The 107,048-nt window shown below is 35.2% G+C and overlaps 9 protein-coding genes and 1 non-coding gene across 13 annotated transcripts; 4 read left to right on the top strand and 6 right to left on the bottom strand.

The window, feature by feature from the left end:
* Positions 1–1,544: 1,544 nt before the first annotated feature.
* On the top strand, positions 1,545–3,198 carry LOC125813839 (zinc finger transcription factor YY1). Its single transcript, XM_049493308.1, has 2 exons — positions 1,545–1,725; positions 2,495–3,198. Exons 1-2 carry the CDS (start codon positions 1,576–1,578, stop codon positions 3,047–3,049), a joined length of 705 nt encoding a protein of 234 aa, XP_049349265.1. The 5' UTR covers positions 1,545–1,575; the 3' UTR covers positions 3,050–3,198.
* A 500-nt stretch (positions 3,199–3,698) lies between these two features.
* Positions 3,699–7,042, top strand: LOC125813840 (mediator of RNA polymerase II transcription subunit 22a-like). The gene is made up of 3 exons (XM_049493309.1): positions 3,699–4,130; positions 4,753–4,818; positions 6,634–7,042. Exons 1-3 carry the CDS (start codon positions 3,981–3,983, stop codon positions 6,889–6,891), a joined length of 474 nt encoding a protein of 157 aa, XP_049349266.1. The 5' UTR covers positions 3,699–3,980; the 3' UTR covers positions 6,892–7,042.
* A 755-nt stretch (positions 7,043–7,797) lies between these two features.
* Positions 7,798–10,679, bottom strand: LOC125813841 (40S ribosomal protein S12-like). The gene is made up of 4 exons (XM_049493310.1): positions 10,535–10,679; positions 8,725–9,022; positions 8,248–8,313; positions 7,798–8,068 (listed from the first exon to the last, which is right to left on the bottom strand). Exons 1-4 carry the CDS (start codon positions 10,540–10,542, stop codon positions 8,009–8,011), a joined length of 432 nt encoding a protein of 143 aa, XP_049349267.1. The 5' UTR covers positions 10,543–10,679; the 3' UTR covers positions 7,798–8,008.
* Positions 10,680–12,107: 1,428 nt separating this feature from the next.
* LOC125813807 (pentatricopeptide repeat-containing protein At3g49240, mitochondrial) lies at positions 12,108–14,281 on the top strand. Its single transcript, XM_049493270.1, has one exon. The coding sequence runs from the start codon at positions 12,137–12,139 to the stop codon at positions 14,093–14,095; it is 1,959 nt and encodes a 652-aa protein (XP_049349227.1). The 5' UTR covers positions 12,108–12,136; the 3' UTR covers positions 14,096–14,281.
* Positions 14,282–15,424: 1,143 nt separating this feature from the next.
* LOC125813919 (E3 ubiquitin-protein ligase SINAT3-like) lies at positions 15,425–19,905 on the bottom strand. The gene is made up of 3 exons (XM_049493395.1): positions 19,379–19,905; positions 16,768–17,154; positions 15,425–16,011 (listed from the first exon to the last, which is right to left on the bottom strand). The coding sequence occupies exons 1-3, from the start codon at positions 19,577–19,579 to the stop codon at positions 15,649–15,651; spliced, it is 951 nt and encodes a 316-aa protein (XP_049349352.1). The 5' UTR covers positions 19,580–19,905; the 3' UTR covers positions 15,425–15,648.
* Positions 19,906–23,330: 3,425 nt separating this feature from the next.
* Positions 23,331–32,926, bottom strand: LOC125813801 (CLP protease regulatory subunit CLPX1, mitochondrial). Its single transcript, XM_049493268.1, has 15 exons — positions 31,913–32,926; positions 31,634–31,695; positions 31,358–31,458; positions 30,716–30,795; positions 29,270–29,320; positions 28,558–28,632; positions 28,367–28,444; positions 27,503–27,559; positions 26,298–26,368; positions 26,112–26,211; positions 25,349–25,453; positions 25,076–25,138; positions 24,786–24,908; positions 23,591–23,746; positions 23,331–23,499 (listed from the first exon to the last, which is right to left on the bottom strand). The coding sequence occupies exons 1-15, from the start codon at positions 32,435–32,437 to the stop codon at positions 23,431–23,433; spliced, it is 1,716 nt and encodes a 571-aa protein (XP_049349225.1). The 5' UTR covers positions 32,438–32,926; the 3' UTR covers positions 23,331–23,430.
* An 881-nt stretch (positions 32,927–33,807) lies between these two features.
* Positions 33,808–46,269, bottom strand: LOC125814046 (uncharacterized). Of its 3 annotated transcripts, none has more exons than XM_049493511.1 (14): positions 46,041–46,269; positions 43,136–45,910; positions 42,221–42,345; positions 41,936–42,035; positions 41,637–41,769; positions 41,481–41,544; positions 40,205–40,937; positions 39,243–39,572; positions 37,957–38,463; positions 37,805–37,877; positions 37,621–37,706; positions 36,811–36,930; positions 35,699–35,769; positions 33,868–34,093 (listed from the first exon to the last, which is right to left on the bottom strand). In XM_049493511.1, exons 2-14 carry the CDS (start codon positions 45,752–45,754, stop codon positions 33,982–33,984), a joined length of 5,073 nt encoding a protein of 1,690 aa, XP_049349468.1. In that variant the 5' UTR covers positions 45,755–45,910; positions 46,041–46,269; the 3' UTR covers positions 33,868–33,981. The 3 variants fall into 3 exon arrangements, with proteins under 3 accessions (XP_049349467.1, XP_049349468.1, XP_049349469.1); XM_049493512.1 differs by having other exon boundaries at positions 43,136–45,444; positions 45,568–46,269; XM_049493510.1 differs by having other exon boundaries at positions 33,808–34,093; positions 43,136–46,269.
* A 1,810-nt stretch (positions 46,270–48,079) lies between these two features.
* On the top strand, positions 48,080–48,151 carry TRNAQ-CUG (transfer RNA glutamine (anticodon CUG)). Its single transcript has one exon. It is a non-coding gene; the product is annotated as a tRNA-Gln (tRNA).
* Positions 48,152–48,490: 339 nt separating this feature from the next.
* Positions 48,491–96,258, bottom strand: LOC125813736 (protein DEFECTIVE IN MERISTEM SILENCING 3-like). 2 transcript variants are annotated; one of them, XM_049493198.1, is made up of 9 exons: positions 96,209–96,258; positions 62,976–63,024; positions 55,587–55,724; positions 55,278–55,392; positions 54,623–54,860; positions 53,537–53,728; positions 53,119–53,439; positions 52,095–52,320; positions 48,491–48,841 (listed from the first exon to the last, which is right to left on the bottom strand). In XM_049493198.1, the coding sequence occupies exons 2-9, from the start codon at positions 63,015–63,017 to the stop codon at positions 48,797–48,799; spliced, it is 1,317 nt and encodes a 438-aa protein (XP_049349155.1). In that variant the 5' UTR covers positions 63,018–63,024; positions 96,209–96,258; the 3' UTR covers positions 48,491–48,796. The 2 variants fall into 2 exon arrangements, with proteins under 2 accessions (XP_049349155.1, XP_049349154.1); XM_049493197.1 differs by lacking the exon at positions 96,209–96,258 and having other exon boundaries at positions 62,970–63,101.
* On the bottom strand, positions 73,298–96,284 carry LOC125813785 (protein DEFECTIVE IN MERISTEM SILENCING 3-like). The gene is made up of 9 exons (XM_049493256.1): positions 96,154–96,284; positions 84,893–85,030; positions 84,584–84,698; positions 83,956–84,175; positions 83,243–83,434; positions 82,825–83,145; positions 81,981–82,080; positions 73,709–73,916; positions 73,298–73,618 (listed from the first exon to the last, which is right to left on the bottom strand). The coding sequence occupies exons 1-9, from the start codon at positions 96,199–96,201 to the stop codon at positions 73,575–73,577; spliced, it is 1,386 nt and encodes a 461-aa protein (XP_049349213.1). The 5' UTR covers positions 96,202–96,284; the 3' UTR covers positions 73,298–73,574.
* Between the last annotated feature and the right edge of the window lie 10,764 nt (positions 96,285–107,048).

A 107,048-nucleotide genomic window follows, 5' to 3' on the forward strand; every position in this document is an offset into this window, starting at 1 on the left:
ATTTTTCTCTCCATTGCTGCCACCACCCTTCCACCATTGCTTCCACCACCTTCTCCTTCTGCAGCCTCCACCCTTCTCCTCCTTCCACCATTGCTCCACCAGTGCACCTTCAAATCACCACTCCAAGAATCACCTTCAACCTCTGAAATCACCTCCCTCACCTTCATCCTTAGCGACTCATCATCATGTAAACAGCTACCAAAAATTCCTTCCTGTCTTCTGAAACCACACCCACACCCACACCCACAACCACCAAACCCCACCTAAAAAGAACAAAATAACCAGTTTCCTTCCATGAACTGTGGAATCTCCAGACACAAAAACGTTTACACGAACACTTGCAGTGCACATACTATGCATTCACTCTCAGTCACACAATCCATTTTCACTGCCGCCACACCATACACGCCTCCCAACCTTCACCTCTTGCAGTTTTATGCCATTTCCTCAGCTTTAAAACCACCATGTGACACCACCCTTTATTCCCTAGCAGCTGCACACATGGACGTAGTAGAATTCATTCAGTCAGGGATAATCTCCATGCCACCACCGTCACCGACAGCAGGTCTGGGGAAAGACATTGGAGTGGGGAATTGGAGGAACTAGTGGGTGGGGGGGACAACAGGAGGGGTGTGTGGTGATTGGTGTCGATTGGAGAGGGTTTCTGATGTGGAAGAATCCATGAGATTCATAGTTGCATTACTTATAGCTTCCTTTCTATGGGTACATAGGATCAAACGTAAAGCAGTCTCTCTTGGCAGAGTTATGTTAAATAACCATACAAATGTTATTGCTTGTTTAAGACCACGAGTTCCAAAGTTTCCATTTATTTCTTTAATTTTGTGCCCAGTCAAATAGGTTCACATACATTGAAACATAGTAATTGCGTGAAGAAGAAATACAGTTTGTGCGATTGTGCACTTTCCTGGTAACTCCATGACTGATTGGGGAGTGAGTAGCCTGTGCCAAAAGAATAAAAGAGAAGGGCAATAATAAAATAAAGAGAAGAAACCCCAAAATACAAAAACAAAATGGAAACTTTCTTTTATGCAAAAGGTGCAAGGTTTGCTTCTCACCAGGCACCCTATGATGGGCCTCTTTGTCCCACAACACCAAAAGAATAAAACAAAGAAAAAAAAAGGAAGGGACAAGAAACAAAAAAAAATAGAAGTGTTTGTATAACCCGTATTTATGTTTCCAAATTATTTCTGGCTCAGGGCTTTGGTTTAGTGATAAGAGAGCGACACTTGTAGTGTGAATTGGGCCCACATCCTGAGTTTGAATCCAGTCGTAGATAATTTGATAAAAGCTTGTTATTTAAATGGAGAGGGGTAGAGTATGGGCCTATTATCCACTAAGTTTTAAACTGCGCGCCAGGTGGCCCTCGGGATTTCTTGGCCATCAAAAAAATGTTCCCAAATACTTTCTGTTACTGTATCCATAGGAATTCTATCTTGTTTCTTGTTCTGTTCGGGATAAATGTCATGGAACACAGACATGCTTGTATGTATTATGTTTTTATGACGGCTTCTGCTTCTTATTGTGCTTCAATTTCACAGATTCCTTTTGAAATCAATGCAGGCATTCTCACTGGATTTTAACTTAAGATCACACATGAAAACACACTCCCAGGAGAACTATCATATCTGCCCGTATCCAGAATGTGGAAAGCGATATGCACATGAGTACAAACTTAAAAATCATATTTCATCTACTCACCAGAAGGTTTGTAATTTGCTCTATCGTCCTTATCTTGACCATGATATACTAATACAGACTTTATGAACTTTTTCTATCTTTGATCACAAACAAGGTGTTATATGTCCTAAATATTTTATGTCCTAAATATTTCATCAATAATCACTTGCTGTGTCTTCCCAACTTTGGATTCTTAAACATTATTTGGGCCAATTCCTCTTTGTAAACCAGACTGAACTTTGATTTCACATGCACATGTATATACTTTCTTTGAATATATTTATCTTTAAGATTTTCTTTGCCCATAAATTCCAATATGCTGGAGGAGCTCTGTTAGATCTCCTTATTAGTATTTTTTTACGTTGCATATTACCCATTACCCTTCACTGCCCCATGTTCCCCCTTCATTTCCTCGTCAAAGATGTTTAAAGGAAAAAGATGCTATTCAATGTGTAATCTTGTCCTCAATATAAATGTGTGGATAGAATTTTTATCATCCTGTTAATGGTTGGCTTTATGTCACTTTAAGTATACTGCATAGAATAGAAGTTGACTTCATAACCAGAACTTTGCAGAAAAGACAGTAGTTATGCAGGGATTAATATCTTGTATCACTTCATCACTAAATTGATCACTTTTTGATGTTTGTGTTGACAGTTTCCTCTAATGATTTACTAGATGTTTAAGCTAATAGTTTCCTGTAGATATGTCACATGTGGATGCACCTTGCTTTTCATCTTGTAACGTAGCACTTGAAGCTGGATTTGATTACAATTTAAATCTTTTCATTATGTAGAACAACACACCAGATGCACATGCACATACACATGCACCAAAGTATACCCCGCCTGTGGAGAAGCCAGTGAAGACTCCGAAATCTTCTTCAGCAGCTTATGGCTCATCATCATCCGACCGCCCTTATAGCTGTCCATACGAAGGTTGTGACAAATCTTACATCCATGAATACAAGCTGAATCTTCATTTAAGGAACATGCACCCTGGTCATTTCCCAGAGGAGAATGCGAGAAATGTTCAATCCACTGCTGACAATGAGATGGATGAAGGCAGTGATCAGGATGCATATGCTGCAAGACGTGGAAACGGAAGAATTCAGAAACAGAGCAGACCAAAACCAAGCTTAAAGCAGCCACCTTTAAAAGTTGCACGCAAAAGCTCATCTAGTGCTGCTCAAGTCAATCTAAGTATATCGAAGAAACCTTGGCCGATTAAAGAAGAGAACTTCAATGAAGAAGATAGTGAAGAAACAGAAGAGGAGCGAGATGATGTTGGGGATGGATGGAGGTATGGTGAAAACGATGACGACGATGAAGAGACTGAAGAAGATGACTAGGCTTATATTTCATACATACTCATAGGTAGTTAAGTAGTAGTATGTTTTGGGATAAATGGTTGTCACTGTCTAGAAAATGGGATTGGACTTTGCTTATTAATGCCTTTTTGTGTTTTATGAAAAGCATGAGGTTTTAGCTGTTTCCTAAACCCCAGTTCCCCACCCTCTCTAGTTGTCTCTCAGCATAGTACCATGGAACATGGAGCTTTGCATAACACTGTGAGCTTCTTATTCATTTTTATTTCATAAAAACAAACTGAGATCTCTAATTATTATGTATAAATTTGACCATATCGAGGACTTGAGATCCATAATTTGTTATATATAATTCTAATTCTAACAATATCTATAAAGGACAATTAAATGGAATTTCAATTTTACATTTGAAGATGGTCACGAATTAGTTTTGAAGTTGCACCTAATGTCACAAGTAATCTTACTTACCTTCAATAACTATTTGGATGATTCATTCATACATATCGTTTCCTGATCTATCATATATTATGTTATATAGTATTGTACTCTATCATTTTGATAAAAACAATGTTGGATAAACTATATGTTTTCCCTAGTTTATAATATCATATATCAACAATTTGAAAATATCACACACTAATCTATATGAAAGAAAAAAAAAATGTTCGAATAAAATAATAAACAAAAATAAAATAAAAATAATTATACATAATGGCATCAAATCATCATAATATAAAATGATGTGTGTTTATATTTGAACCCGCAAATTCCTATTTATATGCCACTATTTTAAATTTCAGGCAGAAGGTAAGATTTAATGCTTTTTTGAAGTCAAATTTTGGATAGCATGAATTAATTTGAATCTGTGTTCTTTCTATTCACTTGATCTCCTGTTAATTTGACTATTGCAGTTATTTGATAAAAATAAGAAAAGGAAGTTAGGTTTCAACCTACAATGAATAAAGGAGCAAATGTTGGAGGAGGCGGACCAACTGCCGCCGCGGCCGCCGCCGCAGCTCAAAAGCAGAAGAGCTTACTGCAGAGGGTGGATGCTGATATTGGGAATATTGTTGACAATTATGGCTTCATTGTTAACGCTGCACGGGTATGCCCCCATTTCCTTCACCTTCTACCCAGTACTAAATACAGATCGCCCATTAAATTTATAGTTCTGATTTTTTTTTGGGGGGCGAAAAGCTTGGCTGTAGAACTAGGAGTGCTCAAAGTTTTAAATTTTTCTGTGCAATTGTAGTGATTAAAGTGATAAATCTGCCTTGAAGTTGTGGTGGTTTGGGTCTGGTTATAGGGCAATTCAAAATCTTGCAGGATTTTTGAGACTAAGCACATACCAATGTATCTTTGTCCAATTATTGATTGTAGGAATCACTGTTGACATCTCTAATGTGTGGAGATAATTCAGGAACGAAATTCAAATGTTTCAAAGAGCTTTTGAAATTTGCTATATTATCATATATTAACTTACTTCTACAAGGAACGCCGACAATTGATGAATTGAACTTTGAGATGACATGATTTGTTGAAAAGGGAAAAAGTGTAATTTTTTTTTGTCTCGAACACCTCTTTTGCTACTCATTTGTTCCATTTTAGCTGTAAAGTCCATTATGCTAGATTCGAACTGTTACAATGAAACTAGGAGATATATTTACTTATGTTCTTGCAGATAGGTAATGTATTTGTCTCCACTTGTTGACAACTGTTTATAATAGGTCAATGATCCACCAGTGCGAAATTCGCAAGAAGCATTTATGATGGAGATGCGTGCATCTAGGATGGTGAGTTTTTTTTTCTACTTATACATAGCTCTGGTGTTCAATTAGATGTTCATCTCAAATTAGATAGAATGTGCATATGAATGGTATACATTTCGTATTTGCAAATCGACAGTATTCATGTATGAAAAGTTTCTCTGACCTGAACTCGTAGTGCAAAAACTGTCTTTTACTCTTTCTTTTTTGGGAAAAGGGTCAAAAATACCCCTCAACTTTGGTTTATTGTTTGACTTTACCCTCACCGTTAAAATGAAGTTAAATTTACCCTCACCGTTACTAATTTCACCAAAATTACCCCTCAAATGGACAGAATCCCCAAAATTGACCCAAATTAACCCGAATTTTAAAAAAAGACTCATTCCCCATTTTAAACCCAATGCCCCGACCCCTCTAACCTAAAACCCAATCTCTTTTACCCATTACACTAAGAGAGCATAAGACTGCATTCCTTCTGAGTAATCAACTGCCGGAATAAGCCTCGAAGCTCTAACGTCGGTGCAAAATCACCAAAATCATCCACCACACCATCACTCAACTTCTGCAAAACAGCACACCTTGGCCCTTACCATCAATCTCAATATGGCCATCTTCGTCCCTGCACAGCCTCTCACCCATCGGATAAAACAGCAGTAGAGCTTTGCTTAATACCTCCTTAAGCACCTTTCGGTCAAAAAAATGTAGGGGATCTTGTTGGCCTATAGAAACAAACACTGGTGTGTGGAAATTAGGCACCACCAAATCCACATTAGAGTTCCACAACCTCAGTTGCGGAGTCTCCGTCACCGGCTACACCATCGTTGATTTTCCCACAGAGTTCCACAGCCTCAGCTGCGGCGTCTCAGTCACTAGCTACACAATAGTCGATTTTCCCACCTCGATCTTCATCATTGATCAATCAACTCTATTTCTGAAATGAAAAAAACACAAAAGTTTCTCTAAAATTACCAATCGAAATTACAAATTATTTATTTTCAATTACCCGCTAATGTGATATGCTAGCAGCTTTCATTGTTAAATATCCATTAGCATAATAAAATGAAATTAACTCAATAGAAAATGACTTACCTTGTGAGGAGAAGGAGAATGATATTGTAGTTGAGCTTTTTTGCCTCTATAATAGGGTATTTCAACTGAGGAAGGAGAGGAAGATTAGAGAAATGGATTTAGGGTTTTAATTTGGTATGAATTCGTGGGTCGGGTTCAGATTAAAAGAGAAATCGGGTCGTTTTAATCAAAATTGGGTAATTTTAGTTGATTTGGGGCTTTCCATCCATTTGAGGGGTAATTTTGGTGAAATTAGTAACGGTGAGGGTAAATTTAACTTCATTTTAACGGCGAGGGTAAAGTCAAACAATAAACCAAAGTTGAAGGGTATTTTTGACCCTTTTCCCTTCTTTTTTTCTAATTGAAATATGACTGAACAGTGGAAGCAAAGGTCATCACCATTTTAAAGTCGTTCTATAATTTATGGTGATTTTTACTCATTATCCACTTCTTTTTATATCGTAGATACTTGATTTATCAAACTGACATAGAACGTAAGTTTTTCCTTTAGGCTATAAGTGTGATCCTCTCTTTGCCTCTTCTCATAGCTTCAGTGCCTTCTTGTGAGTGCTAGTCATCTACTATCCTTAACATAGCTTGTTGTGTTGCCTGCTATAAGCAAGACTTGTTGTCATTTCCTTTTTGAACTAATGCAAAGACTTTCACTAAAGTGCAGAGATCTTAAGCTATTCAATTGTGCTTGCCTCTTAAATTTTCAGATACAACTATTCTCCCTATCATCTAATATAATATATTGGATGCAATGAACAACAGGTCCACGCAGCTGATTCACTGCTTAAGTTGGTGTCGGAGTTGAAGCAAACAGCTATGTTTTCAGGATTTGCATCTCTAAATGATCATGTGGAGCAGAGAACAGAAGAATTTACCAAACAGGCTGAGAAAACAGAATGCATGTTATCCAGAATTGGAGAGGAGGCAGCTGCTAGCCTTAAGGAGCTTGAGTCGCACTATTATTCTTCTGCAGAAAGAACCAGTAGTCTGCCTTCTTACAGCCAAGAAACAATGCCCTAAACATGGCTACAATCGTTTTTTTCTTTCCCATTGGTTTTCCCTCTCCCTCCTCTTGCTAATTATATTTGTCTACCTTGAAGGTAATACATACTATGAGGTTACTGGACAAACAATCTAATGATCAGAAATCCAAATTAGTCCCAACTGACTATTACTACTACCAGGCCTTCTACAAGTGAAGCAAACCTCATTAAGACAGTATTTGTTATAACAAATCAACTGCATTCTAGCTAAGAAAAATATGGAACACCAATTATAGTGGAGGTACCATACTTCAAATTTGACTGCTATTTTAAAGATTTTACTCTATAGCTTATCATATACGTGGTGTGATAGTATCACACCAGGCACGGTGTTGATTATCCTTATTGGAAGATTCAAGTTGGAAAATATTGTGTTCTTGCAACAACTTTTTGCCAGGTTGCTTACTTGTTACTCGACCTTTTGAGCTTAATAGGAATTCGTTTAAGACGTGCCTATCGGACTTTATGTTATTTCTACCTCAACAAACGTTTATGTTAGTAAGGTAAATTTTGAGAAGATTGATGCTAAGCAAGCTGAGAAGAACTGTTTGTCCAAAGGCTTTTGAGGGTGTCTCTGATTTGAAGGATTATTTGGCCAACTAAAGTCGAGCATGAAATCACATGAGAGTCTTTTAGGTAAAGAAGTACAAAAATACTCTTGTTTGATTTAAGATCTATTGATTTCTTGGCCAGCAAAGTTTTGGAGTAAAACAGATGTAGCATTTTCAAATAGATGTATATTAGGGTAGGGGTAGAAAATTTTCAGACTTTTCATAGCAACCTAAAATAAAACCTGCATTATCCAATTTAATTGCACTTTTGAGTATAAATTATTTTATACATACATAGCTAAATTTTTTTTGAAGATTATCTTTTAGTCATCAAAGTAAAGAACGTCACAAGTAAACCAGAGAGAGTTTCCGATTTCTGACTAGTAAATCAATATTCTTTTCAGATGAGAAAACAAAACTTGAAGGACGCTAGGCTTGAGAGTTTCAACCTAATCTTAAAAACTGAAAATCAACTGCAGAACTACTGTCTTCCGGATTATCATTTTGGTAGGGAGGGAAGAGGTCTTCATATGCACCGCGAATTTAATGGGACTTCACATACTCTTGGACAATATGCAGACCCTCAGTCTCTTCTCCATAATCCTGCAAAACGATCACAAGATCAACTATGATGGAAAATCTTCTCTTTTCACAACTTATCAGGTTCTATTCATATTTCAGCATTTTCAAGAAATATTTCCTATAATTGCAGGAAGATATAACCAAATTATATATATGCATGCGAGAAAGAGATTATGATATGCAGCAGTTCATGGATATACCTTCACAACAACACAGCCGCAGCCGGTCACCTTCCTTGCTTTCCCTTCAGAATCGATCTTACACAACTGCAAACAGATCCCCAAAAATAAGAATTGAAAAAAAAAAATTGTACTCCAATGATGAAAATGGACATCAAGAGAAGTCAGGAAGTAAATAGTTATCACCACCTCCCTTAAAAGGACAAATGGGTCTATTATTTTAATAACCGGCAAAACCCCGGACTAATAGCACAGTTCAAAACTCAGTGAATAACAAGCTTTTGTCTCAGCAAGGCATGTGCCTAACCCACACAATATCACGTGTTGTGGTCGTACCACTAGACAATCAGTAGGTTTATTGGTAAGGCGCACCTTCATAACAACACACACTCCAGTTCATTTTCAAAATTAGAAGGTAAGAGTGGCAGACAGTAAAACTGGGAGAGCCTTGGAGCTAAAAAGTAGCAAGTAGCAAGTAGCAACCACAAATAAACTTACACCAGCCCATTCGCCAAGAATTTTTGCATTCGGGACCGTAATCAAACTGACATTGTGATCAGCACAGAGTGCTTTGACCAATTTGACATAATCTGGCTGGTCACAGTCCTCTGCTAACACACAAAGTTGTGCAGCATGCTTCTCAATCACCTTTGCACCTTCATGTAGTCCCCGAGAGAGGCCTCCATGAGCTCTAGACTTCCTCAGCACCAGCTGCAAAGCAGTCATGATGTCCATGGGCTCTCCAAGTGCTGGTGCAGGAGCCTCGGCAACAGCAGCAACAACAGCAACATCCTCTCTACAGTCGAAGGAGATATTAAGCAGAGAACCCTCGGGCAAAAGTTTAAGGTAGTAAAAAACTAAAAAAACATAATTAATTAAGCACAGATCAGTATCAAATGTGGCATGAATAATGGAAAACAGAAAAACAAAGTCCAGTTTTCAGCAAAGGCAAACTGAAAGGGATATCCCTAACCATTAAGTGCCACATTCAATGAAACTTGGGAGACAGCTTTACTTAGGATACCAAGTCCAATGAATGGTTTGCCAGGGAATAGAAATACCCCCCATTGATTTGAAGTTCCAAGACATAAGCTGATTCTCAAAATTTTGAACTAAACTAAAATGTTTATATGACACATAAAATGTCTGATACCAGGTGAGGACTGTTATCTATGGCTCATTGTATAATTTTCTGGAAACAAGGAACGGAGTGCTGCTCCATATAAATTAAAGCTGTCGTGGTGAGCCATTCTATTTCCTGTTTAAATTTTACATCTACTTCATAAAAAGATGGAGGGCAATCTCATGATATTCATGTAAAACCAAGAAGGAGACCGATAAAGAGATGATACGGAGGGAGATCAAGAAAGGTAAAGGACAAAGAAACAAAAGAATTTCCCGGAGAATTGATGACCATCTCAAGTCACTATCAATACGTGATAGGTTCCTACACAAATTATCCATTTGTTCACTGAAAAAGGACCTCACTTTTCATCTTACATACTTCAACAAATAAAACATTTCACCAAACTCGCTACTTTGCCATAAAAATGAAACCCCAACATCAGTCCATTTTCTCTAGGACAAATATTGTGAAAAATAACACTCTTGTCTATCCACATCACTAATCATTCATTTCAGGGTCGACCTATGGATAAAAGACTTTCTATATCTTTCACTTCTGTATTTGAGGTAGTGATAGCATGTTTTTGGTTTTTCGTAAGCGTCATCAGGCAAGTGGTATTTAGTTCTGCTTCAAGCAATTAACTAGCAAAGCAGCAAAGTCCTATGTGGTTCTGCTAAATGGGTTCTTCTGAAGCTCTTATAGAAACATCTACAAAGTAATAAGGTCAACACTCTTTTTCTTGTTTACTGACATTTCAAAACACGAAACAATTGTACAAAGTCTTGTGTACTACAATCAATCATCTATCCCAATATATCAATTCCACTATATTTGGACCCAGTTCATTCTACTACTCAATAATTTGTAACGAACTCCCTGAAACAAGAGATTCACTAAACAGCACATTTATTCCCTACATTGGCATACAAATCTCTAACCAAACTAAAGACTCCTCGCAAACATAGGAACATAATTGTAAAAGAATAGTTCAAATAGCACTCGAATAACACGGACTACTACACACATACAAACATAATCCACACCAAGTTGCAAAAACTACTGATAAAGCTGATCAAAATACTGGTCTCCAGATCATTACAAACGAAAACGACATCGACTGCAACACTTACAATCAAGTAAACAAACTGAATTTGACAATAAAGTTAACTAAATTCCACTTACCCTGACATTTTTCCAGCAATATTGGTATACCAAAAACTCTACTACCTGTTCCTCTCAAAAGTAAGACACGGAACTTAGTTAGGTAAATAGAATCAACAATAGACTCCATAAACCCTCATCCCAAATATACCGTGCATATACAGCTTTAACAAAGACTACATCTTTAATATATATTTCAAAATAATCTTAATATTAAGTTCAAATCGAAGACATGATAAATGTGCATCAATCAAAGTATGAAAATACCCAATAAAATATTATGCAATAAAAGTAACAAAGAATTATATCAAACATGAATCTTGAAGTATAAACATTGTTCCTTTTTGCCAGTTAAGTAATGGTAAAAAGGGGTCACCTCAAAAAAAAAATGTAGATGTCAAGAACTTTAGTAATGGGGAATTGTTATTGAGTGAATAGGGCAAGATGAAGATTTATATGAACCCTAAAACAGTGGCAGTCTAATTACTATACTACCCTTTTTATGATTTATTTTTTTCTTTCTCTGATAAATAAATTGATGCATTTCTAATTATTGAATTGCCTTTTTGCGATACACTTATACTGTACTTTTTTTCGTTGGGATAATTCACTCATTGCTCCCCTAGTTGATGCATTTTCTAATTTGGATTGGTTTTTTGGTTTAGTTTTGAATTAGTGATTTATTTTGTTTGATTTTGGATTTCAAAAAATAAAATCAATTTGAACAACTATAACTTGGAGTTAATCACTTTTGTCCCTTTTTAGTTATTTTATTTAGTTTATATTTTATGTTTGAACATCTATAATTGATATACTTTTAAGTATTGTGTTTTACTTTTTACTTGTAATTTATATTAGAAAGTATATTTAAGAGATTCAATATTATTACTCCTCCTTGTATATATGTATATTATTTTTTCAAATTGCGAATGTAACTTTGATTATGTTTCTAATTATTGGCATAATCGAATAACCAAACTGAAAAGAGAAAAACCAAATCAAACCAAATTAATTTCAGTTTGGATTGAATTACACTTCTTCAAAACCAAAAATCGAAAAACCCAAACCGAATAGTATGTTTAGATATGAAACCTTTTGGAATTAAAGTTGAATGATATAATATGTTCACAGTTTGGTTAAAACCTCATCCAAATTAATACCCTGCCTTATTTTGATGTGACATCATTTGACATGATATTTAAGAATTATTTTTTTAAAAAAATTTGTGATCTAATTTTAAAGTTACATTATTTCTAATGATAGTAAAATGATCAGTACTATTTTTTCTTGGGATGAACTAATAAGGAAATGGTGCCACATAAAATGAGATAGAGAAAGTAATAAAATCAATTTTCGTTTGGTATTACATTTAGTTTGATTTAATTTTTAATAATTAAAAAGTTACTAAATTGATTCAATTTTTCATTTTTACCAGTACTTACAAAGTTACAATAGTCCTATCTGCGCTTTTGTAGATGATGTTGGATCATTTTAGCTAAGGAAAACCCGGCCCGTTTAACACTTTTCTAGAATCTATTCTCCGTCTTCTCCAATCCCTTTGCCACTGATAAACCCTGGCAGAACCCTAAATCCTCCATTTTCGCAAGGGACCGACCAATCGAGATGGCTCTCTCCAAGCACACTTTTTTCACCCATCACCTCAGAACCCTAGCTAAACCCCATTATCTCCGCCGCCCTCAACCACCACCTTCCTTCATTTCCCTCCGTCTCCTCTCATTTGCCACTCCAGAAGAAGCTGCCGCTGAACGCCGTAAACGCAAACGCCGCCTCCGTATTGAACCCCCTTTATCCTCCCTTCGTCAGCAACATCAACCTCGTCCCACTACACCTCAAAACCCTAGCTCCACTAATAACCCAAATGCACCGAAGATCCCCGAAACTGTTTCTGTACTATCCGGTAATAGACTTAATCTCCATAATCGGATTCTTAAACTGATTCGTGAGAATGATTTGGATGAAGCTGCTTTGTACACGCGGCACTCTGTTTACTCTAATTGCCGCCCTACTATCTTTACTTGTAACGCTGTTATGGCTGCGCAACTCAGGCAGTCGAGATATTCTGATCTACTTTCTCTTCACCGATTCATCACTCAGGCTGGTATCGGGGCTAATATTGTCACACATAATTTGCTCCTCACGGCTTTTATGGATTGCCGGAAAACGGATATGGCTATGGAACATTACAAGCAGCTCATCAATAATGCACCATTTAACCCTTCTCCGACTACATATCGGATACTTATTAAAGGGCTTGTTGATAATAACAAGATTGATAGGGCGATGGAGTTGAAGGAGGAAATGTTGTCCAAGGGGTTTAGTGCTGACCCGATTGTGTATAGTTATTTGATGTCTGGACAAGCTAAGGGTTCGAACCCAGATGCAGTTTTCGAGCTTTATGAAGAATTGAAGGAGAAATTGGGAGGAAGTGTTTCGGATGGAGTGATTTATGGGAGCTTAATGAAAGGTTATTTCTTGAGGGGAATGGAGCAGGAGGCTATGGAGTGTTATGAGGAAGCTGTGGGTGAGAATTCTAAGATTAAGATGAGTGCTGTGGCATTCAACTATATTCTAGATGCTTTAAGCAAGAACGGAAAGTTCGATGAGGCATTAAAGCTATTTGATAGGATGCTGAATGAGCACGATCCTCCAAAAAGATTGACCGTGAATTTGGGTAGCTATAATGTAATGGTGGATGGTTATTGTGCATTGGGAAGGTTCAAAGACGCAATCAATGTATTTAACAGCATGGGAGAGAAGAGGTGTAGACCAGACACATTGTCTTACAATAATCTGATTGAGCAGTTGTGCAAACATGACTTGTTGGGTGAGGCCGAGGAGCTCTACAAGGATATGGGCGAAAAGGGGGTCAGCCCTGATGAGTTCACGTTTGTTTTGTTGATGGATACTTGCTTTAAAGAAAGTAGGCCTGATGACGCTGCTGCGTATTTTAAGACCATGGTGGATTCTAAATTGAGGCCTAATCTTGGGGTTTATGATAGGTTGGTTGATGGTTTGGTCAAAGTTGGTAAAGTTGATGAAGCAAAATCATTTTTTGATCTGATGATGGGAAAGCTCAGGATGAATGATGATAGCTACAAGTTTATGATGAATGCATTGTTTGATATTGGGCAGCATGATGAGGTGCTTAAGATTGTGGATAGAATGTTGAGGGAGGATCCAGCTGATTTCTCTGATGAGTTGCAAGAGTTTGTTCGAGAAGCCTTGGCGAAGGAAGGTAGAGATGAGGAGTTGACCAAGCTTATGGATGATATCGAAAGGGAGAAGAAAGAAGCCGCAGACAGGGAGGTTGAAGCAGCCGAAAAAGCGAAGGCCAGTGCAAGAGCTGCTGTTTCCTCTTTGATAAATAGTCCTAAATTGTTTGGAAATAAGGTGCCTGAAGAGCAGTCAACAATTGCTGGTGAGGCTTCCAGCATCAATGATGATGACAAACAAGAGGAGGTGAGTGTTCAAGAAACTGTTGCAGAGGCTAGTTCTACTGGGGAGGGTGCAGAAGCTGAGAACCTGGTTGCTACAGAAGCTAGAAGTGATGGTGCACTTTGATCAGGTAGCAGAATGATAAAATAGTAGGTTTCTTTTCAGTCTGCCACACTTGCAAGCACGAACTATAATCCTCTTATGATAAATTACTAGCGGAAAATTGTTTGTAATTTAGATGGAAATGAAATGAAATGATTTTTTTGATCATCTTTAAGTAAATGGTGAGTAACAATTTGCAATGCAGCAATATCTCTGGTGTAATCTAACTCGTCTCATTTCTTGTTTCACTAGTACATTAGTACCGAAGTTATTTTGTGAATGTACTGTGAAACCTGTATTATAGCGTTATTAATGTATTTCAATATTTTTTAATCAAAGTATTCATGTAGTTGAAGAATCATATGAAGCATTAGCTTCCCATCTAGGCTCACAGTGGATACACTTAATTTTAGTATGGTAAGACATTGTGTGTGTGTAGCACAAAAGCTGCACTAGGCCATCTTTACAAAAGCATCAGAAGTCATAGCTTCTACAGGTATTGTATGATATCTAACACTTAATCAACATCTTAATTACATCAAAAGTGCTGGTTCCTTTTTGGTCTGACTAGTCCTCCAGACAAAGTTCCGACAAGCAAGCAGCTTCCCTGTATTCTTGGCCATGATCCATGGCAAATCTCTCATACTCGGGAATAGTTGCCATAGGAATCTGGTAACCTCACACTGTATAAATAAATGGTTGCCACTTTCACTCCTTCCCACAAAGATAGCTACCTTGAACACAAATGCCTTCTTGTTCTCTTTAAGTTATCTTGTGTTAGGCCGGCATCTATGACAACCAACCACACAAAACAAGCCATCTTAGGGTCTTTTTTTTTTCACTTTCCAGACTGCTCTCCAGCTCCATATATGGAACTGTTGACAAGCATGATTAAGATATGTGTATGCCAGAGTTCACCGTAAAACTGCCCTTACTATGTCTTCTCCAATTTTGTCTGTCCTCCTCTATTGTTGTCCCATTGTACTGATCAAGAACTTCTAAAATTAAGTGAATCTGGGTAGTTCTCCCCAATATCATTTCATTGTGAACAGGTTCTGGGGTTGGCTCTTTTCATGGAGGAGTTGTGCATTACTGCATTAGGTTCATCTTTGAATTATTTGGTTTCTATTACCTACATTATTGTAGTTGGCACTCTGGCAGATTTTTTAACATTTCGTTTATTATTAGTCTCTTTTACCACTGCCGTTAGGAGATAGACTGGTCATTCTAATGATCGAGATTTCTTCTAATGTCATGAATTATTCAAGAATTGTGATGACACTACAACACAAGTTTCTAATGATCAAGATTTCTTCTAATGTCATGAATTATTCAAGAATTCAGACGATGCTACAACACAAGGAGTTGTAAGATGGTTATTAACAATTGATACGACTAAATCTTCAGGGACAATGATATGTAGCTGGGCAGAGCATGAAGTTCCGAGGGTACAAACAGATTGCTGTCCTGTCTCTTTACACCCACTGTCACAGGCACATACATCCACAGGAAAAAATAGGGGAGGGAAAAGTAAAGGAAAAAGGAAAAAAAAAAAAACAATCACTCCGAGAAATAAATTAGCTACACAGATTTGGTATGCACACTCCACCTTCTGGATTTTGCTGTTCTTTCCATATCCTTCCAGTAACTCGAAGTTTTAGCTCCTTTCGATCCCCTCCAGAAAAGAAAAGTGCCATGTTACGTTGGATTATTAGACCATCATGACTGTCCCTGACCTTGCGGTGGCTATCTCGAACACTTCTTGGTGTTCCCTCCCATATGAGCTTTCTACCATTTCCTCCTACTTCGAGACTATAGCTGTAATTGCGTGCCTCCGACTCATCACCCATAAATCGTAGAAATGCCATATAAACAGGGGCCATACCAAGCTGGAATGCCTCAAAGTGGAGACAGAAATACTGTCCAAAACAATGGAAGACCTGAGGAAGGAGTAACAAGGGTTGGTCAATGAGAATGAACTCGGATATGTCAACATGTATATATAAGAAGAGAGAAAATGACATTATGCAGAATGCAGGCAACCACAAGATGTCTAGGCAGAAATTAAAACATGTCATGCCTTAAAATTCATCCCTATCTATCTTGTATCTGTATATATAAAAGTTTTTTTTTGAAATTGGTAACATAATCTGTATTTATAAAAGTAAAATGCTACAGTACATCTCCTTTGACATCATGCAGGCCATTTTTTTAAATTTGAAGATCATCATAAGGATGTCATTTTTCTTTATTTGAAGACCATCATAAGGATGCCTTTCTTCCTTCGTTGATATTCAGAAACTCAATATCCAATAAATGAGAGACGTGTGACCTTCAACAGAATGATATAATACTGTCCAATGTATTCCTTAAGAGAATCTCTAGGAAAGGATCTACCTATCAAAGAAAACATGAGAGAAAATATTGCAGAAAGAGAGAACAAGATAATACAGGGTATTCCCAAAGCCTTAAGAAATGGTCATGGTATAATTTGGTTATCCACATTCTCCCATGTCAATAATTCATCCACAGAACTTTTATAGGTCTATTTCTTAGCATCCTGATTGTTAGGGTGAATAAAAGGATACTTGAACTTTCATAAACCAAAACAGCATGAAACATATAACACATGAATCATGATGCTATGCTCAGAATCATTATTGAACTCAAAAAAATTTAAAAGTTGATGGACTTACCGTCAGCATCCATGTGGCATTTTCTACTTCTCGAGGATTTGATTTCACGTAGCGATGGTTGAATGTGCATCCCGTGTGCATATCCACTTTGTGATCATCTCTTAAATGTGAAACCAAATAAGGGATGTCACCAGTCACTGAACATTCTGATCCAGCATATGGGCAATTGTATGGTCTAAAATTGCACAGTGCCTCATGCTTGAGCTTACTGTAATATGGGAATATTTCTGGGCATCCCAAAGAAAAATATTTGCAAGGCAGTTCAAGTGACTCTGCAACCTTCTCCAGTGCTAAGCACCTTATATCACCAAGCTCTTGTCTACATGTAGGACATCGATTGTGCACCCTTGTTTTGCAGGTAGAACAAAGTGTGTGCCCATTGTGACACTGCAAAATAAACAAACTTTTAAGTCTTTCACAACTGTAAGAACTCTAATTTTACAGAAATGAACAAATGCATAGACGCTTGTCACGGGTCACCCAGCTTATGCACCACAAACTATCATCAGAAAAATAATTTACTTGCAGCAAGGAGAATCATAACAAAACAAATTTTAACAAATGAAGCTCTAGGGAAAGGAGAGGACACATATTTGTTAGTGGTTATACAAGCCCAGCATTCTCTAAGGACATGCTTTCCGCTCTATATGATGTAGGAAAGCAGTCTGCAGTTATAAGATTTAGCCAGCAAAGCCTTCTTTTACTAATTGATGATAATTTGGTAGACAAATTGCGAATCTACTCTACCCTACGCTACCATCTTTCTTCCTTATGATTCAACCACGGCAGATATTTAGTCAACTGCGGTTACACATGACAAGTTTCCGACTTGATCTCAACAGAAAACAAACTTTATGCATTTATTCTATAAGATACAAGCAATGTGAATTTCGATCGAGTTGCCTGAAATATACTCTCAGGTTGTACCAACAGGCTTACAAAAATGAAACAAAAAGACAGCACCTATATATGCTGAGGAGTTCCTATTTCTGCTCATAGAGTTCCTATTGAATTAGTATTAAGCGATGTCAAATTGCAATGAGGTCACCTGAAATATACTCAAAGATTATACCAACTTACAGGCTTCCTATAAATAAACTAGAAAGACGATACCTATATATGCTGATGTATTTCTATTTTCGGCTTATACAATTCCTAGTGGCATTCGATATTTCCTGGAAGACCATAGCTGAATTACTCTCACCGAGAGTACCATTTGCATTTATAATTTATCCAAGAAAATTTGGACATATGATAACAGGGTGAAACAACATAATTTACCTTCGTAAATTGCAGTTATACAAACACATCAAAACTTTTAAATACAGTTTCTTTTCCACCTTCTCAAGCCTCTCATTTTCTTGTCCAGTGAGGAGGAATTTCATGTAATTATTTATTTACCATTGAATGGGGTGAAGGCGGTAGGGGTTATGTGGTTTGCCATAGATTCCCGACAGAAGACTCATTTCTTTTCCCTGACAACCCTATCCTACATATGTGAACAGCTATAGTACCAAGTTGATGCAACCTTCTAAGACTACACTAGTTTGATCCTACACAATGCTAAATTGGTAAAAGCCTAAAAGGCTGCACAAATCTCAATCAAAGACAATGAGATTCCAAGAGCATTAATAAGCAGAATATGACTCTAACCTATCTACGCAGCTGGCAGATGTTACAACAGTGTAACTCTCCCACAGAGCTGCTATACTAAGACATTAACAAGAGTAGACTATGTTTTTCATAATAGTGGTGTTTGGACCTATTATCTGCTCACCTAGACTGTTCCACCGTGTACCTACCATGTCCACTAGCATAACTATCAAGTAACTCTGCCACCAAGACTTAAACCGAGAGGAAATCACCAAGCAATTTTTCTTTTCTCAGATAAAATTTGAACCCTGGTCTCACATCATTTTCACCCAATTCATTGACTGTTATCCCACATCTTTGGGTGTGAGGGGCTGACAAAATCTTTCTCATTAATCCATCTCATGGAAGGATTCAAATTAAAGAACAAAGTCATAAGGCTAATATGTTTATTCAACAAGCAATAAATCATCTCACTTCATATTCATGAAAAAAATCAACTAAGTTGATTGCAAAACAGTTAAGTACAGTGGCCTTCATTTGGCGAACGCCCAACAGTCAAAAAGTATACAGCATATCCAATAATCTGCAGTCATTTTTGAAAACTCAAGCTGTTACAAGTTGATCATCAATCCGTTAAACATTCCGAAATTGATTAAAACCAACTCAAATTCTCCAAAAAAACTCATCATCCTCACTTCCTCAGCATACCACAACCAAAACTATCAACCCCCATTATCATGCTTCTACCTCAATCTAAAGTTTACAATATTTCTAAAGAGTAAAAAGAGCATTTGAAAATTCTAATAAAATCAACTTTAACTTTAAGGTTAAAATAGCACAAAGAAAGATCAACATACCATTTCCAACACATTTAACATCATTTTCCATCAACAGAACAGCAAGAATTAACATTGAAGACATAAAAACCCAACCTTTACATAGAAAAAAACGAAAACAAACGAATCTCACAAATAGGAAAAGGGACAAAACCCAAACAAACAAACAAAAAAGAAAATACCTGATGAATTGGTGGATACATAGAATTGGTGCAAACGGGGCATTCAAGCAATTCATGTACACTAGTAGGGGCAAGTCCGGGAAGAAGAATATTATGAGGTTTTGCAGAAGAAAATTGATGATTATGATTATGAGATAACTGGATCTCTTCATCTTCAATACCATCAGTTGACGAAACACACTCAATGTTCTCCATTTCCATTGCTCCTTTACAAAATCTGAAAGCAACCCACTTTGACCCAATTATCAAATAGAGAAAAAGATTCAATCTTTCTCTCCACCCAATAAATTTCAAGTCACAAATGGCGCATATCGCAAAATTCACATTTCTTGATATATCAACGGCAAGAACAAGAAGAAGAAGAAGCAAAAGAAATGAAATTAAAGATCGGCAACGGATTCTGATGAAAGAACCAAATCAAACAAACTTTTTTTCTCCCTGAAAATCCCCCACCCCCCTCTTCTTCTTCCTCTCCGGTGGCTCTAAATTTCTGTTAGAGAAATGAGGATCACCGTCAAATTCCCGACATAATTTGTTGTTAGATACTTTATCTGACGGCTACTGATTTTTCTTAATTCCTGTTTTTTTTTTTTTTTTTTTGAAATAGAAATGATTAATACAGAAAACTATTGGCTATTTTAATGTGATTGTTTTTGGGTTCTGAAATTCCCAATACAGCTATTTGCCTATTTGGTGCTTTTTGTTTTTGTTTTTTGGTCTTCAAAAAAGAGGGGAAAAAATAAAAATATTTATCAGTATTTTATTTAAGAACTGCTGGATAGAAAAATAAAAGGTGGGTCAGTATTTTGCCTTTGATTAAAACTACCTAAACTTTGATTTAAATTTTAAAATATATATTTTATCTTGTTGATATAAGATAATTGCAATCTATAGCATTATGAATATTCTAATTTTAATTTTTAAATATTAAATTAATTAAATTATCTTTTGAAAAATGAAAAGTGTACTTAAAATTGAGATGGAGAAGCATAATGTGTTTTTTTATATACACTTCTTATTTAATTATAATTAGATAAGCTTTATTTTCATTTGATTTATCAGTTAACTATATTATACTCTTTTCGTACCCCATATTAATCATCACATTTTTCTCTCAACTCCCATTTAGAAAATTACAAATAAGAAGTGTTTTTTTCCACTAATAGTATTTTTAAAGGTAAAATGAAAATAATAATAATATTTTATTTTTATAAATTAATAAGAATTTGGGACGAATATTTTAAACAATGTTGACAACTAGTAATGAGATTAATTAGTTATATTTTAAAAAGAAAAAAAAGAGTAAAAAGTTGCCATTGATGATTGTCTCAAACTGTTTCAATGGTATTGATGGAGAACAAGGTGAAAATAACGAAGGCAAGAAAGCGTGAAAGAATCTTTCTTATTTTTGTCAATCTAATAAGAATCCTAAACAAAGTTCTATAATTAATTTAGAGTCCAAATTATTATATAATACTTTTTTTGTTATTTTTATTTAAATATTAATAATATGTGGATATATTAGAGGAATAAGTATTTCTAAAAATGAATCGACGATGTAATTCTCTTGTCCATTGTTAGTGAATAGAAGTTAATCTCTTCCAATCGTAGACATTGACTCATTGAGTGTGGGAATATAGAAGTCATTTTTGCCGGCTTGAAAAAAAGAGAACTTCTTGGTATTAGTATAGGTATTGTGGTGTAGTGACAAAATTGCTTTATCCTTAATTAAAAGTTTTGAGTTTGAGCCCTAAATATTGAGAAAATCTTGTTGGGAGCGTCACCCTCAAATGACTTCTGCAGCGCAAAATCTGAATTTAGTCAGATTCTAGTTCACGCCAAATTTAATCGAACTCTAATGCGTGTTCTGGATGCACCAAATGGAAAACCAAAGGAAAAACTGTGAATAGCTTAATGGTGGATACATAAAAGAACAATTACGGTTTAATAACGGCATGATATACATACATTTATGATTAATTAGGAATTAAGTCATACTTTGGTACAGCTATTATCCAAATTAAGCAACAAATGTAAACAATCCAACAACAAATAAAAATTTAAAAATAAAAAGATTTATTCTTTATATGAGATGGCCGGTGCACTGCAGGTGATGCCATGATGTAGAATTGGACAAATGATTAAAAAAAATCTCTTATTTCCCACGCTTCTTAATTAAATTTAATATCAAATGCAATTTGAAAAAAAGAAAAGAAACAATGATTACAATAAAATATTATATCTGATAATCGATGTATTAAAAATTAATAGATATTGATACGAATAAAAGTATAGAAAAGCACAAAAGTAATATAATAACCATGGAAGGATAAATGTGATAACGCTCAACTACGTAATAATCATCTACTATCCTAATTCATGTCCTCCATAATCTCCTATCTAAAATCACGTCCTCGTCAAATAAACATCACTTACAACAGTGTGTGTCACATTTTCCTGGCAGACTCAACCTTATTATTTGCAATGTTTTGTGGGTAGAATCACAGTATTGTCTTGGTCTCTCAGTTAGCAGTGTTGTTTGTTACAAAAAAATAATTTCCATGCACTAAATTATTTTCTCTCATTTTCTATGATTACTCTATTGTCTTAGCCAATAGAGTAAAGTTACCAGAAGGTCACTATTTAAGCCTTGAAAATAATCTTTGATAGAAATGCAAGATAAAACTACATATATGTAATAGATCCTTGCGGTTGAATCCTTCCCCAGACCGACCTACGCATAACAAGAGCTTTAATGCACCGATCTACCCTTTTACTCTATTGTCTATGCAACAAACGTGTTTAAAGTGAGTCTAGATTCTTCTCTTACATCAAAAAGCCTACCCCTAACAATTTTTCTTTCTATCGAGATTTTGTTCAATTTATTTAAAGAAACTGGCAAAAGAGAAGAGAAAAGGACGATAATGAGAAATTAAATAAAAGAATATAATCTTTTGAATAAATTTTTTATCGATTTCCCCAATAATTAGTGCACGAGGTTGTTGTCAATATTAGTCACTCAATGATACAATTGCTTACATCTTTTGCTTTCTAGAGAGACCTCTCTCACCTTTGCGTGCTCATCTTTCCATACTTTTACATAAATAAAAAATGAAATCTTATGGTTTAAACAAATGACAGAATGTGAGTACCAAACATATCATCTTATACACCTCATCACTCTCCAAATAAGGGTCCCCACCAAAAATTTCTTTCTTTTTTTTAAGAAAAAGATTTGAATTGCAGTGTCCAGTAATGCATCGCTTCATTGACCAATAGACTATACCTTCATGCCCTCACCAAACCTTTCCTCAAAGTGATAGCTAATTGGACCGGTGTCCAGTAATTCATCGCTTCATTGACCAATAGACTATACCTTAATGCCCCCACCAAACTTTTCCTCAAAGTGATAGCTAATTGGACCGGTGTCCAGTAATTCTTCGCTTCATTGACCAATAGACTATACCTTAATGCCCCCACCAAACTTTTCCTCAAAGTGATGGCTAATTGGACCGTTAGGAAAAACTTCACAAATAGCCGCTTTTCGACCCTGTAAGTGAAAGATAGCTGATTTCATGGAATTTTACTTATGAAAATTGAAACTCCAAGACAAAAGTAGCTACCCTCTATGCACAGAGTCCAGAGAAGGGCCAAACCACAAAGGTTTATTGTATGCAATCTTACCCTACATTTCTGTAAGAGGTGGTTTCCACGGCTTAAACCCATGACCTCCTGATTGCATAACAACAACTTGACCAGTTATGTCAAGGCTGTCATCTGAAGAAATTGTTTTTTTTGCTAAAAGAAGACTAGAGCATAAGATGCATATTCTGTTCAAATAAATAGCCAAGAGGAAAGTTGAGAAGGGTGGCACTTTCTAACTTCAGAATTATATATATAGCTAGAGCAGATCAAAGAATAAATAGCAAGATAACAGTAAAACACAACAAAATGCAGTATGAAAGTACATTGAGCTCTATTTAAATAACATTGTTTATTTGAATTTAGATTACTGTACACAATTGAGACCAGAAATACACCTCACAGAACATTTACAAAGCAACAATGGAAGGAAGCTCCTGTTCCGCCTCATGGTCTCCATCAGACCCCTCCATGTTTGACTGTAGTAGTGCAACATGAAAAACGTTAAATACTATAATTTGACACTGTATTTGCAACATAAAATACTAGATCATGCCAGGTTAAACTTACCTCAGAATCCTTTGATCTATTCTGTGGGAAGTGTTGGTCAAATGCACCTTTGCCATAAAGGATTTTACCCCCACATCCTCGTCCCTCAGTTCCTACAGACTCCTCATCAACTACAACGGCATCTATTACATCATCGCCTGTTCTGACATCAGGAATCTGCAAGACATAGAAATCAGAAATATGCTGGCAGAAGGAACGACAAAAGGAAATAAAATAAAGGACAAGCAAGTTTGAGGGAGTCCAGCAACAGGCTACAGTTTATTTAGAATGCATCTATCCAGGCTACTATGTATTGTTTAGATGATTCCCTCTAAAATTTTGATGATTGTTCTGTTTATTAGTTACAAAAAGTTTGTCAGCTCAAGGTTTCACAGTATACTTGGTAAAAACCAAGAAGTATTTGCATTAACTCAGTACATACTTCATAATATAAACATACACAGAACTCAACCTGCATGCTCTAAGCTCAATCATAGATTCAGAATTTGAAATAAGCACCATGGTCTGATCAATTTTATTTTGAACATTACGTTCAGCAATATAATCCCCAGCCAAAGAAAAGCTAAGTTTCTCAGGGGCGAGTGTCTGATACGGGTGTGGATCTAGAGGTCAGATCCTTCGTGATCTAAATTTTAAAATTCGGGGGTATGGATACGAATGTAGGGATTCGGTTAAAAAATAATTCAAATATCTAAAAATCGAGTTATATGTCTAAATTATGAGACATTATGTGGGTAGCTTTCAAGGTATTATGAGGAAAAATATACATCAAGAGGAGAATGCCAGAAGGTGATATAAGGAAAATGACTGACAGAAATTTCTATATACATGGTACTCCATCTTCTTCAATTTTACCTTTAACTTTTGTTTTGATTACGGAAATCTTTGAATCTGTACCAAATTTCTCCGTCAAGTATGGTCAAAATACCCAAAACGGTTGACCAAATCGGGTCTGGATCCCACACCCATACCCATGTTGCGGCACCGAAAATGAAGAGTCTGAGCAACTTAGAAGAGAAGTAAACTAAAGCAAATGTGTATTTGAATATCATAATGTTAAGCAGTGTGCTTTACATAATTAACTAATTCATTTCCAGGTCAGCATAACAACTGTAGAATGTAAATCTGAACAGTCCTCACAGATGCCGTAGGTCCACAGAGAAAAAAGAAGAGGAAAAAAAGGTGTACTACATACCTCATACATAGCATCCATCAAAATGTTCTCCAATATGGATCGCAATCCACGAGCACCAGTATTTTTAGATATTGCTTTCCTAGCTATCAATCTTAGTGCTTTTTCAACGAAATGCAACTTTACCTGAGAAAGAAGTCTCCAAGTATGAGAGAAATAACATTCTGATAAAATTAACGGGAACCTAGAAAAGCTCCAACCTGCTCCTTGCCCAAATGAGACAGGTTCTAAAAAAGATAAACTGATGCATCTTTCTGCATAGCCGAAAAAGATCTTGAGAGGCAAACACTCACCCCGTTCATTTGGAACATCTTTTTGTACTGCTTCCCTAGCGCATTTTTTGGCTCAGTTAGAACCTGCAAAGAACCGAAACAGTGAGAAGAGAAAAATCTAAATTTGCCATATAGTAAAATACTGAAAGATTAAACCCAATGGCATAACTTTAAGTACAAAAAATTCCATTTTATTCTAGCAAAGGAAGACGCAGTTTCCCATACAAATCATAATAATATGCACAAGGCAATTAGTGCCCAAAGAGCCAAGTTACGGGAAACATTAGTCATTACCTGCACAAGTTGATCCTCAGTTAAAGCTGACAGACTAACAAGGATGGGAAATCGACCGACAAACTCAGGTATCAGACCATATGATATTAGATCACTACTTTCAACCTGCATAACAGGAGGATTACATACTATGATTAGTATATACTTCAAAACATACCATAAAAAAAAGAAGTTAGAATAAAGAGCTAAATTGGTCATAAAATTATCCATATTTCAAAAAAAAATAAAACTTAATATTTAGAAATTACATGAAGTACTATATCGGTCAGAACTTTTTCCATATTAAAGTGGCAAAATAATACATTTCAAGATCTCAGTCAAATATCACTTTATTTAACTGACATCAAACAAGCCAGAGGAAGTAAATGAAACACAAGCAAATACAACTCTTTTTTCGAATTGGTTAAGTACATACAACTCTGCATATGCTCAAACTACAAATAAGGGAAAAAACCGAATTCTAGAAAAAAACGTGTTGAAGATGCAGAAGAATAATGATAACTAACAGTAATAACACAGTTTCACATAAGTGAACTAATATCTCAGTTCATCTTGTTGCATACATTTGACTTCATTTGATGCACATGTAACTAATTTCATTGACCAATAAGCACAGCAATCCATAGATATCAGTTTCTCAATGGAGCTAACATGGATGCTACATCTATGATCATGCAAAATACAACCACAATCAAGCTAGAAAAACTATTAGTATATGTAGTTCGGAAGATTTGCTAAGCTGCAAGGGTTCAGAAGAACTTACTGTCTCCAATAAAGATGACGTCACAGCAGCACTTGTAACACCACCAGTCCTCATGTTTGTGCGAACTGGTGCACCAAATCCTATAGAAGAATCTTGGCGCCTGAAAACATGAACAAGTATATCAGGAATAAGGTTAATATCAGACTAAAGGGAAGAGATAAAACTATGACGCGGAAGTAGTAAGACCTTTCAGAGATTGTTTTCTCCAAGTCAATGAAGGCTCCACCACATATAAAGAGAATGTCTTTGGTATCAATCTGTAATGACGAACTTAAATTAGTCTATAAGAAAAATTTTGTTCAAAGATATATATCTGAAACATCAGATCAATTGAAAAACATCATATCAACTGTAAAACTAGCATGCTAAAAGAAAAAGGGTCATCCAACGATATGAAAAGCGCAAAGAGTCAACAAATAACTATGAAGATAAACTTAGACAAAAGAATCAGTCAAAGATCTCTTAACTAGTTCTTCCAGAACAATTATCATCCACCCACTAACAGAAGGCCAAATGAAAGAGTCACTATACCCTAAATTGCTCGGACTTAGGTGCGGATATCTAATGCGGATGCAAATCCGAGGGTCGTATTCGGCAAAATCTAAATTTTAAGATTCTGGGGTACGGATCTAGACATGGATACGGGTGCTGGGATTTGGCTAAAAATCCAAAATTATAAAATAGAGCTATAAAGATATTCTAATTTATGAAAGATCTACTAGGTCGTCTTTCCTAAGACCCCCAACTTCTTTCAAGCTCTTTGATTCTTCCCCTCAAAAAAGAAAAAGAAAGTCATTCAAGACCTTCCAGCAACTCTCCTTACAGATCATTGCTACTGTCTACCAAAAGTGGGAGCACAACCGCTTGAATTCTTAGCTTCTTTCTGTTTGGCTTGAAACATGAAACAACGAATATTGACCAAGAGGAAAAGCTAAAAAAGAGACAAAAGGACTATAATATTGAAGGTATGCCATTCCTCATGTCGTTAAATCTATTTTATCTTTTATCAAAATCTCAAATTTCCCCCAAATTTGTCCATGGAGTCTGGTCAAATTATCTGATGTGGGTTGATCGAATCCCACATGTATCCCGCACCCGTCTCGTGTCAACATGGGTGCGGCAGCAAAAATGAAGAGTTTGCGCAACTTAGTACCTCAGTTATGAAATCAGTAAATAATTACGAAGGAAAATTAATTCATCCTAAACTCAAGATCATAAGCACATCAATTTATCTTATTAGATACAAAATTTTATCCATTTGAAGACATCCATATAAACTGTTAACACTACAGAGCCAAGAAATAAACATTTTTTGTTCCCAGGACACTCCAGATTCTTCTCGACTGCGAATAAATATCTTAATCTCAAAATGAAATGTATTTATAACTTACCTGAATATTATCCCCTCTAGGGTGCTTCCGAGCTCCCTTCTCCGGCACATTGACAATCTGCAACAGAAATCTCATTGTTATTGCTAATTTTAGGATAAGTAACAGAAAGCTAATTATAGTAACAATCAAATGACATAACCATTATTTTTTCCAATCATTACCACTGAACTATAGATCAAACCATGATCCAATATCGCAAGTCTAGTCCTAAAAATAGTCAGACCACTCTTTGATCACAACAATTGGTTTGCATATCTGGAGGTCATTTGATAAGGATAGATAATAATAGAAATGTGAAAATGGAAAGGAGAAAAAAAGAAGAAACCATTCCTTGCTTTTCTGAATGCATTCGACACACAAGATTCATGTAATTCCAATAAATATCTTCAGAACAGAGAAGAGAGAGGAAAGAATATTAAAAGAGAAAACCACCACTACTACTTCTGGAATAAAAGTATAAAACTAGCAGAAAGGGTAAAAGGACTCGCAGTTAGCACATGCAGACTGTTGCAGGAAACCCAAAAAGGACATGAAACAAGTATCAAGGCCACCAGCAAGATAAAAGTTAATTTCATAGAAGATGAGCTACATTTAGCCAGTCAGTGGGATCTAAAAGAGAGCACCTTATATAGTTTGGTTAGAAGCAACCAACACTAAGCCTCCAACTCTCAAGTGATCCTTCCATAACAGCCAGGTTATTGTCATATACAAAAGCTATTTGTCTAGATCTAATGTTAATGAGCCATTAGCAGTCAAAGTTGCTTCTACATTTGCAACATTAAACAACATCCACACTTGGTAACAGATTGTGGCGATCTACAATCAATTCACCATTAACAAGCAAAAACTAAGCTATACACTTACTGTTCCTTCAAGCATCTTCAACAATGCCTGCTGGACGCCCTCTCCTGAAACATCTCTACTAATGTTGAGGCTTTCAGCCTGGAAATATCGGTATAAGAGGAGGAATCAGCTAAACTTACACATGAGAAGTCGCTAGTGAAGTTTAATCTGAAAAAAAAGAGGAAAAAAACACTCAGTAAGTCAACATTAACCTTTTTCGTGATCTTGTCAACTTCATCAATATACACTATGCCTTGCTGAGCAGCTGCTACATTGTAGTCAGCAACCTGCAATAATATCAGACCAGAGTAATTAAATGACAACTCATATCAAGGGTAGAAATCACTGGAAATGATGCGCAAAATCATGCATTCTGATTAAGAAGAAAGAGCATTTCACAAGTAGTAACCACTTCTCTCTCCTTCATTTCTAAGTTCGCTTAGTTAGATATTGCAGTGATCTCTGGAAAAAATGTGACAACATTGTATGATATGCAAATAACTAGATGCGTAGAAACAGAAAATATTATAGAAGCACAAAAAAAGAGGTCGCAGTTGGTGTTATAGTCTTCTAGACTTCTGGCCACCTAATTGCTAAGGGACAAAAGATCCTACATCTACTCCTTGTACTAAGTCTTTTGTTACACAAAGTTCAAAAAGCTCCGGTAAAATAGGAAATATACTAGAACATTTTCTTATATTCAGGGGCTTCATCTGTCACATTCTGCAAAATCATCAGATAAACAGTAATCTGCATTATATCCTAAAAGCTAGTTCTAAAGCATACACATAACTTGGCAAGGATGCTAGGATAGCAATGATGATTTTTCTTTTTCCCCACCTAAAAATCTCAAGACAAAGAAAACGAGAACAGGAAATAGAACAATAAATTAAAGATAAGAGACTCAACAGGTTTAGTACTTACAGTGAGGAGCTTATATAGAATAGATTCCACATCTTCCCCAACATATCCTGCCTGCAGACAAAAGTACTATCATTGACTGAATGTTTCGGAACAAGTATACCATTATATGGAAACCCACAGCTTCAGGACTCTTATCAAGGTGACAACTATCTCTAATGGGAAATTTACCAATATGTACAGTTCGGCTAAACTTATTTACCAATATGGCTGAAATATACAAAACCTGTACACTGATTATGTATTTTATATGTATAGTATACTTAGATATACAAAACCTATAATTTGTTGGCTATTTTATAGTCTAGATCACCCAAAGGCATTGGACTGTAATTATCCCCATTTTTACTGATAACATCACGTGGTTTCTGCTACTCTACTTCTATGAAAGACTTCAGCGATTAAGCTCTGGAAACAGGGTAAGCAAGGAATAGTAAACATGCTCAGACCAAATTAACCTAGCCACCAGGAAATTCTAGTTATTTAATCTCAAGATAGACTAAATTAACAGTGGCATCTCATTTCATGACGGCCTAAAGTTCGGATACCAAATGTCATCGATTTATACACATGCTTAGGTGTCAATAGTCTTGGAATATCAAAATGAAGAACAGCCTTTCTATTTTTGTCTTCAGGCTCATAGTAATAACCCTCTGAAAAGTAGACTCATGAAGTTCCATAGTTCCAGAAAGCTGAACTATGAAATTTGGGTTTGCCTAATCGTCATGAGAATTGAGAGCAGCTATTCTTTATTCTCCATCTTCTTACAAGCTCTCACTACTTTCAACTTCTTTTCTCATCTTTCTCATTTCAGCTTCTAAGGAGAACCATTACCATAATTTTGTCCCAAAAAAGTTCCTCACATGCACCAATCTACTACATGGTCTTCAATGCCAACACTAGTGCTCAAAACACTTTCACCTTCAATAGATGAAGACAGATCTCCTACATTCTACATTTACACTGGATCAAACTCAAAACCAGCTCAGTTGTAGCTTCGAAAGAGCTAATTCAGATTTCTCACCTTGCACGGATTAACCCCGACCTCAAACAGACTATCTGCAAACGGTTTGCAAGGCTTATGGGATCTCCAATCTTCAAATTTCAAACAATTTAAGAACAACAACATACCCAGTATATTACAAGTGTGATCTGGGGAGAGTGGGGTGTTCCCAGACCTTATCCCTACCTTTGTGGGGTAGCTAGGTTGTTTCCAATATACCCACGGCTCAAGAAAATTTCAAACAACTTAACACACTATATATGTGCAAGAGTGACAAATATACAAGGATAGATTATGTATTGAAATCAGAAATTTGGATTTTAAGGACAGTGTTGACATATTTACATTTAAGGGAACAAGATTTAGAAAAATATAGATTCTATTAAAAGATTATTAAGCTGAGAGTTGTTTCCTATCTCTACCAAGGTGAAAAGGTAACAACATACCTGAGTTAGTGTCGTAGCATCTGCTATAACAAAGGGAACATTCACCAATCGAGCTAAGGTCTTGGCAAGTAAAGTTTTCCCTGTCCTTGATATGACACAAAATACTCAAGTGAAAAAGTAATTTTTATTAAATTAAGGATCACACTTTTAACGACATGATGACAATGTTAGAGCTCTATTCATTCACACCTCCCCCTCCAATGAAAAAAGCAGGGAGACAGGATAAGTTGATGGGCTAAAAGGATAAAAGATAAAAGGAGAACGACGCATTAAAATTACATAATCATAGTCAAAAAGCAAAATTTATGTGGCACCCTAATCATCACAGTTTTAGCTTTAATATACAAGTCAAAGTTATTTACATATCAGCCCACATGTATAGCTCTATGATATTATGAAGCAGAGAATGATCATTAGCTTGAGACCATCATATCACCAGTATAAGTAAATGGCACCTCACAGTGTCTTCAGAAAAATTTCACAATTAAAAAGAAAAAGAAAGCAGGAGAAAGGGGGAAAAAGTTTCTCTGTTGATGAATCTAAAGTTCCATACTTCAAAGTTCAAGGGCATGTTTATCTAAAATACTTCTTTACCACATTTTAGACCTCAAGAAGCGCGCAATGGACAATTGTAAAGATTACCTGAACCTGTTGGCCCCATTAAAAGGATGTTACTCTTCTCAAGCTCCACAGACTCATTTTCTATTCCATCTGTTTTTTCACTACTGTCATTTCCTGCAGGCCTTGGTACCACATTTAAACAATACATTAGAAGAATAGATAAGGTATAGGAATTTCCATCTCTGAGTTCCAATGGTCCAAATAGCTTCATCTTCCATGTCACATGGAGAAAACATAAAATACAGGGAAGGGGGTAGGTGAAAAAACCATCGGAATTATGCAGTGTTCAAAACTAACCACTTATGTGAAGAGTCATTATATATTCTCTTGTAATGATTATATACGGCGACAGACAGAACCTGCAATCACAAAATGATAAAGAAAGTCACTCTAGCAGCTCAAGAATAGTCTCTTTTTACTAGATCTCAATCACCCTTGGACACAAAATGAGCTCTTGTATTCACATTATAATCAATGAAGCAAGCATAAAAATCAAAGACTAGACTATCTTTATCTATGACTCAACGGGCATCCAGAATTATCAGTTCCAAAAGGTAGAATTTTAAAAAAGATTACCTTTTTAGCTCTCTCCTGTCCAATTACAAACTTATCAAGTCCTTTACACAGTTGCTTTGGTGTGGGAAATTGGGTACCCAAATTGGATCCACCCCAAGACCCATCTTTTGACCCAGAACTAAACCCACCTCCAGAACCCGAACCAGGACCTTCCCCTTCACCCACCTGAACAAACTTCACACCAGGACGAACCACAATCCCCTCACCAGGTGGTTGCCAAATCTCAGGAGGTTCCCCATAGTTACTAGACATACTAATTTTCTCCTTACTCTTCCTACTTGAATTCTGTGAATTCTTAAAATTATCATAACATCGGTCAACAAATTCACCACGAAACGATACAGACTTGAATAAAGAAGAACTATGACCAGAATTTGAGACCAAATTATCCCATTTGGTTCGATTACACAAATGGAAATTGGGTAAATGACCCGTGTGAAAATCATTGATGATAAAATATCTGAAGTGGGCAATAGCCATAGAGGCCGTATGTCTCGACGATTTCGATCTAAGTACAGCTGCCATATCGGCTTAGTTCAGTGGAAACTCAACGCCCCAACAAAGAAAAACAAGAAAACTAAGTAAAGATTCTTTCTTTTTATATGTCTGAACAAGATACAGATGATTATGTAATGAAATCTTCTAAAAGGGATGTGGGTATGGGTTACAATTTCAAGATTTGAGGTTTGTCGGAAGAGAGGAGACTTTTGTGGGGTTTGGGAGATGACCCATCAGACAAAGAAAACTGAAATTAAGAAATTCTTGTTTACAGAGGATTTTGGTAGTGGAGGAGGAATGAGGATTTTCTAGAGCAACACAGAAGAATTAAATTTTAATATCCAAAAGAGTGAAAGCAGCAAGCAAAGAAATGAAAGTTACTTTCAGGAATATCTACATGATGAAGTGTTGGGAAAAAAAATCTACAGGAAACAAGTAACGATGTCGTACTGTCACTCTTGGTTTCTTGATTTCTTGATTTCTTGTCATTCCTCTTGTTTTGTCTTTTTGGTATGTTAGGAGTGGGGGAGGGGTGAAAAAGGTAAAATATTGACTCTTGTAAAGTGAAATTTATAAAAAATCGAATTTAATTTAATTTTAAAAATTAGTTAAATTGACTATCGTAAACTGAAACATGACAAGTAAAAGTGAATGTTGTACTTTCACTCTTGGTTTCTTGATTTCTTGTCATTCCTCTTGTTTTATCACTCTCTTTTTGATGTGTGTGGGAATATTAACTCTCGTAAAGTAAAATTTATAAAAAAAAAATTAATTCAATTTAACTCTGAAAGAATAGTCAAACTACCTCTAATAAAGTGCAACTCGACAAGTAAAAATGAACAAAGAAAATATTACTCAATAACTTTGTCAGTCAAAATGGAGGAAGAGCAAAGCTCTAGATTCTATGTATTAGTTAAGGTATTGTAAAATTTTCCTAAGATTATATTACTCGATCCAATTGTAATTTTGATTGTAAAAAAGACAGAGGAAGAAAAAAAATTATTTCTGTTAAAATCTTATAACTTTCACTCACCTTAAAAAAATTGAGAATATTAGATAACTTGGTGAAGGATGGGGGATTTCGCTTCTCTCTCATTCAAAACCTCGAATGACTTTCATCTCACACTGCTCCTAAGTGATCAAAGAAAAAAGAACTCATTTTCTTTCTTTTTCATGTTGTTGAGCTGGAAATGTTTTCTTCTTTTGCTTTATGCTCAGTATTAAAACCCCACTGCCTTGACTAATCTGAAATCTCACTGAGTAAGACTCTCCCATAAAAGGAAAGTCCGGATTTTAACTCGAATCCTCTGGTGAAGGATGAGGGATCTCATCTGATCCCACCACACCTCTTATGGAGTTGGAACAATAATATCGTCTCTTTATTCTCTTGAATTTCCCTCCGCCAATAAAGTAAAATTTTGTACATCTAAAAGAATGCCTCAAGGGATTATTTTTGAGAGACGAAAAAAAGTATACAAAAACAGAAATGCCTCACAATCCAATCAAAAGATTTAGAATCAAATAAATATTCTCTAAAACTTCAAAATCTTCATATTTAACAAGAACAGCCTTCAGTCTTGGTTACTACAGCTGGTGGATCCCATATCCAGGCCTTCTGCAATAGAGCTCTCAGTTCCGGTAGCATGTTCTAGCTGTTGCAATTCATCACGAGATTGAGGTGCACTGCCAAATGAAATACAAAGTTACTCATTCCAGGAGTATGAAAATTAGAGAGTCAAGTTCCAACATGCCTCAGATCAACCATTTAACCGCGATATTGTGCAACAGAAATGCAGGGGCAAGGGATTTTTCAATTGTGTACATCAGTTCTCTAGTGACAACTTTTCCTTGGGACAAAGAGGCAGCAGCTAAAAAGACACACCAGCTCCAATAAGGGCCAAAATTTTCTAAGGGCAGGCCACTATGTCAAAGAAAAACTACCACTTTACTGACATTTGGGGAAAAAATCATTATATCTCAGAAGCAATAACACGGTAGTTGGGTCAACCGCCCCACCACAGGTCGACTTGTTCAGTAGATATTTATATTCACCCTTTTGAAAACATTAAACTTTGTCGATTGACATTCCTATCGCCCTAGAGGCCTAGACATTGTGGTTCCATCACCATGAGCTCGAGTCCATTTCAATTTAAGGTGTCCGCCTGGAGCTCCAACTGAAAGTTCTACATTATTATCAATTACTATCATTCAGGAGATGCTTGTGGCTTATAGTGTGACGTCTAATTTCACCTAAACTAGTTCAACTGTCTAAGTAGTGACTGATTAAATTTCTAATCCAGTTGGTCAAAGAAGTTGACGAAAGTAAAGCATTGGCTAAACTCGGATGGAAAAAGAAGTGCAGCCCGGTGCATTAAGCATCCTGCATTCACATAGGGTCCGGGGAAGAGCCACACCCCTAAAGGATGTGATGTAGGCAGCCTACCCTTTGGAAAGAGATCCACAGAAAAGAGACAAACTTTTGGGAAGAAATCCAGACAAAAGATTTAGAACTTTTTTTCTTGATGAAGTAGATTCAGTAGAAGGCATCAGGAAGATTCAAGGGTTACAAGAATAGAACATTTAAGCTCACAAAAAAAATTAGTAGCTTATTTCAAAAAATTTAGAACTTTTATCCGCACTGCCCTACTTCTCCAGTGTAATAATTTAGTTCATTTCTTCTAATCAGAATAAACTGACATCTTCATTTTTCATGAAATGTAAGTAGAAGAATAAACTGACATCCTTTGTCTTTTGGCAGTGTGATTACACCTGACATTCCAGAAACAGTTACAAGTTATATTGTTGACCTTTTACAGATAGTATTATTTTTATTTCTTTTTTGAAAATACTGGTGGGGCTAGCTTGCGTGCACCTAAGCCAATACACCAGGCAGCCTGTCCAGCCGACAAAGAACATATTACCAAGGCAATCCACATCACTAAGGCTGGAGCAGATGAGCTTCACACCTAGTGTGTAAGCTGACATTCAACTCAGGGATCTCCAGGCGGTTGTTTCTATCTGTAAAGGTTGACGACCATTACAGATAGTATCACTTAGACTTGTAACAATCACAAGAAAATCTAAGTATGCATTTTTATTCAATTTTGAGGAGACCTTTGAAAGATAAATCTGGAGGACATCTTTCTTCCGTGAAAACCTCATAAATACACAAACCTGGTTAATCCCAGATATTCATAAATTCAGTAATCGATCACACTGGTGCTTTTTCCCTTTCCAGAGAAACATGGGAAAACAATGAAGAACATAACCTAGTAACAAAAAACTTACTTTAGTTTTGACAACAGGTTTGTGGCTTCATCAACAGCAACACTAGCAGCATAAAGCCCCAACTTCTTCACCTATGACAATATCATCAAACAATCATTTATACAAAAGTTAGGACACTTGAAGAGCATGATGCATCACATTTTTCAAGCACATGTCTGTGACCAAAAAGTAGTTTCTTACATTTACAGTTTCATATCAGGGATCAGCAAAATAGTAAGCAGAAAAAGATACCCATCACTTACTTTTAGTCATCAAGTGCCAAATGTTAATCAAGAAACCAGAAAGAACTAACTGATCAAGTCTGATTTCACATTGAAAAAGAGCAGCTTGTCAAATATCACAATCGTTAATACCTACTTCGACTACCATAAATACAGGGCAAAGAATGATGGATGGACAATATCTTGAGTTTGAATCATAGACGCAAAATGTCAAATATGTTTTTTAAGCCAGGTCAAACTCACAGAACACACAAATATCCTGTGGATGAAGATTGAACCAACCAAAAAAGGGAGAACAAGGGGCTAAACATAGAAAACATGGTTCCAGAATGCCAGTGATAACTACAATGCTTAAGCTTTACACTACGCACAATATTAAGTGTCTGTCATTTGACCATAAAAAACTCCAGGATAGCAAAAGATTCTCAGATCAGACAACATTTCCTAATGAGCGCTGCAACACCTGCTATTAATTAATTGAAGAGATGAATGATCCTTCTTACACTTCCTCATAGCAATTGTCTTCTAATTTCCTCAGCAAAGGAATGTACTGTCCAGTTATTTGGCAAAGCTATGATATTGATGTATGGGAAATGTATTAGATAAATCTACTGAAAAGAAAAAGTAAAGGATAGATTATAGAATGTAGAATTGGAATGATGGAGATGCATTAGCATTTCGTTTATATGTTTCAGAAAAGCTTCAGGATAATATCCCCATAGCATCACTGATATTTTGCTTGGGGTCCTACTCTACTAATACTCAGTCAAAATCTTTTTAAGCAGATAGAAGTATCTTCCTATGATTTACTAACGCATAGTGACAGAAAGAGACTGTTGAATTCAGAATGCAAAATAGCATTTGTGCTGTAATATGCATTAATGAATGTACCTCCAATATATCTTCCTTAGATCGGTGGCTTTTGGGTAGCATGCGAAACTCCTCCGTCAAGCGAATACACTCTTGAACATTTTCCGGGGATACAAAGTCAACAGCAACCTTGATACATGACTGCCAAAGTACAATAGCGGTGGATGGATGACAAATCAATACCAAGTGCAGTACATTAAGATGTGAACACAGATAGAAGCAGCAATAAATATTTCATCAATCGAAGTACCAGGAAAATGAGTACTGCAGATACTACATCTCATGTAGCATTAATATTTCTATAAGTGACTTCAAATAGTATTAATTCCAGAACCCGTTGGAGAAAGAAAGAAATTGCAAGGACCTGAGAAGAGCTACACAGTATAAATCCACTTTCAGGAAAATGTTCTAGCCAGAGTCAGATTCAGCTTAGATCAAATTCCAAAAGAAGAGAGCTCAGAGTTTGCTTCAGTCACAAGGCTTCTTAAATTATCAAAGCTCAGATAAAGCATAGTAGACATTTGGCTCGAAGACATGAATCAAATTAAAAATTCTATTACTAGAGCAATGTTGTACTATTTTTAATACTGTCTTATAACATCATCGTCCACTGTCAAACTATAACAGGTTTTAATTTTCTGAAACATGTTCCTTTTTGCATAAATTTGAAGAATATAGTGCTTTTACCCCCAATAAGTTTGAGGTAAAACACCGTGAAATTCAACTGGATAACATAACAAACACACAGGAAATTCAGGTACAACCATACTAAAGATGAAATACAAAACCTCTGATACTTCAAAGTATGCATAGTTAGACTGGGAGTTTCACCTGTCTATTTCTCACTTGATGAGGACATCCTGCAGGAATAAAAACAGCTTCACCAAGGTACTGCTCAAACGTCCATGGCTCAACGTCTGTAGATCACATGAGGGAGAAAGGGTGGGATTAGATACCCTTGCAAAGTCATTACCTACTGTTTTTCAGAATCAACTAAGGAAAAGAGGATTCTTACTGAACTCCTCCTTCAGCTGTTTTTTATGCTTCTCCTCCAAAAAAAATGTCTGATCATGGATAGGGTGAATAACCTAAGAGTGAAAGCAAGGAGTAAATTCAACGATTCAGCACTTTGTACTATCATCAAACTTGAAGTGCAAGAATACTTACTGAAGCCACAGGAGCATTGTTAAAATGGCGAAATTCTCTCCAATGCCTCTGCAAGTATTCTATTAACTTGGGTACATCTTGTCTGCGAAAGATGTCCCATACTGCACCCCCACATTCAATTTCTGCACAATCTTGCTTGATTTCGAGAGCTACATTCGCTTCTGCTAGTGCCAAGGCATTGGTACTTGGGTTTATCTCATTGGGTAGAGAAATTCTGCCAGATATATCATTGTAATCCCTTTCGGAAATTATATTTTCTCCGTTATCAATATCTTTCCCCTTGTCCATGGTTTCTGGCAAGCAACTTTCGTTATCATCAGTGCTTTCCTGAGAATAAAAGTCTTTAGTTTCAGTTTCGTCAGATCTTTGATGAGAATCTGGAGCCTCAGCTATGCCTGGACAACGTTCCTTTGAATCTTCAACCTCTTGTTGCTTCCTTAGTTTCTCAATGATTTCATGTTGCTTGTGATCAACTTTTGCTTTGGTTGTATGAGTCAATATGTTGACCTGAAGAACACACACAAAACCTAGTTGTTTTATTGTTGTAACATGTTAATTGCAAATCACACAGAGGCCATGATAGACTTCTTGAGCTCATTACACAACCTGTACCGAGGCTTTTCCTATGTTAATATTTTGCAGCAGTTTGCTGCTTTTTAGTAACAATAATTTTACAAATCCAAAAAAGAAAAAGAACATACATAAAACTTGAATTGATCAAAAGGTTGATTAGATAAAGTAGCATTGAGAGGAAAACAGTGATGTGTTATTACGAGCTGACGTGCTCCTTCGAATTCCTCAATTCTTTCCTTGGAATTCTGCCCTTACCAACTCCTCAAAATTTTCTTTCTCAAAGAAAAATCCTGCCCTAACCAGCAAGCATATTACTTCTCAAAAAATAAAAATTAATCTAGATTTTCGGTCTTCCCGTTCTGAGGATTGAAAAATCATAAAAAATTTAAGATTTTTATTAATTAATTGAACAATAAGATTTGCTTCCATAAGGCAACTACTGTTCATTTAGGTACGGTATTTCATATTGTTTATCAGTAACATTTAAGACATAATAAAGTACTGTGATTTATACCAAAACAATAAAAAGTACAACTCCAACCTTACACTTGCCTATTGAAGCACAGGCAGTTTCTGATCTCAAGGGGAAATTTGTACTAGAATATCAGTATAGAATTTGGGAAAGGGATGCAAGCCCCATGAAAAGCAAAATAAAATCAGCCAAACAGGAACTTGGAATAAGATTAATCAAACAGTTGTTGGAATGAGCATACCGCATCAGAGATATCACAATGCAACTTAGTGACAGAATCACCTCTCCCAAGCTCTTCTTGATATCCATAAGCAATATACGTTTTAGGTCCCAAGTCTGGCTTCAAGGCAGTATCGGGGAGCTTAGTGGCCAAATTTAGAAGACCTTGTCTAGGATGAGTGTATTCGCTAAACGGAAGCATAGCAAAAAAGTCAGCTCCATGCCTCGGCAAACATTCTTCAAAAGTATTAGCCGGAGGCCAATCCTTCAGTTTTAAAATTTCTGGCCACCCATTGTGATGCCTGCGACCCTCCAAGTAGCCCTTGAAGAACTGATGAATATTTATCTGAACCTGCATCATAAAATAATAATAATAATAATAATAATAATAACAGTAATAATAATAATAATAATAATAATAATAATAATAATAGTAATTAAAATAATAACAGCACAGCAATAACACCAGGATTCATAGTAAGCTAAACCAGCAAATCATGATATCCTAGTAAGGTGCAAATAACAAAGACAAACCAATATAGCAAATTAGCAGTTTAGCACCAACCTACCAGGAAAGGTAATTGCCAATTCTAGACTTCTTTTTTTATATTTTTTTGGATAATTTTCCAATTCTAATCAGGTAATGGAAAATTGCAGTTTTGTCAGCTAGGGTAAAAGACACAAGAGACCAGCTAGGAGATGTTGGAGTAAAATCACGCAAGAGATAATTTCCCAGATTCAAATTCATTTTAGATGAAAAAAAGGTTCAACTGCGGAGTTCAGATTAAAAAGTAGCCATCGTGAACAATGCAATGAAATTTGACGAGAATAAAAATTAGAGAAAATAAATAAGCAACTCATGTTATACATATATAGTAGCTTTAGGACCAAAATTGAGGAAGCATATGATAACTTGAGAACTGATATGCTGTGATTCTGTCTCTTTTTTCCACAAGGGATAATTTACACAAATAAAATGCATACCTGACACCAATCCAAGCAATCAATGGACATGACAGAGAAATGCTCCTCTTTTAGCTTTTTACTTGCTTTTCTGAAGGCCCTCCACATTACCATTGGCTCCCAGCTAAGACCAGAGGCATTAGCTTGTGCATTTCTAACTATTACAGGTTCACCAGCCCTCCAATGCATTTGAAAATGCTCAAACTCGTTACCATCAATGTGAACAGCATTAGGACAGTACAGAAAATTATCGTGGCTGTTGTTCCTAAAAGATGCCTGTCTTACTTGACAGTGGTTATCACCGTTTTGGACAGAAGAGGTAGCAAGACAAAATGAACACCCATGCGACAAATCTATATCTGGAAGGTGGTAGTTGCATGTTAAGGCCTCAGCACTTTGAATTAGTTGGTCTACCCAATTTGCTTTGAAGATACGCCTTAGAGCCATTAAAGAAGAGCCACAACCACCACACTCTTTAGGAGGACAAGGTATACTGCCATCAGATTTGGCTCTCCACTCAGCAACATCAAAGGACATGTGAGTTGGACAATCATTAGCAAGGAGGGTCTCAGGACTTTTCCAGCCATCTGGCGCATCGTTTCCCTTCAATGCTGTGATACGACTAGCTTCCACCGACTTGCTGAGAGGAGCACCATCTCTGAGTTCCCGACAACAATTGACACAGATATCGTATGAGCAATCAGGATTTGGGCAGCTTCTATGGAAATTGACAATGGATGTGTTGCAATTATCACTGCCAAATAAGGAACCATGCATCATTACAGCTATTGTGTCATGACAAAACTGAGCTCTGGAAATAGTAAACATTCTGTGTAAGCTTACATCCTTTCTTCCAGAATAAACAAATAAAAACAAAGAATATGGTCAACAGAAACTACATTTCAAACTAATAAAAGAACTTCTGGAAACTTTGAGCTACTGCAGTCCACAGACACACTACTTTCTTTATGTAATAACCATAGAAAATTAGTGTTCATAAATCAAAAGGTCAAAGAAATTGTTGGGTATCAAAGTAAAAGGTAAAATTATCAGGAGGAATGAACAATGCAGCTTCAAGAAACAGATCATGTAAGCAAAGGCTGCTGGGTTAAAGAACAGATTAGAAACAAAATTGACTTTAACAGAAAGATATTTGAATAATCAATCCCACTGTTTACTCCATGAAGAAACAACTTACATCTTATGCCTCTATGGATGAATAATAACTCATAAAACATTATACATGGTGTATGAGCATAGATAGCACAACAAAAAATCATTATTTTGGGGATCATACCAATACACTCTATCATCATCATCAACGACTGATATGGTGACGTCTTCTTCTGTCAGCTGAACACCTGAAAACAAAAGAGACCAGAAACAGCACTGAACATTCTGAGCCACCAACAACAAGCTAAGTTGAAATTATCCGAATGAATTAAAATAGTACCGCGAATGTTTGCTTCAACCTCTAGCTCAAACCTTTGCTCCTTTTGAATATGCCTGAGGAGGGGCAGAATGTTGAATAGCAAATAAAGTGAACCCTCCAATCTCATATTTTCATCAGTTTCTTTGCAGCAGTCCTGCAACCCTAACAGACCTAGTTATTTTCATACCAACTTGTTGTGTTGCATGAATGACAATTATTTGATTTATCAAAAGAAAAACTAGCCAAGTTATTTAGTAATATCAGCACCTGAACTATAAATACATGATCACACAAGAGGTAAATTTAACTTGTTTACAGACCTTAAAGAAGACATCTTTTTGAAGGCAAGCTCCACAATTGCAATTACCATAACAGAAAGGACATGTGTCCTCTACTTCGTCGTTTGTTCTATCTGGATACCTATTCATTATCTCAACATTTTAGAAAACATTATTAACAACCTCAATTTGAATTAACATAGTTATAACTGTTATAATACTAATGAGCATCTACCATTCACCTATAGGAAGAAAAAACACTGCAGACCAACAAATACAGAATCCTTTCTCTTTTGGTTTGTGAACAAATGAGATAAATTTCATTACCACTTTGCAATGCAGTCGTTGCAATAGCGTTTCCTTCTGCATTTTGAACAGGTAACAACAGAAGCTTTATAATTTCTGCACTGATGACACCAAAAGTTCTGCTGATCCTTCCAAGTAATAGCGTCCTACATATAGATACCTCATTAGGACACAGTTACAAATTTAAGCCCGCATGCTATGTCTGCCACAATATCCCAAACTTGCCTACTACATCAATGCAAATAATTTTAGTAGCACTTGAATCCTCTTTCAAGGAGCACACTCATTTTATGCTTCATGAGTACAGGAGAAGCTTTCTTGTTCAAGCTCAAATTCAAATTATTATAATGACCATCCGTGGCAAATGAATCTATATACTAGTGCTATAACTCGAGCTTTATTAACTCCATGAATAGTGTCAAATATCACTTATTTGAGAAATCGAGCATGAACAAAAGTTGGATTGAGAATTATACGCCAGATATCAGTATGAGGACTCAAATGAGTATGCAAAAAAAAAAACAAGATTCCCCACTTCCCCAAGGAAGTTGGCCTCTTTGTTTTGATATGTCCAGCAGTAACCATTGACTGCTTCACTATGTTAGCATGGAGCCATGGACCATTGATAATAAGAACTGTTTCCTCTAAAATCTCGTCTCACATGAATCTAACTACCAACAAAAGATTGATTGAAAGATGAGCAGGTTTCATAAATGGCAGGAGGCAATTTGTAGTATACAGTTAGCGATGGTAACCCAAAAACTTTCTAAGTCTCTAATTGCAATGAGAATCAAAAAATTCTGATCAAATATAACTTCAATTTGCAGCTCTTAAGTTTTATTTATATTTGACTTTTTAGCTTCAGGTTTTTACAAATAAAATTCCATACAAATCATAACAAGAAGACAGATAGGTTTGGGAAGAAGAGATCCTGACCAATACTCCTTGCACTGTCAGTCCACTTGTTTCTGCATTTGCACTAAGTTCCTGCTCTCCCATGCATTCAGAGACGATAGAAATTTTCTTCTTATCATTTAAACCCTTCGGCCTCCCTCTGCGCTTAACCATCTTACTAACAGCATTCTGACAACTAACTTGACAAGGAAACCCCATATTGAAAGCGACTGCCTTTTTCTTGTTCTTTGAACCTTTTGGTCTCCCGCTGCTAACTTTCCTCTTACTGACCCGACCTCCCAAAGCATCCAATAAAACAGATTCATCTAATATTCCCCCATTTTCAGTGGCAAAAGGAAGCATGCCACAGTGTTTCACTTTCTGCTCAGCTTGACTACCTCCTCCGTCATCATGCACTATAATTGCTCCGGCAGTTTTATTATTTTCTTCACTCATAATTTTTGATTTCTTATTTTTTGAGCCTTTAGGTCGTCCACGTCCATTCTTTCGCTTTATGCTCAAATTTACCCCATTAGTAACAGTAACAATTACACCTGTCATTCTTTTGTTTTTCAAGCCCTTTGGCCTCCCTCGCCTTACTGCAGCTTGTTTCTTATTCTCTGAACTTTTCACCCTTCCTCGGCATCTCTTCTTCTTAACCATCTTTCTGGTGCCATCTTCAGCAGCATCAACAAATGCATGCTGATTCTCGCCAGATTCAACAATCTTATTCTCATTACGCAAGCCTTGGGGCATGCTGCAGCTATCCATCTTAGTAATAGTAACTTCACTCAGTATCCCCACCATGTGATCAGTTGTCAGGCTCACCATTTTATTCTCATATTCCTTACTGCTATTCATCGCTCCAACTCCATGACCAGAATAAACATCACTGGAGCTGCTTATAATAGTTTTCTTTTTATTCTTTGAACCCTTTGGCCGGCCAAGGACACCCTTCCTCTTGACTACTCTAACTGCAGAAACCAAAGCAACTTCATTCAGGTCTCCCTTATTTTCTTCAGATAAAAGCATTCCATTTTCAGCCACATTTAACCTCATAGTACCCACATCTTGTTCTCTATTATTGAGATTAGCATCTGCGAAATTACCGCCAGTAGTTCTCTTCTTACTTTTAGAGGCCTTGGGCAGGCCACGCCTCTCCTTCTTGAATATCCTCTCTCCATTACTGGTAGCTATTCCATTGCCCCCACCTTCTCCAGCTACAAATTTTCTCTTTCCATCATCTTCCTTCCTGACTGCATCCATGTCTCCATCATTAGTATTAGTACCACTCGAATGGCCTGGTATAACTTTGCTCTTGGTCCTTGAACCTCTGGATCTGCCACACCTGTCCTTCTTCTTGACTATCATCCCTTGTTCCTCATTCAGAATTACTCCATTTTGACCAGCCATTGTGATTCTTTTCTCATTCTCGCCTTGGCACATAACATCTACTTCATGTCCACTAGTAGCATTACTCATATAGCCTAATGTGATTTTCTTCTTAGTCTTTGAACCCCTGGGCCGACCTCGCTTGACTATATGTTTTTTGTAACCCACAACAAAATCGTCCAGTTTCCCAGCATTTTCTGCAGGCATAAAAATCTTCCCTTTATTGCTATCAATATCCTTGCTTCCACCTCCATTGCAACTAGGAACAGTCAGACGACCTACCAAGACTTTCTTCTTGTTCCTGGAGCCCTTGGGCCGACCAATTTTCTTCTTGACAATCTCATTGTGTCCAGAAACTTGATTTGCGCTTATTCCAAAATCACCAGTTGTACAGATTTCCTTCTCAACAACATCTGTATTTCTCTTTCCAACACTAGTATCATCTATTAGTAACACTACCCCCATTTCATTACCAGTCACAGTTTTCTTCTCACTCTTTGAACCCTTTGGCCTTCCTCGACCTCGCTTCTTGATACTCCCTTCTTCTCCACAATCCTTCCTCCTTTCCTCACCTTCCTTCTTGGTTCTCCTTACCTGATGCTCCCTGTTTTGTTCCATATTTTTCTTTTCGCTCTTAGAACCTTTGTGCCTTTGTCCAACATTCTTCTTCTTCTTCATAAGCATCACATCACTGTCATTGCCTATGCCAGCTGCACTTGGTGATTCCCCATTTTCTCCAGCCTTTCTCTTCTTATTCTTGGAGCCCTTCGGCCTGCCTAGTCGCTTATTCTTCTTCTTCATAAGAACCCCTTCTCCATCCATCATGCTAACTGTACCTGAAATTCCCACATTTTCTTCACCACTTCTTCTGTTATTCTTGTAACCCTTCGGCCTGCCTAGTCGCATCTTCTTCTTCATAAGAAACCCTTCTCTACTGCCATCCATCACACTAACTGTACCTGAAATTCCCCCATCTTCTTCACCACTTCTCCTGCTATTCTTGGAACCCTTTGGCCTGTCTAGTCTATTCTTCTTCTTCATAAGAACCCTTTGTCCACTGCCATCCATCACACTAGCTGTACCTGAAGTTCCCACATTTTCTTCCACACTTCTCCTGTTATTCTTAGAACCCTTTGGTCTTCCCCTTTTCTTTGAACTTATCACACTAGCATTAGCTACTACATTTTCCATAAAAGGTACCAAAACTTGCTGACCATAAAAACTCCCCTGCTTCTGATTCAGGTCTTCCATAACCTTGTCATCAACCATCAAAATTGAATCTTGACAGGAAACAGAACAACCCTCCAACCTACTGATGAACAAAACTCAAACTTTGGTCATCATTGGACACCCTTTTCATGTCTTTTCTTGATTTTGTTTCTGTATTTAACATAAACCCTAAAAAAAATCACCTACAGAATTCAACTTCCCAAGAAAAGAGAACCCCACAAAAAAAAATTCAGCCTTTGAAGAAACTAATGAATAAAGGGACCACAAGGGGAATTCATAGAGGAGTAATGCCGCTGTTTCCTTTGGAACAAGACCAAGGACTCACCTCTCCTTTGGACTTCTGTTTGCTTTGTTCTTCTTTCCTTTTTTTCAGCTGCCGAATAGAGTGTTGAAGCATACAATAGCAAAACTGACTGACTAATTGGGGTAGCTGACTTTATCGATTTGTTGTTTCTGGGAAAAGATTACTAGTGAAGCCATTGGACTAAAATTGGGAAGCCTGGATTTGTTGAGTTGTTTTTCTCCAATGTACATGTTCTCATGGATTTTTAAAAACATTGCATCATCAAGTTAATGTGATATGATTTCAATTTGTGTATAAGGTAAGTAATATTTATGATTGGTTTTGACTTTTAATTTCGAGAAATATGACTCCAATTTTGTCGTATTATACGAAATGAGTGAAAAAAAGTAGATTGACGTAAGTGCTACTTATTATATGTTTGACTTCAACTTCGAGAAATATGACTCTAATTTTATCGTATTATGTAAAATGAATGGGAAGAAGTAGATCAATGTAAGTGACAGTTATGATTTGTTTGACTTTGACGTCGAGCAATATGACTTCAATTTTAACGTATTATATGAAATGAGTGGGAAGAAGTGGATCAAATTAATGTGATACGATTTCAATTTCTGTGTAAGGTAAGTAATATTTATGATTGGTCTAACTTTTAATTTCGAGAAATACGACTCCAATTTTGTCGTTTATATGAAATGAGTGGGAAGAAGTGAATCAATATAAATGATAACTATGATTTTGTTTGACTTAACTTCGAGAAATATAACTTCAATTTTGTCGTATTATACGAAATGAGTGAAAAAAAGTAGATTGACATAAGTGCTACTTATTATTTGCTTGACTTCAATTTCGAAGAAATATGACTCTAATTTTATCGTATTATGTGAAATGAATGGGAGGAAGTAGATCAATGTAAGTGACCGTTAGGATTTGTTTGACTTTGACTTCGAGAAATATGACTTCAATTTTAACGTATTATACGAAATGAGTGGGAAGAAGTGGATCAAATTAATGTGATAGGATTTCAATTTGTGTGTAACGTAAGTAATATTTATGATTGGTCTAACTTTTAATTTCGAGAAATATGACTCCAATTTTGTCGTTTATATGAAACGGGTGGGAAGAAGTGAATCGATATAAATGATAATTATGATTCTGTTTGACTTACCTTCAAGAAATATAACTTCAATTTTATCGTATTATACGAAATGAGTGAAAAAGTAGATTGACATAAGTGCTACTTATTATTTGTTTGACTTCAACTTCGAGAAAGATGACTCTAATTTTATCGTATCATGTGAAATGAATGGGAAGAAGTAGATCAATGTAAGTGACAGTTATGATTTGTTTGACTTTGACTTCGAGAAATATGACTTCAATTTTATCGTATTATACTAAATGAGTGGGAAGAAGTGAATCAAATTAATGTGAAACGATTTTAATTTGTGTGTAAGATAAGTAATAATTATGATAATTACGATTTTGTTTGACTTAACTTCGAGAAATATGACTCCAATTTTGTCGTATTATACGAAATGGTGAGAAAAAGTGAATAGATGCAAGTGATAATTATAATTTGTTTGACTTTGACTTCAACTTCAAGAAATATGACTCTAATTTTATTGTATTATACTAAATGAGTGAGAAGAATAGGATCAAATTAATGTCATATGATTTAAATTTGTGTGTAATGTCAAATTAAATTCGTGTATAAGAGTAATATATATGAATATTGTATGTAATTTAATTAATTAATTCTTTAAGTTATTCACTATTTTGATATACTTTTATGAATATTGAATATGATTTTTTTTGAAAATTCATATTAAATATCATAATGTTGAACTCATACTTCTAAATTTTCTAGTAATTTAATATTTACCAAAGTATATACATCCTTACATTTTTCGTCCAAAAAAGTTATCTATTATTTGCTAAGTAAAAATCATTTTGCAGTTGATTGAAAATAACAATACATATTTATTGGTGAAGATTGTAGACTTTGCTTTAATATTTGAAAATTGTAAATATATTCAATTTATGCCCAAAAACTGTAACTTAGTGGTTCCATGGTCTAGTGGTCAGGAGATTGGACTCTGAATCCAGTAACCCGAGTTCAAGTCTCGGTGGAACCTTTCTTTTTATATGTTTTTTTTTGTTTGTTTTGCAAATAATACTGTCCATATTTCTATTTGTTCGGAATAATTTTACTATATCACTCCAAAATTGTTCACTATCTCTTGATTTTCCAAACTTGACAAGTAAAATTGGCCAACTATTTTTAATATACTTGACAAGTAAAAATGTATGGAGGAAGTTATCAAGTTGCTCGTACTTGAAAATTCATGAGTTTTTATTTACTACCATGTGGTGATAATAACCCCAAACTTTTTTTTGAACATAAGCATAGCCAGTTTGTCAACTGAAACTAGATATCAATAACCAATAGCAGGGGGATGCAAGTTGCAATACGGTTCAACCTTAAGCGTCAAGCGAAAGTTCAATAACTAATACGATGCTGTACATTGATAGAACATTTTCTGTATATCTGTTCCGAATGAACGAACTACCACTCATCTATGAAAATTCACCTAAACATGAATCAGATTGGCATAAGCCTGCACCTAATGCTGAAATTGACCCAAACAAGGATGACATTGAACTGCACATATTATCCAAGAGGTCATTATCCAGAATATAAATTAAAAGCAGGAGCTTTAAATCAACTGATAAAACATCCATCTGTCTAATGTAGAAATGGTCTCAAAGTTCCCACACAATCATGATATCGGAGTTGACCGCTCCCCTCCTGCTGGAAACTGAGGCTGCATAGACGGAGACAATAGGTCATACATTGAGAGCAAAACTTCATAAGGTACAACAACTGGTAAATAATACATCCTGTCAAAAAAGAAGTGTAAACTGATATCCTCTTTTTCATTTTATAAGGACGGATAACTTTATTTACAAAGATAGCAGTGAAGGAGAAATATGTAGGTAGAGTATTGACTACATTTCTTACATCTCTGTAATGGATTCTATGAAGAGTTAAAATCATCTTGCATTTTATGCCTAAAAGCTTACAACAATGTGGAATCTACAAGGTCCATCAGAGTCAAAATCATATTATACATCTGTCTTGCATGAGGGATGTAAGATAGACTAGGTGCTTTTTCTCCACTCGTGAAGGTTCACATCTAGCTATCAAGGATAAGGAAGCAAAGGTAGAGTCCTTTAATATTATGTCTGTCATTTTGTGAGACTATCTCCACTATAGAAAGAAAAAAAAGGAAAGAATAACATTTTCAGCACACTTATACAAATAAGCCTTTATCAGTATTATAATAGCATAAGTAGTCAACGTTTCCAAACAGGGTTTTTGCCATACATGCAAACATAATTAATAAAACCAAACAAAATAGTTGGCATAGCGCGCTTAAGCCCTGAAGCGAGACTCAATACGTGTTGAGCGTTTCACCTTCAGTGTCATCATCAAGATTCTAAGGCATACTTTTCCTCGTCAATGAACCTCTAATGACACTAAACAATTGATATTTCACTTTATCGTTTTTTTTTTTCAATTTCTTTGTTTTTTGATTTGTTATTCGTACTTATAATTATTAGTCTTGAACTAAGCATATATATAATTATATTTTTTTCTCTCTTTGCAGCATTTTGCATTAAAGCCCATGCTCTATTTGCACTTTGCGCTAAAGCGCCAATGGACCTTAGAACTTTTTTGCGCTTTTTGCTTTTGATAACATTGAGCATAGATAGGAGTCTATCTTCAGCAGGCATCGTAATAGATCTCCACTAAAAGAAGACAAAGAACACCCTAAATTAAAACACACTACTTTGCATCCACATTAATTTAAGCCTTCTAAAACAACAAATAGTCGACATACTCTTCTATTCTAGGAATACGAAGCTATGGGGGCGACCCACACAGTTAGTTCCCTTCATTTGTGGAGGAGAGACTCATTCCTCTCTTCCACACCGCGAGTGTGGTTCCAAGTTTGTTGCATCATATTTGCAATGATCTCAGAACTCTGATTGCAGCTTCTCCTCTTCTACTCTCGAGATATCTTGAAGTCCTAGAAAAGAATCCATGGCTACACTCAATTTGTTTTGAGTTAGCTAGTTAAGGTGAAAGGAATTTAGGAAATGAATAGTAGGGAACGTCCTTGATAGGAATTCTGAGTAACTTTTTGGGTGAAGCTTATTTCCTGTAGGAGCCCCTTGGACCTTAGCCTCTTAAGGGTAAAAGTGGTGGCCTGGTTGTCCCCACCCTCCCTTATCATGAGTGTATGTGGGAGCAGTTTGTGTTAGCGTTTTGGTGCTTGCCTTATAGTTCTCAGTCCTCTTAGGCCAAGATGCCTTTTAAAAAGATTTTCTCCCAAATCAAAACAAGACCGACTATACTAATTTTTCCAATCAAGTGCGGATGGGATTCCCCAATAGATTCTACATATTCGGCATTTGCATTCTACGGTAAAAAGCTAGGTTTCACAAACACGTACAGTTTATACTATGTAGTATCGCTATGTTCGTCATTTGAAACAACTCCAATTTCTTCTTTACAAACAGTCCAGGTAATACACCAGGGACCTGAGGGACCTGTTATCCAGATCTTCCTAAATTGCATCCTTAATATACTTAGTCTTCATTTGGTACCCTTAACAGTTAACATATATTCCACTCATTTCTTCAATATTTTCTCTCTCATGAATTCTTACCACTATTACTAGGAGATCAAAACATTATGCAGAAAACAGTCTTTCGACCCTAAAAGCTTAGAACAGACACATTTGATGCAGGGATCGGGGAAAACATCGCAACAGATTGACTATTTAATACCAGAACTACTAAATTTTTTATTTATCCATGTCTCCTCTTGTAGCAAATTACTTAAGCAGAAGTGCACATAAATTAGACCATTCTTTTACAGTAAGTTCTGCAAAAGATCCTTCCCAAGCTCATCATTTGTCTTGCCTAACAATGTCCAAAATTTCAGATATTGCTACTAGAGGACTCCAATTACAAGGAAGCAACTATGTAGATGCCAAACCTACGTGCACAAAGTTTTGCACTTGTCATCCCTGACTAGCTTTTAATGTTGGGTGGAAGGACATTGCTAACAAGATAGGCAGATTCATAAATGCCTCTCTACCATCGACATTCAATTCAAGATTGACAAACAAAGACATTCCCTATTCAGAGGCTATCAGGAACAGTAAGTGGGGAAATAGGAAATTTATTAGCACCTCCAAACGAGAAGGAACTGGTCAGTTGAAGGAAAGAGCCATTCACATTCACAAACTAGAAGCAAATGTGTTCTCTCTCATCTGTAATGAGGTTAGAATATGAACATCTTCAATTGAAAAAGGACAGTTTTACTGCATCCAAGAAAAAAACTTTTGTCCTTTTCTCATGAAATTGTTGTAGCAAAAATTACCAATGGTTTATGAAAAATGTAACTTCTTTGTTAGTTAAAAGTTCTTTTTGGATATTTGGAAATGATTGTTTATAGGCTACTTCCTTTCCTAGCAAGATTGTTGTGCAATCTTTTTTTGTAGACTTGAGGCAAGGTTCCATGTCCCCCTCTTGTCATTATACATATTTTTGCTATTTAATTAACATGGTCGGGGTTCAAGCAAAACCCCCCACACCTCAGACCCACAACCTAAGGTGATGGCTTAAACTAAAAAAAAAAAAAGCACTTCACTTCCTATATCTCTACATCTTTGGACTGCTCAAAGAGAACATCTGTAAAGGCATACCAAAGCAAGCACAAGCTTTAAAGTTCTAAAAAGGGAAAAAAAAAATAGCATCGCTTTCCATGCAGAGTTCTCTGCTAGCATGATAAAATTTAAGCATAGCTTGCAGTATCAAATGACATAGTCAATCAATTAAAGCAGGATGTAAGGGCAACGAGGATCAAGTTAGAAATCCTCAAGCTACCTAAACCAACCCAGAGATGACTTAATTTATATTTGCTTGGCATGAACAACACAAACTATTACGAATAAATCATTGATTAGCATGCATAGTCTAACTAGAAACACTAAAAATAATTACCGCTGAAACATAGGATGAGCTTTGTGCAAGAAACTTGACAAACTCTTGTTTCTTTATTTCAAAGTTGAACTTTGCATGGTCCAGTAATGTTTGTTCTCTCTGTAAATCATCCACAAATCTTGCCCTTTTCCACTTCAGCTCCTTCATCCGGTTCTCAGTCTCATAATAGTTTTCAGGTACATTCGGCGGCCTTCCAGAACTCTTTGGAAATTTGATCTTGACTTCCCTTAAATGTACACGAGAAAGAAAGAATCCAAATGATTCAGTGATGCAATACAAACAAACAACATATCCAGTGAAATCCCACAAGTGGGGTCTGGGCAGCCTTACCCCTACCTTGGGAAGGTAGAGAGGATAATGATTCAGTGAAGCAATCAACAAGAAAAATAAATTGTGCTGCAAATTCAAATACATCTAATATATAAACATACAAACTCAAATACATATGATATATGAACATAGGAGTAGGATTAAAAACAACTCCTAGGAGACATGAGATTAAGATATCAATAATTGACAAACATCATTCAGGTAAATCTAAAATGTGTTAAGACTCTGAACGTGATAAATCCTGAAAACTCCTCCACCAGAATATAATATTATAGATAATCTTTCCTGATTAACTTCTAAAATGTGTTATAGACACCCCCCCCCCCCCACACACACACCTTTTTTAAAAGAATAATGATTCATTAAAGATGCCAATGGTCTGTTAATCATTTTGAAATGAATATAGAAAGAGAAGAACATGATTTCATACACCATTCTATGCAGATTGAAAGAGGAAGTTAGTGAAAGGTCGAACTACTAAACTCCACAAAGGTCAAGCAACATGGTCACAAAATAACATCAGATTTCCAATTAAGGCGCAAAGTTAGAGATCAAGTATATTACTTGATACTCAAAAAGGAACAAGTTGATAGGCAATCAATTCTTTAGGGTATCTTCACAAACAAGTTGAACTATGAAAGAAAGAAAAATTTATGAATAAAATAATGACACTATTTAAGACAAGCCTCTTTACCTCTCGCCTAGGGAAGATATACCACAACTCTTTATGATCCCACCATCCAACGATATGGCTCCATCAGCTATAAGAGGTAGTGCCTGCAGCATGTCAGCCCTTGTTTTGTATACTTGCAAATGTGAGAAGAGTCTATAGAAGAGGGTCTCTCTCAGGCCATGACCAGTGCTTGTAACACAATATAAGTTCGCAGTGTCAATATTGATCATATTGACAGCAAAACCAAGAAAACCAGGAGGAGTTTCCTCATTGAGGTATCTTGGCTTCTTTATGTCAAGCCTCCTCTGAGGGTCATCAGCAATAAATTTACCAGCGTATGGTCTAAAACGATAATTCAGAAAGGAAAAAGAAAAGAGAGTAAGGAAGTGCTAAAGAATATGAGTAGCATTTGCAAGAAGAGATCATCATAATATCAAACCTTAAGTTCTCAAGACAGATTACGAGATATCGGTCATCCAAAGGTCTCCCAATTGAAGCTCCAAGTCCATGAAGACCAGAACTTTTATTTATAAGACCTTCCTTATCATATGTTTCCAGTGCTTTAAGTCCATCACGCGTCTTGCAAACAACTCCTAACATGGTTTCGAGCCCAAGATAATCCGAGAGAGTTCTGAATTTCAAGATTATGATACAAATGTCAGTCATAATACTGTGAACTTCCATTATCTGCCTACTTCTTTGGTAAAGATGTGGCACCTGGGCCTAACTCAACCCCAAAATATAGCTTATGAGGGAGGGATTGCCCAAGTTCATATATGCAAACTACACGTCCATAGTGGGACTTTAACCCACTCTAACATTCTTTAAACGTCATGCTTCTTTCATCTTCTATTCTCAAAATGCATAGAACTATTCAGATTCTAACTCCTACGTCACGGCAAGACCTAATTTAAGCAAAGAGATGCTCATTATCATACACAAAAGTGTCTCACATGCTAAGGGGTTATTCCCAGGTCAATTTTACAAAGTGAAGGTTCAAAAGTTTTAATAACAAAAAGATACCCAGTGAGGGGATAAAAGTAAAATATAGATATCATTACTATTATTAATAATAATAATAATATAGTTGGTACGACCACCAAGCCTATCTCGTAAGAAAGTGAGAGATGTTCAACTACCAACAAACCTTCTACCCTAATTCGCGATCTCCAAACCCTAATCACTCTAAGTATACCTGTGACGGATTCAAAGACCAGAACATATCAAACTTTTTGTCTTAAGTCTTCACCTTCATGCACAGTTGTAAAAAAGTCTTCACCTTCATGCACAGTTTCAAAAAAGTCTTCATCTTCATGCAGCCACATACTGTCATCTTGATTGGGACAGAGTGAACAAATGCTATAATTTCTTGAACATGGCTATAGAGAGCTAGCATAGAAAGTGGACTCATAGAACAGCTTATTCCTTTTTCTACTTTATCTATTTTTTGTAGAGAACACCAGCAATTACTGGATGCTATGTTAAACTAACCTGTTGAGATTATCTTTTTTTTGGTAAAACTAACCTGCTGAGATTATCATCATCAACCTTCCCAAGCAAAGCAATAATTCCTATCATGTCCTTCATAAATGGAATATGAGTAATCTGAGTTCCAGTATGCTTTTGCAGCTGGACACAGATGGAAGCTGCAGATTTATCAAAACTTAAGATTTGTTCAATGGTCTCCTCCTCATTCTGCCCATTGGAAGATTCCTTATTTTCAGAACCAGTTTCACTTGCTGAATGAGTCTTGCCAAGAACAACTACAATACACCACAAGCACAAGGAATCAAAATTGGGGAACAGTGCAAGGCATATGCAAAAAGGGAAAGAAAAACTGTTAAAATGAATATTATAGTCTACATGGAGTGCTTTTAAAAAGGCAATACACAACATTAAACCCATGAACAATATATTAGGCCTCTGTTACTCAAACTAGCCGATGGCTGATATTTTGTGGTACTGGTACAGGCATCACAAAATCCATATTTACTTGAAATGACAAAGACGTCCCTTGATATGAAAATCTTGCAATGTTTGATTGTTTCCTTCCCATAAAGACAGAGTACAAGCATTATGTTCTAGGATACTGAAAAACAAAACAGCTACAGTAACCTTCTAAAATTTTGTACATGCAATTTGCAGCACACCTAATTAACTTGAAAAGAAGTAAACAGTACCTCGTATATCCAAAATTGAGTCATCCAACCTGTTCTTCTGAGCCTTCAAGAATTTGACATTATCTTCATGGTGTTTAATTTTAAGACCAATCTCCTGCATTGCATCCTCAAGTTTCTGCCAGAATTAAATGACACAGTCATGAAATTGACCCATCTACTACACAATATATTATCATGTGCATTATTGATATCATCTCAAAGATGGATATAAGTACACATATCTATACCTCTTATCAAGACTATTGTGCGTAATACATCCATGAATGAAATAAAATAAACTAGGCAGATATCTTTCATAATCTTAACAACCTTGGAATTGCAGATAACTGCCTCAGCAGATCCATTTTGCATTGGGTCACGATTGGCAGCAAAAACGGGGGAATTAATCTGGCCTCCTTGATTGAGCGATGGATCATGCACAACTAATGCCTTAGGACTGATTGGCAGCTGGAAAAGAAACGTAAAAGCAAACATCAGTTTATTAGAGTTGCTTATTAAGAAAAGATTCAACAAGTGTCTATTTTAAGGTCCTAGAGTTCTCACCATATATACAGTGTAACAAGTAATAGTAAAGCGGAAATCGTACTTGCCAATATTTTTTATCTTTGTTTCATTTAGGAGAAACATAAAATATACTTTCCTTCTGAAAATATATAATGAAGGTTGAACAAAGATATCAATGGTGTCGTTGATAGTGATAGTTCAAAGCCAGAGGGAGCTAACGCAAAATAATGACGAGCAGGAACAAGAGAAACAAGACAAGGGAGAAATCTAGGATCATAACGGGAAAATGATACATTATGAGAAAGAGGATAAATTTGAGGATGCTATCAATGAAAACAATCCTGATGTTGAACCATCAGAGGAGAAACCCACCTGAGTAACTGGCAGAAGAGTTCAAGAAGGCATGAGTAGAGCATAAGAACAGGAGAATGAAGAGACACAATCAAATACATCAGACACATCACATAGTCAAGACAAAGAGAAGGGGATACAGGAGAGATCACAAAACTCTGATCCAGAAACATATATGGACAAAGGCCAGATAGCTGCTAAGTATTTTGAAAGAAGGGGGCTAAATGGGGAAGACAACAAGGAGGATCAAATAGATATTGGAGATGTTGATGAAGTGACAGTGTAAAACAATACAAGCATACAAAAGGAAGAGGCCAGAAACAACAGGGTCGATCACTTAGACACACCTAAAATGCAAGGAAAGAAAACAGACAAACAAAAGCAACCAGAGATAAGAGTGTGCCTCCTAAGCCAGCAAGGAGTGTGCAAGCAAACAAGGTTTGCAGGTGCCAAAGCTACTCACCAATGAATAATTCACTAATATTGAATATAAGGTTGGTAAAAACTCAGCATGCCTTTGAAAGAGTTGCTGTGATGAATAGACAAAAACACTTCAACTTTATAGTTCTGATGGAGCCTTTTAAACATGTTAGACACGTAGTACAGACAGTGGTTAATAATGGGAACAAAAAGGCATAATATCAATGGGAAAATCTAGGTGTTTGTGATAGATGAATTTCAAGTTAAAATAATGATGGACACGAACCAGGTATTAACATTACAATCGACTCAGATTACAGAAATATGCTAGTAATGACAGAGATAGTAGAATAGAACTTTGGGATGCACTTTATGATCAATCTACTCAAATACGAACTCCTTGGTTAGTAGGGGAAGATTTTAATGTGATTGTGGATGAATATCAGAAGTTTGGTGGGCTGAAACTGAAGACTTCTTGCTGCCTAACTGAATGTCAATTATCAGATACGGGATTCACTTCACTGGTAGCATGTCACTTGGTTGAATGGTAGATCAGATGAAACTTGCATTTCTAAAAGACTGGATAAATGTTTGCGTAATCGGGTATGAGTATGTTTCCTAACCTAGAAGTGGCACATTTAATTAAACAAGGATCTAATCATGCACCTCTCTTAACACTTTACAAAGAGGATAGTAGAGTAATTAAGAAATCTTTCAGATTTCATAATTTTTGGGTGGAATATGAGACATTCTGGGAGGTAGTCAGACAAAATTGGTCAGGGAACTTTGGTCCAGACTCTATGGTTATTGTACATAATAATTTGAAGAAGGTCAGTAAGGCATTGCCTAAAAGGAGTAGCAATACACATGGTGACATACTCAAACAGATAGCAAACTCTAGAAGTAGTAGTTAAGGTCCATGAGCTGGAATTTGAACAAAATCCTACCCATGGAAACAGGAAGAGGCTACAAAAATGTACAAGCTGAACTGATAAAATTCTATGATATGGTGGAAAAGTTTTGGAAGCAAAAAGCTGGAATGCAGTGGTTTAGAAACAGTGAATAGGAACACCAAGTTCTTTCATTCTCATGTAACTGATAAGAGAAATAAACTACAACTCAAGAAGATTAAAGATCCTAATGAGAACTTGCTGGATAAGGAGGAGGATATCATGCAGGAGGCTATAACGTTTTACACAGATCAATTGTTGAGGATCACATTCCAACAAACTTTGAGATGATACTGAATCATATACCTCAACTGATTAATGCAGAACTGAATAATTAGATTCATGAAATTCTAGAGATAGAAAATGTGAAGAGTTGTTTTAGTCTAAATGTAAATAGTTCAGGTGGTCCACATGGTTTCACTGGGAAGCTCTACCGATACTGTTCGGACATAATTGAAACAGATGTGCTAACAATGGTGCATTTTTTCTTCTGTGACATGAATTAACAGGACATGTCACTGTCACATGCATAAATCTGGTGTTATTGCCCAAAATGGATGTTGTGACCTTTTCAGATCAGTTTGAGCAACCTCACTCACATGAAAGATTTTCTCCAAGACCATACATGAAAGACTGGTATACCTACTGGCAACAATCATCTCTCCAGCAAGCAGGTTTTATGGAAGGAAGAAGCATAGTTGAGAATATATTATTGGTACAAGAAATTGTGCATGATATTAAGATAAAGGGTAACCCAGCAGAGATAACGCTGGACATGACAAAGCATATGATCGAGTTTCATGGTTGTTCCTGACTAAAGTGCTAAGAAGAATGGTTTTTGGAGATTTGCTAATTGACATGGTATACAGAATAATCTCTAACAATAGGTATTTTATTCTAATGAATGGTAAGCCACAGGGTTTCTTTAAATCTACTAGGGGAGTGAAGCAACTTTATTTATCATAGCTGCTAAATGCATGTCAAGAGCCTTCAACGCCTTACGCAAGGATGAGAAGTTCAGAGGATTTGGAATGCCAAAGTGGATCCCATACATCAACCACTTAGCATAGGCTGATGATACTAAAATTTTTACTTCAGCAAAAGAATATTCCTTAAAATTGGTGATGGAAACATTGGCTACATATGAGAAAGTGAGTGAACAGCTGATTAACAAAGGAAAGAGTGCACTGCAGTGTATACGCATGAAAATACAAAGGATGAGGTGGTGACATTGGTGAACAAAATTACAAGAATTCCAAGAGAAGTGTTCCCCTGTACATACTTAGTGGTGCTAACCTACTATAGCAGGAGGAAGAATGCACATTACAAAGAAATCACTGATAAAGTGAGTAACAAACTCTTTTCCTGGATAGGAAAATGGCTATTTATTGGTGGGAGAATCACTCTCGTTAAACATATCTTACAAAGCAACCCCATACATTTGTTGTCAGACTGTTGTAAGCTTGTGACTGACTCTCTTGCAGAGGTTATCACAGGATGTTTGCTAAGTTTTTCGGGAGTAATTCAATAAGAAATTCTAGCAAACATTGAACTTCTTGGACTGTGCTATGTCATCCTTATGATGAAGGTGCACTGGGATTTAAAAGCCTACAGGATGTCTCAAAAGCTTTATTTGCTAAATTGTAGCAGGATTAACAGGAAACAAAATACAATTTACAACAAGACCAAATACAGTTGGACAACAGAAAAGATACCAGATAACAAAATGGTAAATTACAATCTGGGTTATACAAATATAGCTCTTGATCTTCAACGGCAACGATGTGCTCAGCTCAAGCACCGCAATCGAAGCTCAAAGTGGGAGTGCAGTGCCTCTCCGAGCAGATTTTTCCTAGCACTTTCTAGAATAGAGCTTCTTTCCTTCTGCTTTCATTTGGTTCTGAGTACACTTTCCTTTTTCCTTTACTTTGTTTTGATCATTTAACTTATTTATAAAATAGCCCTGTGGGACCTCGTCTTTTGAACAAACAAACAAAAAAGAGTAAACCTCTTTGTGAGCATTTTGTGACAGTATTATGTGAGGTTATTCTATCTTCTAAATCTTTCTGAGATTATTAGAGTGTCAGCTCTTCTTTACTCTTAATAGCCATCACTGAAATAGTGAATTGCTCCTCTCCACTTGTGGATGTAGGTCTGATTGGCCAAACATGTAATACGTTTTGTCCTTCATTGTATATTTCTCTTCCATATTCTTTTCTATAGAAAATGTTATTTCATTATAACAAAAGCACCAACCAAGTGCTGAAAAATGTACAGGTATAGGTGTGTAAAAACCAACAGAATAATCAGTTTCTAATCTTGTAGGGATTCTAAGGTGCAAAGTATTGATTCTGCTTCATTTACAAATTCTTCCTAGCACCAAAAAGATAACAAAAGTGTACAGTTAGAGTTGGTCTGCTGTATGAAGTTTGCTTTGTCTTCAAAACATCTAGAGTTCCTTTCTTTCGCTACAGTCAACCAGAATCCAAGACACTGTGTTCCACCATATTCTGATTTGTTGTCTTAGTGATAGGGGTGGCAATGGGGCGGTGCGGGGCAGGTTGAGCGTGCCCCACAAACCGCCCCGCCCCCATAACATTTTTTAGCATTTTCAACCCGCTCAGCCCCGACCCACATAAACCCGTCCCGCATATACCCGCCCCACTTAATTATTCTCATTTTTATTTGTCTAAATCATGCAATTATAACTTGCCTCAAATTTCAATATTTCAATTCATTTTTTCCCCTATCCAGATACTATTTAATATCGTTACTGTTCTGAGATACTATTTAATTTATAAGAACTTAATAATTTATGTGTTTTAGAAAGAATTTTTTTAAAAAAAAACCTAATCAAAATCAATAAAGATATCAACCATCAAATTTAACACTAAATCAAAGCAATAGTTTTCTCTCTAGGGGGAAGACAAACTTTGATTAATTATGTACTTGATGCACTTCCAACATATATGATGTCATTATTTCCTATCCCACCGGGAATCATCAATAGGTTGGATAGCATCAGGAGAAAATTTTTATGGCAAGGGAACAAGGAAAGAAGAGGATATCACTTAGTCAAATGGAAAACTGTGATCACCGAAAAGAGAGTTGGGGGTCTGGGGATCAAGAACATGAAGAACCAGAGTAAAGCTTGGAGGTTGAAGTGGCTTTGGAAGTACTCAAATGATAATCAGAATCTGTGGGGCTCAGTCATAAAGGCAAAATATGAAGAGAGTGATAGTTGGATGACAAAGGAGGTTACCAACCCTTATGGTGTTAGCTTATGGAAATCCATTAGAGAACTTTGGAATGAATTCAAACCTAACACCAAGATCAAAGTGGTAGATGGCATAAAAACTAGGTTTTGGAAGGATGATTGGCATGCAGAAGGAAATATGGAGACTCTCTTCCCTGACATCCACAATTTAGTTCTTCAGCAACAAAGTACTATAGCTGACTTATGGACTCCTCAAAGGTGGAATTTTGTATTTAGAAGACACCTCAATGACTGGGAAATTCCAAGAGTAACAGAATTTTTTAGAAGCATTGATCAATTTAGTGGTCTGGAAATGGGGCGAGACAGATTGCAGTGGTTGGGAAACAGTAAAGGGATTTTTAAAGTAGGTGCAGTGTACAAGAAGTTGAATCATCCAAATCTGCAGCTACTCAAGTGGCCCTGGAAACAGATATGGAAAGCCAAGATCCATACAAGGTGTCTTGCTTTGTGTGGTTATTGGCTAAAGAAGCAGTATTGACACAGGAGAATTTAATGAAGAGGGGAATTACACTTTGCTCTAGATGTTTTTTCTGTGGGAAAACTGCAGAAACAGTCAATCATTTGTTTATCCAATGCGAAATCACTGGCCAGTTGTGAAATTTGTTCCTGAGACGTAAAAGCATCTCCTGGTCCATGCCTGGGAGAATTTCAGAGGCTCTATTTAGCTGGGAAGAAGCAGGGACACAAGCAAAAAACAGAAGTAACTGGAGAATTGTCCCTGCCACTATTTGGTGGACAATATGGAAAGAGAGGAACCTTAGAGTTTTTGAGAATAGGGAGAGTAGTATGCAACAAGTTAAACTGAATTGCATTTCGACTCTTCGACTCTGTGTTTTTGGTGTAATCAAATTTACTCTAATGATACCGTCTCTGTCATTGATGTCTTAGACTCATTATAGGGATAGGTCGGTATTATTAGAGTTTCCTTATGTAAATACAGGTTTCAGTACAACCTATGTATTGTTCTGCAGAAATAGAAACAATTACCATTTTCAAAAATAAAAATAAAAATAGTTTTCTCTCATTATCATTCCTAGTTTCAGAAATATTTAATTTGTATCCTATTTTGTTCTTCTTTGTTTCTCTTTTTGCTTATCATTTTGTTACAGTGTACAATGAAATTATAAATATATTTGTGCAGTAAGAGAAAATATGTCAAATTAATCAAATTAAGAAAATAATTTTTTTCTATTTATATGAGTATGTTTATTGTGATTTTTAAATACTATAAGAGTTGTGAACTTGTCTCAAACTAACTACTAACTAGTACCATTCTATTAATATTAGAAGTCTATTAAATATTTAAATTTGAGCACTTAACCTATATATGGACTTCAAATTAATTTTGATTCTATATTTCATTTTTAATTAGTTTCAACTATCATATAACATATTATGTAACCCTTATTCAAGGAAAATGAAGCTATGTTTACAGGGATGGAATTAAGAGAAAGAACCCGCAACCTGCCCCGCACCCGCATTATTTCTTTTCACAAGAGTTTCAAATCCCCCGACCCGGCCCACCCCACATAAAGTCAAATCCGCCCCACCCCGCATAAGACAAAACCCGCTCCACCCAGTTGCCATCCCTACTTAGTGAAGTCATCAGATTTACTTCTTCCTGAGGCTTCCCAGCCCCTGGATCCTCAGTCAAGGATATTTTAACTCATTTTAATTTTTAGTGAATGAAAAGAAAAAGAACTCTGGCTCTAAAAAGGAAAGGGAAGCTAAATATTGAGAGGCTTGAGGATCAATAAACCCGGGCGATAAAGGAACTGGTGGATTTTATTAGAGACCTTTTCTTTAAAGGAAAAGCATGTCACGGTTTTCACCTCACCGCTCTTGCTTTGTAAAATTTCCATTTCAACTAGATCCTAGCATCCTCCTTAATCATGATGTATATTGATATACAGTTGAATATCATAAAAATCTCTAACTAGAACCCTAAATTCCCTGATACCTTAAACTAACAGCCAAATGAACATCGAAGTTGACGAAGAATTTTATCAGAACAGCTGCATGAAGGCTTTATCGGTGCCCATTAGCATTAATTAAGTATTTTTATGGTTTATATCACTTATCCTGAAACTCAATTGACAGAATGAGCATTTCAATTGAGTAGAAAAGTCACTTAATTCACTAAAAAATCGAAGGTAAAACAGAGGGGGAGGGAAGAGGGAAAGAGAGAACCTGAACCTTCTCATTGTCTATCGACATTCTCCGTTGGCCGCCGTCCATCGTTGGGTCGCCGGAGATTCCGAGAAGAGTGAGAGTAGAGCCGTTAGGGGGAGAAGAGTGGAGGAGTTCTGACAGCAAAGTGAATATAGGGCTTCGGAAATGAAGGCGTTTTGGCTTTTATTTGGTCATGAAAACTAATAACTCACACTCCACACGTGTACAAAATTTTCAATATTTTTGTTAGTATTTTTTATTTATTTATTATTCTAGAAGCGTCAAAAATAGCAAATCATAACTCGTACAATTTGCTTAAGTTTGATTTGATTATTGATATGCTTATTTATTACTAGTTCATTTAATTTATTTTAGTCCATCAAATTTTGGATCAATATTTAGGTCAAATTAATTCATGATAAGTTTTTTAAAATAATTTTTCAATACCCTAATTGACCCTTCATATAACATTGTATAACGTTTTGTGTCTTGAGAGGATGGATGACACGATTTTTGAGACGATTGAATATATTTTAGGTGAGTTCTTTCAGTTTTGACACTTGAAAAGTTTGACCAAAATCAATATTTGAAGTTAACAAGGTCAATTTCTAGTTTTGATGATTTCACTAGGTTTGAATGATAACTTATGACTCACATGAAAAATTGACACGATTTCCAAGAGGTTCGGAGAAGATTTGGACCCTTTAGCTAGTTCTAGTCTTTTTATAAGTTTAGAGTTGACCACAATAACATTTTGTAAAAACAACCTTAGAATGGTAATTTGATGATTCAAACATGCACAAAATGTGTTTTATCATCGATTTGCACTATTAATTCATATTTGGGAGGTCTCGAACGAATTTGGAGATTTATTCTGCTATACTTGTATCTAGAATTGTTGATTTTGTTGTTTTTGGGTGCAGATCAAATCATTCTTCGTTAGGTTGTCCAGTAAGAAAGGCTACTTCACTAATCTTCTTCACCATAAGAGGTGATACGAGAAAGGTGTTAAGACCCAAAGAACTGTTGACTATTGAAGATGCTAAAGTACTACCCCAAATCATTTCGATTAAGGTGTATATAACACTCAATGGCCAACGGTCTGTTGCTGATTTTAAATCAAAAGAGTATCAAGACTTAGGTCTTTTAAGTCTTAGATACTACAACGGACGTTCTTGGTTGAATGTACCATCAGTCTTAAGACTTGATAGTACCGTCATAGCCCAAATATGGACGGGATGCAGAAGTCTTTGTTTTATATAATTACATATAGCAAAGATCCTCCGCTTTCCACCACCTTCAATATTTGTGAAGCCTTGGTCACATTTACTTAGAAGAATTTTTCAGAGCGCTCACGAAGAAGAGTTAATGGACCATGTCACATTATTCATCGCATTTAGAGGGATATGATTGCTTTCGAGAGAGTCTAGGTTGGTTCGTTGGTTCACACTCACGAAAAATGCTTGGTACTTAGACAAACAAAATTGTATTGTCAAATTTGGACATTTTATGTTTATTTGGGAGTTTTTGAGCTCAAAATGGAGAGATTTTAAAGTTTTTTCGAGATATCATTGTGCTAGTAAGATTATAACTCCCTATTTGTTAATTTTTCATTGATTTATCACTGATTTTGTCGTTTGAATCATGTATGAACGTAAAATGTTTGGAATTTTTTTCTTACATGTAATTTGAAATTATATTTTAATGATTTGAGAGTCGATTGGAACTTCGTTTTCGATAAAATTTCAAATTTGAGTTCATTGTCCTATGGGTAAATTTATTTTGAAAGAAAATTTCAATTTCAACGTCAGCTCATAGGATTAACCTTTTCAACTCAAATTTTTACCTAAATTTTTATATCATAACATGAGCATCGATAAAATCTCGTATTCACTAATAAATCATAATTTTGATAGATTGATATCGTTTTGAGGCTTTACACAAAGAAAAAAATAATGGTATGAGGGTTCATGGTACGTTTGCTTGAACAATATTCATGTTAGGTTATAACTTATTTTTCTTATGCTTAGCTTAGGTGTTTTTGGCTAAAAAAAAATTCTTAAACTACATACTATAATTATCTTTCTTAACAAAAAAACATCCTCCAAGTATTTAAAATTTAACAACTTCCATCGCTCTGTAAAAATTTGTCAAAAAATTAGCAAATTTCACAAAAAAACATATGCAATTCATACTATTTTCATCAAACAAAAATTGTATAATTTTATTACTTGTTGGAAAAAGCTTTCAAAAATTAATTTTTTTAGACCCTTGTTTGTTGTTTTAAAAAAACAATGTTAGGACAGTGTGAGTCTACTAGGAGACATGATTTGCTCTTCTCCTTTACCAGCTGAATGAAGTTGGAGCTTAATTTTACACCATCTTCACCTTGCAAAGTCAAAATGTCGTTAGATCAATAATTTTTTGGGGCAAACTGATAGATGAGGTAATCAAGATTCAGCTAATTTTGATCTCTAGTACTCGAGTTTCGTTTTCCATTATTAGAAGTAAAAGTTTTCGATCAACACCACTTTTTAGCGATTCAATAAGAAAACATTTCAACTGATAATTTTTTGATATCAAATCAAATGAAAAGTAAATAAAAACAAAATTTCTAATTAAAAGGATGACAATGCTTTCGTTGTTGCTAAAAATAATTCACAATATTTTATTTTAAATGTATGTAGAATGGACAAAATTGGCTTATTGGGGGTGATTTAAATAGTTTTTTTTTTAGAGTAGTGTGAACCGTATGTGTTTTTGTGAAGAATTTGTTAATTTTTGACAAATTTTAATAAAAGGATGAAAGTTGTCAGATTTTAAATAATAGAGGGGTGTTTTCTGTTAAGAATAATAATTTGAGGATGTAGTTTAAATTGAGGGTATAGTTTAAGTATGTTTTTGACCAAAAACTTTGAAACTTAGGGGTCGTTTGGTAGAGTGTATTAGGAAAAATAATGCATGTATTAGCCTTGTGTATTATTGGTGCATTGTTTGGTACTCTTTTTCAACCTATTTATAACTAAGGAGCGCATTGCTAATACCATGGATTTCTAGGTATTATCAATGCAATGATTTTAATGCATGCATTAATATGATAAAAGACCCACTTACCCCTCAAAATCTTTTTTACATCTTTTCCATCATAAAAGTCAAGGGTATCTTTGTAAATAATTTTTTTAATGCCATACATACTATTTTTAATGCATCAATCCAAACAATGCATTAAAATAATCTATGTATAATTAATGCAAGCATAACTAATACATGCATTGCTAATGCAAGCATTACTAATACACTCTATTTAGTATTATTCTTATACACTCTACCAAACGACCATAAAGCATGTTATTGGTTGGGTAAAATAATGGGTCTGTAGTATTACACATATTGATTGTTATTATGTAATCCGAGATTGAGATTTTAGATGATATTTAATTTATAATTTGAAATTACATCATTGCTGAATTTTACTCAGTTTCTGACATTTTATCGTATATGACTTGAAATTACTCTCTCTGTTTCATATTACTTTGCCTATATATTAGAAACAATTGTTTCGATTTAAGAAATTAATAAAAAAAAATTATATTTTTCTGTTTCAACCTTGGTATTAATAACTAGTTAAAGTAATAACAGAAAAGTTTAGAGTTTAATAAAATACCCCTCTAATTAAAAATTTCTCATAAAAAAAATTTGAGCAAGTAAAGGACCAAGTAATATAAAACAAAAGGAGTAAATAAAGATTTTAACCACAAAAAAAATTTTAAAAAAGTACTTGCATCGGCTTTTAATGTTTTTTAATAAACTTTGAACTTTAATGAATTTAAAAATATAAAAAAACAGAGGACCTCTGGAAATTAGAACTCCTTCAAAATCTATCATATGTTTACATCTTTACCCGTCTTCAAAATCTTCAAACAATTAATATACCTACGAGCATATTAAAAAATCATTATACTTTTCGAACGAAGGAATTAAAAAATTCCAAATTATAAAAGACAAAGAACATTTGTAAGAGAAAAAAATTTATTGTCTTGCTTTGATTTTTCCAAGAGAAAAAATTTATTGTCCTGCTATAATTTACTTTTATAGAGAAGACTTCTACCATGGGTAAAAATTAAATATTTTTAGTCTTAATAGGGACTCATATTATGTTATTATTATTACAGTAAAATAGTAAATTGATAATTTTTTCTAGAGTTTTTAAGGAGGGACAAAAAGTTCAATCACATTTCTATGAAGTAATCTAAAATATCTTATATATAAAAAAAGATCTTAAGCTCGTCCTCGTGGCACTTCTGAAAAACATAAAATACTATTTATCTTTTCTTTTCGTGGACTTTTTAACCTAAATTTTTTCCATTTAAATATGTTTCATTCCCTAGAAATTTTTTCCCGATTTATCCATAAATATTTTTTATTTATAGATTTATTTTATATAAAAGGTAACATATCAGACTTAGATTATGCTCCATTAGATGTTTCATTCTTTGAACGGGAACGTATATTCTATGTGGTTCACGAACTAATTTTTGAACAATAATGAATTTCTTTTCACAATTTTCTATGTATATTCGCCAAAAATTTAATGTAGTGTTTGAGAATATTCGTAAAAGCAAAATCATTGTTGTAATCGTGGGTATACTTGTGGAGTTTTAATCTTTTTTTCTTCTCTTTTTACTTTTAGAGCTTGTTGACATTATTGTTGGAAGTTCAGAAGTATTTATTTTGATGAAAAAATATTTTTTATGAAAAATTAGGTGTTTGATAAATCAGTAAAACTGCTTATAAATGGAAGCAAAAACAATTTTTTCTGGTTGGAAAGAAGCTAAAAGTTTCCGCTTCTTAAAAAAAGTGGAAGCAAAAGCAGAAAATTATTTTTTTAAGACTTAAATATCTCTTCCATATATATATATATATTTACCAAAATACCACTTATTAATTAACCTATCTCATAAGTTTGGTTAAGTTTCATTTAAGAATTTTATATATTTTATATTTTATTTTACGTTTATGTATTATTATTTTATTTATTATAGTACGTATTGTTTTACATAATTAGAAAAAAGATAACAAAAGTATTTTTTGCAAGATTAGAAAAAGATAATTAAAGATTTTAACCCTCCAAATAAGGTATATTGAAAATTGAATATGTACATTTTAGTTTCATAAAAATAAAAATTAAATTAAGGATTTTTTGTAATAGATATTAAAAATAATTTCTCTCTATAAAATAATCTTAACACTAAAAGTACATTGATATTTGTCCCTATTTCGTTGTTTAACTCTCAAAAGTATTTTTAATAAATATTTGCCAAACACAATTTGCTAATGGAAAACACTTTTTAAATGAATTTAGTCAAATACATATTGTTTTTTTTTCAAAAGCACTTTTTTTGAAAAACTATTTTAAAAATAAGCAATTTTTATCAGTAATGCCAAAGAGACTCTTAATATTACAGTAATAACCATGTGTAATTTAATGGCCATTGCTTTTCAGAAAAACAATTTAAAGAAATCTTTTCAAGCTATTGAAACATATTGCCAGCTTCAGGCAAGTCCTTTTATTTTTGGATAAGAAGTATACATAACAAGGATAAAAATTATATGAAGTTTGTCTGAGTTGGTAACATCTTTCAGTAAACCTTGCTTACCTTTAGTATATCGACTACTATTATATTTTTATTTTTATATTTTGTTCGATGTCGATTTTATGAAAGTTGTATATTCTTTATGTACAGACGGTAGTACAAAATAAGGAGATGCAAAGCAATAGACTGATCAAAATGTTGAGTGGAGTCACAAAGGAATTTGCAACTGTTAATATCCTGAAACCATGCATGTTAGTAATCATAAAGTTCTGTTTTACTTTCACTTGGAATGTGAATGGACATGCAATTTAGTGGTCGAGTTGAACTTTCCATGTATCTATGTAGTTTCTATATTCTTTGAGAAGAAGAAAAGGAAACTTCCAAATAATAATATACTTCTATATTTATTTTAGCTTAGTTTTTTCCTTGCATTATTTGCTTTTGCTATTTGTAAAAGTTTATATTTCTCTTTGGGTACATTACTAGTATATTACTGCAACTGTTTGCACAAGACACATAATGAGTAGTTATTCCTACTGTCACATACAAGCATATCTAAAAAGGAACCAGATGCAGCAGCTTCACTTTTAATCCCTTTCCAAACAAAGATCAATAAAGGAAAAATCACCCCATATACACATTTAAGAGTCAATATTACAAGTTTTAAATCTACTTTTAAAAAATTCTTGCTTATAACAGTTTAATTACGGGTTATAACATATCACTAATTATTTATAAATTAATTAAATTTTACTTTATTAAATAAGTAATTTTTTATAATTTTATATTATTATTAAATTATTTAAATAAAGAATACCCCATAATTATCTCTTACACAATTATAGGGATTTTACATTGATTACACTTCTTTATTTAATGTTATAGTCATAACCTCTCATTAGTCAATCCCACCACCCTTCCCCCACACATATCCAACTATACACGCTATCACCCCACTTTCACCTTCTTCTCTCCCATTTTTCTCACCAGCCAACTACACCAACATTCAATCTTTCGTCCAATTTTTTTTCCAACAACATTATGTCTAAGAAACTCATTGAAAAGCTTCAAAAGAGTCCCAGATTGGGTGAAGGAACATCTAATGATGATGTTCATGTTTCAAATTTTAATATATTAACTCAAACCCCCCCCCCCCTCCCCCGCCTAAAATTGTTGAAAATCCGGCGAATATTCAAAATCCGACGACGGATGGTTCATCTAAGTTGAAGGAGCGACAAAGAGAAAAAAAATGAAGAAAAAAAAAGGTAACTTTTGGACAATTTTTTTGTGTTTAAGTATTTGATGATATATAATATCATATGTTTTCTTCCAGGCAGATACCGTTTACATATGAATTACTGATTGCTATTACAATTTCAAGATACTATTTTGAAAATATCAGTGTGTTTCCAAACTGTACATTTATTGGATGGAATCTGTATGAAATCTGATTAATATGTGTATGACTACGCTTAAATGTTTTGATTTTGAAAATTTTATGAATTGTGATATAATAATTGTATGCAAATGGTATGAATTGCGTTTTAACATTGGTGTGATTGTCTATTAACTGTGTTTATGGTATAAATTATTAAATTGGTATGAAAATGGTATGATTTGTCAAACTACTGATTTTTTCTTAAAAAAATCACATTATGCTTATTTTATATTCTAAACATGTTTTTGGATGAAACATGTATGAAATCTGATTAATACGTGTATGCCTATGAGTTTAATATTTTATTGTTGGATATTGTATGAATTGTGATATAATATTGATATACAAATGGTATAAATTGTGTGATTATATGAATTTATCAATTTTTATACATGTTGTTTGGATAAAACGTGTATGAAATTTTGATTAATATGTGTATGACACTAACTGAAGTTAGTGTGGGAATGAAACACTAACTGCAATTTGTTTTAAATTTATTTATAGTAGGACACCAGTTGAAAACCAAATTAATATTCATGTAAACTTACATTAAATTAAATACTCAGGATACCATAATTACCTTTTATAATTATCACTAATATTTACACTATCTTATGTATTAAGCTGGAATAAATTTTATTTTTAACAGTATGCAACCTATATGATTAATGAATGAATAGTGTATAAAGAATGAATGGTATATTAAACACTAAGTTTATAATGCACTTCAAACCAATTATGTTTCATATCAAAACAAAACATTAATTTAAACGACAAAATAAAATAAAAATTATATATAGTCTACACAAATAAACAGTCATTAGTTTTGCACGGGATAATTTGAACATGCTTCATGTTGTGGCCAACTTGACAACATCTACTGCAAGTAACTTTGGACCTTTTGAATTTCACATCAGCAACCCTCTTTCATATATAATTCATTTCATTTGAAAATCATCATAATTCTCTGTTTCATTAAAAAAAATTAACAATTAGTCTAACATTATACAAATCAATTAGAAATATGTTAAAATACAAATTTCATCCATAAAAATCATTATAATAACAACAAAATTATACACACTCGTCATTATTTTTTCATACAAATATCATTCAGACAATACATTACAAAACAAATTTCATACAAAACATAATATTTCACATTTAATACACATTTCATACAACAATCATCATTCATACCAATTTTATACATTTTCATACTCATTTAATATACATTTCATACAAAATGATTATTCATTCAAACTATATACATTTCTCGTCCCAAATAATTAACTATTGTCACCAACTTTATACAGAAATAACAAAACTAATATAAACTCAACAATTTCACATTTAATACCAATTTAAAACACTTGTAATACACTTCGTCAAGAATTCCAATTTTTTTTTTACATATTTCTTAACACACTTTTCATACATAATTCATTCGACTTATACTATCAAATTCATTATCAAATAAAATAAATTTTCATAAATTCGTCAACATTATAATTAAATTATTTTTACAGAATAATTAGCACACTTTCATACAAATTTCATTTAATTTATTCTATCAAATTTATTCATAAAATCACATTAAATTTATAATTTCATAAAACAACAACCGTATACAAAATAAACAAATAAACAAAAAAAACACTAAATTTTTTACATTTCACAACAGTAAACATAATATGATATCAACAGTTAACAAAATATGACTCCACTTTCAATTAATCGACAGTTTGATCATTTTTGTTTCATTTTGCTATTATTCTAAAACAAACGTTAAACAATAATAAATACTAACTCGAAGGATCCCATCTTTTACCATGTTTGATTAAAACTGATACGTAGTTGTCCATCACAACAAAATCAAGAATTTTCAAAGATGAAAAAAACTTCAATTACTCGAATGTGAAATTTTTTTTTGTTGAAAATTGAAGAGAGAAATGTTGAATTTTTTTTGTTGCAAATTGAAGAGAGAGAAACGTTGAAAAAGAAAAAGATAAAATCTGAATTTTTATTTGATTTTAACTGATTTGAGTGAATTAAAGATACTAAATAATCTTAATTAATTTAAATCCCTTAATTCGCGCTATTTATTAATTATCTACAAAAAAATGATATGATCTGATTTTTTAGTTTATCTTAACTGATTTTGAGTGAATTAAGGATAAAAAATATTGTTAATTTGTTTGAATCCCTTATTTCATGCTAATCATTAATTATCTATAATAAATTCAAATTAAATTACAGGCCATACTTTTAGTTTTTTACTTTATTATCTCTAATTCCGTTTTTTTTTTTTTAAATTTTCGTTTATCTTTTCTTTTTCTTTTTTAACTTTTTTTCGAATTAATAAAAATATTTTTTTTATTTGTGAATTTGTTATAACCTGAAATTTTTAATGTTATAGCTTGAAAGTCTAACTTTGTTGTTATAGCCTGAAAATAGTACTATAATATATGTCATATATACTATAATATATGTCATATATGAGATTTACACATCAATAAATGATTCCTATGATTTTACACCTTGATCATTCATTTACTTGGAAGGCTATAGGTGTTGATTTGTACAGAGTATACTACCTTGTGTTTCTTCACAAAAAAAAAAAAAAATGTTCCATAAAAGGGAAGTCACTGGCGTAATTACATGTACAAGACTCAGAAGAAGCAAACCAGTATGTCAGAGTTGTACATTCCAGGAAAAGGTGCAAACGTTTTCTTGTACTTTGTCCGAGTCCTAATCTCTTCCTGTATCTGATCATGCAATTGACTTAGTTCCAGCTTCAAGTCTTCGATTATCTTCAATCTTTCTACTTTCTCAGGTGAGAGGGGCCACTGTCTTTCCAGACAGATGACTGGAAATAGAAATAAAGACAGACGTTAATCATTTTGGATATCATGCAAAATCTACTCATCTTTGTGATAAACAAATAAATGGTAGAGAAGTAGGAAAAAAAAATACACACTCAGATGCAACTCCATTTCCTCTCATCATTTCACCATCCAAGGAAACCGCACCATCTTCTATGCAGGAACTTGCCATGTAAAGGTGTTCTCTAGACTCTAGACTTGAAGCTTACCAAGCAGACAGTAAAATGATGTCTCCAGGAGACCATCCCCTGTAGAAGTTCTAAACTGCAAATGTTCTGCAGGAAGGAATATCATATTAACCGCATAGCCAAAAATGCCAGGGAGAGTTTCTCCATTTGATAAAGCTGGGCGTGGAAAAGCAAGTTCTCTTTGGAGATCACTGCTGACTCCTCACGTATATGGCCTGAAACAAAAAGGCAAGGACCTTACATTTTTTTTTTCCAGAGAGCATTGATCAGACATGGATGAAACATGATGTGTTAACTGGATCGAGAGACCTAAAATCATAACAATTGAAAACAGTTAGTATAAAGTAAACCAGAGAAAGAAATGCTTTAACCTTATATCCTCAAGGCAAATAACCTTATATTGACCCTTGATGGAAATTCCAAGCTTAGAAGCTAATATGTCAAGAGCACTGGCGCAATTCACATTTCAATCCATTTGATAATTGTCAAGAGCTCTGGCGCTGCACAGGATTTGCATACTACTGCAAGCAACTGATCTTCTCCAAGATGTGTTGAAAGCATGCTAGGGATAGGTAACACACGTAATTACATCCATACTGCCAAGGAAGTTCTTAAACTGAGTCGTTTTACAGAAAAAGATATAAGCATCAACCTGCTAAGCTTATGGGTCCGAAACTCTCCAAGAAGTGCAACCACACCAAGTATGTCATGAGCATATTTGAGATACAGCTGTTCAGGTTTTGGTGATCTGAGCAGCTTGTGGACAACAGCAGCTGCACTGTCTGCCTTTCCTTCAATCTTCTCCATAACCACTTCTTTATCATAGCCCAGGTCGTGAAAAGAATCAAGACCGGTATAAACTGCATCCATGTGCATTTTATGTTAAAAAATTTAAGATGCATTTAATATGTCTAGAAAGAAGTTAAGACAGTCTGTTGCGAATGAGGTACCACTCTACTACAAGTTACTACAGGATCTCAAATTTCCCATGCAATCATGATATCGTGGCTGACCGCTCCCCTCCTGCCAGAAACTGTGGCTGCATACACAGCGACAATAGATCATACACTGAGAACAAAACTTCATAAGGTAGTAGTGGTATGTAATACATCCAGACATAAGGTACTAGTGGTAAGTAATACACGGATTACTTTATTTACAAAAAGTAGCAGTGAGGGAGAAATATGTAGGTACAGTATTGACTGCCTTTTTTTTTTAACTCTGTAATGGGTTCTATATAGAATTAAAATCATCTTGCATTTTATGCCCAAAAGCTAACAACAATGCAATGGAATTTACAAGGTCCTTTGGAGTTAAAATCATATTATACATCTGTGTTTTACAGCTCGTGAAGGGGGAGTAAGATAGGCTAGGTGCTTTTACTCAACTCGTGAAGGTTCTTTTCTAGTTAGCAAGGATAAGGAAGCAAAGCTAGAGTCTTCTAATAATATGTTTGTCATAACGTGCGACTATCTCCACTATAAAAAGAAAAAATGGAAAGAATAGCATTTTCAGCACATTTATACGAAGAAGTCTTTATTATTATATTAGCATAGGTAGTCAACATTTTCAATTAGGGTTTTTTCCATACATGCAAACACAATAAATGAAACCAAACAATCATAGTTAGTAGCACGCTTGAGCCCTAAAGTGAGTATCAAAATGTGTTGAGTGCTTTGCGTTGCTAAATGTGCGCTTCAATGTCGGCATCAAGAGTCTAAGGCATACTTTTCGTTATCAATGAACCTCTTATGAAGATGTGACACTAAACAATTGATATTTCACTTTATCGTACAAAAAATTTCAATTTGTTTGTTCTTATATTTGTTATTCATGCTAATAATTATGGGCTAGTTTTAGATATATACAATAAAATCATTAGTTTACAATAAGAGCCTGTTGGATTGGCTTTTCAGTTTTGACTTATAAGCCAAAAACCATAAGTTACAAATCATACTTATGGCTTTTGGTTTATTTTTGTCATTTTAGCTAAAAACTAAGTGCTTATAACGTTATACGTACTTTTTTAACTTACCCAAACACTACGAAACTGCTTAAAAGAGATTTTAGCTTAAAAGCACTTAAAATAAGCCAATCCAAAAAGGCTCTAAAAATAGCCATCCTTTATTTACATAATAAGTAGCCAAAAGTCATAGAAAGTAATACACTAAGGGGTCGTTTGGTGTGAGAGATAGAAATAAATAGTAATGGGATAAGAAAATAGTGATAGGATAAAGTTTTTGTTTCTTGTTTGGTTGCCATGTTTGGGATCACTTATCCCACCATTTATATCATAGTGATGGGATAAGTTATCCCCTATACATGGTGGGATAAGTTATCCCATGATAGCTAACTCCTGGGATAACTTGTTCCCAACCAAACGACCTCTAACTATACAATATAGCTTACCTATACATGAGTTATACACTGACTATCAACTAATCAGGAGGAGGAGGAGGATGAGAAGAAGAAGAAGGAGGAGGAGAAGGGGGAAGTAGGAAGGAGGAGGAAAAGAAGCCATTAATAGCCAAATTGATAGGAAGAAGAAGGGTATGTCCAATGTCCAATTTGGCCATTTTATATTTTTTTTTAAAAAGATGACAAACTGGCCCTTTTGTATAATTTTCCCAATAATTATTAGACATGGACTAAATGGACTAAACATATGTATAATTGTATTTTTTTCACCCTTTGCATCGTTTTTCATTAAAGCCCACATGTTATTTGTACTTTGCAAAGCTCCAACGAACCTTAGATGTTTGTTGCGCTTTTCGCATTTGATAATACTAACCATAGATGGAGGTCTATCTCCTGTAGGCATCATAGTAGATCTCCACTAAAAAAGACAAAGAACACCCTAGATTAATTGTGTCTATGCTTATTTAAACCTTCTAAAACAAAAAAGAGTTGACAGACTCTTCTATTTTACTCACTCTGGGAATTCGAAGCTATGAGGGCGATCCGTGTAGTTAGTTCCCTTCGTTTGTGGAGCAGGGCCTCCTTCCTCTCTTCCGAACTGCAAATATGGTGCAAGATATGTTGCATCATATTTGCAACAGCCTCAGGTTCGAGATGAGGAAAATGCAACCAAAACAGACCCAACCTTCGCTCTGATTGGAGCTTCTCCTCTTCTACTCTGAAGAAATATATCTTCCAAGTCTTCGAAAAGAATCAATGGCTTCACTCAATTTGATTCGAGTTAGCAAGTTAAAGGTGAAAGGAATTTAGGAATGAATAGCATGCAAAGTCCTTGCTAGGAATTCCGAATAACTTTCTATATTCCTTAAGGTTACAGGTGAAGCTTACTTCCTGTGGTAGCCTCTAAGATCTTGGCCACTCAAGGGTTGGGTTCTGTGGGAGGTTCTTTGGTCTATGGACTCATTTGGTAAAAGTGGTGGCTTGGTCCCCCCCCCCCCCCTATCATGAGTGTATGTGGGAGAAGTTTGTATTAGCATTTAGGCATTTGCCTTATGGTTCGCGGTTTGCAGTCCTCTCTCGCCGAGATGCCTTTCAAAAAGATTTTTTCCTTCATCAAAACAAGACCCACTTTCGTAGATATAGCCGAGTCGGGCGTGGACGGGAATTCCCCAATAGATTCTACAGATTCAGAGATTGCGTTTTACTGTAAAAGGCTTGATTTCACAAACATGTACATTTTATAATATATACTATCACTATGCTCTAAGTTCAAAACAACTCCAATTTCTTCTTTACAAACAGTCCAGATGATATACAAGGGACCCGACCTGTTATCCAGATCTTCCTAAATTGCGTCCTTAATCTACTAGTAGTCTTCCTTGGTTCCCATGACATACATTCTAGTCATTTCTACAATATTTTCTCTCTCCTAAATTCTTACCAGTATTTCTAGGATATTTAACATTATGGCGAGAACTTTGCGACTAAATGACTATTTAATAACTGGACTACTAAATTTCTAATTTATCCATGTCTCCTCTTGGAACAAATTACTTCAGCAGAAGTTTACATAAATTAAATCTTTCTTTTAAAGTAAGTTCTGCAAAAGATCCTTCCCAAGCTCCTCATTTGTCTTGCCTAACAAATTTCCAAAGTTTCAGATATTGCCAGTTGAATACTCCAAATACAAGGAAGCAAATATGTAGATGCCAAATCTACGTGGAAGAAGAAGATCTACACTTGTCATCCCTAAGCTAGATTTGAAAGTTGGGTGGAAAGACATTGATAACAAGATAGCCATATTCATAAATGCCTCTCTACCATCGATATTCAATTCAAGATTGACAGACAAAGAAATCCTATATTCAGTAAATGGGGAAATATGGAATTTATTAGCACCTCCAAAGAAAAGAGTCATCAACACATTATAGAAGGTTAATCAGGAAAGATAATATAATTTTCTGGGAGATGAGTTTTCAATATTTATCACGTTCCGAGTCTATGACACATTTTAGATTTACCTGAATGACTTCTAGTAATTATTTATATCTTAATCTCACTGTCTCCTAGGAGGTGTTTTTAATCATATTCCTATGTTTATATTTTATATGTAATTGAGTTTATCTCTTTGTATATTAGACGTATTTGAATATGCAACACACTTTATTTTTCTTGTTGATTGCTTCACTGAATCATTATCCTCTCTACCTTCCCAAGGTAGGGGTAAGGCTACCTACACACCACCCTCCCAGGCCCCACTTGTGGGATTACACTAGATATGGTGTTGTTTGTTTATTTTGCATCACTGAATCATTTGTAGTCTTTCTTTCTCGTGTATATTTTTTGTAAAGGGAAGTAAAGATCAAATTTTCAAAGAGTTCTGGAAGGTAGATAAAGCTATTTTGAAACTGAGAGGCGGATGAAGGAGTTGAAATGGAAAAGGGTAAGATTTACAGAGAGAGCAAACATTGCTGACCGGTGCAAAGATCAACTATGAAATAAGGAAACAAAAGTTTGTCAAGTTTCTTCACAAAGCTCATCCTATTTTTCAGGGCTATATACTTGAGTGTGTCTAGTTAGACTATGCATGCTAGTCATTGATTTTTTCGTAATAATTAGTGTTGTCGATGCCAAGCAGATATAAATTAAGTCATCTCTAAGTTGATTTATGTAAAAGCTTGAGCATTTTTTACAATATAGCTTGCCAAAAGTCATAGAAAGTAATATATTGACTATACAGTAGACCTTACCTATACATGAGTTATACACTAACTATACATTATGATACACTCAAAATACTGAAAAACAACTTAACTATACATGAAGTATACATAGAGTGTTCAATCTCGATCAATTCTAAATCACCTCTAAACAATCCCAAATTTTAGATATGAAATTTGCTCGATGATTCAAGTCTTTTGATATATATTTACTTGAAATGATTCACATTTTCGATACATCAATTAAAAAAAAAAAGGAGAAGAAGACGACAAAGAAGAATGATGACGATGAAGACGGAGGAGGAGGAGGGGGGAAAGTAGGAAGGAGGAAAAGAAGCCATTAATGGCAAAAATTGTTAGGAAGAAGAAGGGTATGCCCAATGTCCAATTTGGCCTCTTTTTTTTTTTTGAAAAAAAGACGAATAACGGGCCCTTTTGTATAATTTTCCCAATAATTATTAGTCTTGGAGTAAACATATGCATAATTGTATTTTTTCACCCTTTGCGTCGTTTTTCATTAAAGCCCACATCTTATTTGTACTTTGCAAAGCTCCAACGAACCTTAAATGTTTGTTGTGCTTTTTGCTTTTCATAATACTGAGCATAGATGAAAGTCTATCTCCTGTAGGCATCATAGTAGATCTCCACTAAAAAAGACAAAGAACACCCTAAATTAATTGTGTCTACACTTATTTAAACCTTCTAAAACAAAAAGGAGATGACAGACTCTTATATTCTGCTCTCTTTAGGAATTCAAACTATGAGGGTGATCCGTGCAGTTAGTCCCCTTCGTTTGTGGAGCAGGGCCTCCTTCGTCTCTTCTGAACAACAAATATGGTGCAAGATATGTTGCATCATATTTGCAACAGCCTCAGGATCAAAACGAGGAAAATACAACCAAAACAAACCCAACCTTCGCTCTGATTAGAGTTTCTCCTCTTCAACTCTTGAGAAATATATCTTCAAGTCTTTGAAAAGAATCTCCGGCTTCACTCAATTTAATTCGAGTTCGCAAGTTAAGGGTGAAAGGAATTTAGGAATAAATAGCATGCAAAGTCCTTGCTAGGAATTCCAAATAACTTTCTATATTCCTGGTTTCAGGTGAAACTTACTTCCTGTGGTAGCCCCTTGGATCTTTGCCTCTCAAGGGTTGGGTTTTGTGGCGGACTCTTGGGTCTCCACAGACTCATCTGGAAAAAGTGGTGGTTTGGTTATCCCCCCTCCCCCCCTCCCCTTCATGCGTGTATGTGGGAGAAGTTTGTATTAGCATTTAGGCACTTGCCTTATGGTTCGCAGTCCTCTTTCGCGAAGATGCCTTTCAAAAAGATTTTTTCCCTCGTCAAAAAAAGACCCACTATCGTAGATTTAGCCAATTCGGGCGTGGAAGGGAATTCCCCAATAGATTCTACAGATTCAGCGTTTGCTTTAAAAAGTTAGATTTCACAAACATGTACATTTTAAACTGTATTCTATCACTATGCTCTACGTCCAAAAACAACTCCAATTTCTTCTTTACAAACAGTCCAGTTGATATACAAGGAACCTGTTATCCAGATCTTCCTAAATTGCATCCTTAATCTACTAGTAGTCTTCCTTTGGCTGCCTTGACATATATTCCACTCATTTCTTCAACATTTTCTCTCTCCAAAATTCAATACTAGGATATTTAACATTATGGCGAAAACTTCGCGACTAAATGACTATTTAATATCTGGACTACTAAATTTCCAATTTATCCATGTCTCCTCTTGGAACAAATTACTTCAGCAGAAGTTTACATAAATTATATCTTTCTTTTAAAGTAAGTTCTGCAAAAGATCCTTCACAAGCTCCTGATTTGTCTAGCCTAAAAAATGTCCAAAGTTTCAGATATTGCCACTTGAATACTCCATATACAAGGAAGCAAATATGTAGATGCCAAACCTACGTGGAAGAAGAAGATCTGTACTTAACATTCCTGAGCTAGAATTTAATGTTGGGTGGAAAGACATTGCTAACAAGATAGGAAGATTCATAAATGCTTCTCTACCATCGACATTCAATTCAAGATTGACAGACAAAGACATCCCCTATTCAGAGGCTGTCAGGAGCAGTAAATGGGGTAATATGGAATTTATTAGCACCTCCAAAGAAGAAGAAACTGGTCTGTCAAAGGAAAGAGCCATTCACATTGACCCATCTTAAAACGATGTTTTGAACAGATATGTGGTCTGCAATTTCCACGAAAACTTTCTGGAGCTGCCCACACTATAAGATATCAGGAAGTGGTCCTATGGCCTCTGGAAACAAGCTCATGGATTAAATACCTATGAGATGGGTAACCAGAGTTTCCTTTTATAATTTGCTTCCAAAGCAGACACAGAGTAGGTTATACATGGTGAATGGAAATGGAAGAAATCTCCAGCTCAACTCCATTGGTGGTCACCAACAATTGGAGCCATCAAGCAGGAAAAGAAACTCAGCTCTGTCTGGGTTAAGTTTGTAGGACTAGCGTTGTATTTATGGTTGCAGAAGACCTTCAGAGCTATTGGAGATCATAGTGGGGGATGGATGGAGATGGAGGAAACACAACTCCGGAACCATCTCAAATGGGAAAGGGTCAGAATAAAGGAGACGGTAGTGAAATTCCGAAGAATTAGTGACAAAACAGAATGGTGGATTTTTCTTCACGATCCAAGTATGGGAGGAGCTGCCCAGCAACTTACTCCATCGAAACAGAAAACAGAGGTCCCCCTTCGAACCAGAAGGTATCGAGAATGATACTTGCAGGTAAAAGGAAGATTGTGCACAGTGACGATATGCCAAAAACCACTATGGAACTCTTTAACAGTTGCAAGGGGATTGGCAAAAGGAATGAAGAAGACCACTGGTGGCAAATCATTCCAGCCTGCATTTGGCGGGTAGTCTCTTCTTTATTTAATGTAAACATGATCTTTTGGAGGATACAGGGGATCTCATAGAACTGATAGGCAAAGTGTAATAAAGGTAGCTGTTAACTCTCTGTTTTAGCCCCTCCTTTGGCTCCTATTTATGGATTTTGTAATTACTCTCCAGAAACACCCCTGGTGTTGACTTTTAATATATATACAGGTTGTTATCTTTTTTTTAAAAAAAAAGTTAATTTGTAGTTGCCAAACTTTACTTGTTATTTAAATATTGCAGCACAAACTTGAAGCAAATGTGTTCTCTCTCACCTGTAATGAGGTTACTGGTTAGAATATGAACATCTTCAGTTGAAAAAGGACAGTTTTACTGCATCCTAGAAAAACCAATTTCGTCCCTTTCTCGTGAAATTGTTTTAGCATCTCACTTCCTATATCTACATCTTTAGACAGCTCAAAGAAAACATCTATAACTGGCATACTAAAGAAAGCACAAGCTTAAAAAGTTCCCAGGGGAAAAAATAGGATCTCTTATCCATGCAGAGTTCTCACCTAACATGATAAAATGCAAGTACAGTCTGCAGCTATCAAATGACATCGTCAATCAATTAAAGCATGGATGTAAGGACCAAGAGGATCAAGTAAGAAAAGCTCAAGCTTTTACCTATATCAACTTAGAGATAACTTAATTTATATCTGCTTGGCATCAACAACACTAATTATTACGGAAAAAATCAATGACTAGCATGCATAGTCTAACTAGACACACTCAAGTATATAGCCCTGAAAGATAGGATGAGCTTTGTGAAAGAAACTTGACAAACTCTTGTTTCCTTATTTCAAAGTTGTTCTTTGCACTGGTCAGCAATGTTTGCTCTCTGTGTAAATCTTCCTCAAATCTTACCCTTTCCCACTTCAGCTTCTTCATCCGTATCTCAGTTTCAAAATAGCTTTCAGGTAAATACGACCTTCCAGAACTCTTTGGAAATTTGATCTGTACTTCCCTTTACAAAAATAAACACGAGAAAGAAAGAATCCAAATGATTCAGTGATGCAATACAAACAAACAACAACATATCCAGTGTAATCCCACGAGTGGATCTGGGAGGGTGGAGTGTACGCAGCCATGCCCCTACCTTGGGAAGGTAGAGAGGATAATGATTCAATGATGCAATCAACAAGAAAAATAAAGTGTGCTGCCAATTCAAATGAATCTAATATATAAACATACGAAATCAAATACATGTAATATATGAACATAGGAATAGGATTGAAAACAACTCCTACGAGACAGTGAGATTAAGATATAAATAATTACCATAGGTCATTCAGGTAAATCTAAAATTTGTCGTAGACTCGGAACGTGATAAATCCTGAAGACTCCTCTCCCAAAAAAAATGCATTACAAACAAATGTAACAAAAGCTACCTTGCAGAAGCTTTGCTGTAGATGTAGTGAAAGAAATGGAAGAACATGCTTTCATGCACCATTCTATACAGATTGACAGAGGAAGTTCGTGAAAGGTCGAACTACTGAACTCCACAAAGGTCAAGCAACATGGTCACAAAATAACACCAGCTTCCCAGTTCAGGCGCACAGTTAGGGATCAAGTATATTACTTGATACTCAAAAAGGAACAAGTTAATAGGCAATCAATTCTTTAAAGTATCTTCACAAACAAGTTGAATTATGAAAGAACAAAAAATTATGAATATAATAAACACACTATTTAAGACAAGCCTCTTTACCTTTTGCCTAGGGAAAATATACCACCACTCTTTATGATCCCACCGTCCAATGATATGGCTCCATCAGCTATAAAAGGTAGTGCCTGCATCATGTCTGCCCCTGTTTTGTATACTTGCAACTGTGAGAAGAGTCTATAGAAGAGGGTCTCTCTCAGGCCATGACCAGTGCTTGTAACACAATATAAATTTGCAGTGTCAATATTGATCATATTGACAGCAAATCCAAGAAAACCAGGAGGAGTTTCCTCGTTGAGGTATCTTGGCTTCTTTAGGGCAAGCCTCCTCTGAGGGTCATCAGCAAGAAATTCACCAGTGTATGGTCTAAAATGATAACCCAAAAATGAAAAAGATAAGAGAGTAAAGAAGTGCTAAAGAATATGAGATGCATTTGCAAGAACAGATCATCATAACCTCAAACCTTAAGTTCTCAAGACAGATTACAAGATATCGGTCATCCAAAGGTCTCCCAATTGAAGCTCCAACTCCATGAAGACCAGAACTTTTATTTACAAGTCCTTTCTTATCATATGTTTGCAGTGCTTTAAGTCCATCATGCGTCTTGCAAACAACTGCTAACATGGTTTCTTGCCCAAGATAATCTGTGAGAGTCCTGGATTTCAGAGATTAAGATACAAATGTCAGTCATAATACAATGAACTTCTAAATTTTTTTTGGTAAGTACAGTGAACTTCCATTATCTGCCTACTTGGTAAAGCCAAAATCGACCCCCAAAATATACTCATGAGGGGAAGATTGCCCAAGCCTGTATATGCAAACCACACATTCATTCCCCAACTAATGTAGGACTACTTAGTACGACCTAAGAAAGTGAGAAAACGTTCAAATACCAACTAACCTTCTACCCTAATCTGCGACCTCCAAACCCTAATCACTCTAAGTATACCTATGACAAATTCAAAGACCAGAACGTATCAAACTTTTTGTCTCAAGTCTTCACCATCATGCAGCCACATATTGTCATCTTGATTGGGACAGAGTGAACGAGTGGTATAATCTCTTGAACATGGACTAGAATAGAAAGTGGACTCATACAAAGCTCATTTCTTTTTTCTTCTTTATCTATTTTTTGTAGAAAACGCCAGCAATTACTGGATGCTATGTGAAACTAACCTGCTGATATTATCGTCATCAACCTTGCCAAGCAAAGCAACCATTCCTATCACGTCCTTCATATACGGAAAATGACTAATCTGAGTTCCATTATGAGTTGGCAGCTGGCAACTGTTCAATGTTAAGATTTCTTCAATGGTCTCCAATTCATTCTTCCCATTAGAAGATTCCTTATTTTCAGAACCAGTTCCACTTGCTGAATAAATCTTGCCGAGTGCAACTACAATACCCCACAAGCACAAGGCATTAAAATTGAGAAACAGTGAGAAGGCATATGACAAAAGGGAAAGAAAAAAGTTAAAGTGAATGATATAGTCTACACGGAGTGCTTTTAAATAGGCAATACACACATTAAACCAATGAACAATATATTAAGCTCACTGAAACAAGCTGATGGCTGATATTCTGCGCAACAGGTAATCACGAAATCCATATTTACTTGAAATGTGAAAGACGCCCATTGATATGAAAATTCTTACAATGTTTGATTGTTTACTTCCCATAAAGACAGAATAAAAACATTATATTCTAGGTTACTGAAAGAACAAAATAACTACAGTAACCTTTTAAAATTGTGCACGTGCATTTTACAGCACACCTAATTAACTTGAAAAGAAGGAAACAATACCTTCTATATCCAAAATTGAATCATCCAACCTGTTCTTCTGACCCTCTAAGAATTTGATATTATCTTCGTAGTGTTTAATTTGAAGACCAATCTCCTTCACTGCATCCTCAAGTTTCTGCAGTAATTAAATGATGCAGTCATGAATATTGATCCATTTACTTCACAAAAATTATCATAATGGCATTATCATCTCAAATAATGGATGCTAGTAGATATATCTATACCTATAATCAAAACCACTGTGTATATTGCATCCATTAATGACAAAATAAAATGAACTAGGCATCTATCTTTGAAAATTATAACCACCTTGGATTTGCAGATAACAGCCTTAGCAGTTCCATTTTGCATTATGTCCCGATTGCCAGCAAAAGTAAAGGAATTCATCTGACCTCCTTGATTGAGCGATGGATCATGCATAAGTAGTTCCTTAGGACTGGTTCGTAGCTGGAAAAGGAACGTAAAAGCAAATATCAGTTTGTTAGAGTTGCTTATTAATAAAAGATTCAACAAGTGCCTATTATAAGGTCCTAGAGTGCTCACCACATATATAGTGGACAAGTAATACTAATGCGCAAATCGTACTTGCCATTTTTTTTTTATCTCTGTTTCATTTAGGAGGAACATAATATATACTTTCTTTCTGAAAATACAAATGAAGGTTGAACATTCAGATTTCCACAACGGGATCCCAAAGTTTCTTCAGGCGATATACTACATAGATGGAAAGAGGCCAAAGATGAGGCTTAACCGAACAGCCCTCATTTTTAGTAAATTTAGAACGTGCGACCAACTATATGGCAATAGAAAACAAACTTGACAATTTCAGGTACTAGTTTCAAATACAGGCATCAACATTAACTAATGCAAGTGCTTTGAAGCTAAGTCCAGTAAGTTTGTAGATATAAAATAAAAATTGGTAAAGGGGAGCCGTAAAGGGATTGATATTATTGTGTTTAGAATGAAAAAACTACTCACAAGTGCATCCTCAAACTGTTTGAAGGGCACGGGCAACATAAATATATAGTGAAAAATGAAATAATAGTAGGACTTCCTTGTAAGGTTGCTAATTGTACATTTCTCCAGCATCAAGTATCAATACACTTATCCTTTACCAATCATAAAATAATAGTAGGACTCTCAGGTTTTCCAGAGTCAATTGGCATACAGATGAATACCAGCAGACCAGCATCTACCACCAAGACCCTACCTAGTAACATCCAGGCATGTCAACTAAACCCTTAGCCAACCTCACCAACGCAACATATCTTGCGAACAAGATGACAATTCCATTTCCGAAGAGCGAGCAGTTAAATGGTAATAAAACCAAATAAAATAACGCAGGGACTAAATAGTAATCTCAGTTCTTGAATATAGCCCTCATTAATTTCTCAACCACAAGATAAACCCCATTTACATGCCATTTTATAAGTAACCTCGTTTTACCTTAACGAATACTACTACATAAGAACTTTATTAAAAGCCTTCAATTATGTAATCAGATCCAAAGTTAAAAAGAGCACGTTTTATCCCATAGATCAAGCTGATTTGCTTGAAACTTGACAAAGTTTCGCCTGTTAGTTATATCCATGTTGACTCCCTTCTAATGTGTGTCTCAAAAGAACACAACTATCATTTGCATCAAGCCTCTAGTAGTTCTTGAAAATTAATGCACAAGTAAAAACTAACTTGCAGCTTTGTCAAAGTTCCACAACAACATACCCAGTGTAATCCCACAACTGGGTCTTGGGATGGTTGAGTGTACGCAGATCTTACCCCAATCTCATAGAGATAGAGAGCTTGTTTTCGGTAGACCCTTGGCTTACTTTGTCAAGGTAGCAGAATAATAAAAATTAAATATCATATATATATAAAAGAGAACCCTAGGCCCGCCTACGTGGCGCCACCACAAACTAGGATTCCTTTTTTAATTTATATATTTGCAAAACTAGCCTTCCACTTTCATGAAAAGTTGCGACTTTTATGAAAAGTTGCGACTTAAATGAAAAGTTGCGACTTTTATGAAAAATTGCAACTTCTATGAAGAGTTACAACTTTTATGAAAAGTTGTGTCTTTTATGAAAGATTATGACCTTTCCGAAGGGTTGTAACTTTTCCAAAGAGTTGTGACCTTTTTTTTTTTTTTTTTGAAGAAGGTAACTTGTATCTTGTATTGTGAACAAAAGGAATACTCAGAAAGGTATTCCAATAATACTTACAACAAAATTACAGAGGGAGGGGTGTCCCTACTAAGCTTCATAAATAATCTAAAATACTAGGAATATCCTTTTCTTCTTGAGGATATTTGTGATTACACCAAAAAAAGAAAAGGACTAGACAGTTCAACTTCAGTTTCTGCAGAGAGCAACTCTTGTTTTCGAAACATCTTTGGTTCCTTTCCATCCATATAGTCCACCAAATGCAGGCTGGGACAATCTTCCATCTCTCCCTGTGTCCCGACTGATTCCCATCTCTATTCCAGCAAGCTAGAGCCTCTTTGATGCCCCTTGGCATAGTCTAGCTTATGCCTCTTAAATTGATGAAAATCTGCCATAACTTCACAGTCTCTCTACAATGTAGAAAGAGATGATTTATTGTCTCAATCTCACATTCACAAAAAGAGCACCTAGAGCAAAACCGACGACCTCTTGTCATAAGGTTGTCATGGTGAGTGTGGCCTGTTTGGCTAGTAGCCAAGTGAAACATGCAACCTTGAAGGGTATCTTGACTTTCCAGATCATCTTCCAGGGCCAGCCTGGCCCACTACTCTGAGAGACTGATCTTTGTGATGTCTTGTAAGCTGAACCAACTGAAAATCTGCCTTGCTTGTCTGGTAGCCAAAAAAGATTGTCCTCATTGGGGGTTAAATCTTTGTATTGCTCCAGAGTATTGAGTAGTTCAGCCACTCTGTTAATTTCCCAGTCGTTCAAGTGTCTCCTAAACCTGAGATCCCACCCTTGATTGTCTCTCATTTCTCTAATTGTGGATACCTTTTGAAGGCTCAGGTTGAACAAGTCAGGATACTTGTTCTTCAGAGTTTCTTGTCCAGCCCACACATCTTCCCAAAATAGTGTTTTTCCCCCATTTCCCACCTTGATTTTACAGTTGTTGGCAAACTTGATCCACTCACTTCTGATAGACCTCCATACTCCAGTCCCATACGGTTGTGTGGGCATGTAGGTAGTCCATTTTGTTCTCCATTCCAAACCTAGCCTTGGTTGTCTCCTTCCACAGTGCTTGTTCCTGTGATGCAAATCTCCATAGCCATTTCATCAGAAGGCTTCGATTATGCAATTTTAGGTTCCTTATCCCCAGACCCCCTACTTTTTTGCTTTGAATGACTTCATCCCACTTTACAAGATGATATTTTTGCTCATTAGGATCACAGTTCCCTTGCCACAAAAAATTTCTCCTGATAGCATCCATTCTGTCAATCACATTTGCAGGCATTGGGAAAACTGACATCATGTATGTAGGCATGGCATCCAACACACTGTTGATGAGAGTAACTCTTCCACCTAGAGACAAATATTTGTTTTTCCAATTCACTAGCTTCTTCTCACATTTCTCCAGAACATTGTTCCATATGCCTTTTGACTTGCTCTTATCCCCCAAGGGCATGCCAAGGTACACTGTGGGAAGTTCTCCTATCTTTCCCCCCAGGATATTTGCTAACGCATTTATGTTGGGCACCTTATTAACGGGGTAAATGAAACTTTTCCCCCAGTTGATGTGTAATCCTGAGATGGCTTAGAACAATATCAAGATGATTCTTAAATACTTTAGTTGGCATCTCTCTGCATCACAAAAAATCAGGGTGTCATCAGCATATTGTAAGTGTGATATGGCTAGGCCCTGTCTATCATTCATGTTGGCATTGAAACCTCTTATCCATCCTTTCATTTGGGATGTTCTGAGTGTCATTTAGTCCTTCCATTGCCAGAATAAAGAGAAAAAGGGATAGGGGGTCCCCTTGTCTTAATCCTCTCTGAGATGAGAAGAATCCAGAAAGAGATCCATTTATCAGAACGGAAAACTTCACAGTCGTGATGCAGAATTTCATCCATTTTCCACCAAAACCCATATTCTCCAAAGTCTTCCAGAGGAATACCCAGTGAAGGTGATCGTAAGCTTTTTCAATATCTAACTTACAAAGGATCCCTGGGACCAAAGGAGGGAAATTGGGTAGTGGAAGATGTTGTACCACTTCACGCGCAAACCCAAACAGTAACTCTTGATAAAGAAATGGATACAACTATTTGGGTTCATGTAGATCAGGATCACCAGGATACAACATCAACAGATGACGATGCCATGTCAATCATCCAGGAGGAAAGTAGATTTGATACAGGTCCCAGGGATATTAAATTCCCGCGCAAAGCGCGGGTGATTTTACTGGTTAAATATAATACTAAAAGTGAATTGCCATGTTCAGGCATGGTGATAAAACCAAAAACATTTAGGAGTCCTTAACTTTTTTTGTAATAGACACACAAATTCCTTTGTTTGTTTCTCCTAAGTTCAGCTAGCATATCTTCTCAAAACAAGTAGATGGGCAATCTTTATTCAACTTGGCAGCCTCATTAATTCCACCAGATATTTCTTGTTAATTGGTAAAGAGTAACTTTTATAGATATATCAACAAAAAGAGAATGTTTGAAAAGGTTAAAACTTGCAATTGAAAGAGGAAACTATAACAAGTATGTAATGAGCTAGTAAAATCAACAATAACTCCACAATCATTTACATCTAATTCCACCAGATGTGATATGATCAAGAATGTCATTATCTAAATTGGGGCTTTGTTGTGGTGTGAGGAGCATGTAACACACGATTAGCAAGTCATACATTCTTTTGACAGAATGGGTGCCACAAGCAGATTCTCTGAGGAAGTGTGATGTGAAGAATTAAATTAGGTCGTATTATGAAGATTTGTTACATCAAACCCAAAGGATTTGCACCGAATCTTCCTATAAATTGACACTATCTTGAGTAGCAAAGAAGCAGGGGAAAAAGCGAATTTATGGGTCCAAAAAAATATCCTCAGATCAAGTCGAGAATTTGGGGTTGCTTTCGAGGGGTGTATAGAAGAGGCCACAACACTGTTCCTCAAAATTTATCAAAGGAGAGAGAAGGAAGCTCCAACAACAGAACTCCCAACAAAAAATCATGACAAGCAGATAGTCCCAAAAGAGCTCAAAAACCTCTTCTTTGATATAAAGTTTAAGGATGCAGAAACAAGGAGCGACTCACGAAGCAGAGGGAGGAAACAATCCATTCAGTTGTTATGACGCTGAAAATTCTAGCATGGAATGTTAGGGGGTTAAATAGGGAGGAGAAAAAAAATCAAGGAGCAGAATCCAACAGGAGGGAGCAGACATTATAGTCTTGGTTGAGACAAAACTAAATGGGACAGTGGGAAGCTATATTCAACAATTGGGTGGGAATAGATGGATGGGGGGAGTATGGATGGAAGCTTTAGGGACTAAGGGAGGAATCATTATCATGTGGGACAAAAGGGCTTGGAGGGGGGAGGAAGTAGAGAGTGGCAGCCAGATGATTACTTGCAAATTGTGTGGGATTAATCAAGATTTAGACTGGTTTATCACAGCTGTCTATGCATCTTGTGATAGGAATGAAAGAAGAGATTTATGGGAAGAACTAGGAGCAATGAGGAGTTTGTGTGAAGGGCCTTGGGTAGTTTGTGGAGATTTCAACACAATAAGATTTCCATCTGAGAAAACTAATTGTGTTAACCTATCTAGAGCAATGTGGAAAAATAGCTCAGCTGGAACTCATAGACCCTCCTCTTTTCGGGGGATCCTATACTTGGAGAGGAGGGAAAAATTACAGGAATGCTTCTAGAATAGACAAGTTTTTGTATTCTTTTCCTTGGGATGAAATGTTCACTCGGATTAAACAAAGCTCTCTTCCTAGCCTTGGGTCTGACCACAACCCCATTCTTTTGACTTGTGGAGATGATAATTTCAAGAAGTCTTACTTTAAGTTTGCAAAGTGGTGGCTTAATGTGGAAGGCTTCAAAGAAAAAGTTCAAGAATGGTGGTGTTCTTTTATCATATCTGGTACCCCTGACTATATTCTGGCAACAAAATTAAGCATGTTAAAGGCTAAACTCAAAGAATGGAGCAAAGAGCACAAGGTGAACCGGAAGGCAAGAAAAAGCCACATCCTAGATCAAATAGGGAGCTTGGAGACCTTGCAAGAAAGCAGACCCTTAAATGATGATGAGCAGTTGGTAAAGGTTCATTTAGCCATGGAATATGAGGAAGTGGCCAGGAATGAAGAAATATTTTGGAGGCAGAAATCCAGAGTCCAGTGGATCAAATGTGGTGATAAAAACACTAAGTTTTTTCACAGAACTGCACATAAAAGACTCAACACTATAGATTCCTTGTTGATCAATGGAGAACTATCTAGTGATCCTGTGGCTATCAAGGGCTCCATTGTGGATTTTTATCAAGATCTCTACAAAGAATCAGAAAATTGGAGACCTTATTTGAATCTTTATGAAGTACAAGGCATTTCAACAGAAGAAAGAAACAACCTTGAGAGAGCTTTTGAGGAAGAAGAGGTACTGGCAGGGATAAAGATGTGTGCTGCAGAAAAAGCACCCAGACCAGATGGCTATACCATGGCTTTCTTTCAAGCTTTCTGGGAAACAATAAAGGAAGAACTGATGCAGACATTCCACAGATTTCACTCTCACCACAAGTTTGAGAAGAGCTTCAACGCCACTTTTGTAGCTTTGATACCTAAGAAGGTTGGAGCAAATGATCTAAGAGATTTTAGACCCATTAGTCTAATTTATGGGGTCTACAAAATCATAGCAAAGGTGTTGGCTGAGAGATTAAAGAAGGTAATAAGCAGAGTTGTAAACAACCACCAGATGGCTTTCATCAAAGGGAGACAAATAATGGATGCTTCTCTTATTGCTAGTGAATGCATTGACACCACGATTAGAGGAGATGTGCAAATAGGATTCGGGAGAAGGTGGATTAAGTGGATAGAATTCTGTATCAAAACTAGAGGTCTGAGACAAGGGGATCCCTTGTCCCCTTTCCTGTTTATCATAGCTATGGAAGGGTTAGGCAGTCTGATGAGAAGGGCTGCAACAAACAACTGGATAAAAGGCTTCAGCATTAAGAACAGGAACAATGAAATCATGGAGGTGACTCACTTATTATTTGCCGATGACACTGTGGTTTTCTGCGAAGCTGAACAAGAACAAATTTGCTACCTAAGGGTGATACGGGTGATCTTTGAAGCTTGCTCTGGTTTGAAGATTAACTGGAGGAAAATCAATATTTTTCCAGTGAAAGAGGTGCAGCAAATTCAGTCTCTGGCACATATTTTGAGGTGCAGGATAAAGGAGTTGCCCACAATTTATTTGGGAATGCCATTGGGTGCTAATCACAAAGCTGTGAATTTATGGGATGGAATAATAGAGAAAACAGAAAAAAGACTAGCTCTTTGGAAATCACAATACCTTTCCCTGGGAGGTAGAGTTGTTTTGATCAATTCAGTCCTAGATTCTCTGCCAACATATGTAATGTCTTTATTTCCCATCCCCGGTGAGGTGGTGAAAATCTTAGACAAGTTGAGGAGGGATTTCTTATGGCAAGGAAGCAAGATTGAGAAAAGTTTCAACCTGGTAAAATGGAGCGCAGTTTAGCAAAGCAAGAGTTTTGGAGGTCTAGGAGTGAGGAACCTACAACTTCATAATAAGAGTTTACTTATCAAATGGCTATGTAGATTTACTCAAGAAAATCAGTCCTAGGGAGACTATCCTTCATAAGTATGGTCCGGAGGGGCAGTGGTGCACACCACTAATAAAGTGTTAAAGAATGACAAAAAGTCCCACATCGGTGGTTAATGAGATGGGTGGACTCCTTATAAGGCTTAGACAATCCTCCTCCCTTTGAGCTAGCTTTTGGGGTGTGAGTTAGGCATAAGACCTAATTTAACATGGTATCAGAGTAGGGCCTGTCTCACCCGATGTTGGGGCCCCCAAAATCAAAATTGCCCACGCACCAAATGTTAAGCACTGGGCGTGAGGTGGGGTGTTAAAGAATGAAAAAAAGTCCCACATCGGTGGTTAATGAGATGGGTGACTCCTCATAAGGCTTGGGCAATCCTTCTCCCTTTGAGCTAGCTTTTGGGGTGTGAGTTAGGCCTAAGACCTAATTTAACAGTGACTAATACATATGGGTTTGGGGTTTGGAAATCTATAAGGAATCTATGGATGACTCTTAAGCTAAACACTAAAATTAGAGTTGGTAGGGAAGACAAGATACTTTTTTGGGAAGAGGCCTGGAGTGGTCATGGCACACTTCACTCCCTTTTTCCAGGACTGTTCTCAATAAGCTTGAATACTGGATGCAGTATACAAGAAATGTGGTCCCCTCAAGGGTGGAACCTGACTTTCAGAAGACCCCTAAATGATTGGGAAATACCATGGGTAGTAGATTTTCTAAAACTAATAGGAAACTTCCCGGGCACTAATACAGACTCAGACAAACTCATTTGGAGGCACCACAATGATGGAATTTTCACTGTTAACAGAGTATACAAAAGGGGACTCGGTGTTGCTGCAGGCAGGTCAACTGGACCTTGGAATACTATATGGAAGAGTGTGGCTCTAATAAAGTGAAATGTTTCACTTGGCTAATAGCTAGGAAAGCATGCTTGACACATGAGGCATTGCAAAAGAGGGGGTCCATCATAGCATCTAGATGCCTCCTCTGCAAGGAGGTACTAGAAACCAACAAACACATTTTCATGCCCTGCATCTAGTGGACCATTTGGAAGGAGAGGAGCCAGAGAATCTTTGAAGGAAAAGAATCCGCTATTTTGAAGATTAAGTGGAAAGTTATTACTTCACTACGTTTTTGGTGTAAAGAACAGAGTATAGAAGAGGAAATCCAACTAGTGGATTTTATAGGCACTTTGTAAGTATCTCTTGTTTCTTTTTTGTAAACTTTTTGGAGGTGGCCAACATAGCCTTAATACTGAATGAAAACAATTTACCAATTTAAAAAAAAAACTACATTAAGATGTAGGTTTTAGAGTTAGGTTTAGTGTTAGGGCTTGGGTGAAATGATTTAGTTAAACAGTCTCATACCTTTTTTTTTTATGGCAAGGAAAACCCGCAGCCGCTACCCTTTGGAAGCGCAGAGGATAAAACCCCCGCTCCAATGCAATAGCTCGCAAACCACACAAGAGAGGTAACCCGCACTAGGCAAGCCCGGTGCGATGAGCTCGACCCACAAGGCAAACCCATTGCTTTCGCGGGAAAGGGATTTCGAGCTTGAGCCCTCCAATATGGAATTCCCAAGCCCAAACCGCTGGGTCACCCGAAGGGTTTAAACAGTATCATACCTTACACTTCATTAAAATACTCTCCAAGCGAAATCCTACCATTGTGACCCTAGTCTCTCCAAAATAGTTGATATGGCCATGCCCACCGGCAGCAAGCCACCACCAGTGGCTGGTCTACCCATTACAGCTCCCTCCCCTTTACAACGACGAACTACATTACAACCCTACATAACACCATTATCCAAGAGAAAATCAAACATATTATGCTTCAACCTATCACATAATGGAGAACCCACCATCCCATGGACCAAGAAAGATTTTGTTAGGTTGTGTATCCGGCAAAACCTTCTATATGCACTAGTGGCAAAATTTGCATATGGAAGACCTGATTGATACTCATTAAAAAAATATGCCAACACAATTGTAGCATGCAATATTGGCTATATTGAAGAAAGGCAACTCGGACGAGATCAATACCAAATGCGGGCATGTGAACCTCTTTCCGCCACTTTTCAAAAAATAGTATCGTTGTGCATCATTCAAGCAAAATCAGCCGTCACTGTACAAAATCCAGTGACTACTCACAACTATCCCTGTTTTCTGGTGTTGTGCAAAATCCAACACCACCACAAGGTCCAGCAACCTCCGGCGACCAAAGCTCAACCAACGTCATTGGTCGCAAATACCTCACGCAAGGCTAGATCAAGGATTCTAGCAACCACGATAGTACCACGTACCAATGTGTGAGCCTGTTCCAGCTAATTTTCCGGCAACTTTCTTGTTCAATATTGACTCGTGATTTTGAGACAATCTAAATATTTTATACCAAATTTTGAGTACTTTTCGGTGACCACTGCACTATTTTCGACATATCTAAGTTTTCCAATTTCACTTTTACCAAAGGATATGCTGAGATATTTGGGATGGATTAGAATTATAATTTCTCTCCCCTGGATAAAATAGCATATATCTGCCTTTTTCTATCAATGGTTGTCATTTGTCATTGGCCACTTCATCAATTGGACATTAAAATGCTTTACCACATGATTTTATTAGCCGGGGTAGTCTAGTATCCTTGTATGTCGATTGTGTAGATCACTCTAAGGTTTGAAACAATCTTCTTGAGCTTGATTTGGGAAGTTCAGCAAGTAATTCAGGAATTTGGCATGACTCGTGGTGAAGTTAATCACTCCATGTTTTATCAATGGTTGCTCAGTCTAGATTAAGTATTGTTATTTTGCAATGCATGTGTGCCTTGGCCATTCTTGAGGAGACAAGAATGATGGGATGTTGACCTATTGACACTCCTATGGATCCCAATGCTAAACTCCCGCCAGGACAGGGGGAGCTACTCAACGATTCTGGAAGGTATAGATGGATAGTGGGAAAGTTGAATTACAGTGACTAGACCTGACATCCTTTTCTTGTGAGTCTTCCAAGATAGTTTATGACTTCCCCTGTAATAATCATTGGGATGCAATTGTTCGCATTTTGCGATATATAAAATGAGTTTCAGGTATAGGACTACTCTTCGATGATCGAGGTCATAAGCATATCATTGGATATATAAACGAGATTGGGAAAGATCACCCGCTGATAGACGTTCCAGTTTTGGATATTGTGTTTTAGTAGGAGGTAATTTGGTATCCTAGAAGAGTAAGACGCAGAGTGTGGTTGCTCGATCAAGTACAGAAATACAATATCGAGCAATGGTTGTAGCAACTCGTGAGCTAGTTTGGATTAGAGAACTAAAATTTGGAGAAATCGACCAAATGGAACTTGAGGGTCGATATACCCTGGTGAGAAAGGAACTGGTGGATTTTATGACAGACCATTCCATTAAATAAAAAGCATTTCACGGTTTTGCCCACCCCGCTCTTGCTTTGTAAAATTTCCATTTCCACTAGATCCTAACATCCTCCTTCCTACCTAATCATGATGTATATTGATACAGTTGGATATCATAAAAATCTCTAACTAGAACCCTAGATTCTCTGATACCATACACTAGCAGCCAAAGGAACATCAAAATTGACGAAGAATTGTATCAGAGCACATGCATGATGGCTTTATCGGTGCCCATTAGCATTAATTAAGTATTTTTATGGTTTATATCTCTTATCCTGAAACTACATTGACAGAGTGAGCATTTTCAATTGAGTAGAAAAGTTATTTAATTCACTAAACAATCGAAGGTAAAACAGAGGGGGCAAAAGAGAGAAAGGGAGAACCTGCACCTTCTCATTGTCTATCGACATTCTCCGTTGTTCGCCGTCCATCGTTGAATCGCCGGAGATTCCGAGAAGAGTGAGACTGGCGCCGTTGAGGGGAAGAGTGGAGAACAACAATGAGCGTGAGTTCTGACAGCAAAGTGAATATAGGGGTATTTGGTGTGAAGGCGTTTTGGAATTTATTTGGTGCATAAAATCTCGACTAACTCACACTCGACACGTGTACAATTTTTTCAAAAATAATTTTGGAAAAATTTCATAAATATAAAATAAAAGTAATTTTACCTATACCAAAAAAATAGTTTAAATTTAGCGATACAAGTAACAAAAATTGTTTTCAATAAAATGATTGTATGTATATATAATATATCGATATTGTACAAATAGTATAGACTCGTGTATAGGTGATGTATAACTATATATTAGAAATGTACATTGTTGATACAATAAAGTATATATTGCACATTAATTTTTATTCAATCTCAACCTCTCGATGTATTGATTCGTTTAGTATATTATTCATGTTTGCGGCAAATTCAACTCGTGATTTTTTTGTTAATTATGCAAGATATGAGAACTTTTAAATCATGATTTGGCAAAATTTTGTAGAGATATTTTTCATGATAATTAGTTTGTGTATATATCATTGATAGACATTCTTTCTTTCAAGAAGCTAGTTATCACTAAATAAGTAAAAACTATCATTGTTTTTACATGTTCTGTACTGCACAACAAGAGATGAGTTCTATGGATTAATTCATTGACAAATTCTTTATAGCCACCTAGATGATCTGAGGAATCTATTACAAGATATAAAAAGATACAAATTCAAAAGAGTTAAAGGAATCACGTGAAAGAGGAACGGAGGACCAAGGATTAATAAAATTATTATATATTATGATAATGAACTAATAGTTGGGCTAAATTGATTCATACAATAATCGAATAGTCATTTTGAGGAGTAAACTAATAATTTGGCCAATTTGATTAGTAAAATAATCAAATAATCAATTCTTTTTATTTTCCCTTTTTCAAGTTTGGATGTAGCAAAAGTAGCAAATTATGACCCGTTTAATTTGCTCAGGTTGAGGTTGATTATTGAACTGTTTATTTATTAGCTCACACATTTTAGTCCATCAAATTTTTGGACTAATATATACTCCAGAATTTAGACTAATTCATAAAAAAAATAATTCAATTTTTTTATTTAATATATTATACATAACCATAATAACAAAATATTATATTTTTACAAGGTACTAAAAATTATCAAAACAAATAAACAACTAAAATGTAGCAAAAATTGGGTGAATTGAGTTATGACCCCCAATTTATTTCGGTCCAAATAAACTTTGGAAAAATTCGACAAATGTCATTTGGTCAAAATTTATCTCTAAAATAACTCAATTATCATCAATTACATAAAATGGTCATTTGTCCACTTTCAATTTTAAACGCAGTAATTTTTTGCTTCTACTTTTCCTTTCTGCTTTGTCTTCTTCTTTCAGTCATTAATGACTTCTCCCTTCCTTATTTATTTGTTGCTTTCCTTCTTCCTTCCATTATCCTCCTTTTTTTCTTCTTGTTATTGCTCTCCTTCTTCCATATACGTTCAATGCTCGATTTTAAAAATTAACGTACCGTAAATATGAATCGTTTCGAATGAATAACTCAAAATATTTAGATGAGTTTATATCTGAATTTTAGAACTGTTTAGAGAAAATTTGAGTTGGTTGGAATAGAAAAAAAAAAAGAGAAGGGTTAACTACACAAATTCAACTTATTAGGCAAAGAACGTACTTAAATTGGACCTAACCCAATATATTTATCCTGATTGGACCCACGATCAAAAATATTTACCCGACTGCCTCCTTGTTCTATTAACTGAACCTCTGCCTCTTCATTCCTTATACTATCAGAGTATATATATACCCTAATGATATCAAAGAGTAATTGAGTAGTGTTTTCACTAAGAAACTACTTCTTCCCCTTTGATACCATTAGTAGTTAAAAACATAAGGTATAAAAGTAAGGGGACACACACTTGTAAGTAGTTTCGCTTTTGGGGTACAAGTGTTTGTTTGTAAAAAAAAAAAAAAAAGAATCTGCAATGCATACTTTATTATATCAATAACGTATATATATATATATATATGTATATCGTCTATATAAATTGTACATTATTTATATAATATCAGTATATTATATACACATATAATATACTGATATTATACAGTATATTATATACACATATAATATCACTACTTAAGTGTAACTTCGCAGAAGGAGACCATATTTTACATAGTGAGAATCAACATTTAAATACGGTTACAGATCTAATAATAAATTTAGCAGAACATAGTCAGTCAAAAGACGATAGATTTCTAAAGATAATAGAAACCATAGAAACCTGGCAACAAAGACAAAACAAATCATTAGAAAAGATAGAACAAAATTTTGATTTTCTAAAAAATCAGCAACTAGATATAATTTCAAAGGTACAAAACATAGTAGTAAATAAGATAACTGATAACAATCCTTTAGAAATACTAAATAGCCAGATAGAAAACCTTTATAAAGAGACAAAAGAAATTAAGAAAGAACTAAGTAAACTTAAAGACTTAACCCTTTCATGAACAACCTCTTTTACCAAGAAGTCCTTAGAAAAACAGCACAATTTCAAGCTAACCCTGAAGGTTTATCTGATTACGTTCCACCAGGAAAAACAGATTCTATAAGCGTAAAACAAAACAATTTGATAATATTTGCTTTATTAGAATTAAATAAAAACCTAGAAGACCAAATAAAAGAAATAAATAAAAAATTAGATATTTTATTAGAAAATAAAGCCCCTACTAAAAAAGGTAAGCAAGAAAACGATATACAAGACTTAATAGAACAGCTCAAGAGAGTAGAATTAACTCCTCAAGAGGATAGACCTAAAAGAAAAGATAAAACATGGACCTTTTTTCAAACAGGAATAGAAATTCCCAAGAAAGACAAAGGGCCAGTTTCTCTCAAGATCGACTAGGAAACAATATGTTAGCTCGAATTATGAATAACTCATCTAAGCCTAGTAGTAGTCACCAGCTGGATGAATTAATAGATGTAGATAGAGACATAGAAATTTTCAAACAAAATAAATTAAAAATGCTAAATCCACAAGTCCTCTATAATACAGGTTTTTTCTCATCAACAGCACATCTATACAGACATTATAGAGAAGAACAGTTAAGCGTATCAGAAAACGATAGTGAAAGTATAAATTTAATTAGTAAAGAATCTATGCAAGAAATACAGAAAAGACGAATGAATCTCATGCACATGGGATTGGTGGTGATAGGGCTTAAAGGATTAACTAGAAAAAATTTAGGTACTAAAGTACTAATTACTTTATATGATAGCAGATGGTCAGAATCTAAAAGATCAATAATAGGTTTAACCGAAGTAGACATGAGTAACAATGGAGGAATATTTTACTGTAGTCCAGATTTTATGATAAATTCAAAAGAATTTGGTAAGTACATAAAAATAGGCATACAGACCAAAGGGTATGAAGAAATGAATTGTGGAAATAATCTTTTAGTTTGTGTTGGCTTTATAGGAAAATTAGCCACCAACAGCAGTTCAAAGTTTAAAATAAAGATAGACGATGCAGTAGGTATAATGGGAAATAAAGGAATCAAGTTAATGAACCCTTTAAAAATAAATTCAGAAGAATATGCTGGTAGAGAATGGAATTTAGAAAATTTCTGCAAAAAAGAAGTATTACGACCAAACGACCACCTCACATACACTAATACTAAAGGAGAGACATCAATTAGATTCACTGATTATAAATATACAGATCAAAAAGAAATAGAGGAAGACTTAGAAGATAATGAATCAACCGTTAATATGGAAGGTATGAATATCCAAAATATAAATGAAGAAGACTACGAAGTAGACTTATCAATAGCACAAGCTAAAGAATTACATAAAGAAAATAAAACAACTTTGTTTAAGTGTAAAGGTTGTAAAATGGGAAAAATAGATATCTCTATAGTAGAAACGCATTTTAAAGAATGCAAATTCAGAATAGATAATTATGGGTATAGACAAAAAGAAAAAGAAGAAAGTGATGATGAGACAACACGCAGTCTAAAAGAATTCATGGAAACCGCTTCTTCTAATTCAAGTCCTTTTCAAAAGACAACCCCCATAACACCAGTAGAATATACTATAGGAAACTTACCACGTCATCGGGTATATAGGCAAGACCCGGCAACAGAACCAGAAATGGTTAGACCAATAGGAATAAGAATGCCAATAGAAGCCCCTATCAAGCTTCAAGATGGAGGAGATAGAGGTAAGATACTAAACATAGCAGCTCATGATCCTCAATTATGGAACTCAGTAATAGATGTATGGAAAGGAATAGTAGTAGCAGATTACATACATCATTATAGTGAGACAGATGCAGAAACTATGTATAGATACATGGAAACCTTTTTAGGAGAATCAATCAAAGGAATGTGGGAAGCATACAAGGTAACCTACCCTCAAGAATTCCAAGAACTAGTAAATATGGGACCAAATCCATATAATTTCACTAATAAAATACACAGCCTAATAACAGGAGAAGACCCTAATAGTGGATTGGTAGTATTGCAAAAGAATGCATTAATAAAACTAGAACAACTTAGCATTACAAATTGGAGCCATATCAAAAACTTTCTAAAGGATTATTTTTATTTATGCGCTATAAGCGGCAATGCATTTGATCAAAGCTTAGGAAAAAAGCTTTTTAATAAACTCCCTGGAGCATTAGGAAGAGAAATAGAAGAAAGATGGAGTAAAAGAGAAGGAGTTATGCAAAATCCAAATGTTAATTGGTCTATCGGACATAAAATACAGCATGTTATGGAAATATTACAGGAAAAGTGTACAAATATACAAATACAAAAACAATTAAAGCAAAATGAGACTGGTTTTTGTAAGAATATATATACAACACAAAGCTATGATCAAGGTACACCAAATAAGAAATATAGAAGAAAATATCAAAATAACCAAGACTACAGACCAAGGAAAAAATATTATCTACGAAAATCTACGGCAAAAAAGCCTTACCTAAATAAAGATAGACATGTAAGAAAACATAATAATAATAGAATCTATAAAAATAGACTATCTTGTTTTACATGCGGAAGTGAAGAACATCTTGCTAACACTTGTCCAGGAAGAAATAATAGTAGAACGAGAAATTCCCAACTCATAGAAGATTTCCAAGAAACCCTGATAAATGTAGATGAATACATGTCAGATAATGAAAGTATATATTCAGTAATAAGTATAGATGCTTTAGAAGGAAGACAACACGACTCATCTGATTCAGAAGAAGAAACCTTAATAAATGAGATAGGATTAGAAAAATTGGACATCAAGGATTTTACATTTGTCAATCTACATTGTGATCACCAATTTTTAAAAGGGAAAGGTCTAGATAGCCAAAAATGTTTTAATTGTACAGGATATCCCAGCAAAGACAGAAGAGCTAAATGTACGAATTGCTATATAGAAGGATGCCTCATGTGCATCAATAAAATATTTAACATTAAAGTTATAGACCAGACCATAAGCGTAAAAGAAAAAACATTAATGTCCCTAGAAAAAAGGATTGATAGTTTAGAAAACAGAATGAATAAATTAGAAAAGGGAAAAGAAAAAGTAGAAGAAGAGGTAGAAGAAAGGGAAGGAATTGAGCTCTTAAATGAAAAAGAGGAATACAAATCGTTTGAAGGATTAATTTGTAATGAAGACAAAAAGATCAATACTATCAAAATATTAACGAGAATAAGAATTCAAAACTATGAAATAGAAACTTTAGCTCTAGTAGACTCAGGGTGTACAAAGAGTATAATAAATAGAAATATCCTGCCTATAGAAATAATAAAGGAATTTTCCGAACCACAAAGCGCCATGCAAATGGACGGATCTTCAAATATATACAAACATTATGTTAGTAATGCTCAAATAAGTTTTTTAAACACATGTGCAGATTTCTATAAACCTACTTATAAACTAGAAAAAATATGGGTTAGAGATTTAAATATTAGGATAGACTTTGTTTTAGGCTTAGATTTCTTACTACATAATAACGGAAGTTGTCTCCTCACTAGAGATGGAGTAATATTTTCTAAAAATATGACTCAAACCTCCATAACAACAGAACCAGTTCCTACAAAATCAAGGTATATTAAGAATACTGATAATACAAATACATCAAAATGTAATAAAGGAAAAGAATGTAATTGTACTAAATTACATGTTAGTACAGAAGAGGAAGACATTAAAGAAATTGAATTATTAGAATTAAGTTTATCTGATATACAAATAGAGAAAAACTATAATTTAATAGAAATAAATACTGAACTTTATAATTTTAAGAAAGGATTACAACATATAGGAGTTATAAAAAACCAGAAAGACCTAGACGAAGTAATTTCTATCTTAGATAAACTAGAAATAATTGGAGAAAGACCCCTGAAGCACTGGGAAGCCAATCATATAACCTGCAGACTTGATATTATTAACCCAGAATATACGGTTAAAACTGCTTCAATAGAATCCACGAATGAAGACCTGAGGGAATTTGAAGATCAAATAAAAGAATTATTAAATCTAGGGGTAATAAGAAGGTCAACTTCAAAACATAGGTCAGCCGCATTTATGGTAAGAAATCACAATGAAATACTAAGAGGAAAAGCTAGGATGGTAATAAACTATAAAAGACTTAATGACAATACTAGAATGGATGGATATAAATTACCAGACAAATCAGAACTAATAAATCGAATACAAGGAAGAAAATTTTTTAGTAAGTTTGACTGTAAGTCCGGATATTGGCAAGTCAAAATGCATGAAGATAGCATAGAATGGACAGCCTTTACCTGTCCAGAAGGACATTTCGAATGGTTGGTAATGCCCTTCGGTTTAAAAACAGCCCCTCCAATTTTTCAAAGAAAGATGGATAATATATTTAGAGACTATAAAAACTTTATTTTAGTTTATGTAGACGATATTTTAGTTTTTAGTAATAATACAAATGAACATCTAGGACATTTGCAAACGGTATTTAAACTATTCGTAGACAATGGAATTATAATTAGCAAAAAGAAAATGGAATTATGTAAGACTCTTATAAAATTCCTAGGGGTAGAAATTGGAAATGGAAAGATAAAACTACAACCCCATATAGCAAAAAAGGTTCTAGATATGCCTGATAAATTAGACAATACTAAAGACTTGCAAAAATTTTTAGGAATACTAAATTATGCACGGAGTTTCATCAAAGATCTAGGGAAAGTAGCAGGACCCCTATACTCTAAAACAGGAAGTCATGGACAAAAGACATTTAATGTAGAAGACATAAAACTAGTACAAAAACTCAAACAAATGGTTAAAGATATACCAGATTTAGCCCTCCCACTAGAAACAGATTACCCAATAGTAGAAACAGACGGAAGTCTCGAAGGGTGGGGAGCAGTTTTGAAAACAAAAAACAATAAATATGGAGATAAAAAAGACGAAAAAATTTGCGCTTATCACAGCGGAAAATACAAAGAAAAGGGAAATATGAGTAGCATAGATGCAGAAATTTTGGCAGTTATATACGGATTAAATAGTTTTAAGTTATACATTATTAATAAACAAGAAATTCTGGTAAGAACGGATTGCGAGGCTATTGTAAAATTTCACCAAAAAATAGAAGGAAAAAATAGTAGTAAAAGAAGATGGTTAAATTTTTTAGACGCTACATCAATATACAATATATCTTTAGAGCATATAAAGGGGAAAGATAATTCTTTAGCAGATCAACTAAGCAGACTTATGAAAACTAACTGTTTGTTTTCAGCATGAGTACAGATAAAGACGGAGCATCTAGTTCAAATTCAAATGGGCAAAAAGACAAAGACTTGTTGCAGACTCTCTTAGGAAATACTTCATTTCAACCACAAACAAGACAAAATACAACGAGCATGGAAAGAATATATTTTGGAAAACAAAATTTAATCTTCTATCCTCCATCCAATCTAAGTTTCAGGGTGAAGCCAGAAACGAAGATAGATAGACCTCAAAGATGCTTAATAGACAACCTATGGATAGCATACAACAAGATTCCTCGAGACAACAGTTATTTCGTGTCCGTAGTAAATTCTTTAAGCCATTATTTTACAGACAAAAATGAAGACAAAAAATTCAGATTTTATGTAGTAATTCAAGGAAAATTACAGGGCGTGTTCCAGACATGGATAGAAGTAGTAGATTCAATTAAAGACTTCCCTACCCCACTCTTTAAGGGATTCAATGATTTGAATGAAGCACTAGACTATGCTAGAGGAACTCTCGGGCCTAATTATTTCATCAGTCCAGCTTTGAGACAAATTTCAAGACCGTCTTTGCAATACAATATTCAGAAAGACACAAACAGAATCATTTTCTGCGATCATTGTTCCTCAATGACGGAAGGATTCAAAAGGCTAAACCAGACAATCGAAAGACTAGAAACAGAAAAAGGGAAAATGACACAACATATCCACTCATTACAAGAGAGGATAAGATTTTTACTTGGAAATACCGATCAAAATAAGAGTTCTCCATCTCCCCACAAAATGGATGAGACGGGTGTACATTCCCCAACGAATGTAGAAAAAGCTATTGTACCAGCTAAAGGTACAGCTAGTCCCGTTCAAACGGTAGCGGGTAAAGACTCATCAAATTCGTTGATGGTTGACACTTTACCAAAAAGTGTAAGAATTCTGCCGGCAAGCTTCAATACAATGGCAGAGACAAGTAAAAGGACAACATGATTCCTCCAAAAAAGAAAAAAAAAAATAAAAGAATAGAAAAAATAATAAAAAGTTCCCTTTACAAATTTCTCACAGAAAAGACTAAAGAAGTACAAGAAAAAATCATACGAGAAAATCCAAAGCCAGATCCAGCAAATTCTGACCACGAGAGTAGCAGTGACGAAAATAATTTATCAGACCAGTTTAATCAACATTATGATCCAAATGACGACAATGATTCAGGGATGAGTTTTGATTCTGTAACACTACACAACCTGGATACCTAGAGAAATACGTAGCAATAACATCAACACAAGAAGACAAACAAATAGGTAAGCAGTGACATCACAAGCCTTCATCAACTACAAGATTCCACTACAAGACTCCACTACAAGTCCATTATGATAAAGAAACTCCACTACATGTCCACTACTCCACTATCACAAGAAGACAAAAGAAGGACACCACTCCACTATCACAAGAAGACAAAGAAGGACACTCAATTTCAACAAAGGTTTCACAAAGCCATGTGACAATGGGGCCCAAAGAGCACCCGGCAGGTGAAGAAAGTTTTTAGAAATTGAAATCCGAATTTCAAATCCGGATGGACTTCTATAAATAAGAACCATATTACAAGAAAAGAGATAGAGCGAAGTGCAGAGCAGAGAGCAAAAGCCTAAATATTTCTAAGTAATAGTTTAAATATTCCCCTTCCCTTTCAAAATAAAGAGTGAGTAAGTGTTTGTTGTGTGTGTACAAAGAGTGTGAGTGTATTTTCCTACAAGTACCTGCAAGGTCACTTCGGGGACTCCCGAAAGGGAAACCTCATTCCGACCATTATCATGTAAGTAGTTATCTGTTTTCTAGATCCTAGTAATCTTCTCCCTAAGTGTATGTACTATGTTATTATTGTGTATGTTATTATGTGTGATATGATGTTCATATTATTATGATATGCTATTATGATTTTCGTTAACATGTTCACTCTTTGATTTATTCTTAGTAAATGGTTAGTTCTCTATCCTCTTAGTAACCCCGATAGATTAACCTGTAAATACCTAGGGATGTTGAAAGTCCGCCATGGTCAGAAAACCAAAAGGACTGTGAATCCCAGGGTGTGGTTAAAGAAGCAGGTGCTAAGAAAATGGGTAAAGAAAAGAGATGAAAGGAGTAAGGTAAAGAGATGAACAGTGAAAAAAAAAAAAAAAAAAAAAAAAAAAAAGTAATTTTGGGAGAAATTACATGGATTCAGCAACAAAAAACTACTAATACTAGATAACGGAACAGGAAGAGGGAGTACTGAGTAGGATTTTACAACAAATTTTACAACCACAGCTTACATCATCTTGACAGATATCCTCTTTGTTTAAATCTAAATTCTTACTCTTATTATTTTACATCTTATTATTAATTTAAACGTAATTTTAATTTAAACGTATTATATATGTAATTTTAATTTAAACGTATTATATCTAAATTCTTACTCTTATTATTTTACATCTTATTATTAATTTAAACGTAATTTTAATTTAAACGTATTATATATGTAATTTTAATTTAAACGTATTATATGTATATATATATATATATATGTATATCGTCTATATAAATTGTACATTATTTATATAATATCAGTATATTATATACACATATCGATATATTAAATATATATACGATCATTTTGTTGAACATATATATATATATATATATATGTATATCGTCTATATAAATTGTACATTATTTATATAATATCAGTATATTATATACACATATCGATATATTAAATATATATACGATCATTTTGTTGAACATAATTTTCGTTGCTTATACCTACAATAGTCAATAGCCCTAGAATGAATAGGGAACAGAGAAGAATTGGTAGAATGGTTTAAGGGAATATACATAAATAGATAAGTCAATCAGTCGTATAAGTAAAAAAAAATTGATTACTAATCTTAAAAATACATGACTACACAAAGGAAACGATCCATCATCAGTTCCTCAACTACTCTAAAAAAAGTTTAAAGCATATAATTGTATGCTTAAGTTACATTGCTTTATGTG

The sequence above is a fragment of the Solanum verrucosum genome, unplaced genomic scaffold, assembly GCF_900185275.1.
Source record: "Solanum verrucosum unplaced genomic scaffold, falcon-dt-bn FXZP01000205.1, whole genome shotgun sequence".
Classification (NCBI taxonomy): domain Eukaryota; kingdom Viridiplantae; phylum Streptophyta; class Magnoliopsida; order Solanales; family Solanaceae; genus Solanum; species Solanum verrucosum.

What these genes read in the sequence shown, in the direction of transcription:
- LOC125813839 (XM_049493308.1), top strand. Translation starts at nt 1,576, where the DNA reads ATGCAGGCATTCTCACTGGATTTTAACTTAAGATCACACATGAAAACA. An exon ending in TTTCATCTACTCACCAGAAG is followed by an intron (nt 1,726 to 2,494) that starts GTTTGTAATTTG and finishes TTCATTATGTAG; the next exon opens with AACAACACACCAGATGCACA.
- LOC125814046 (XM_049493510.1), bottom strand. Translation starts at nt 45,754, where the DNA reads ATGGTTGATGACAAGGTTATGGAAGACCTGAATCAGAAGCAGGGGAGT. An exon ending in AACGACTGCATTGCAAAGTG is followed by an intron (nt 42,036 to 42,220) that starts GTAATGAAATTT and finishes GATAATGAATAG; the next exon opens with GTATCCAGATAGAACAAACG. An exon ending in ATTGCTTGGATTGGTGTCAG is followed by an intron (nt 39,573 to 40,204) that starts GTATGCATTTTA and finishes TTTATGATGCAG; the next exon opens with GTTCAGATAAATATTCATCA.
- LOC125813807 (XM_049493270.1), top strand. Translation starts at nt 12,137, where the DNA reads ATGGCTCTCTCCAAGCACACTTTTTTCACCCATCACCTCAGAACCCTA.
- LOC125813736 (XM_049493197.1), bottom strand. Translation starts at nt 63,017, where the DNA reads ATGGACGGCGGCCAACGGAGAATGTCGATAGACAATGAGAAGGTTCAG. An exon ending in TAGACAATGAGAAGGTTCAG is followed by an intron (nt 55,725 to 62,969) that starts GTTCTCTCTTTC and finishes TTTCTTTTCCAG; the next exon opens with CTGCCAATCAGTCCTAAGGC. An exon ending in GATGATGATAATCTCAGCAG is followed by an intron (nt 53,729 to 54,622) that starts GTTAGTTTTACC and finishes CTTGAAATTCAG; the next exon opens with AACTCTCTCGGATTATCTTG.
- LOC125813919 (XM_049493395.1), bottom strand. Translation starts at nt 19,579, where the DNA reads ATGGAAATGGAGAACATTGAGTGTGTTTCGTCAACTGATGGTATTGAA. An exon ending in TGTATCCACCAATTCATCAG is followed by an intron (nt 17,155 to 19,378) that starts GTATTTTCTTTT and finishes TTTATTTTGCAG; the next exon opens with TGTCACAATGGGCACACACT. An exon ending in ATGCCACATGGATGCTGACG is followed by an intron (nt 16,012 to 16,767) that starts GTAAGTCCATCA and finishes CTCCTTCCTCAG; the next exon opens with GTCTTCCATTGTTTTGGACA.
- LOC125813840 (XM_049493309.1), top strand. Translation starts at nt 3,981, where the DNA reads ATGAATAAAGGAGCAAATGTTGGAGGAGGCGGACCAACTGCCGCCGCG. An exon ending in TCATTGTTAACGCTGCACGG is followed by an intron (nt 4,131 to 4,752) that starts GTATGCCCCCAT and finishes TGTTTATAATAG; the next exon opens with GTCAATGATCCACCAGTGCG. An exon ending in AGATGCGTGCATCTAGGATG is followed by an intron (nt 4,819 to 6,633) that starts GTGAGTTTTTTT and finishes AATGAACAACAG; the next exon opens with GTCCACGCAGCTGATTCACT.
- LOC125813801 (XM_049493268.1), bottom strand. Translation starts at nt 32,437, where the DNA reads ATGGCAGCTGTACTTAGATCGAAATCGTCGAGACATACGGCCTCTATG. An exon ending in GACAGGAGAGAGCTAAAAAG is followed by an intron (nt 31,696 to 31,912) that starts GTAATCTTTTTT and finishes TTGTGATTGCAG; the next exon opens with GTTCTGTCTGTCGCCGTATA. An exon ending in CGTCATCTTTATTGGAGACA is followed by an intron (nt 25,454 to 26,111) that starts GTAAGTTCTTCT and finishes CCTGTTATGCAG; the next exon opens with GTTGAAAGTAGTGATCTAAT.
- LOC125813785 (XM_049493256.1), bottom strand. Translation starts at nt 96,201, where the DNA reads ATGGACGGCGAACAACGGAGAATGTCGATAGACAATGAGAAGGTGCAG. An exon ending in CTGTTATCTGCAAATCCAAG is followed by an intron (nt 84,699 to 84,892) that starts GTGGTTATAATT and finishes TAATTACTGCAG; the next exon opens with AAACTTGAGGATGCAGTGAA. An exon ending in GATGACGATAATATCAGCAG is followed by an intron (nt 83,435 to 83,955) that starts GTTAGTTTCACA and finishes TCTGAAATCCAG; the next exon opens with GACTCTCACAGATTATCTTG.
- LOC125813841 (XM_049493310.1), bottom strand. An exon ending in TTCTTGGCGAATGGGCTGGT is followed by an intron (nt 8,314 to 8,724) that starts GTAAGTTTATTT and finishes ATCTGTTTGCAG; the next exon opens with TTGTGTAAGATCGATTCTGA. An exon ending in GCGGCTGTGTTGTTGTGAAG is followed by an intron (nt 8,069 to 8,247) that starts GTATATCCATGA and finishes ATCGTTTTGCAG; the next exon opens with GATTATGGAGAAGAGACTGA.